Below are 144,179 nucleotides of genomic sequence, written 5' to 3' on the forward strand. Positions count from 1 at the left end.
GCTTGATTTCTGTCTGTTCCACACCATCAGCCGTTGTTTACCGGGTCCTGTTAATCTAACTCTAAAATATGTCTTGAATTTATCTAAAAGTTGTCAGTTGTAATTCTGAACTGCACCTGCCCTGTTCTAAGTTATCTTCCTGTGTTTCCTAAGATGATGCAAAAGCTTTCTAATTCTTCTCCTTGCTGTTTTTGACAATTCTCCCATTCTCCAAAATGTGGCAAGCATGATCTTTGAAAAGAAATAAGGTCACATCACCTCTCTGTTTTCTTCTAATTGTTCCCTCGTTTGTCTTTCCATGATCCAGCTCCTATTTCCTTCTGCAAACAGAACCCGTCAGCCACTTAGCCTCCCTACTGCTCTTGCACTGCCCATGTTCCTGTTCTCTGCTTGACATGGTCTTCCTCCCACCCTTACCCTTCACCTGGATCCCCCTCATCCATCATATTTCAGCTTAAAGTTCTCATTTTTGAAGAATCCTGCCCTCCCCCATACCATTTAAAGCGGCCTCTGCCTACCACTCTTTATCTTCTCTGTTTCGTTTGTCCTACACTTATCACTACCTAAAAACATTCTATTTGGTTTCTTGGTCACTATCTATCTATTTGAATGTCCAAGTAAATGGGAGCTAACAGAGAACAGGGACACGATTTCATTACTTCTCTGGGTCAGTGTTCTACTTTTTTAGGCCCAGGCCAGTGTCTGCCCTGTACAGCACTTGATAGATAATTATTGAATAAATGTGTGACTAAATGAATAGATAATTTATAAAGCATGTTTGCTATATGATAAAAGGCCAAGGAATGTGAAACTGAATGGCATCCCAGTCTAACTCAAACTAAGTGGCCCAATACCCTCACTTGTCTAGAAAATTCAGAAAAGAAAAATAATCCAAGAAGACATGGAACAACAGCAGAGCTGAGATAAATAAAAATAAAACAAATGGGGCACCTGGGTGGCTCTGTCAGCTAAGCGTTTGACTCTTGATTTTGCTCAGGCCACGATCTTACAGTTGTGAGATTGAGGCCCAGCATGGGGCTCTACACTGAGTGTAGAGCCTGCTTGGGATTCATTCATTCAATCTCTCTCTCTCTCTCTCTCTCTCTCTCTCTCTCTCTCTCTCCGACCCTCATTTGCACTCTTTCTCTCTCGAAATAAATTAATAAATTTCAAAAGATTCTATTTCAGACAGTTCCAGTTGAGAAAATATGTTATATGATGAATTCACCTCTCTGAGAGCACTTTTAGTATAATTTTAGATAAATACTGCTATTTTGAAAAACAGAATATGAGTTCATGGATTTAAGGGGCTAAAGGCTCTGGCCTATACCTATCATTGTTGCCTGTCTCTGAGAAGATGCCCTGGGTACAATCTCAGAAGATAAAGAGCCTGGTACCCTGGTCCTGCCCTCCTGAGAAAGTATGTATTATCTCTATTCTGATGTTTAGCCTTCTATCTAGGATAGTCCTAGGGGTTTGTGGAGGAATGGGGAATGGAATTGTTCTCAGACCATTTCAGGGAGGCCTTTACTCTCTGTGTTCCATTCTATTATATCAACTCAGGTAGCCAGAATAATAGTGGTGCCTCCAGAGAACTTACAGTGCACTCCACATTAGGCGAAACAAGCAGAGTAGGACTATCCGGATTTTCCAAGTATCTTTAGCACACTCTGTGCTTAGTGTTTCTGTATTGTGCAAATTATATATCCCCAGTGTTCCAAGGCCACTCTTTGGTTCCTAGACAGCAAAAGATTCAAGTTTAATACAGAGAAAATTATAGATGCAGGAGAGGAAATATTTTATGGTATTACATAAATTACATATGGTATTACATAAATACTGCAGTTAACATTGCTAGGAAAAAGCCTTTTACAACTTGAACGAGTTATGCTACATGCCTATAAATGAAATCATGTGATATTTTTGAATAGGAGCAGTACAGTAGTCTTTTTCATTTGTCTCATCAATAAGGGTTTTGCCTTCTATGTCCTACACTGGAATTTTCCTTCCAGTGGAACTTTCCTACAGTTTCCTTCAATTTAATTGTGTAATAAGTGGGATTTAAGAATTGTTAGATTTCTAACACTTACAACTTTTATATCAATATATTAGAAATTCAGTTAAAAGCCACTCCTCCCTGCATCATCTCTGGGATGTCATAGAAGTACTCAGAAGCTCTATCCTCTCTTTCTGGCTTGGCTAATTACTATTTTCTTAAGGGTATGCCACTTGATCTCTCTGAAAGTCAATTTCCTCATTTATAATCTGGGACATTAAATCTTATGCTGCCTACATCACAGGGTTCTCATGAGAATCAAATGAGGTAAAACATATAAATACATTTAGAAATCAAGAAGATACTATTCCTGGAAGCCTAGAAAAAATTTAATAGTAATTACAAGTTCTCATTTTGTAAATATTTCTTTTATTAGGAATCGTACTACTGTAGGCAACAGAAATCAACTCAAAGTTGCTTAAGGGGAGCAAAAGATAAAGAAAGGGTTGTATTATAAGGATACAAAAGCATCTCCTGGTATCTGAAACCAGGAGCATATCAAGATCTCAGGAAAGAACTGGAAACAGTGACCTCTCCTTCTCTCTTCTACTTGTACTGTTGCTTTGAAGCATTAAAAAAAAAAAAAAAAAAAAAAAAAAAACAAACCTAAAGATTTCTTCTTCTCCTTGAATGAAAATGTGGCTACCCACACAGCCAGAACATATATTTTATAGATATAGCCACCTAAAGATGTTGATCTCCCATTTTTAACTATAAATTGACAGGGAATCTCCTTATGTTTGGATTATGTGCCGACCCATAATCCTAAATTGTGATGAACGATGAGAGCAAGTTAGAATGCCTGATGAGAACTGCTATTCTCCAATAGATTGGAAATATAGACCCTTATTTCCTCCCAAGAAAATGGATTGTCAAACATAAAATCCCTAAAGTATCCATTACTATCCTAAACTTCCAAAGCACTTTTTCATGTGAATGAAATGAAAAAAAAAAAAAAAAAAAGTATTAATGGATAGAAACAATTTCTCTATGGGATAGAACTATTTTTGTTGGGGGAAAATAGCTTGGCAAGCTATTTGAAAGAGACATGAGATCCTGAGGGTGTGGGTGCCAGCTGAGTTCTAAGAACAAAAGAGTGCTTGAGGGTCCTCTGCTTCACAAAAGAAAGGTGTTAGATTTTTCTCCTAGGAGGATTGGAGAGGAAAAAGAGAGGAGGAGGCAGAGGAACCAAGATACGCTGGGAAACAAAGTTGCATGGAATAAAGAACTTGTAAAAATCTCCCTTATGGTGGAATACTCCAGCACTCCCATCCCGCCCCCCAAAAAATACTTTTAAGAAGAGAAATAACCAGTATGTGATTTTTAGTGGTTCCTGAGTAATCTGGGCTATATGTCTGCTCTGTGGACATTATAGGAATGAGGTGTGTGTGTGTGCGCATGTGTGTAAGTTAAGCATGTCTGGACCCAAACAGTAGGAAACAGAGGAAACATGTACAAAAGCAGAAGCAGAGACAGAGCATACACCGCCCAGGATTTCAAGGGCAGAGAAGCAGCAGCTGGCTCAGGGTTATAAATGTATTATTTCCTATGATCCACCCAACAACTTGTCAAGTAATTACAACAGATATCATTACCTCTTGACAGATGAGGAAACTGAAGATAAACATTTTACCTAATTGCTTAGAGCAAATTAGTTTCAGAGCAGAACTAAAGCCTACATGTCTCCTCACTCCTGGGCTCATGTTACTGCACTGGACTTATTTTGCTTCCTTCAAATGTTAGGACAACAAAACAGTGGGAGCATACTTTATTGGCAAGAAAAGAAGATATTTCTTTTTTTTTTTTTTTTCAACGTTTATTTATTTTTGGGACAGAGAGAGACAGAGCATGAACGGGGGAGGGGCAGAGAGAGAGGGAGACACAGAATCGGAAACAGGCTCCAGGCTCTGAGCCATCAGCCCAGAGCCCGACGCGGGGCTCGAACTCACGGACCGCGAGATCGTGACCTGGCTGAAGTCGGACGCTTAACCGACTGCGCCACCCAGGCGCCCCAAGAAGATATTTCTTTTAATAAGATGCCTTTAATGCTTTTAATAAAACCACTAAGATTACCTCTTACCCAGTCATCCATTCATCTAATAGATCTTTGCTGAATTCCTGCTCTGTGACCAGCACCATGATATGTGATAATTCTTATGAGTAAAAAATCGTTTGACCATTGTGAAAGAAAATGACCAAACAGTAATAGAGGATCACGCAATTCATGTTTCAGGTATTCAAACAAATACTTGCACATGAAGGTACTTATCATCCCATTTTGCAATAGCCCCAAAGTGGAAATAACCCAAATATCCACCAACTGATGAATGGTAAAACAAAAGGTGGCATATCTAGAAAACAGAATAATATGATTGAGCAATTAAAAAGAAATGGAGTGGGGCACCTGGGTGGCTGAGTCGGTTAAGCATCTGACTTTGGCTCAGGTCATGATCTGGTGGTTCACGGGTTCAAGCCCCGCATCGGGCTCTGTGCTGACCACTCAGAGCCTGGAGACTGCTTCGGATTCTGTGTCTCCCTCTCTCTCTCTCGGCCCCTCCCCTGCTCGCTCTCTCTCTCTCTCTCTCTCTCTCTCTCTCACACACACACACACACACAATCTCTCAAAAATAAATACACTTTAAAAATTTTAAAGAAAAATGGAGTACTGATACATGCAACATCATGGATAAGACTCGAACTGTTATGCTAAGTGAAAGAGGCCGGATACAAAATACACATTGTATGATTCCATTTATATGAAATGTCGACAATAGGCAAATCCATAAAGACAGAATGCAAATTAGTGGTTGCCAAGAGCTGGAGTGAGTAGGGGATTGGGAATAACTGCTAAAGGGTACAGGGTTTCTTTTCTGGATTGATGAAAATGTCCTGGAATTAGGGGTAATGATTGCATAATCCTGTGAATATATTAAAAACCACTGAATTTTCTACTTTAACATGCTGAATTCCATACATGGATTATATCTCAATTAAGAAAAAGCTAATCACATCACATTTCTTTATGTGTACAAACTCAAGACAATAAAATTACTATCAAAATGAACACTAAACCACACTGCAATCACAAGTACTTCTGCTACATTTTTCTTTCCACTGTTTTGCTGTGCTATCCAAAATGCCCTTCAGTGAGTTGCTTCCTGCTAAAGAAAAGTCTCAATTTTATGGAAGGTGGACTTCTAAAAGGAGCTGATTGCCTTTCTTTACCTTTCTCCATATTCCGGCTCTGTCTCAGAATAAACTTTTTGTTGTTGAAAAAGCAATTTTTAGTGGCTCAACATAGTATAGGTCAGTTGTCCATTTCTGCCTTGAGAAATTGCTGGAGGCTAGGGTAAAGCTTTGAAATTATTTTAAATTTTACTTTCTAGGCGCAAGAAATTCTTGAAAGTGCCTTGCTGGTATAAACTCTCTTCCTCATCTAGGAGTTCCCAAAGAGCTGTTTTCAAAAGGAATTAGAGTACTTTGTGAATCAAAATCCCACACTGTCAGTAGCTGTGCAACCCTGGATATCCCAAGTAGAGCTTTGTAAGAGGATAGGGGACTGAAGTTTGAGGGCTGAGCAGTACCTCTCAGGGAACACATATTAAAAATTCTTGGGCTGATATGCTCAGGCTTCCTTGTGAAAAAACAGTGTACTCTGGGCAGGCCTTGAGCCAATACGTGTATTTTACCCCCGTCTTTTCACAGGACACTTAGAATTTGATCTTCAGTGTCTGACTATTTAACTCTCCATTTTGCATGCTGCTATAATTGGATACATGGAAAAATCTGGAGAGTTTCATGTCTTAAAGTACCTCATGTGTGATTTGTCCCCCCCAATTCAGCGACCCTGAACTCTCACAAAGAGCTCATTTTTTAATAACATAAAACTTGTTTTGTCCCATTTAGTCCCTAATCCATACATAACCTCATAAGGTGCTGATATTGAACAAATTTGTGCACAACTCTTTACTACCATTATTTGGAATAATATTGCCAGATAACGGTAATTAGGACAAAAAAGGCACTCAGTGCTTCCCTGAATCCCATTGGCCTGGCTCCTACTCCTAGTCCCTATCAACCCTTCTGTTGCATTTCCTGCTGAGCTGAACAAGAGACACACATGTCAGTTTCACAGCTTAAACAGAGCTAGAGTGAAAGGGAAACAGAGGAGCCAGCAGGAAGCATAAACTGAGGGGGAAGTGTCAATATAGCTCTTTTTTAATCCAATGTAGTAAATAAACACTTAGACTTTAATAAAGCCAGGTAGGTCTCTCCTTGAGACGCTAGCCTTCGCTTCAAGCTTGGCCCAAGGCCTGGTTGATTCTTTATTAGAACAGCATTTTAGGAATTTTGTAAAGTCAAATAAACATGGGAGAAAGAAAAAGATAGGTCCTCACTCTTAGGCTTAGTCTCAAAAGGAAGAGTAGGAAGCTTGATAACCATGAAAATACAAGGCAGATAGGGATCACAAAACTAGATTCCAAAATGTAGCATTTTCCATCAAGATACAAATGGATACTGTGTCATGAATTGGACTATGACCTAATCTCTCCTCTTTGGATTTTATGCAAATCCCGGCGTTTTGGCCCTCAAAGACCTGGATTGTCTTCTCTACCTTAATCTCTTCTCTTTCCTATTCTGCTAAAGAGTGAAATAGTTAAACTCTTGGATCTGACAAAGCAGAAAGAAAAGTACTGTAACTCTGAGCGCATGATGTGCCAGGAATTATGTTATACATTATGTTATTTAATCATCACAGCACTTCTGCTTATATATTCAGTTTTGAAGAAAAATTTTGAAGCTTACAAATTCTAATTTAGAATAAAGTTAAAATAAATTCTGTCCTCCTTTGAATGGTCTACTCAGCTTTATAGGATCTGGCCCCTGCCTGCCTCAGCTCTATAGGATCCGGCCCCTGCCTACCTTGTAGCCCTATCTGTCTCATCTCCTACCCCCTCATCTTCACTTTTACATTTCAGTTAAACTGCCTTTTGAGTTCCTTGCGTGGGCCAACCTCAGTCTACCCCAGGGACTTTGCACTTGCACTTTGCCAGTGAGAGAGTTTAGAATCCCCTTTCTTCAATCTGGTTTCTTCTTATCATCCACTTCTTAGCTCAAAGGTGTCACCTCCTAAGAATGATCTCTCTAAACAGTTGATTGAAAGTACCTACCTCTTCTCTCAGAGTAACTTCCTGTTGTGGCCATGGAATTGTATCACTCAGATAACCTTTAGGGGAGTGCCTCCAAGTGCCCCACCTTGAGACCCACCGGAGTGTTCACTGGTATGTCTGAGGCTTTACTCTTTTGAGGGTAAAGTCACTCCATGACTGAGCAAGGTCAGGGTACGAGACCCAGGCCATTTCTGCCCAAGGCAGGCCTCCTCCCGCGAGCAATATTTCCTAGGGGCTGGGAGAAGGTATCCCCACTGGCCTGCTCAAGATTTTCTCAGAGTTGCACCATAGTCTGAGGCTATTCCTACCCAGTTCTTCTTCTTTTCTTTGCTCCATCTCCAGGTGTCAGAGCTGCATCCCACTTGAAGGAGGATTTCCTGTTCCCCTCTCTCCTTTATTCTCCTCCTACACTTCCCCCCGCCCCATAAATCTCTTGCATATCTAATTCAGTCTTGGTGCCTTCTTCTCAAAAGACCCAAACTAGTGTGCTCTCTTGTAAAACACTTGGTTCCATTATCTTTGTAGCACTTACAACTACTTTTGAATGCATCCAGTTTAATTGATTAGCTTACCTATGTATTTAACATCTCTCTGTGACCACTGTCCCCATTCACAACCCAGTATAATATATTTTATGCACCACCTTATTCCCAGTGCTAAGAACACTGTCTGGCTCATGATGGGCCTGCAATGAATTTTGTTGAATGAATTACTGAATAGTTTAGAAGACTAGATTTACACTCTAAATCCAGCTTCTCCCCTTTATTCACTTACTATGGGTATTTACTGTTCTAGCTATTGGAGATGAAACAGTAAACAAAAGAGGACAAAGTCTCTGCTTTTTTGAATTTATATTCAAGTGAGGGAAGACAGGCAATAAACAAATACGAAAATAGGTGTGTCGTGTGCAAAGTGGTAGTGCATAGTAAGGGAAAAGGAGAGTGACAGGTGGGCAGTGATGGAGTCTATTTCCCTGATAAGGTGACATTTGAACAGAGATTTGAAGAAATAAGGGAGTGAGCCAAGCAGAAATCTGGCAGAAGTGTGTTCCATTCAGGGAGAACATAAGTGCAAAAGCCTAATGATGGAGTGTGTTTGGCAAGTTCAAGGAATAGCCTGGAGGTAATGAGGCTGAACCACAGAAAGCAAGAAGGAATGTGGCAGGAAATAATATCAGGGGTGAAAGAGCTGAACTTGATAAATCAGGTGAGTCCTATGTCATCATAAGAATTTTAGATGGGATTTTCCTCTATGTAAGATGGAAAGTGAATGGATGGTTCTCAGTACAGGAGTGGCAATATCTGATTGACATTTTTAAAGGATGGTTCTGGTTGCCAGCTAAACAATAGCAGGAGATAGTGGTGGACACAGAGGAAGTAGGAGAGGGCTATTGCAATACTCCATAGATAATTTGAACTAGGGAGTATCAGTTGATGTTGATATTTGGCCATGTCCTGGATTCACTTGGAAGCAGAGTGATAAAGGATTTCCTGATAGGATGGGTATGTTGTGGTTGGAGGAAAGGGAGGAATCAATGTTGACTTCTGATTTTTGGCATGAACAAATAGATGGTTGGAGTTGCTGACTACAGTCTTTTCCTCCAGTCAAGCCCAGTTGTACACATGTAGGCAAAGACCTGATTTAACCAAATTTGAGGTTTTATTCATTGAATACAATGTTGAAGGTGTTTTGAAGGTATGTGGCAAAAGACTGATGATCCTGGTGGAGGATGGAATATACGTCGCGTAATGAGAGAACTTAGCACATGACGAGTCATGAGGGACAGGGGAAAGGTAAATGGTCTGTGGATGGGAGGCCTCTATGGCATTAAAGAATTGGTGGCACTAAGGTATCACAGGTAATGAGATAGAAAAATCAGAGGCTGAGGTCAACAAGTGGACCAGCTATGTTCTTTCCTTTGCACCATAACCATTTCCTTTCCCACACCTGCATAACGCTTGAGAAGAGGAGTCATGGCCAAAATGAAACAATACATCTCAAACCTACTTCTCCATCCACCATCTCATGTGTCTACCATTATTCATGATTAAGATTCTTAAAAGTTTCCTCACTAAGGTCTGCATTGTCAGCATTTATTTAACCCTTAATTTTACACACTATGGATTCCACTCACAACAGTACGTCAGAGTGTTTTGTATCTTTGGCAACCAGCTCCTGTTGAAATGATAGACTCATAGGTCCTCAGGATTATTGGGACCTTGCAGATGATCTAATTCAACAAACTCACTTTTATAGATAGGGATACTGCAGTTTACAAAGCTTAAGGGACTGTCAAATGTGCGAAAACAGAGCTCTGAAGTTATCTGATCACCTGCCTAGAGCTTCTTCTACCATACCACTATTGCCAATTCTTTTCTTTACACTTGTCCCTGGGGATTTTTTCTGATGTATTTGAAATCACTTTTTATCCTTTTTTCCTGAACCTCTTCCTCCTTCACTTATGTCCTATTATATTCCTCAATGTCCCTTGGCCTCCTCAAAAATGACTTCAAGACTTACCTGCTTTAGCAGGAAATTAAGCCTCCTAAAAATGTTCCCCAAATATTTCGCTCTGCTCCTCCCCCACTCATACTGTCTCTCTCTTTCTCAAAAATAAATGAACATTAAAAAAAATTGGGGTCGCCTGGGTGGCTCATTTGGTTGGGTGTCTGACTTCGGTTCAGGTCATGATCTCACAGTTCATGGGTTCAAGCCCTGCATTGGGCTCTGTGCTGACAGCTCAGAGTCTGGAGCCTGCTTTGGATTCTGTGTCTCCCTCTAGCCCTGGTCCTCCCCCACTCATGCTCTGTCTCTCTCTCAAAAATAAATAAACATAAAAAAAATTTAGAAATGGTTTTGGTTTGGGCCTGTATATCTCTGGCTAAAGAGGGCTACAGATGCCATGCTAGCCCTTCTGTTTTTCTAAGTTTTTTTAGACTCTCCCCAAACCAAACTCTTTCCTTCTCACATAGAAGGCAAAAATCTCAATGTAGGCAATGGAAAAGTGTCTATGTGTCATGTCTGTTCTCAGTGAGCCAAAGATACACACTGCCCTTCTGATCTCCTTCTCTCTCCCTTTGTGTGTGTGTGTGTGTGTGTGTGTGTGTGTGTGTACACATGTCAGGTTGTCCTGACTCTTCTTTGGTTCCTCCTTACCCCTACACTAATCCATCAATGTACCAAGCAAACACATCTCAGATACACTCCCTTTCCCTACTTTTACACGTTTCTCATATAGCAGGATAAGTAGGGAAAAGGTTGGAGGCCAGAAGGAATTTCTGAATTTTAATCTCATTTCTGACACTAATCCCATCTGACTTCTGAATAATATAAAATCTCAAAGTTGGAAGGGATCCTAAGAGTTTATCTATTTCTAGATCTTTCCCAATATGCAGTCATCCAGTCTAGATGTTTCTATCTTCTTCAAGAATGAATATGTTTCAGGGAACCTGGATGGCTCAGTCCATTCTCAGTCCAACTCTTGATTTGGCTCAGGTCAGGACCCCAGGATGGTAGCATTGAGCCCTGGGATGGGCTCTGTGCTGAGCATCAAACCTGCTTGGGATTCTCTCTCTCTCTCTTTCTCTCTCTCTCTCTCTCTCCCTCTCAAAAAAAGTGAATGAATGAATACGTTTCTAAGGTTGCCTATTCTCTTTGTGGGGGATTGTGCACCATTTTTCCTCACATCAAATTCTTCCAATACTTTCTTCCAATACTTCTAAATGTACCACCTTATAGCCAGACAGTTTTGAGTTATAACACAGTTTTCAGACACTTTAAGACCTAAATACTCTCAGCTGAATGTGTCCCAGTTGGTCTTAATATGTCTCTTTTTAAATTTAATTCTAATATAGGTAACATACAATGTTATATTAGTTTCAGGTGTATAATTATTTCTCTTAACATATGATGCTTATTAGTACTCAGCAGTAAACAGAAATGTAGTCCTGATACGTGCTACAACATGGACGAACCTTGAAAACCTTATGCTAAATGAAAAGAAGCCAGTTGCAAGAGACCATATACTATATAGTTTCTTTTATATAAAATGTCCAGAATGGGCAAATCTATAGAGAAAGAAAGTATATTAGTGGCTGCCTAGGACTTGGGGTCAGGGATAGAAAAATTGGGGATAATGGCTATGGTTTATGGGATTTATTTGGGGGGCAATTAAAATATAATTGATTGCCATAATGGTTGTGCAACTCTGTTTATATGCTAAAAGCCCTTCGATTGTATACTTTAAATGGATAAATTATATGTACATGAATTATATCTCAATATAGTTGTTTAAAAATATCATGTCCAGAAGGGAAAACAGTATTCTGAAGTAGATTGCTTTAACCTTTGTATTTCAATTTCATTCTATAAAATAGATGAGTTAATAATATCTGCTCCACCTCCTTGACAAGGTTATTGAATCACACTTTGCAACCTCATAATTATGTAAGTTATTAGTCTGAGTGACTCTCACCACTTCATATCTGGATTACTAACACTATCCACTTACTGGAAACTCGTGTGTTTTGTAGGGTAAGAGATTATTTTTCTTTTAAACACGTGTTACCCAACTCAGGAGAATGTAAGGAACATTTAGTACCCATTGCATAAAGTCTAACACTTCACCTTATTATTTAAAGGTTTCTTCCAACTTTGTCCCACACTTCCTATCATTCTTCACAGCCAAACTACATTTCAATTATAAAACAATTGGCCTTCTCCAACATGTATTTTACCTATTAACCCTTTTAGCTGGTTATTCATGGCAAACAAAATACATTGTTTTATAGATTGTCTTCCCTTCCCCCTTTCCTCCAAATTCATTTGTTGAAGCCCTGACTCCAATATGATGGTATTTGGAGGTGGGCCTTTGGGAGGTGATTAGATTTGGAAGAGGTAGTAAGGGTAAGACCTTATGGGATTAGTGTCCTTATAAGAAGAGAAAGGAGAGACTACAGCTCTACATGGAGGGCACCCATGTGGAAGAAGGTGACCACCTGCAAGCCAGGAAGAGAGTCCTCTTGGGAGACCTAAATTGGCTGGTGCTTTGATCTTGGACTTCTCAGCCTCCATAATGGTGAGAAATAAAGTCCTGTTATTTAAGCCACTCATTTGTCCTATTCTGTTATGGCAGCCTGAGCTGACCAATACTTACCCCTAGAACCCTTCACTAATTCCAGAAATGGCCTCCTTCAATTTTTTTTTTTTTTTTGGCAGCTTTGTTTTCTTGGACTTTTCCTCCTTACTGATCACTCCACTACTGTGAATCCTCTAGGAAGTATAGCTTCATATAAAGCTAATTTTCAATTCTTATTCGCCTGTGTATTTTAACTCATCATCTACTTGACAAGATTGTCAAATGAGAGAAGGAATGTATACAATTCTGTTGCACCCTCTATTCTCTAAAATATGAGATTTATAGTCATTATCCCCACCATGGTTTCTTCCTCTTTTCCTGCAGTTGTTGGCCCTTCACTTGATATGGCCTGAAGCTTATAGAAAAGACCTAATAACCAATAATCCAAGATGGCTAATACACAAATACTATGTTGAAAGTTCATTCTGTCAAGTTTAGTTCCAGAGTTTCTGATGAATATCACCATTTAAAGTGCCAAGAAAGGGGCACCTGGGTGGCTGAGTTAAAGGTCCAACTGTTGGTTTCATGCTCAGGCATGATCTCACAGTTTGTGGGTTCAAGCCCCGCTTCTGGCTCTGCGCAGACAGTGCAAAGACTGCTTGGGATTCTGTCTCCCTCCCTTTCTCTCAAAATAAATAAGACTTAAAAAAATAAATTACCGAGAAAAACAAAGGGCATACAAGGTGATTAAGTACAATTTAAAGCTTGCTCCCTTTTGTTATGTTGCAAAACATCATAGGAAAAGTTGAGGCAGTTCTTGAAATTGCATCTCTTGAGCAGAGCAAGTTTGACTATTGTAGAACAGGAGAGGATATGTCCAATAAGAAGGAGACTGATGATCTCTGCCAGCCAACAAGCCTGGCTTCAGTGACCCACTCTACAGCTGTTCTGCCTACAGCATCCGCTCAGCCTTACCTTCATGGAAAACTAAAGCCAGTTTGTTTGTTTAATTTATTTTTTACAAATACTTTTTAGAAAGGAAGACTTCCAGATGGAAAACAAAGAGCAATTTTCTAATTTTTACTACATCAAAGAAGATATTTTACTTTTTGCTACCAGCCCATCTTCTAATCAATCAACATTTCCGGCGATGTCTGTAAGGGAAAAGTGTAGTGTAACTGACATAAGCCCAGACCTTAAACCTGTGCTCACTCACTCGTGGATGAAATAAATTCCCCGGAGAACCCGAGAGTAGTTAGCACTAGAAGGATGGAGTCATAATATGGATCAATTTCAACTCATTTTGGGGGCAAGTAAGGCCTTTAAAAAAGGAATGATATGCTTAGTGGCTTAATACTTACTAAATTGGTCAAAATTTGGCGTGGAAGCTTACATGCTGCCCCAGAGGAGGTAAGTTATGGTGCAGAGCAGATGTATCTGTGTAGGTGTGTTTTATTGCTCTTGTCATTTTAAAATATACTCTGAATATTGTCTCACATTTCCTCAATCCATTAAAATGTTCTGTGAAAAGAAACGAAAGAATGGATGGGAGGGAAGAGAAGGAAGGAAAGAAAAACCGGAAGGAAGAAAGTTAATCTCTTCACCCCCTCCCAGTCTTGTTCCCCCACTGTCTCCATCTCTGCTTTCGCTGTGGCTCTGTTCCCTTCCCAGCTCCCTCTATTTCCCACAACCCTGAAGGCCAGCCGACAGGGGTTTACATTTTGAACACCCGTGCGTGGCTGCCGGAGCTGGGCATGCTCAAACGCCCAGGACTGGCTTTTTTCAGCTTCCAACTTTGGCAGCTCTCCCACCCGCACCCCGAAGGGGCAGGTCCGCACAGATCCCTTGGTGTGAGTAAGCGGGAAGAAATTATCCCACTCTCGCGGAGGAAGCGAGGTAGGGGAGCCAGCTGGGCAGTTCAACGTTCCGGGGGCGCTTCCAAGGGCCGCGCGCGAGGGCGCCGGGCCCTGGGGGCTGCGCAGAGCCGGGGTCCGCGGATGCGCGGGCGCGCGCGCTCGTCCAAGGGGGCGCTGTCCGAGGGCACGTGCGCGGGAGCGCGCCCGGGGAGTGGTCGCGGAGTGGCTGGCTGGCTGGCTGGCTTGCTGGCGGGCGGGGCGGGTAGGGGCGGGGCCGCGGCGGCGCGCGGACGCGGAGCTCCGCCGGGCTTCTTGAGGCTGCGGCGCGGCCACCAGCTGGAGGGCGGCGGACGTTGTATCCAGAGCCCGAAAACCTGGGACTTGGGGGACGCTGAGGGACGCAGGAGTGGAACCTGGCCGCGAGGAAGATCCGCGCGGTGCAGCTCGCTGCTTAGCAGACGGCGCTTTCCTCGCTCCATTTAGGAAGCGGGTGGGGGTGGTTCGTGGCCAGCGTCGGGAGGTATTCGAACGCCCGCGTCCGGAAAGAAAGAATTCACCTGTGTTTGAAGGCAGCGCGCCGGACGTGGAGGGAGCGGCGGCGAGCTCTCGCTTCTGGCACAATGGGCTGTACGCTGAGCGCCGAGGACAAGGCGGCGGTGGAGCGGAGTAAGATGATCGACCGGAACCTCCGCGAGGATGGCGAGAAGGCGGCGCGCGAGGTCAAGCTGCTGCTGCTCGGTGAGGGCGGCCGGGCGCGTCCCGGGGGGCCCTAGGGTCGGGCGGATTGCTGGGCGCGGCGCCCCGCGGTGGCCGCTGCGGGCCCCTTGCGTTTGGAAACCCAGAGGGGACGTGTCTGAGCGGCCAAGAGCGCGACTTGGAGCGGTGGGGATGGTTTCCGGGCGAGAGCGGGGCTGGTGCGGTGCAGAGCCGAGGCGGGTGCTCCTTTCCCTGGTCTCCTGCTGCCCTCCTCCCTCCTCCCTGTCCAGTGAGAACCCGCCGGCCCTGGGCTGGCTCTTTACCTCACTCACAGGCGTTGGTGTGGACCCCGCGAGGAGCCGAGGAACGGGTCGCGAGTAAATGCTGTTTAAGTTAGCTCAGCCTTCTGAAGATGAAGGGGCATTCGCGGCACACACACACACACACACACACACCGCCACCTCCACCCCTCCCCCCCCCCGAAAACCCTTCTTATGGGATGTCGTATCGCGGTTGTGGTTTTCCCGTGTCAAGCGTGCCACGTTTTGTGATATTAGTGCATCTTTTGTGGGGTTCCGTGGGATTGAAATGTGTCTTTCCTGTTAACTTCCTGTGGCGACACAGTAAGTGTTAAAGGAGCACAGATTATATTTACCTTGCCTAAGGAAGTAGGCTATGCTGGATGCTTGATTTTTTTATTACTGTGGAGACATGGAAACCATCAAAGTTGGGTAACGTTTGCTCTGGTAGTAGGTAAGACAGATACTCGAGCGGAGAAAACCTATGTGAAAGGTGCGAGAGGGTCACGCGGAAAACAGTTCTCTCCCAGCTGCCACGGTTTCTGATGAATGAGCTTTGCCAGGTACACGCCAGGCTTTTATTTGTTCTTAGTATTGTTCTCATGGTGAAACGCTATGTGGAGGTCTTTTCCAGGTTTTTGAAAGGAGGGACCAAAAAAGGAGTAAGCCAGGGTTTTGACTGAAGGATACCTTAGGAAAATATTAACAGCATAAGACTTGTACATCTATGAGTTAAGATTTTCTTTTGTTTGCTGCCCCCCCCCCCCGCGTCCACCACACATACACACACTATAGCTATTTATTAGGTAGGTGAAAGATTTCTTAGAATCTTCATCTGCAATTCCAACGATTGCTTTTGTTTTATAACAGTTATAATAAAAGAGAAATATTGCACAGACCTATTTTCAGTAAGCTTCTGTTTCATTGGTTTAATGACTGCAGGAAAAATGGTGGGTTTTTTTTCTCCATTACTAGTAGGCTTAGAAGCAGCAAACTTGGCATGACTAAAAGTAATAATGATCTGAGTCATTTTGCTAACAAACTGTGAAATAACTTTGCATTTTAAAGACCTGGGTGGCTTTCTTCACCCTTGCCACCAACACAAATCTTTCTCAGTAAATACTCTCCCTAAGTTTTTACCTTAATAAGAAATAATGTATTCTGCCTAGGTCAGTGTATTTTTAGCGTATTGAACATAGAAGAGATGCACCTTGATGTGGAAACATGTAGATATTCCTCTTAGGAAGTGGATGTGTTTGAGACAAACATGAAACAAAAGGAAGATTACAAAGTTCTTGGAGTTTCTGCACTCCTGCTCTGATGTATTCTTTTAGTGTATTTCGGTGTGACTCTAGTTTGAGCCAGCCATCCACCATGTTTAAAGCAACTGAAAAAAATGAGTCCTCTGGTGGTGTTTTAGGCTTTAATTAGATGTCTATTAGAGAGCGATGGACTAGGATAAAAGGTCAGAGGAGTTGGTTTTTGCTTATTTTGAGAAGAGATCAGTGTTTCTTAACTTTAGCACCATTGGCATTTGAGGCAGGATAATTCTTTGTTGTGCAGGCTGTCTTGTTCATCGTAGGATGTTTAGCATTGTAGGGTGTTCTTTGGCCTTTACCCATTAGATGCCAGTAACAGCCCCCTCAGCCTTTGATCCTTGAAAAATGTCTCCAAGATAGTCCCCAAAGTCCCCAACCTCCAATGAGAGCCTAGATTAACAGGGTTGAATGTATAATATAGAAGTCAAAGTTGTATCTCTACAACCAGCTATAGTGAGAGTTATGAGAAAAGTGTAGCAGAGTCATGATTTTCGGAAGAAACTGAGATTTTTGTTTTTCTATACCAGTAACATTAGAAAGATTTCAAAATGATTTTTTTTAAAAATCTTGAGGTAACTGAGTTCCTTCAGCTGTCTTTTCTAGCTTTGGTGTTTTGCTTTTCCCTACATCTCTCTCTGTAGAAATCCTCTAGCACCCCTGCCTTATTGGCCCAGCTGTCCCTCCCCTTCCTCCTTAGGTCTTACCCCTACTCTACCCTTTTGCCGCAGGGTCCCGGCACTCTAGTTCCTATAAACAAAATGCTGGCTTATTTCATAAATGTTATTCTTGGAATGTTTCAAAACATTTTTCTTTCCCAATTTGTCTTTAGCAGTGAAGTTCTGACCTTTGGTTCGTTTTTGAATGTTTAAAGTCATATGTGTAAGCAGCTCCATGAAATAATTCCATATAAAACAACTGAATCAACTAGAAATATAAAATGATTTCTAGGTAATCTATAACCACTGTCACTCCATTTATAAAAGGTCATCTTCTTCAATTATTTTGTTTTCTTTTTTTTCATCAAATGAATTTTTTCCATTTAAGACAAAAAGCCTCCAAAGATAAATAGTTCATTATATTGCATTTTTTCTTAAGGCATTTATGCATTGTGTTTTAGACATCTGGGTTGAGAGATGCAGGTATGAGGTGAACATCATTAGTAAAAAAAAATGGTACTGTCTGTTACAATTAAAACATTTTTTTTTTTTTTAATCAGACATATTTCACTGTCCTTATTAGGAGCAGTGAATCAGGCTTTAAAAAAGAGAGGACCTAATCTAATCACTGACCTAAAGAAAATTAGGACAAGGTTTGGGTGATTCAGGTCTTTAGGTTAGTTTTCAGGCATTGGTATTAGAATAATAATACTAAATAGTGGAACTTGTTTTTATAATCAAAGTTTTCTTTCCATCATAGATGGCTCATTGTCTCAGGGGAAACTTTTTTTTGTTGTCATACCTTTGAGGAGGTTGCAATTTATCATTTTTTAAATGGCAGCATGATTAGGCTTTGCTGTTTTTTCAGTGAGACTATATTGTACATACGAGCACTTACTGAATATTATTTTATTATAATTTTCAAAGATGTAAAGGGTTATATGAAAGTAAAATTTTCATTTACATAAGTTATTTTAGTCTAAAGGTGAGTTTTAATTCTTTACTCTGCCTCATTATTCTCATCCTCACAGACAAAAATCCACACCCTCTTTCTTTTGCTTGTTTTAAATATTATAGGTTGAGTGAAAATGAGGCGAAGGAATAAGATCTCTACTACTTAGTGAATTTTTTCCATTGCTACCAGCAAGCAGCTATTTGAGAAGCTACATCATTAATCTTTTTTGTTAAACCCTGTGAACTTGCTGTGTGACTTCCTTAGTTGAGAAATTCTGGCGTTGCAGGATTTTGGATTTTGCATTGCTTTCGCTGTTTCTTTAGCGTTGGCTCAGGATCCTAAGTGTCAGAAAACCCATTTCCTTGAATAAATGGACCTGATATTTCAACATGGGTTATGTGCTTCTCTCTCCTCACCTGCCTTAAGAACAGTTACTTTGATAGACACTGCAGGTGACATTAACGAGTGTTTTGAAAAGGCTGATTTTTCTGTATCTTACGTTTTTCATTCTTAAAATTTATAGTTCAAGTTCTCTGATGCCTCTGGCAGCTTAATTCCAGAAGGCTTCTGGTCTTTTGCTTCTAGGCTGCTCTTCTATCATGCAAATTCCTGGCTCTGAAACTTTGTTGATTTCTCCATTGCCTGTGCAATAAAAACTTTCTTCTGGACCTTGCTTCCCTCTATCCTTGTGCTCTTTTCCTCAGGGCACCCTCCTCCTCCAGACAGGAACAGTGGGCATATGGTGAAGCATATTGCACTCTGGTTTCTAGTGTTGTTTAGGCTTGTGCCCTGTTTTGCTACTAGTGTGAGCACTTCAGGGGCAGAATCATTATAAGTTGTACTTGTATCCATCCCTAACAACCTTTAACTTTTTCATGTGCTTAATTAGTTCCTAATTATGTTAATATCTTGTGTAGAATTAGGACTTCCCTAGAATACAAGCCACATACTTTGCCATTCTCAGTGTTAATGGGAATAAATGACTACCTAGCCAAACAGAGTAGACAAAAAAGGAATAACAACAGTATATGGTGACCAAAATAAGCACATGGTATCTAAAAGCAGATTGTTTGGTTTAAGAATACTTTTCCACTTTTGTGAGAACTTTTCACAGTCCTTATATTATTTGGTAAAATAGAGAAAATGACAGCAAATATTCATTGGAGGAAGGTCTGCTATGTTGCAGTTGTAGTGTTCTTTCTTAATTTTTTTTTCTTTTTTCAAGATCTCATTTTCTAATCTTTATTACTGGCCTATTTTAACTATAAATAAAGACCATGAGTCTTGTTAAATTTGTCAGTGATAGGAAATACAATGCCTGTGTTAGAGAATTTAATAGAAGATATTAGGAAACATAATGCCTATCTTATAGAGTTAGTGGGAGATGTTATTGAAACCTGAGAAAGATTCCTATAATTTTTTAAACAAAAAGTGAACATCCAACCATAATCTTAATGTTTTTGTTATGCATGTGTTGGCCTTGGAAAGTTCAAGCTACCACAAATTCCCATGGGAGGACCTGAATGTATTTGTTGCACTTCTAGGTCACATATTTCTTGGTCACATGTTTTGGCATGCAGTTACCCAATGTGTGACTTCCCGTAGTGTGACATTGGTGAAGCTCAGATCCCAGATGGCATTTGAGCTGTATGAACTAAGGTCAACAGCACCTAATCTTGTAGTGCTGAGGCTGCCTCTGTCATGACTTGTTAAATACTAATTAAAAGCGTTAGCAGAAATAGCGCAAAATAATTTTAAAGTGAACGTTCGTTACCATAAACTTAGTGGTTTAAAACAATGTAAAATTATTAACTTTACATTCCTGGTGGTCAGAAATTCAGAATGGGTTTCACCAGGCTAGAATCAGGAGGTCAGCAGGGCTAATTTTCCTTTAGAGGTCCCAGTGGAGAATCCATTTATTTGTCTTTTCCAGCTTCCATCTAGAGGCTACCTGCTTTCATTGGCTCATGGGACCTTTTTTCATCTTCACAACCCCAGTGGCTGGTAGTCTTTCCATGTAGCATTGCTCTCGGAAGCCTCCTTCACTTAAAGGACCCTGTGATTACATTGGCCCCACCTGGATAATTCAGGGAACAGCCTCATCTCAAGATCCTTGTCTTAACCACATCTACACAGTTTCTTTTGCCATGTAGGATGGCGTGTTCACAGGTGCCAGGGATTGGGACATGGGCATCTTTGGGAGCTATTACTCCGCCTCCCATAGTCTTCCCTTTGGCTGCTGAAGATGCACGTGCATCTTGCCTGCAAAATGCATTTACCAAATTCCACCATCTGCCAAAGTCTCAACCCATTGCTCTATCAACACAATGTCCAAAATCTCATCCAAATCTCACAATCTAACTCAGGTATGGGTGAGATTCTCAGTGTAATTCATCCTGGGACAAAATTCCTCTCTACCTGTGATCCTGTACAGCTTGGAAACATGTCATGTGCTCCTATAGTACAGCAGTGGAGCAAGCACAGGGTATCAGTTATAGACAAACCTGTTTGAAAAGAAAGTGGAATGAAAAAAGGAGTCATCGGTCCCTTGAGCTTCTCAAACTACATTAGGTTTCAGAGCCTGGGAATAATCCTCTGTGATCCTGTTCCACCTTCTGGGAGCTGGACTCCGCCCTTCCTTTTTAATGAAAGGTAACACAGGTCTGCCGCTGAGTCATTTTATCAGCCCGTTTCTTGCCTGTGGAATTATTGTGACCTGACAGCATTCTTCCATTTCGGACTCCCTTAATTTATCTTTCTTCTTTCCCATTTTACTGTAACCACAAGAAAGAAAACAGCTTGCACCTTGAACAAAACCAGTTTACTTAGAAATCTCCTTATCTAAATATTCAAGTTTATAGCTTGTAAGTTCTGTTTTCCACATAACCACAGGACATAATTCGCTTAAGCTTTCTGCTGTGAGGTGACAGGGATCCCCTTTCTGCTCGTTTATAATAACATGTTCCTCCTTTCCATCCAAGTCCTCGCCAGCAGCACATTTAATGTCCATATGTCTATTAGCAGACTGTTCATGACAGTGAAAATATTTTCTGAGATCACGTATGTTTCCTCCAACATATACTTATGTAGGTGTTAAAATTTGTATTTCTACTGTGTCAGGCAATTTAGGCTTTTTCTGTCTTATTCCTCAGAATTTTAGCCTCTGCCCATTGCCTGATTCCAAAGCCATTTCTACAGTTTTAGTACTTTTTTGCAGCAGCACCCCACTTCTAGATATCCTTAACATCTCATGTATAACTTTGGGGCATACAGAATGATTGTAATTTTATTTTCTCAGTCCTTTGCAATTTATGTGACTATTATCATAACAGCAAAATCACCAGTTTCTAGTGCTCCATATGAACCCATGGTTAGTTAGTATTTCACTGCAGTAAGTTAAAGAATAAGACTTTTTTTTTTTTTTTTTTTTTTTTGGTATGCCTCCTCATCAGTGAAGTTTTTCTTGACCATCTAGTCTAAATTTATCTTCCTTCTCCTCCCTGCCTAATTACACCATTTTGAAATCATCTTGTGCATTTACTTTTTTTTATTGTCTGTTGCACCTCTCTGTGGGATTGGTTTCCTCTGAGCATGAATCCCGTCTGACATGTTTATCACCTAATAGCGCAGAGTAGTCCTTCCATAAATGTTGATTAAATGAATGACTGGTTACATTATTGAACATTAATTTTGACTAGTAATCTTTTAAAGTGAAAAAGTTGATATATTTTCTTGTGCATTGGGCAATTTTTAAAAAAATTTTTTTTATATTTTATTTTTGAGAGAGAGAGTGCAAGTGGGGGAAGGGCAGAGAGTGAGGGAGAGAAAGAATCTGAAGCAGGCTCTAGGCTCCTAGCTGTCAGCACAGAGCCTGATGCGGGGCTGGAACTCACAGACTGCGAGATTATGACCTGAGCTGAAGTCAGACGCTTAACCAACTGAACCACCCAGGTGCCCCTGCATTGGGCAATTTTCGTGAGTTTGGGCCCAATGTATGCTCTTTTATTTTTTTAATATCTTGCTGGTTAGAGTAACTAAAACCTACTGCATTATTACTCACTTCTAAAACCTGGAATTAATTTGAGGTACCTAATTCTTGTTGCAGGATCAGGAAAATATTATAACTCTTGGTAAATTAGGTGTAGAGTGAAATGTGATTTTTATATTTGTGTATTCTGGACAGTATTTTCAGCAGGATTGTTGCATTGCTGTTTCACATGTTATTCGAATACTTTCTTAAAATGCATGCAGTCATTCAACAAGGCATCAAATGTGTTCTCTGAGTCCTATCTACCACTGCAGGACAATGTGATTGTAACTTTGGCTTTCTGGAGCCAGCAGGGTGCTCAGAAATGGACCACAGTCTGTTCTTCATGTCTTGCCTGTCCTCATGTGGCAAGAATCATCATTGGTGACATTTTGCAAAGTGCATTCTATATTTTTGGTGTTGAGTTATGCCTTGGGTTTACCAAATCCTTAAGAAAATTTACAGTCTAATTCTTCAGAATGGCAAATAGGGAAGAAAGAAATGGTATAATAATAGATACTGGGGGAGGTGAGCTTTAATGGGGTCTTCATTGTTGACGTTGTGGGATGCGGGGTGGAGGTCACATATCTGTCAGAAATTACTGTGGTTATAAATCTGTTCATTTCTATGCATTTCTGAGGTTATTTTTTTAAATCATGATTGGCTGTAAGCGGTTTATTGTATAGTAACCTGCATTCTGGAAGAGCCTTTGCTATCTATAAGTTTTCTTACATTCCCCCACATAGAAGGACTTCTGGTCTTCTGAGGTTTATTTAGCTCTGTCCAGAGACTTTCTACACGGGGAAAGGCAGTTGACCTAGGACTCTGGCAGTAAAATGTTCTCCTTGAGATCTTGGACATGTTATCCCAATTCTTTAAGGTTTAGTTTTCTTTTCCATAAATTCCAGATGATAAATGTACCTACCTCATAGGGGTTGAGGGCACAATAAACTAAAGCATCCAGAGTTCTCAGACTTGTACATGGTGCAGAAGTTCTCAATAAATATAAGCTGTTATGATAAATACTTTAGAGCCTCTTTGGGGTCAGCCCTCCCTCTCGGCCTCCTTGCAGTTTGATCCACTTATGGTCATAGACATTAAATCCTTTTGTTGGCTCCTCTTAGCAAGGGGTATGTATATAGGGAAGACATAAGGAAGTATAAAATGAATCTTTTTTAAAAAGTTTATTTATTTTGAGAGAGCACACACTCACAGGGGGAGCAGAGAGAGAGAATCCCAAGCAGGCTTCACGCTGTCAGCCCAGAGCCCAGGGGCTCCACCCCACAAACATGATCATGACCTGAGCCAGAATGAAGAGTTGGACACCCAATCCGCTAAGCCTAAAATCAATTTTGCTGCCCCTAAAATCAATTTTGGTATCTAGTTTTTGATCCTACTATGGCTCCCTTGTGGGGCTTGACTTTATGTTAATAGTTCCCCATTGGGAATAGACCAGGTAAATACATGTGTTATGTTAGGAATTCTAGAGAGTGGATTTTAAGTAATGGGAAAACTTTATAAATGATTTAAAAGTAATTTTGTTCTCCTTTTTATTACCCATTTTTAGAACAAATGGAGTAATTTCCTGCAAACTTTCCTTTTATCTTTCTTGAAAATAAAACAAGGCTGTTAGTATAAGTTATGAAACATTATTTGAGTTGACTCAAATGAATGTGCCATTTCTCAGGGGAATTTACGATTACTTCCCACAAATTTAAAAACCTTTTGAAACTTTCTGCACTGATGACTCAAATTCCTAATAAAACTCCAAAATTATCATGAATTTACTTTTAAGAAAAGCATCTCTTGAAAAGTGGTAGTAACCCTGATAAACAATGAAGCATTGAATCTGTGGTAGTATTTATCTCTTTTAATAATATTTCAAAGGAGTCTTCTTAAGACTTAGTATTGAATTAACTTGGTGACATTTGCCTTTCTGTTTACTTTGCCTTTCGAAGGCACAGTCCAAATTCTTTTCTAGTAATTTATTTACCTAATCTTTATTGTATTTTTGTTTGCTTGGGCACATGTCTTTTATTTGACAGCCTTTCATGATACTTAAGAAGCATGGGACCTGTGAGTAAACTGCATTTAAGATCAGTGTAATAGGAATTAGAAGATAACTGTCTTGTTATTGGTAGTTCTGAAGTTAACCTAATTTCATGAGTTACATTTATTTCTAGTGCAATTAAAAATTGATCTACCGAGTTTTCACAAACTGAGCAGTGTTATCAGCAACAAGATGAAGAATTATATGCAAGAGATGTTCTGTGACTGTAATAAGTCATCAGTCTGGTCAGTTAAGTTGCTGGAACTGATGAGATGATTCTCCTTGGAACCAGTGCTGTGCACCTGCTTCCACTCGTTCGTCCTCTCTTGCTTCCCAGAACCTTCTTCTGCCCACCCTGGTTCTCTCTGCTATCTTCACATTTCTCCAAAGACTCCTGCGTCCTCATCCATAAACACTGTCAGATCATGCCCAGCATTAAAAGTAATGAAATCTAAGCAGAAGTATCCACACTCTCCTTAAATCATTTTTAATTCCTCATTTTTCACCTAAACATTTTAAAATGTTAGGCTGCATTCCCATTTTTACTTTTTCACTTTCCTTTTGCTATTTAAATTGCTTTTTATTTTAAAATTGTGGACTCTTTCAATTATATAGAAGTATTGAGAAATAAAATGGGCACTCACATAACTCACACAAATATATATTTTTTACAGAGAGCTTATGGTTGATCTCTGTCTTCTGGATTTTCTTCTATAATTAGGTCAGGCTTCTCATTGTAACTTCCTATCTCTTACTTTGTCTCCATTTTTTTTCTTTATCTCCTTATCTTTTTATGTTACTTATATATCATTTTACTTCACTTTTATCCATTTAGCCATAACCTCATCTGACTTTTAACATATTGAATTTTTAATTTTATTAGTAATATTTGTATTTCTAGAAACCATTTTTAATCTTTTGGAAATAGTTTATTCTATTCTTATATTTTCCACCTTTTTTAAGAAGCCACTTTCATCATTCTGTACTTTTATAGTCTCTTTGTGAAAAATTTATTATTTAAAATTCTTAAGGTTCAGATACTTGTAGTGTCTTGACTATTTTACAGTAGGTAGATTGTATCCTCTAGTAATTTTTTATTATGAGCGTATATTAATGAGCACATTGTCTGCATGAATCCTGTGCACCCTGGTATCGTGGCTTGAGAGTAGGGGGCAGGTTTACTTCAAATATACCTTATTAACACAATATTCCAAAGCTGAAGGTGTCATCTCTCACCCACTTAATCACTTTCTTCTTCTCCCTGTTTCCTTTATTTTAGTTGGTGGCAAGAAATCAAGAGATCCTTGATTCCTTATTTGCTTTCACACCCAGGTAGTCCAAAGCTCCATTGAGTTTGTTTTCTAAATATTCCACTTATTTTCCTGTCTTGGTTTTTATCATCCGGCAACAGTGAACTTATGGTTTCGCTTCATTCCTGTGCAGTTTTGTTTGTGTGTTTGTTTTTGCCTCCCTCTACCCTTTACTCATGTGGTCTCTGCTTAGGATGAGAGGTATGTGATTATGTGATTGTGTGTGCATGTGTGCGTGTGCATGTATGGTGGGTTGCGTCTCCCAGTACTGCTGTGGAGATCCTCATTAACTCCCATTGTGTCCCTGTCCCTGGCAGTCAGATTTTTTTCTTGCCTGCTAGCATCCACTGCTTATTGGTTTATTATGTCTCATTTTGTTCACAGCCAGGGTCATCTCCCCTTCTGTCTTGGCCCTCCTTTGTGTCTCATGGGTATGGTTTTTCCTGGGCAACCCTTTGCTGCAGAGCCAATACTGGTAGCCAGACTCTTGGCTACCTTGAGTGCTCTGCCTTCTCTGGTCACACCCAGCACGTGGAAAATCATGTCCTATCAGTGTTGCCGATATGCTGCGAAGAGATGAGCTCAGGTGTTCCCTCTACTCAGCTGCACTTCTCCACTAGGCTGCTTGGATGTGTTCCTGCCTAGGTGACTTTCTTCTCTTAGGATCCCAAATAGGCCCCTCTGCCGTTAGCAGTCTCTTCATCTTCTCTGACATACTGTTCACCTCTGAAACTATGGCTCAAAGAGGGATATCAAGATACAAGTGACTCTCTGCCTTTCTTATCTGTAGTTGCCTTCAGCAATTGCCACTGTGCCACTGAGCCACTGATTGCCCTGTGGCTGCCAGGCTTACAGTCTCTGCCATGTGATGCCTGCAAAGTAAGCCACTTGTACTCCTCTGTTTTCATCTGATGGCTTTAATACAACCTGTCTGCCTCCTCTCCCATTATTCACGTAAATGCAGAGGAGAAAAAAGGAAACACATCAGTAATTTTCAAAATATTTCTCACATTACTTTCTCCGTTGTTCTTTACATTAATGCTCTGAAGTTAGGTTTTTATCACACTTGTCTTTATTGTATGCTCTTGCTGGACCACATATGTTCACCTTATTTTCATAAAGCAACTCTTCTTAGATTTAAACTTTAATATGCATAAAAAAATAAGTTGGAATCTTTTAAAATGTGGATTTTCATTCTAGATGTGGGATGGGGCCTGAGATTCTACGTTTCTCACAGGCCCTTGGGGGCTGCCTTTGCCAATCCCCAGTCCAGTCCATGCCTCGGGAAGCAGAGTCCTAGAGGGGGTGATTCTCCTGGATGATTCCGTTTATCCATTGCATAAGCATTTTTCACGATTTATCCCATCTTTGCCACCTTCATGAAATCTCCCTTAACCTCATCTGTAAAGTTTCTAAAACAGTGTTTTGCACAAAGTAAGTGCTCACTGTAATTTATACACTTGCATGTCTGTACATGTGCATATGTGAAGCCTATCACACTTAGTAGTTAAGCTTTTATGTTACTCTGGAATGGTTTTTTAATAGAGCATTTTGAGAAAAACTATTTGATATTATCTTGCATGGAAACATGTGCTTCCTGGAGAGTGATCATAAAGTATAATTAGTCATAATGAATCTTCTATGTATTTAGCCATATTTTTTAAAGTGAATTTCTTCTTTTAGTGATAGGATTTTTCAGGTCAGGTTGAATGTGACCTTACAAATATGTTTTTATGAACACTCTCATCTGGTAATGTCCATGATGAAATTCCTTTCTCAGAAGTAAATAAAGGGTGATTGCAAACTCTGGGAAAGTTTATAGTCATTGGTCTTGAAATAATCATACTATTTTTACATAACCTCAATTAATCTAATCTAAACCTAATCTAGCCGCATATACAACATGATGTCCATTCCCTTTAAAAGGCAATTCTGATCTTAGACACTATTCTTTACATTAATATTTACTGGCAAGTATTACAAAATATGTAACATTTTGTGATTAAATATAGCATAAATGATTTACACTTTTTTCATTTTGCTGGTTAGGCTCCGCTGTTAAGTAAGTTATGACACTTGGTTCTTATGAAACATGTAAATTCATTCAACAGATGTTTATAGAATGCCAACTCTGTGGCCTGCATTGTCTAAGTATCTGGAAATGGAACAATGTTTGGGAAGCCGATATTAACTCAAGTAGAGAAAACATTCTTTAAGTGTTTTAACCATAAGATGAAAGCAATACTCTTACTTTGACTTGTTTACTTACAATTTTAAGTATTTAAAACATGGGTTCTGGGTTTCTTTTCTCTCTCATTTGTCATACTGTGCCTTTGTAGTAGATCGTTTCAACTTTGTTTTGGATGATTGCATTTATACACAGGTTGAATTTTACTGCTTTTTGCCAAAAGCTATTCAAAAACTTACAGAGCAAAGAATAAGTAAGAAACTCCAAAGTAATTTACATTGTAAACCTGGTGATGATGCTTAGAATTTTGGAACTAACTTCTTAAAAAGTTATCAACCAACAGTGTGGCCCATGGTACACATCTGAGATAACTTAAACTCTAGTATCAAATGTAAGCAGTATAAAAAGTTCTGAAAAATAGAACACTCTTAACAGACTCTTAACAGTGGCTATCTTTGGAGAACCAGTCAACAGAACCTTTGCTTTATAATTCATAGACTGTGTAGATTTTTGAATTATATTTGGGTGCATGTGGATGTTTTTGTTCATCAGTAAGAAAATGTTATTTTTTATTTTTATTTTTTAAGTTTTTTTTTCAACGTTTATTTATTTTTGGGACAGAGAGAGACAGAGCATGAACGGGGGAGGGGCAGAGAGAGAGGGAGACACAGAATCGGAAACAGGCTCCAGGCTCTGAGCCATCAGCCCAGAGCCTGACGCGGGGCTCGAACTCACGGACCACGAGATCGTGACCTGGCTGAAGTCGGACGCTTAACCGACTGCGCCACCCAGGCGCCCCGAAAATATTATTTTTTAAAAAAAGGTAGAAACTATAAGCATCAGACTGAGTCTTTCAGATAAAAAACTCATTTTTATATTTTTCTGAATAAAAGTAGAAAATGCTTTATAGTTTTTGTAGAATGAATCCATATACGTGGGGGACTCAGTTGAGATCTCAACTTTAATATTTTCAGAATTGCATGATATTCTAGAAATCATTTGGCATAATGGTTTGTGTGGATTTTTGAAAGTTAAGATTAGTTATTTAGATTTATGATAGTTTTAACCATTAAATATTATGTGGATAAGTTTGCAACAGGGTATTCAGTGCATTTGATAGAACATTTTGAGTAAGAATATAGAGATGTCACTTACTTGTCATGTATTTCCTATGTATGTGGTCTGTGATTTAAGAAAGGTTGGTTTTTAATAATGTATCATTTCCATTTGGGGCATTTTCCAAGTTTAATTTACTGTTAAGATTCTAAAGCTTGATATGTGAGTGCCTTAAATTGAAGCATTCAACCAGAGCATTTCTGTTGTTATAGTAATATTCTGAATGTGTTTCTTCTACTAATAATGGATTATGTGGTATAGATCCAAGATTGTTTCATATTTTAATGCAATAGTAGTGTGATAACCTCAGTATAGAGCCTTCATGAAAGATGCGTTCTGCAACTTCCTTGGGCATAAAATATTCATAAAGTGTTTTTCTTCCTATTTATCTTTGTTTCTCTTATTTTATATTTAATATTCATATATTATTCTCTTATAAAAATGGCATCTGTGCTGGTAGATAAAGTAAACATTGGCATGGTGAGTGTGTGAAGAGTACTTCTGTTTATAGGCAAGGCTTTTTATGTGCTAGGAACAGGTACTCCTCAGGCTAGCTCCAGCAAAGAACATATTATGACACAGACAGCTCAGAGGATACCCAAGGCTGAAACTTTAAAGCTGGTGGGTTGGGAACCAAGACTGTGCCTTTGGCTTTGGAGCTGCGTGGCATTGCAGTGGTGTCCTTCCAGCCTTCTGGTTTCCACACACTGTAAGCTTTATGCTCAGTTTATACCACTCACTGCCTCAAACTCTCATTTAGTTTTCCAAAATCAGACAGCTTTGATCTGCTCATCTCACCTTTTATCCCCAGCTATGGAGCCCTTGGACTACCTTTTGGTCAAATACTCAATCCTCTCTGGTCCAGGGACCTGTGGTAGGGGAACAGTTCAGAATCATGGAGCCTGCTCCTCAGAAAGCCAAGGAAAGGACTGTTAGGTTCTGTTTAAACAAACAAACAAACAAACAAACAAGTTTGGTGTTCCTTCCTTTGTACATCTAGTATCAAAAAATAATTTATTACCTTCTAAACAACAAAGAAGTGGCTTTTTCACCAGACTGTTCATCACCAATGGCACATATGTTCACTGTCTCACATGTTTTGTGTTGTTTAGTCTTGAGACTTACATGAGATGTTACTAATATCTCTAAGTTGAAAATCTGCAGTTATATACAGCATTATTTTATTATAGGAAGAAAATACAGGCATTGTTCTCTTGTGTTCTCGTTTCTAATTATTTTTGAAGGCTGACTAAGTATTGCATGTGTTTTTTGAACATTTGGGAAAATAAACATTTGAGTAAGCTTCTTTTCTGTATGCGTTTTGACATGATAGTGTATATGTATATAGCTGTATATTTTTTTGGCTTGTATAGTTACTTATCATTAAATAGCGCCTGTGTATTCTCATGTTTAGTGTCTACATAGTAATCCGTCTTATAGATGTGCCATAATTTATTGAGTCACACTAATGTTAAAAATTGAGGTCTTCCAGCTTTATAATCAGATATGCCATGATGACCATATTTTGTGCATATATCTTTGCCTATATTCCTGATTATTTCCTAAGATTAGTGGCTTAGAATGTTTGAACTGTTTTTAGACTTACGATATGTACAGCTAGATTGCTTTCCCCACATGTTCCATTTTCCACCCCTGCAGGTGGCATGTGAGGCTGCTGTTTCGTCTTACCCTCATTAGCATTGAGGGTTCTTGTAATTATCTGTACTAAACTGGTGAGTAAAAATGCTTCACATTGTTACTTTAATCTGCAATCTGGAATTTGCTGAGGGGTGGTGGAAGGACTGTTCTAAAGAAGTGAGTCTGGTCCGTTTTAAGATTCATCAGAACCTGTCCTGTGATACTTTGCATATTTGTTGCATATTATTTCCCCAGTTGTGTGCTTCTTGATTTTGTAACTTTTGGACATACATTCCTTGTTTTACTTCAAGTTCAGTAAGAAGATTTAGAATTGCTTGAATTGTTGGCTCTGTATCTGTGCCTTGAGTGATTTTGACAAACGACATTTTTGTGTTCGTTATATATGCCTTTTGAATATAAAACCTGCGAACTTTTCTCATCAGTAGTAGAGAAGATCTTCTTAAACAAGAAGGGAAAAATGCAAACTGTAGTAGACAAAATTGATTCATCCATGGTAACTTTGATGAAATAGGTACCATAAACAAAATGGAGCAAAAGCATACTATGTACCACCTATTATGATGGAAATGCAAATTAAAATGACATGCATTTTACACCTGTCAGAATCAGACAACACCAAATGCCGACTGGGATAACTTTAATATACTATTGGGTGGGAACAGCGGTTGCTAGAACCATTTTGGGTAAAAATACATATCCCTTGGATGTAATAATCCCACACACAGGTATAGACTCCAGAGAATGTGTTGTATTTTACCAAGAAAAATGTTTCCTGCAATATTGCTAGTAGTAGCAAAATTTTGAAATACCTAAATTATTTACCATCAGGTGTGATTAAATGAGAATGAATAAATACATGTTGAACATTAAATACTATATACAATTACGCAAATTAAATACTAGAGAAAATGAATGTGTGATAAATCTCATTGACATTGTTAAATACGCAGTTTGCAAGAATAGTATGTTCTGTGACACATTCACATGAAGTTAAAAAATCTTCAAAACTGTTTCATGGTTATGTTTGTAGGTAGAGCAAATATAGCAAAAGTATAAGGAAATGCCTGGCGAGGCTACACATCAAATTGAGTGAGAGTGTTGGTTATTTTGAAGAAGGGAAAAAGGGAGGTAGAAGAGGGAGAGGTATCCAGGGTGTTGTAATGTTTTAATTCTTAATTTTTTTTAATGTTTGTTTATTTTTGAGACCGACAGAAAAAGAGTGCCAGTGGGGAGGGGCAGAAAGAGAGGGAGAGACAGAATTAAGAGTAGGCTCCAGGCTCTGGACTGATAGCACAGAGCCCATGTGGGGCTTGAACCCACGAACTGTGATATCATGGCCTGAGTCAAAGTTGGACACTTAACCAACTAAGCCACCCAGGAGCCCCCTGTAATGTTTTAATTCTTAAGCAGCGTGCTGAATGCACACGTTTGTTCTCTTATTTTCTGGATACTTTTGTATGACTGAAGTATTTCATAAGTAAACAGAAGTTTTGTTATTGTAGGCTAAATCATGTCAATTTTGGCATCATCTTTTTCTGTGCTCCCACATCTGGTTATTTCCCAACCCTGTTTACTCTCATTTCCATTGCCTTGTTCATCATCCCCTGCCTTCTATTTTCACATAAATTAATCTGCTATAATACCCTCCTACCTGGTCATCCTACCTCCACACTTTCCGCCCTTCATTCTAAATTAGTCCTCCTGAATGACAGCTTTGATCTTATCAGTAATTTCTCAGAAGTCTTTAGTAGTTGTGATTATTTACAGAGTATCACCTTGTTTATTAGTATGGTATTCAAGAGCTTCTTTGTTTAGGCTTCCACCCTGCCTTTCCATATTTCCTGTGACTGTCCCTTGGCAATTTCTGAGTATGTCTCATGCTTTCCCATCTTGATACCCTTGCTCCTGCTGTTCTTTCTAGGAATACCTTTCCATCCTTACCAGTTTCCAGTCCTGCCCACTTATGAGCAGAGTTTGGGACCGCGTTTATCACAGTTGAATAATATCTGGGTCTTTAATAAAGAGGAAGCACTTCTTACAGATTCCTAATACTGATTTACGTTTATTGCAGTATCAAATAGATACAATTATGCAATACAATTATGCAATATGTATAAAAATCATACATATCTAACTTCTAAGCACTCACAAAGCCAAAAATATTACAAACAAAAGCACAAACTATACAGTTCTTATGAACTTTACTTTTTCTGTGCTGATTGTGATATGAATGAAGTATTGACTGCTTTTGCATTTGGCATGCCTATACTACCAAATCCCACACGATGTCTCAATTCTCTCCTCCACTTTCTGTAATTGAGCTGTTGCAAAACCCTCATTCCTGTGGTGCTCCCACCTTCCTTGGAATAAATGCCTCATTGAAAAATCATCTGTGAGTATCATGAATCATAAGGCTCAGTAGTGTTCCTACCATGTAGCCTGATTTTATACATGAGGAAAATATCTCTGGACCTTAATGCAGATATCATTCAGTAAATATTACTATGGGCTATGTCAGGTGTGTGGATCCAAACATGACTCAAACGTGGGTCCTGTCCTCAAGGAGTTTAGTGGCAAAATAAAACAAAAGGAATCATTATTCGTGGGAGGAATAAATTCTGGGGGTGGGCTTTGAACTTATAAGGGGAGGCACAGTTTCAAGGTCAGAGCTGTTAACTATTCAGCCCTTCAGCTATTCAAGGGCACAAATAAGAATATTAAGTTGAAATGTTTGTATTGAGTTGATTACTTTTATATTTATGTTCTTCATTCTCCTTTCATTGCTCTTCTCATTTCTTTTTTCATGGACCCTGTTTCTTCATTTTTTTAGAAGGAGGTAGGGAATATTAATGTCATACTGCAAGGTAGGAAATTGTGGCTTAGATAGATAGTAATTTGCCCAAGGTTATGTGACTGGTAAGTGGCCAGGCTAGGTCTTGTCTGTCTCATCTCCTCATCAAATTCCAGGTTCTTAACTCTCTTGGTATTTGTCAAGTACTTTCTTAGGCTTACATCTAAAGTAAGCTCCCATCCTTATGTTATTAAGTGGGCTTTTGCATCTGTGAAAATAAATGGATTTTTTTAAGGGAAGAATAACTCCTACCTATACATTAAAATAGTGTCAGTGTTTCATTTTAAAAAAAATTTTTTTTTTCAACGTTTATTTATTTTTGGGACAGAGAGAGACAGAGCATGAACGGAGGAGGGGCAGAGAGAGAGGGAGACACAGAATCGGAAACAGGCTCCAGGCTCTGAGCCATCAGCCCAGAGCCCGACGCGGGGCTCGAACTCACGGACCGCGAGATCGTGACCTGGCTGAAGTCGGACGCTTAACCGACTGCGCCACCCAGGTGCCCCAGTGTTTCATTTTTTAAAAATGAGAGAAACCAATTTCAAGGTACAATCTGGGCTTAGTATAGATTCGATCTTTTCTCTTACATCTTCTTTATGTAGGGTGGAAGTATTTCAAGTGAAAAATGAAATATGTATATTTTAAAAATACATGTACAATGAAATATCCTGAATCTTTGAAGAAAGAGTTAATTGTACTTACCAACTGTATTCACCAAAGAATAAATGTGGATCATTATATTTTAGAAAGACCTTTTTTGTGTCAATTACTTGAGCCCATTAACCAAAGTAGCTAAAATATTATATGCTACAATGTGAAAATAACCCTGTCATTGATAAGCTGGCCCCACCCAGCATGATGATGACAGAGACTCTACGTGGGAAGATTACATTAGACATGACAAGCTTGATTAATTTATCTGTTCATTTTAATTTTGCATCCTTTTTTCTTTGATATAGGCATAATATACAGTTTTACATCCCTGGTTTAAGTTTTTTATTTTTTAATTTTATTTTTACAGTTTATTTTGATAGAGAGCGCATGTGCACATACGAGCAGGGAAGGAGCAGAAAGAAAATCCCAGGCGGGCTCCACACTGTCAGTGTGGAGCCTGATGAGGGGCTTAAACCCACAAACCTTGAGGTGATGGCCTGAGCCTAAATCAAGAGTTGGCTGTCTAACCAACTGAGCCACCCAGGTGTCCCGCTGGTTTAAGGTTTTGATTATAATATCTGTATCTTAAAAATTGGGAAGCTGTAGTTAATGCTTGTATAGTATTTTTCTAATAACTTTGGAAGTATATTTGAATACTGATATGTCTAATTATCAAATTGAAGTTAAGACGATTTCCCTTTCTACAGGTTAACCAGGAATATGTTGGGAGTAGTTTTGCTCTGATATAATTGAAGAAAAAGAGTGAGATGGTTAATAACTCAGAGATGCCTGGGATAGATCGTTCCACCCAAACTGCTAAAATATAATAAACGTACAAAGGAGTGCTTCTGGTCAGCTTATTTTGAGGGTTCATATTAGTTAATGGTCTTATCCTGAAACAGAACCCTGGGTACTTTACTTAGAAACTACAAAAACAAAAACAAAAAACAAAAGAAAAAGAGTTTTTGTGCCATGGGAAAGAAGGAGAAGAAAGAAAAATTAGTGAAATGAAAATACTTACTTTCCTTGCATTTAGAAAATTATTTAGTTTTATTAATCTTCTTTTGTGACATCTGTTCTGTTTCCTGTACTGTAATTCCTAGGAAGATTTCATGCAGCCAAACTACATAATTTTTTATGGAAATCTGGTTTATATACTCATTAAACTGATTTTTTTTTTTTTTAGGAAAGCAATAAAGAGGTATACCTTTATTTGATATTTTTATTATTATAATGTCTTGTGTTTATTTGAGTTCAGGATTGTAAATGTTTTGTTAAGGGTGTGTTTTTAAGCACCTGTAAAAATATGGCAAATTTTATATTTGGTATAGTTATGGTAAACTAGGATTGAACTCAGTGCATAGGGACTTCAGAAATAAAGCTTTAATCTTTCCCAAACTCTCAGGAGTTTGTCCTGGAAAGAATGGCAGAGTTGGGGTAATAGAGCTTGATTCTGTTAACTCTAATGTATGTTATTTTCCAGACTGATATTATCTGGGGCATTCATTTTCATTTATTTAGGTTTTTTTTTTTTTAACGTTTATGTGTGTGTGTGTGAGAGAGAGAGAGCGCGCGCGCGAGAGAGAGCGAGCGAGCAGGGGAGAGGCAGAGAGTGGGAGACACAGAATCGAAGCAGGCTCTAGGCTCTGAGCTGTTAGCATACAGAGCTCGAACTCATGAGCCATGAGAGCATGACCTGAGCTGAAGTCTGATGCTTAACCAAATGAGCCACCCAGGTGCCCCTAGGGCATTAATTTTTTATTTGGATAAATACGCTTCTACCATAGTTTATATTCTTTACTAGAGTAGCTTTATTTAGGTTTATAGTTCAATTGCTACATAATTGTTTAGGATTGTTTTCTTTACGGTAAAGCAAATGATGGGTATGTTTTACAGTTGAGAGAAGACTTAAAACCTCTTGAAAATGGTATTTTCTCTGAGTTGGAAGAACTTAGAAAGATTTCAGTTACTGAAACTAGAGCTTTGACCTCAGCATTAGCTTTCTGGGCTGTGCTCCAGAATTATATGTAGGGTCTAATTATGAAAGACTTGGATTTATAGTTTATTAGGCCACAGATACAGTATTTTTAAAAATAAGTTATCTTTATAAAATATAGTTTTATCTTTAGTGAGAAATATTACTGCAGCAAAAATACGTGTCACATATAAAAAATGAAGTCATAGATCAGTTATTCTTTATAACATTGTAACATGCTTTTGAAAATTTATTTTTATATGGATTATCTATAAATGTATTTCTACCCAAAGTGCAGAGATTTTTCAAAATTATTGACTCAATAAGTAGGATTATGAAACTTTTCAATTATTAAGATTTCTTTGGTAAAAAGAAAATTTAATGCTTTGAGTCTCCTTGCATGAATAAGAACAAACCATTCAGGGTTGCTATTAATCAAACAAATAAATTGTTTTGATTTTTTGGATATTTAAGTCGTAACTGAATTGTTTTTTCTTACATAGAAATGGAAACAAAATTTCCTTTGATAGTGTTGCCAATTTAAGTTTCGAATTCTGTATTTCTACCAGACAATACATGTATAAAGTGTAAAAATGAATTTTGGGCGGGGTGTGTGTGTGCCAAGTCTATGATAAAGGTTTTCATGATTTCAGAATTTGGTTGTTGGAAGTACTGTTTTTGTTTTGAAATCACATGATTTCATCAAGGTTAGACAAAAACTACATGCTTATCTTCTTTGAATATATTTTATGTAGTCTAGTTTTCAAGACTTTGCACTCTTAGTCATTAAGGTGTCAAAGTCAGTGAGTAGGCTGGTGTCTTTATTACTAAAGATCAGTGATTATAATTGAGGTTTTGAAATTTTAAGTAGCAATGGCATTCCAGAAGGAATGATAACAGAGCTATGTAGTTAGATGTTTAAGAAAAAAAATTTCACCGTGTCACTGAGTAGACTATTAGCTAATGTATGTATGAGCAGGCAATTCTGTTGGAGCTTATCCTTAGCCATCTTTTAACAAATACTGTTGGAGCAGGCCTTAGTTGTTGAGAATGCCATGTTGATTTGCATAATTCTCCCAAACACTTTTCCCCTGTCTTAAATACATATGTTATATTCTGTAAGCACATATTGCATGCTTATCACATGCCATGTATCCTGTTGGAAGAAGTGAAAGCAAGGAAAGAGAAAGTTCTTGTACCCTGGATCTAGTGGTGAGTGAGGGATTTAAGATATCCTCTGTAAGGTGAAATAAATACCCAAGCATATATTATAAGTACACTTATTCCATATCAACATAATAAAGGCCGTTTACACAGCTAACACTGTACTTAGTGGTGAAAAGCTGAAATGAAAGCTTTTTTTTCCTAAGATCATAAGACAAGGGTGCCCACTCTTCCCACTTTTATTCAACATTGTATTGAAGTCCTAGCCAGAGCAATGAGGCAGGAAAAAGAAAGAAAAGGCATCAGATTAGAAAGGAAGAAATAAAACTCACTATTGTAGATGACCTGATATTATATATAGAAAACTCCATTAAATAAGTATTACAACTAATAAGCAAATTCAGTAAAGTTGCAGGATAAAAAATCAACTTAAAAAATAATCTTTTACATTTCTCTATACTAATGATGAACTATCAAGAGAGATAATTTAATAGAACAATCCCTTTTACAATTGCATCAAAAAGGATGAAATACCTAGGAATAACTTTAACCAAGGAAATGAAAGACCCATATATTGAAAAGTATTGGACGTTAATGAAAAAAATTGAAAGGATACAAATAAGTAGGTATTCTGTCCTCATGGAATTGTAAGACTTGATATTGGTAAAGTATCCATATGACCCAAGGCAATCTACAGATTCAGTGCAATTCCTATCAAATTTCCAATGGCATTTTTCACAGAACTAGAACAAATAATCTTAAAATTTGTATGGAAGCGCAAAAGACCCCAAATAGCCAGTGATGCTGAGAAAGGAGGACAAAGCTAGAGATACCATGTTGCCTAATTTCCAACTATTTGCAAAGCCATAGTCATCAAAACAATATGGTATCGGCATAAAAACAGACACGTAAATCAGTTGGAACAGGATAGAGAGCCCAGAGATAAACCCACACATAATGATTTATGATAAAAGGAACTGAAAACATACAATGAAAAAAGGCCAGTCTCTTCAATAAGTGGTGCTGGGAATATTGGGCAGTCACATACAAAACAAACTGGAGCACTGTCTTATATATAAAAATTAATTCAAAATGGATTAACGACTTGAACCTAAGACATAAAACCCCCAGAAGAAAATTTAGGTGAAAGGTCTTGGTGATAATTATAAGTTTATTTTTGAGAGAGACACAGACAGCATGAGCAGGGGAGTGGCAGAGAGGGAGAGAGAGAATCACAGGCAGGCACAAGCCTGCGCATCAGGCTTGAATTCATGAAATTTTGAGATCATAACCAGAGCTGAGCCAAAACCAAGAGTTGGACATTCAACCGACTGAGCCACCCATGAGCCTTGGTGATAATTTTTTGAATCTGACACCAAAAGCAAAAGTAAACAAATAAGACTACATCAAGCTAAAAAGCCTCTGCACAGCAAAGGAAACCATCAACGAAATGAAAAGGCAGCTTAATGAATGGGAGAAAATATATGCAAACCAAATATCTGATAAGGTGCTGAGATGCAGAATCCATAAAGAACTCTTACAACTCAGTAGCAGAAAACAAACAAGCTGATTAAAAAATGGGCAAAGAATCTGAACATTTTTCCAAAGAAGACATACAGATCTTTAACAGGTAGTTGAAAAGACACTGTGCATCACTAGTCATTAGGAGAATACAAATTACAACCACAACATGTCACCTCACACGAGTCAGAATGGCTAGTATCAAAAAGATTAGAAATGGGGCGCCTGGGTGGCGCAGTCGGTTGAGCGTCCGACTTCAGCCAGGTCACGATCTCGCGGTCCGTGAGTTCAAGCCCCGCGTCAGACTCTGGGCTGATGGCTTGGAGCCTGTCTCCGATTCTATGTCTCCCTCTCTCTCTGCCCCTCCCCCATTCATGCTCTGTCTCTCTCTGTCCCCAAAAAAATAAATAAACGTTGAAAAAAAAATTAAAAAAAAAAAAAGATTAGAAATAACAACTGTTGGCAAGTATGTGGAGGAAAAGGGCCCTTTGTGTATTTTTGGTAGGAATGTAAATTGATGTAGTCTCTACAGAAAATAGTACGGGGGTTCCTCAAAAAATAAAAATAGAACTACCATATGATCCAGCAATTCTACTTTTGAGTATTTATCCCAGTAAAATGAAAATACTCAGATACATGCACACCCCCATATTCATTGCAGCATTATTTACGATGGCCAAAATATGGGAACAATTTAAATGTCCATCAGTGGCTGAAGAAAGAAACTGTGATATACAGACAAACACATACTGAATATTACTAATGCATAAAAAAAAGAATGAAATTTTGCCATTTGGGCAACATGGATGGACTTTGAGGGTATTATGCTAAGAGGTAAATCAGAGAAAGACCAATGCCATGTGATTTCTCTTATTTGTAGAATCTAAAAATCAATCAGCCAACCAATCAACTTACCAAGCAACTAAACTCTTAGATACAGATGACAGATTGGTGGTTGTCAGTGTGGGGAGGGGAGAGATGGGTAAACCGTTTTTGTTTTTTTTAAATTTAAATAAATTGAATTAAAAACACAAGAGAATGGGTAGATTTTAAAAAAAAGCTGAGAAAGGGTAAAAAGACAATAATCAAGTTACATAAATTAAACATTGTGTTATATGCTGTTAGATTATGTGGAGAAAAATGAAGCAGGAATGGCAGATAAGTTATTGGAGCCAGGGGTTGAAGTATTAAATATATTGTTGAGTTACTCCAAGGTAACATTGGAACAAATACCTTAAAAGAGATGATGGAATAAATTACACAAGTCACTGGGATAAAAGTTCCAAGGATTAGAAACCACGAGTGTCAAGGCCCTAATGTGGAATATGCCAGGTGTGTTTAGGAATAAATAGTGAGGAGACCGTTATGGTTTGAATGGATCCAACCAGGGGGAAATAGGGCATTGGATGTAAGTGAAAGCCTACATTAGAAGAAAAAGGTTTCTTTTTAAATAAAGATTAAAACTCTTCACCTGAATTACCTGTGAAGCCCTGAAAAGCATTAAAATTCTAAGTTTCCTTATATTACATAATCACTAAACCTTCGCTCAGTGCTATTGATTTCTCCCCCACCCAAATATTTTTATTTTTAAAAAAATTTCTTGGCTAATTAATACTCAGGGATTAGATGTTTAGAAACTCAACTCTCTTACTTATTTTAGGTGGAAATAGATTGGATAATCTAAGTATAGTATTGAATTAATTTGGCTTTCTGGAAGTCCATTAAATCCATGGTGGTTTGTTTTAGAAAATCAAATATACATTGTTTTCATATTTCCATAGCCCTGTATGTATGTATGTGCTGTATGTCCATCTCAAATTCCTTTATGAAATTATCATAGATTATAAAGGCTAGTAGGTAAAGGACAGAGAAAATAAAGATAACTCTGGAGAACTTCTTGAGAATGAAGTTGAAATTTCTTTTAAGGTATCAAACATTTGAATAACCACCACCCACTGGGGAACTTTCTTCTTACTCAGAACTGAAAGAGGTATTTATTTCAGTTGAAAACCTATAGAGTTCCCTGAAGAGAAACTCAAGTTGTAGGGTAAACCTAGACTGTTAAACTTTTTGAGTAACTTTTATGCACAGACTAAAATCACTAAAAAAATCCAAAAACTGCTTAACTCTGAAGGAGAGCATTGAGTACTGATATTAAATAATTTGTCTAATTTGAAACTCTTAATGATGGGTTTACATGCTTATCAGTCTGCTAATATTTAACAGTGTTTCTAAATACTAAATTTTTCTTTGCCAGAGAATGACCTTTAAATAACATGTCACATTGCCAGTGGTGAAATCTATTTTGTCAGTATGCACCAAGCTAATCTTGCCAGCCTCAGAAATCCATCCCTTTCAGATTCTTCCCAATCCGTCCTGGAGACTCTTTTAGCCTTGCCTTTGCTCTTGGCTTCCTCACTGACTCTGTCATTTTCTTCCCCTCTTGCTTTGACTCCCCTTAGGGAGGTCTTAGCAAGCCATTGAGATCGGAGGTGGCCTGGCTTCTGCCACTCTATACTACCCACCCCAGACACGCTGGGACTGTTGGTGCCCAGGCTTGAGTTTGCCCTGTCTATCTTGTGACCTCACCATGTCTCTTGTGGGTCAAGTTGAGAGTACTGTCCTGGGCCACAGCTGCTGGTGCCTTGTGCTGTCACAGTCCCATAGACACATTTATGAAAACCCTTTTAGGTTTTACTTGCTCATTTATTGCAGTGCCCTTGTGCTCTTTTCTGGCTCAGATCCAGATGGCTTGCGTTAGTGACACCATAGCTCTGAGTCTGGTCTCCTTTGTGTTTAAGCCAGACTGTGTGACTTGATTTCTCCTCACTTCTCTGTGGTTTTGAAATAGTGTCTTGTCGTGTCTAGAAAAGTCGAAATCTCAGAGGACAGCCGCTTAAGTTCAATTAATACATTCAGTGGGTAGTTTGTTGCAGACACCTGAGACATTTCTATTTGTTGTTTTCATTTCCGGCAAACTGTTGGTATTTTGAAATGTGTTTGTTTCCTTCTTGGATGGCCAAGAATCTTTAGTTGTGGTTGTATCCAGGTAGGTTTTCTCTATTTTAGTTTTCTATACTAAAATATCCCAGTCTTCAAACAGGCAGAATTCAGTTTGAATCTTGACTTAAACACTTTAACTTGGGGGGGGGGGGGTTGATGACCATGGCACCTTTCTAAATTTCTGAGGAACTCAATCTCCTCATCTGTGAAATTGGCAGAAAACATGTCTCATAGGAATTGTTATGAGGATTAGGTATGTGTCAAGTGCTGGGCACATGCTAGATGCTCATTACCTGCTAGTTAATGTTGACCTCCCTGAGTTGGTTGGCTCACTCATTAACCATCAGTAAAGAAGTAAATCCCTCCTGTTACTTTGCCTCATAGATCTGTGCTTAGAGACATCCCTGTTGCATCTCTGTTCCCTGCAAGACATCCCTGTTGCATCTCTGTTCCTGCAAGCCTCTCTGGAAGATGGCAGTTTGTCAAATGATCCTACCATTATTCCACAAGTGACTTTTGTATATTATAGGTAGCCTCTCTTTTAGGTTAGCTCACTGGAGACAATTTTCCTTGAAAATGTGGGGAATGATATTAGAACTGTTTGCATGTGATGTGAGAGCTTGTGATAGTCAGCAGAGTGTAGATTAAAACACGAATTCTCAGAGAGCCCAGTTTCTCTGTAGCTCTCTGGACCTCAATTTAGTTATACGAAAAAGGGGAGGAATGAACCAGGTGATTTTTTTAAGAACTTTTATTTGTTGAAAAAAATATGTTGTTTTATAAGATCTACTATGCTCAACTTTGTATTTTAGGAAGGTGGTTTGCATTTAAGGAGGATGTATTCCGGTATTCTCATCATGGGATAATTAAGTGTCCAGGAGCAACTCAGTAGAAGTCAGAGTTTGGAAATTGATCAGACAGCTTCAAACCTCTTTTGGTTGTTGCCTTCAAAGTTTTTTATTTTAAAATGTATACTTGTGATATTCATTTGCAAATCAAAGGCTTCATTTCAAGTTATTTGTCAATGTGTTATATGGAGTGATTTTACCAGTTAATACTTTTAAGATGAAGAATATTACCTTGAATTGTTATAACACATTATATTCTTGAGAGCATTGTGAAAATCTATTAAAGAGGATATTGGTAAAACAACTTCATGTTTCCTAAGAAAGGCAGGGAGTACATTTTTAATATTCTTTACATTTAGTAATATTTTTTTCAGAAAAAATATTTTGATAGCTAATAGTCGATGTTGTATTATGTGGTATCTTCCAGTTTTCTCCAGAACACTGAATTTCCATAAATCAAGTAAACTGGCTTATCATGTTTAAACAGTACTGAGTTAAAGTTAACAGACTTTTGGAGCACCTGGGTGGCTCAGTGTGTTAAGTGTCCAGCTCTTGGTTTCAGCTCAGGTCATAATCTCAGAGTTTGTGAGTTCGAGCCCTGCATTGGGCTCTACGCTGACAGTGCGGAACCTGCTAGGGATTCTATCTGTTCTTCTCTCTCTGCCTGTGTGTGTGTGTGTGTGTGTGTGTGTGTGTGTGTGTGTGTGTGTCAAAATAAAATAAACTTAAAAAATAAGAATATTTTTTTAAAAAGGTTAACAGATTTTTAAATGTAGGACATTTTTTAATGTTCTCTATGCTAATGTGCATTGTGAATTCTCAAAAAGAAAGTATAGCGCACACTTTATTGTAATATGTAGCCTGGTATTCACAGAAAACCTCTGGCTATTCTTCATAGTATTAGTACTCCAAGGATGCAGTTTGTGAGAAGCTCATTCATATATAGTATTTGGCAGTTTGTAAAGTACTGTTACATTATTACCTCATTTGATTCTCTCAAACCTGCTAGGTATTGTTTTTACTGGTGCAGGTAAATGAGCGTTGGAGAAACTGGCTACATCGTGAAGGCACATATTTATGTATTTGGAAACTGTTTTATGCTGAGAAGGAAACTAGATCTCAAAATAACATGCTATTGCTGATTTAAGAAGTATTTGAGAAGTTAATTGAGTATAGCTTTGGTGATTAAAGAGAAATCTGTTAGAAGACGTTGATTTAGAGAATGAGAGCTTGAGAATGGCAACTATTTATCATTGGCATGCTAGTGAAATTTTCCACTCCTTAATCATGTTTGTGTCAATAAGAAAGAATTTTTAGGGGCGCCTGGGTGGCTCAGTCGGTTAAGCGTCTTGACTTCGACTCAGGTCATGATCTCATGGTTCATTAGTTCAAGCCCCATGTCAGGCTCTGTGCTGACAACTAGGAGCCTGGAGCCTGCTTCTGATTCTGTGTCTCCCTCTCTCTCTCTCTCTCGTTCTCTGTCTCTCAAAAATAAGTAAATGTAAAAAAAACAAAAATAAAGAATTTCTTTAAATGTCACATGTTTTTAGAAATTCATGAAATGACTCTACAATATAACCTCTCTGGGTTCTTAGTAAATTAGATTTAAAAATGTAAGTTAGTCTGCAATGTTTGTTAAGGCAGGCTGTGTTTGTTTATAAAATGTGAGCTGCACTATCCCAAATACACTGAATCATAGCCTCATAGAAATTTTAGTACAGAGAGATTTTTGTTGTCCCTTAGTCTGTCCTCTTTTCCAGAGAGAACTGAAATTGTCCCTGCAACATTCCTTGTGGATTGTGGGATTGTATAGCATGAGCACTGGAAAGGTGCTCAGTTTTATTTATTAGCAGGTACTTACACAGTGCTTCCCATTTTACCGTCTCCTATGGGATCTGTAAAAATATCAGTGTATTTCATTAACAGTCATTGAATGTCTACTGATGTGCCAGATAGTTTGCCTGGATCTTTAAGATATTTTATTAAATTCTACAGCAACTTGCTGAGGAAGCGTGTAGTAGTATACTCATTTTATAGATCAGGAAACCGATACTGTTCTCATGGTGAGATAGGTCAGGAAATACATTCTTCTCAAACTGAGGGTACACACCTGCATGCTAAGATTAATCTAAACAGCAGGAAGAGAACTGTGCTACATCTTCCAGAATTGGCTTTGTTGATGCACAAGCAAAATCAGAATTCTCTTCAGTTTCATGTTTTGCAAGAGATTTTGCTCTTGGAACTACCATTTTAGTAGCAATGGGAAATCTATCCACCTAGGAGGAAACTTCTTGGATTGAATGAATACTTTGAAAAGCTCCCTAAGGTAGGTGGAGAGGGGTTTTAAAAAGAAATAGTAAGTGGTCATTATTCAGCCACTGACTAGGATTTGGTGTGGCTGAGCATTGTGGATGGTTTTTGAGACACTGTGTGAGAAGAAATGGAAGAGAGCTGGAGTGACTTTCGGTGAATAAAAGCAGGGGAAGGAAGAACGGATATCTGTGGGTAATATTGTTAGGTTTCTGGTATGCATGGTGTGATACAAATCTTATTCCTTATCTTTCCACAAAAATCTTTGTTAAGCTTAAAAAAATTGTGAAGCTGGGCTTCTTTTAATTTTTTAAAAATATTCTATTTTTGAGAGAGAGAGAGAGAGAACGAACGAACAGGAGAGGGGCAGTGAGAGAGGGAGACACAGAATCCGATGGAGGCTCCAGACTGTGAGCTGTCAGCACAGAGCCCTATGTGGGGCTTGAACTCACAAACTGTGAGATCATGATCTTAGCCAAAGGTGGATGTTTAACTGACTGAGCCACCCAGGCGCCCCAAGCTGTACTTCTTGTCGAGAATGTGGCCAAGTACTGGCTGCAGCTTCAAGGCAGGCTCAGGGCTGACTTGAGACTACCCAGGGGAGGCTTACACATCTAAGTGTCCTTGTCTCTGTGGTCCTTGTATTCACTTCCCTCTGGCATCTGAAAGGGTTTTAGATGAAGTACAAAATGGTCTCTACCCTAGAACCCATCAATTTTTTATTTAACATAAGAAATTTAGCTCAGGAATTATCTTTATACATTACCCCCAGATACCTTAATGTCCTAGTAGCCCTTCTGTGGGTGGGCCCATACCGTTTGTAAACCCAGGTATACTTGAATGATAGTAGGTATTTAGACCTTGCTTGATCTCCAGATGTCCTCTAGTAGATTCTTCATCATTCTGCTTTGTGTTTAGTAAACTCTTCACCACTGGCACTTTAATACCACTGAAATTCATGATGTAACTTTTTCTCAAACCAGTAACACATTTGAGAAACGAGACATTTTGCATCTAACTTCTGTATCTTACATCCATTTTAACATGTGAAAATATTTCTGAATTTTAAGATATTTAGAGACAGAAGTTTTCCTTCTGTTTTTTTGCCCACCTCATGATTAAAGTATGGGTTTTGTAGCACATGATTAACACACTGATAGTAATTAATTAACATTTTTTAAACAGATTCTAGATTCAAACCCACCTAAATGAACTAGAGTCTAACTCTGTATTCTTGCTTGTATTGAGCACAAGTATATTATGCGATATATTGTTAAAGCTTTGCTGAAATTAAGTTATTTTAGCTCTCAGGTTTGGTCATGCCTTTTTCTCTAGTAATCTTAACAAAACAGGACTGGCTTTTTTTTAGTGAACCTATGCCACTTCCTCATGCCAGTGACTTTTCTGAGTGCTCACAATTTACCTTTTAATAATTGATTTTTATTTTTTATTTATTTTGAGAGAGGGAGAGAGGTTGAGCGGGGGAAGGGCAGAGAGAGGGGGACAGAGGATCTGAAGCAGGCTGTGTGCTGACAGCAGAGAGCTGGACACAGGGCTCGAACCATGAACCTTGAGGTCATGACCTGACCCAAAGTCAGACGCTTAACTGAGCCACCCAGGTGCCCTCAGTGTTTACCTTTTAACGAGTTGCTTTCAGAGTTGTCGGAAATTGATTCCAGACTTGTTTTCCCACCCCTCCTTGCCCATCTCTTCTCTTAACATTCTCCATAGTGTCTCAGCTTTCATCTTATGATCTTGCAAAGATACCAGCAATTAGAGAAGCAAGAATGATGGAGTAGTAATAGCTGATTGACGTTTCAGAGCGTGAGAGTCCCACCTGCTTGTTCATTTGGCCTCTTAAGAGTAATGGAAAAGCATCAGAGAAAAGGATTTGTAAGAGGTTAGAAAATAAAGCCTATGAGAAAAAGCTAAAGATGGCATATTTGTCCCCCAAAAAGAGAAAGCCGAAGACTTTATACGTGAAGATGTATTCTAACAGCCAACTGCTGTGCACTTTCCACAAAGACTGTACAAAAGGTGATGGGTTTAAGCTGGACTGTTCAGGGATTTATATTGAGTATAAGTAGGAATTTTATGATTCTAAATATTGTTGATCTCTGGGGTGACTTTCTAGGGGGAAGTTGGATTTCTGTCTCTGTAGTCTCCAAAAATGGCAGCTTTTTCATTTCTCAGTAATGGTGTAGTCTTATTGTGCTCCCAAAGGCTCACAGAGATGCTGGATGACCTTTCCCAGTCTTTTCTTGCTCAGTGATTTTTGTCTTTTCATAATCTCACTTCACATCTAGAGATCTGTTGTGTTAGAGGCACTTTTATTCTTTTCTTTCTGTCATTTAAAGTGCTGTTAACATTCCATCATGCATCTGCTAATGGAGAAGTGACTGTGCAGTTCAGCATGCTATTCTCAGTATAAAAAGCAAACTATGTTTATATAAAAGAAATACCTCATGTAATTCACTAGTTTAAATGGTACAAGATACTTATTTTTAGTGACAGTTTTTATTTTCAGTTTATCTTTAGAGACTTGGCACAGTATTTTGTGTGTGTGTGTGTGTTTGTTATGAAATTGAATATGCCATGCATTTATTTTCTCCTTCAAATATTTCATTACTAGTTTGCTTTTTTAGCTAAATTGTTCTATAACTGGAGGTATTTCTTACTATAGTACTTTTTGGAAACTGGATTAGTCTTAGGCATGTCATATTATGTATCCCAAAAGAACAGATGCTATTTGGGAATAGCCTCCCAGGTTTTTTGTTTGTTTGTTTGTTTTTGATTTAGAAATAACACAAGGCATGGATATAATCAAAATATTAAAGTAAATGTGGAAAATATTCTCATAACAGTTACTGTACCATTAAGACAGTGTCACCTGATTTAACCTTTATTATATTTTATCTCATTGAGAATTAAAGACAGAGAAGGTAAATTAATAAGAAATCTCTGGCTTCTGATTTCTGCTTACAAGTGATATAACCTTGGGCAATTTGATTTTTATTAAGCCTCAGTTTTACCATTTATGATAGACATGGTAATGTCACAGTACTTTTTAAGATTGGTGATAAAAATGAGTGCAAAATGCTTAGCATAGTGCCTGTCACACAGTAAGAACTATAAAGATAGCCATTTTTATGCATTGGCATAAACCGATATGGTTTGCTTACCACTAGGCATTATACTGGACACTGAGTATGTAAGAATGAGAAAATCTATTCTTCCTCTGGGGGAGCTCTCATCCTTAGATGGGAAACATAGGAAGAAACTTGTAATTGTGATAGGAGAGTGATCACAGAAATGGAGTCTTTCAGAAAGTGTAGTTGGATAAATGTGTTAACTGGCTTATTGGGAATAGCAGAGGTTCCAAATTGTTAAAAAAAAAAAGGGGGGGGGCTGCTATTTAAATTGTTTTCCTTTGTGCAAAGTAGATTGATAAATTGTTCTTGTAAATAATCATAAGGTTAGTAAGAAAGATACATTTTGCATTTGCTTGACTGTACGTGATTATGTGCAGAACACTATTGGAAATGAGGCGTCTCACAGGTAATAACATTGTGAATATTTGCATATTGATAATTTTAGTATTCTAGGTTGACTTTGTGATTACTTCTATTCAGTTTTCATTCTAATTTTGTTTCTCTGACTCTACATATTATAATTTAACTTTAGTGCTTTCAAACTATATGGGAGTTTGGCAATAATATATATTTATAAAGTTATTTCAATTTCATTTTCCCCCATTATTACTAATGTCATTGGTTGGTGATGGGTATGGATCCTCTTTTACATGTAATGCTCTATGAAAATGTATACCTGTGATTCTTAAGTGATTTGCTACAGTCGCCCAAACAGGCTTCAGATATTCCTTTTAGTTGAGATGCTCTATAGAGGTTTCATGACAAGTTTGTCATCATTGGTGTTTATCACCTGGGGCATCGTGTTGCATGTGAGAACTGATGAGGTAGATGGCATCATTGTAAACAGTAATCAGTGGGAATGAGTGGGTTAATGGATGTGACTGGGTTAATGGATTGCTTTTTTTCTGGTAGTGTTCCTTAATCTAAAATCACCTGAGAACCATTGATAGTTTCATAGACCTTTTGGAGTTGATCCTTGTCCAACCTTACATTGAATGTAAGAATGACTTCTAAAAAAACAAAAAAAAAAAATTAAAAATTTTTTGAGAGAGAGACAGAGAGAGAGAGAAAATGTGAGTGAGGGAGGGGCAGAGAGAGAGGGATCTCACAGAATCTGAAGCAGGCTCCAGGCTTTGAGCTGTCAGCACAGAGACTGATGCAGGGCTCGAACCCACGAACCACCTGAGTGGCTCAGTCAGCTAAGTGCTTGATTCGGCTCAGGTCATGGTCTCCTTGTTCGTGGGTTTCAGCCCCACATCAGGCTCTGTGCTGACAACTCAGAGCCTGAAGCCTGCTTTGGATTCTTTCTCTCTCTCTCTCCCTCTCCCTCTCCCTCTCCCTCTCCTTCCCTCCCTCCCTCTGCTCACATTCTCTGTCTTTCTCAAAAATAAACATTAAAAAATTTTTTTCAAATGACCTTTGTCATTCTACATCTTATCTTAACTCTGGGTATTGCCTACAGGTTAGATGAAAGGAAGAGAAGAAAGTTCTTCCTTGAATTGCTTCACATTCTATGGACAACAGACATTTACAATATCTGTAACATACATCCATTTTGTAGCAAATAGTTTTAATGTCACCCATAATATCCTGAAATAAAATGTATAGATACTAGTAACCTATCTTTATATACTTATTAAAAACAATCAATATAATACCTACTATAATGTATAGAGAAATAATTTGTTATAGGGTATGCCATATGTGGTTGCTCAGCACCACATTATAAAACTCAAATACATTTTTTTAATATGTAGAATCATTTGTAGTTTGCTACACATGGAAACTGCAATAGCTGTGCTTCTGAGAATGTCATTGTCAGAAATGGGGCTCCACTTCTGTGAAATTTCTGAGTGATAAGGATATAGTCTTCAGTATATATTTAAGCCATGCCAAAAAAAAAAAAAGTCTTTGTGTTTGTATGGAAAGTGGGTATTTAGACTCAGATTATGAACCTTTTTTTTTTTTTTTTAAACCAACAGGGAGGTCCCTAGGGTCATTTGGAAATTGTGCAGAGGAGAGGACAATGTTTCATTGATAGGTTTTGTTTGTATGTTGCATACAGCCACTCTAACAACAAAAATGTTCTCATAAATTGCATTACACTGCCCACGGAGGTACTGTCCTTTTTGAGAATCACTGCCCTACACTGACTCCAGTAGGACATCACATAGCAACTTGAAGCCCTAGGAGCTACATTCAGTCAGAAAACGTAAGATGAATCTATACATGTGAAAGGTGTTCTAGAAATTTCTAATTATCTAGTTAACTCCTTTCCACCAATTTACTAGATTTTAAGATTACTGTGAAATTTATTAGAAATAAGCCCTCATACATACAAAGGCCATGCATACCTATAGCACTAGATACACTCGAAAATTTTTTTCTATTACGATAAAGTGTACATAACATAAAATTCACCATTTTAACCATTTTTAAATGTACAGTTCAGTGGCATTAAGAATAGTCACACTGTTGTTCAACTATAACGACTGTCCATCTTTAGAACTTTTACATCATCCCAGACTGAAACTCTGTACCTATTAAAATTAACTCTCCCCATTTCCTCCTCCTCCCAGTCCTTGACAACTACCATTCTACTTTCTATTTGTATGAATTTGTTCTGTGTATCTCATAGAAGTGGAATCAAACGGTAATTGACCTTTTATGTCTGACTTATTTTGCTTAGCATAATGTTTTCAGAGTTTGTCCATGTGGCATGGATGTGTCAGAATTTGCTTCCTTTTTTAAAAAAAATTATTTATTTTGAGAGAGAGAGAGAGCGAGAGAGCATGCATGCACAGGCATGAGCGAGGGAGGAGCAGAGAGAGAGGAAGAGAGAGAATCCCAAGCAGGCTCCACACTGCCAGCACTGAGCTCAGTGCGGAGCTCGGTCTAAGGAAGCATGAGATCGTGACCTGAGCCGAAATTAAGAGTCAGACACTTAACTGACTGAGCTACCCAGGCATCCCAGAATTTACTTCCTTTTTAAGGCTAATATTCCATTGTATGTGTTTATCATATTTATATATGATATTTATATGATATGTAAGTATATAAATATTTAATATTTATACATGATACATATATATCAGTATAAACACATACAATGGAATATTATCCATTTGGCCATTGATACACATTTTAATTCTTTCCACCTTTTGGCTTTTGTGATTAATGCTGCAGTAAACGTAGGTATACAGATATCTCTTTAAGACTCTGTTTTCAATTCTTGTGGGTATGTATCCAGAAATGGAGTTGCTAGATCACACAGTAGTTTTATTTTTTATTTTTATTGTTTAGAATAAAAAATTCTATTTTTTAAAATTTTAAACTGCCAGATTGTTTTCTGTAGTGGCTGTACTATTTCACATTCCCACCAACAGAGCACAAGGGTCCTCCTTTCCCCACATTCTTCCCAACATTTGTTATTTTTTCCATTTTTATGATAGCAGCTATCCTAATGAGTGTGAAGTGTATCTCAGGATAGTTTTGACTTGTATTTTCTAGTAATTAGCGATGTAGAGCATCTTTTCATGTGCTGATGGGCCATTTGTATATCTTCTTTGCAGAAGATCCTTAATCAAGTTCTTTGTCCATTTTTTAGTTGGGTTGTCTTTTTGTGTTGAGATGTAGGTTAATATATGTGTGTGTGCCTATTTTATATATATATAGTCTGAATATTAATCCCTTACCAGGTATATAATTTGAAAACATTTTCTCCATTTGGTGGGCAGCCTTCTCATTTTCCTTTTCGTATTTTTTGATGCACAAGTTTTTAATTTTATGAAATCCTATTTAATTCATTTTATCTTTTGTTGCTTATCCTTTTGGTGACATATCCAAGAAATCATTGCCAAATACAAAGTCAAGAAGCTTCCCCATCTGTTTTCTTCTAAGGTTTTTTATCCCCTACATTTAGACCTTTGATTCATTTTGAGTTAATTTTAGTATGTGGTGTAAGGTAATGGTCCAGCTTCGTTGTTTTGCATGTGGTTATCTAACTTACTAGGTTTTTACCTTTTAATTTTCAAAATTTTTGTTTATACTCTTACCATTTTAATCTCTTAATGTCTTTTCACATGTAACTTTTTTCTACTTAATTTTTAAAATATTATACTAATTTTTCTTATTTATTATGAGGTTATTTTTATTCATAAAGATGTGCACATTTTTGTGTGTTTATGAAATTATTTTAGCTTTGTCTCTTTTTCTACCTTTCTCTTTAGCCATCATATTTATTTATTTTTTTAATTTATTTTGAGAGAGAGAGAGAATCCCAAGCATGCTTTGCGTTGTCAGCGTGGAGCCTGACATGGGCTCGAAGTCTAACTGTGAGATCATGGATGAGCCAAAGTCAAGAGTCCAACACTTAAACAATAGAGCCACCCAGGCACTCTTAACCATCATATTTCTTCTCACTTATCTTTTTGTCTTGCCACTAGATTCTCATTTACTTCATTTCAGTATGTTCCATTGTAAGATTATTACTATTATTAATATTATTTTAACATTTATTTATTATTCAGAGACAGAGACAGAGCATGAGCAGGGGAGGGAGGGGCAGAGAGAGGAGGAGACACAGAATCTGAAGCAGTCTCCGGGCTCTGAGCTGTCAGCACAGAGCCCGATACAGGGCTTGAACTCACGAACTGCGAGATCATGACCTGAGCCAAAGTCAGACACTTAACCAACTGAGCCATCCAGGCACTCCTAAGATTATTATTTTTATTACAAGATGATATTTGATTATTATCAAAATAATTTACAATAAGAAATATTAATCAGAAAATTAAAAGCACTTATAATCTTAGCCTCAGAAGGTAACAAGTTAGTGTATATCTTTTCAGATATTGATTGTATATGTACATATCCATATATATTTGATCTATTCATATACTTTTGTAGCCTGTTTTTCCCCCCGCATAATGTATTCTGTACATTTTTCTGTGTTGACCCATGTTAAAAACATCACATTAAAATTTAATTTTTTAATTAATTTTTTTTTTTGAAAGAGTGGTCAGGTGAGTGAGGGGCAGAGTGAGAGATCCATGAGGGGCACAGAGGGAAAGAGAGAGGGAGGGAGGGAAAGAGAGAGAAGCGGGGTTCACCCGGGCTTGTGTTTTTACCCAAAGTGGGGCTTATCCTCACCTGATGTGGGACTAAAACTCACCAACTGTGAGATCATGACTCGAGCTGAAGTCAGATGCTTAACAACTGAGCCACCCAGGTGCCCCAAAAACATCACATTTCTAATGCTTATATAAAAATATATTCATATGGCTCTATCATCTTATTTAATAAAATCCCTATTCCTGGACATTTAGGTTGACAGTATTCTTCTTTGTATTGTTAAAATGCATAGTTGTGTTTAGGACAAATATCTAGAAAGGAGCATAATGTTTAGATTTAGGCTATGTTTAAAAGTTTTAAAAAATACATTGTTTATTGCCTTCTGAAAGCTTGTAACAGTTCTATTCTCAGTAATAGTATGTGAACTTACTCAAACTCCCACACCATTTCCTAAAATTTACTATACTGGTTTGGCTAAAAATATTTTATCACTGTTTTGGATGATCATTGAGATTATTTTTTTTATGTTTACAGAGTTTGTATATTTCCTTTTGCCAGTTCTTCTTTGTTTTTTGTTTCTTCACTGTTACTTGTTCTATCCTTATTCTATGCTTATTGGTTTCATCTTATCTGTTTTAAATAATAATTTTCTCATTATCCGTTTTCTGTGCTGCTTTCCCTGATTATTTTTATTTTCATTACTTATTTGTCAGAATTTTAAAAAGTATATTCTTTTTTCTTGGATTTAAACTAGGGAGCAAGAATTGTGAGTTGAGAAATGACAATTTTAGGAAGATTCTGTGTCCTACGTTTGGCAGTTGGGTGACTTTTTCTAGTCACTTCCTTCTCTGTGAGCCCTTCTGGTTCTTTTTATTAAAAGCTTTATTAAGCTTTAAAATTACTATGTGTAAAATGATTGTCTTAAAAGCTTTTAACTTTTTCAAGTCCACAGGCTCAAATTTCTTCCTACATGAATGTTTTGCTAGTACTAGAATAATACTAAAGTATAGAACTACATCATTCTCTCATATCAAACACCACCTATCTGCTTCGGTATAAAATCTTTGTACTTAACGCTTTAGATAAAATCACTAGTCTTCCAGCAAACTGTGCTGTCAGAAATGCTACACCATAGCAGAGGAAGGGGTGTAAAATGAAGGTTCCCTTTAGAAAAGTTTTAATCATACTGAGCAAGGAACCAAGTGTTCTTGAAGGTTTGGGGAAGATTTTGTGGAAAGGAGGTAAAGGGAATATGTATAATCAGGTTTTTAAAATATTATTCTTAAATTATTTGTTGATTATTTTACAAAGTTTTTTATTAATTTTTTTTAAGTTTAGTTATTTATTTTGAGAGAGAGAGAGAGGGAGAGAAAGAATCCCAGGGAGGCTCTGTGCTTGATGTCACAGTTCATGAGATTATGACCTGAGCTTGAAGTCAACAGTAGGGCACTTAACCAGCTGAACACCGAGACACCCCTTATTAACTTTTAAAACATCTTCATTGAGGTATAATTCACCAAACACAAAATTTGCCAATTTAAAGTATATGAGTCAGCAATTTTTAGTATATTCACAATGTAGTGCAGCCATTACCGTAGTCAGTTTTAGAACATTTTTATTGGGATGTTGGGGTGGCTCAGTCGGTTGAGCATCCAGCTGTGGCTCAAGATCATGTTCTTGTCGTTCATGGGTCTGAGCCCAGTGTCAGGCTCTGTGTGGACAGCTCAAGAGCCTGGAGCCTATTTCAGATTCTGTGTCTCCCTCTCTGTCCTCTCCTGCTTGTGCTCAGTCTCTCTCAAAAATAAACAAATGTTTAAAAAAAGTAAAAAATAAACATTTTTTATTACCTCAAAAGAAACCTCATATCCTTTGTCAATAACCTTCCATTTCCCCTGAACCCCGCCTTACCCCCAGGTTTTAAGCAACCACTAATCTTTTTGTCTCCAGATTTGACATCTTTGAACATTTCATGTAAATGGAATCCTATAATATGTGGTCTCTGAGTGACCTCTTTCACCTCTTTCACTCAGAATAATGTTTATAAAGTTCATCCATGTTATAACATCTATTGGTACTTTATTTCTTTTTATGGTGGAGTGATATCCATTGTTTGCATATATGGATTTGCCACATTTTGTTTATTTGTTCATCAATTGATGGTAATGCTAAGAATAATGGTGCTAGGGGGCACCTGGGTGGCTTAGTCATTTAAGGGTCTAACTCTTGATTTAGGCTCAGGTTAGATTCAGGCTTCAGGCTTACTCACTGTTAGGAGATTGGGCCCCATGTTGGGCTCTGCTCTGGGTGTAGAACCTGCTTAAAATTCTCTCTCTCTAGCTCTATCCTGGCCTCAAAAAAAAAAAAAAAAAAAAAAAAAAAAAGCTGCTATGAACATTCAGGTATGGTTTTTCCTGCTTTTATGTTTCATTTCTCTTGGGTATATATTTAGTAATAGAAATATTGGATCCAATGACAACTCTTTGTTTAACATTTTGAAGAACTGTCAGAATATTTTCCAAAGTGGCTGTCCCATTTTTACATTCCCACTAGTGTATGACGAGGGTTCCAATTTCTCCACATCCTCCCCAATACTTATTATGATCTTGCTCTTTGATTCTAGCCATTCTAGCAAGTGAGATAGCATCTTAGTGTGATTTTGATTTGCATTTCCCAGATGACTGTTGATGTTGAGTAGTTTTTCATGTTCATTAACTCTTCATGCTTAAGTATACTAAGTCTCTAGCGGAAGCCCTAACCTGGTATTTAGATCCACTAGTGAGGATGAAACAGGGGACAATCATCTCTCTCCTTCATTCGAAGATACACATTTTTCACATTTAACACCATGGTATCAGTGCATCTTATGCCAAGTGTTAATATGGTTTTAGTGAAAACAGCTTGAAAAAAAAATCCAGTTTTCATTTAAGAAGTTTACTAATCATGATTCCGTAGCCCTAGAGCAACTAGTTCAACTGGACACTAAAGTAGTCTCAAGTTGGGATCATATAAATTTTTCTCCTACACTTCATCAGACAACACTTAAATAACTCATGATGTGAAGCCTTTTTGTTTTTATAAACCTTTCTGATTAGTGTGCCACTGCTTGCGAACCTATTTTGTCATGTCAAAGGCAGTGATTGGGTGCATTATTTATCCTCATTTTTTGAGTAAAAAACAGTTCCCTGTTTCCTGGTAAAAAATTAATCTTGGGAAGGGGATATTTATGCGAGAATTTTTGCCTTTTTTCTTCTTTATAAGATTGAGGTCTCTGTGTGTCAACTTGCATGAAGAAGTGCAGGGATTTAGTTAGAGCTGCCCCATCATTTATCATGGTTAGACTTGCTCTTGTTTGGTAGAGACAGCTGATGAGAAAAAAACAGTAGAGCCTTGTCTTGTATTGATCTCCATGGAACTTTGACCCTGTACAGAAACTGGGAATGGCCAGAATGTATGAACTCAACCAAGTCTTTTATTAATGTTGTTTATATGAAGCCTACATTTTAACACAACTGCATGAGTCAGGATGGTACAAATAATTTTAATGATTTCCAGCAATGTAATACAGGGTTCTGTTGTGCCCCATTTCCTTCCTTCCTCCCTTCCTCCCTCCACCCCCTCCTTTAATTGTGATAAGAACACCTAACATGAGATTGACCCTCTTAACAAAATATTTAATGTACAATACAGTATTGTTAAGTATGTGGGAAATGTGGGGTTGGCCCATTTCTTCTTAATTTATATCTGCTGTAAAATGACATCTAGCAAAGCCGTGTATATGCCTTCTGTGATAGAGAACTGGGAGAATAACAATCCTATTGACAGATGATATTGTTTTATAGATTCTGACATCACATTAATAGATTATTACTTTTACTGAGCCAGATTTGCTTCTGTGTGATTTCTGTTATTGATCTTAATTCAGCCTTCTCTTCAGCCTTCTGTTTCTGCGTGAGGGCTCCTCAGCTGTTTATCAGACATCTTCTTTTCCCTGATGTTTTTCTTCTTTTAACTTTTGCCTTTCTTGGAATGAAGCAGTTCATAGACCTGTATGCCACCTTTCTGGACATCGTCGCATTTATCAATGTCCTTTCTAGAAGAGTGGTTAAAAAGAGTGTTTCAGATGTTAATGGAGCAATGGGAAAGTAGAATAGGTTATATAGTTCTTATATTTTGGAATTATATGTACTTGTATATATCTTGTTTGTATTAACTTTAACTTTCTACTGTCTTTTTATTAATTTAGTTCTTCTAGTGAATTACTAGATATATTCATTTGTTAAGATACCTTTGTAGCAGGTGTTGATAAGTGAACACCTTATAAGGTTTTAAGTGGACTATGTGTATTAATCATTTCCTACTAAGTAGCCTTTCCTTATCACACAATCTGCAGTGTTTCTGCCACCTGTTTCTCCCCCTCATGAAACCAGGGACCACAACTCTTATTTCCACTCACTCTGTCCTGAGTGTCTAGCATCAAGCCTTCTGTACCGAGGGTACTTCATATATGAAAGAAAAAAAAAATACTGTGATCGTTCATTTCCTTGACTGTCTACTTACATTCTGGATGCAACTTCCTAGAATCAGAACCTTTGTCTTACTTAACTGACTTGATTGCCTAACAGTGTTGTTGACATCAAGATGCAAGAATTCTGGTGGTGTGGATTAGATAGATTATTTTGAAGATTTACAAGGCTAGAAAATGGTTGCAGGCATGTACAGAGGTAAGACTAAAAGGCATTTGGGTTCAAATCCTTTGCCAAGAATGCCGCACTGAGAAATTTGCATTGGGAGATTGAGGTAATTAAGTTTTGAATATGTTGATATGCAGGGGGAAATTTCCTCTGCACTGATGGGATTAGAATTTATCTGTCAAAAACTACCTGTCTTAAGAGGAAATCCTTAAAAAAACTGCAAACATACCTTGAGCATTTACTTTTAGTTAAAAATAAGTATACTTTTATACCACAATCTTTTGATGTGGGATTGTATGAAAAACCCACAGCTAACATCATAGTGGTGAAAAATTGAGGGATTATGGCCTTTTTTGAGTGTGATTACAGTTCAGAGTTGTCTCTTTTGCATATCCAAAACGGACCCCTTATTTTCAATTTGTGTTTCTTTCATGTGAGAATTTAAAGATAACTGCAAAGGAATCTGAATGGAAAATTCTACTAGATTTATAAAAAATGTTTTCCTCTCTCTATTTAACAGTGTCTCACACTGTTATGGTAGAACAATAAAGTAAAAGGCTCTTGGATCCCTAACATTATCACGCTGATCCTGAGCTCCAAACTGCCTACGCTTGGACTGCTGTGTGAAAGAGAGGTGGCATTCTTTCTTGTTTAAATCATTTCTTTTGCCTAAACCAAAATTTTTTGAAAACTTTAAGCTAAATGTTTATATGCCAAAAGTATGGTGTCACATAGAAACGATTAACTTATTTACTTTATTTTTTCGTAATGGTAAGTGTAGTCTTCAGTTCCCATCTCCTATATCCCCATCTCCTCACCCACCTTCCTCTGGTAACTATCATTTTGTTCTCTATAATTAAGAGTGTGTGTGTGTGTGTGTGTGTGTGTGTGTGTGTGTGTGTGTCTTTTTCTTTGCTCATTTCTCTTGTTTTTTAAATTCCACATATGAATGAAATAATCCTATGGTATTTGTCTTTCTCTCACAGATTTATTTATTTCACTTAGTATTATACTCTCTAGCTCCATCAGTGATGTTGCAAATAGCAAGATTTCATTCTTTTCTATGGCTGAATAATACTCCATTCTGTGCTATTCCATTCCAGTATACCACTTCTTTATCCATTCATCTATTCTTGGACACTTGGGCTGCTGCCATAGTTTGGCTATTTTACATAATGCTGCATAAATATAGGGGTGCATGTATCCCTTTGAATTAGTGTTTTTGTGTTTTTTGTGTAAATACTTAGTAGTGTGTTTCATGGATAATAGGGTAGTTCTGTTCTTATTTTTTGAGGGAACCTCCATACTGGTTTCTACAATGGCTGTACCAGTTTACGTTCCTACCAACAGTGTACTCAGGTTCCTTGTTATCCATATCCATGCCAACACTTGTTGTTTTTTGTGTTTTTTATTTTGGCCATTCTGACAGATGTGAGGTGATATCTCATTGTAGTTTCAATTTGCATTTCCGTGATGGTGATTGATGTTGAGCATCTTTTCACATGTTTGGCCATCTGGATGTCAGCTTTGGAGAAATATCTGTTCATGTCTTCTGCCCCTTTTTTAAATTGGATTATTTGTTTTTGGGGTATTGAGCTGTATAAGTTCTTTATATATTTTGCATACTAACCTTTTTTCAAATATGTCATTTGCAAATATCTTCTCTTATTCAGTAGATTGCCTTTTAGTTTAGTTGCTGTTTTTCTTTGCTATGTAGAAATTTTATCTTGGTGTAGTCCCAGTAGTTTATTTTCACTTTTATTTCCTTTGCCTTACGAGACCTATGTAGAAAGATGTTGCTATGGCCTATGTCAGAGATTAATGCCTGTGTTGTCTTCGAGGATTTTTATGTTTCCAGGTCTCACACTTAGGTCTTCAGTCCATTTTGGGTTTATTTTTGTGTGTGGTGAAAGAAAGTGGTCTAGTTTCATTCTTTGGCGTATGGTTGTCCAATTTCCCCAGTACCATTTGATGAAGAGATCGTCTTTTTCCCATTGTGTATTCATTCATTTCTCCTTTGTCGGAGATTAATTGACCATATAATTGTGGGTGTATTTCTGGGTTTTTCTGTTCTATTCCATACTACCAAAAGCATGGTGTCACAGAAATGATTTCATTTGAGTTGGTGAAAATACAAAAGTAGAATGGTAGTATATGCATCGGATTACTTTCTAGAGGAAAATTTTTAAAGTGGTGAGAGAATGATGTTAGCTCACATCACATGTATAACAATACATGCTCCTCTGTGTCCCTTTTGATAATTTCTCAGAGCAGGCTGTGGTGATGTTTGGGATACCATTTTTATTTTAGTTTCGCCTAAAATCAACCTACCTCCTGCTAAACCCCTACCTGCTAATTATAATTAGTAGAGAAAATTACAAAATCTTCAGTGTTGCTTAAGCCTTAGTCCAATATGATTAAACAGCCCATTTATTTTTTTATTGAAGTATTATTAACATATAGTGTTGTATTAGCTTGAGATGTACAACACTGATTTCACAATTCTATACATTACTCAATGCTCATCACAAAAGTGTGGTTACCATCTGTCATCATACAGTGCGATTACAATATTATTGACTATATCCCTTATGCTGTACTTTGTATTTCCGTGACTTACCAATTTAGTAACTGGAGGATTATACTGCTTAATCCCCTTCACCTGTTTTGTGCATCATTCCCCGCCCTCCATACAAATACACCTCTCCTCTGGAAACCATCAGTTTGTTCTCTGTATTTATAAGTCTATTTGTTTTTGCTGTTGTTTGTTTTGTTTTTTGTTTTTTAGGTTTCACATATAAGTGAAATCATCTGGTATTTGATTAGCATAATACTCTCTAGGTCCATCCATGTTGCATATGGCAAGATTTCATTCTTTTTAATGGCTGAGTAAACAGTCTGTATGGTTTTCAGATGAAAATGTTTTATCACTTGCCATCCTCCTTTCCTGGCTGTTATCCATAATTGGTGTGAGGGTCAGTGTGTGAGTGGGAAGAAAGGGCAGAGTGACTTACTACAACTCATTGTAATGGGGACAAAGTAGTCCCTTAGATGTATTGTGCTCTGTCTCTTCTAGTCATGAACATGATAGCTCTTACCTAGGTGGCCCTGGTATCACAATCAAAGTGTCTGGTGCAATCAGATGGTTGCATAGAGCCTTCCTGCTTGAGCTGCCTCTAACTGCGGGCCTCATAATCTCTCACCTGAGTCTGTGTAGGGCTGTGGTCATCCCACCTGCTATAATGGGCCATGTAGTAGACCCAGTGTCTGTCAACTTAGTTTCCACATTTCCTGAAAATAGGATGTGCCTTGGTTGGTAAGGAACAACCCCAGATGCTTCCCCACCTAAACATAGTGTGGTCCTTCTTAGTGTCCATGTTGATAAAGGGCTCCATTTAGGATAAAGTAGGGGGCGGTAGGGATGATCATGAAAGTTTGGGTAGTAAAAGTAATTTGCTGTGATTAGAATGTGAGATTTATATACATGAGTGATGATATGGGGATATGGGTTGAAGCAAATGAGATTTAAAAGATAATTTTATTCATATTCAATCGAGAGATATGACCCAAGTTTTTCTAAATAAAGTGCATAATTTTGAGTCAGTATTATTATGTACAATGTAAAAATTTAGAAATTACAGAAATATTTGCAGAATAAAATTGTCTTACTCAGATATAAGCATTTTTTGATGTATTTCTTTTAATGTAATTTTTTGCATGAATATATTATTTACAGCTTAATACTATATATGTTTCTTTTTATCTACAAATTATTCTTTGTCTTGGTCAGTTAATGTTAATTCATTATGCACTAAGTCTATACTCATTAATTACTGATTTCTTTGCCTTTTCACTTTATTTATGGTGATGTTTTTAAAAAAAATGTTCTTAGGTTTGGGGACTTCTTTATCTATATGGTTATATATTTGCTTATATATTTAAACTAGACAGCTCTTAAAAAATTTGTCAGCATAGTGGTACCTAGGTAGCTCAGTTGGTTGAGTGTCCAACTCTTGATTTTAGCTCAGATAATGATCCCAGGGTCATGGGATTGAACCCTGTGCCATGCACTGTGCTGAGCGTGGAGCCTGGTTGAGATTCTCTCTCCCCCTCTGCCCTCTCCTCAGCTCATGTGCTCTCCCTCTAAAATTAACTAACTAAATAAATAAGTAAACTCATCAGCCTAAAGGGGGGGACCCAAGTTTTTGCCTTCTCATTGCCCCAGCATCCCCTGAGCATCATCTTAATATACATGCTTAGAAGAAGACCATAGGCACACCTAATTTCTGGCTCATACAAAGGATGAGGAGAATCCAAGTTTACATTTTTCTTTTACACAAATCATTTGCTTTGATGAGAAATGTGTTGATGTGGTTTACACCTAGCAGCAAGTGAGGACGGAAGATATAGTCTTTAGTTGCCATGTTCCCAGCCACTACTCCTGTTACAATAGGTGAGAACCCGTTTCAACGGGCAATCACAAGCTTCCACCACACTTTTCCTTTATTTTTTCCGGTTTTTAACAGAATTCTCCCTTTCCACATTTCATGGAAATATTGTTACATTTTCTAATACTTTCTTCATGGTGTATTTCCTGCCTGCCTGCCAGCCAGCGAATATGTTTACTTCATTCCTGCCATGTGCTAAGTGTAGGAGAAAACTTGGAGGATATCATGGTGAAAAACATCAGGGCTCCCTTCCTTCATAGCTTATAGTCCAGGGCGTGAGAAAGACATTAAACCAGCAATTCTAGGAGTGACCCATGGGCCTACGGGTCTCTGGACCATTTTCATAATTGTACTAAGATGGTATTTGCCTTTTTAATTGTGTTATTTGTTGTGATAGAACCAAAATAATAATAGGTCAAAATACTGAATCATGTCAATAGCACTAAATTGTACTAATAGTCATTGTATTCTTCACTACTGTGCACTTGTGATAAAAAATGCACAAGTTGTAAAAATCATTGTTAAATCTTGACCATTAGGTACATACCTCTTCAATATGCTGTGTAACCAAATATGAAATATACCAAAGTATGCTGCCATATTCCAAACCATGTTTGTTATCTTGAGGAAAGATAGTTGTATGATTAAGTTGTGGATTGAACTAGTTGCTTTTTTCCTGGAATACCATTTATACTTGAAAGAAATTGTGGTATAGTCCTACTTGGAGATTTGGCAGAGTTAGTCTGTCATTGCAAGGAAAATAGCTAACAGTGTTTGTTGCCAATAATAAAATTAAAGGTTTTAAGCAAAAAAAATTTTTTTTTGAAAATTTAAAAAACTTATCCATATCACTGAGAGCTTGATATCTTCCCAAGACTTAAAGTCTTTTCTGATGATTATGGGTAATATTAAAAAGATGATTATATACATATAATATAGATAATATAGTTATTATTTGGTATTAAAAATACATCAACATTCAATTCTGCACAGCTCAGTGAACTAATTTTCAAATCAAACATGGGTAAAATATCCATCCAAGTACAAGATAGACCAATGAGCTGTAATGTATCAAAGTACGAAAAGTTTATAGAACTGCGTTATGACCAGTCTTTAAACTACCCTTTTTTATTTATTTTTTAAATCTTTTTTTTAAATGTTTTATTTATTTATTTTTGAGAGACAAAGAGCACAAGCAGGGGAGGGGAAGAGAGAGAGGGAGACACAGAATCTGAAGCAGGCTTCATGCTCCAAGCTTTCAGCTCAGAGCCTGATGCGGGGCTTGAACCCATGAACTGTGTGTGAGATCATGACCTGAGTCAAAGACCGTTAACCGACTGAGCCACCGAGGCACCCCAAAGCTACCCTTTTTAAAATTTTGGTGTAGAATCAAAGAAGGCTATCTACAGTTATCTGTAAGTGCTGTTAAATTGCTGTTTCCTTTTCTGATAATTACATAATTATGTGAAAATAGTTTTTTTTATATACCTCAACCAAAGTAAAAAGTAATTGCACTATATTAAATGCAGAGAATTGAGAACCCAGCTGCCTTTTAATAACCTATTTGCAGAAATGTAAAGCAATATTACTTATCTCACTTTTTGGAACAGGGGAGACCTAGTCAACAACTAAATGATTACAGTTACTCTGATCACTAATCCAGAAAAAAAAGGAGGTGACCTTTCTTCTACCTCTTTCGTCTACCTGGTTCTTTGTCTTTAGCTTCCATCAGAATCACTCAGAGGGTTTGTTAAAATACAGATTGTTGGGCCCCCTCCCAGAGTGTCTGATTCAGTAAGTTCTGGGTGGGTTCTAGAAATGTATATTTCTTAAGTGTTGGTGATAGTGTTAGTCTTGAAATCATACTTTGAGAACCATTGTTCTGTTCCTTTGGATTTACTGAACAAATGTGCATGAGCTACCATTTGTGGGAAGAAAAAAAAATTAAGTTTATTTTAAGAGTGTGTGCAAGTGGGGGAGGAGCAGAGATAGAGGGAGAGAGAGAATCCCAAGTAGGCTCCACACTCAGCATGGAGCCTGATGCAGGGCTCAGTCTCATGACCTTGAGATCATGACCTAAGCTGAAATCAAGAGTCAGATACTCAACCAACTGAGCCACCTAGGTAACCCAAAAGATCAGAGCTTTTAAAAGGTAAGTAGTACAGATATAGAAACGATGACTGGAAGTGTTTATAGTTGCCAGACTTTGGGAGTTAATTAAAAATTAAAGAATAGCATATCAAGAACTATTCAATATTTGAGTCTTTACCTTACTTACAAGCTAACACATTAGCTTACTGCAGTTTTAGGCTAACTTCTGTCTTCAGAAGACAGGAGTTTCCTGGTTCAGAGATAAAAAGGACTTTATTACAACAATTGTAGTTACCAGAAGATCTGTATTTATGGCCACTTACCAAACCCCAGTACCTTAAGAGCAACACGAAGAGAGCCACTTGATGACTGCACAAGCATTGGGATATGTTGGGGTAGAGGAAACCTGAACTGACATGGTCTGCCAGGAAAAAGCTTCCTGTGCTGCTCACAGTTGTCTCCTTTTGTCCTAACTTTCTAGAGTAGTCTTGAATGTGCAGTCATTCTTGCTCAGTGTAGTAGTATGAGACCTATTTCTGGCATGAATGGCTTAGGGATTAGTTTTATGGAGAGTTAACATTGAGAAAGTCCAGGGACACCTGGCTCAGTTGGTTAAACATCTGACTTCAGCTCAGATCATGATTTCCAGGTTTACAAGTTTGAGCCCTGTGTCAGGCTCTCTGCTGACAGCTCAGAGCCTGGAGCCTGCTTCAGATTCTGTGTCTCCCTCTTTCTCTGCCCCTCACCTGCTGGTGCTGTTTCTGTCTCTCTGTCTCTCTCTCTTAAAAAAAATTGAGAAAGTTGGTCATATGGGCAATCTAGATTCTGGTATTATCAAATTATTGTTATATCTTAGAATGCCAGATATATTCCATAAATATGTATATATTTATTTAAATAGTTCATAGCTTCTTATAGCCAACTTAGATTTTTAGGTTATGATTCCTGTTGAGGAATAATAATTAGAAACAACCAACCCAGACATCCTCCTTACAAAGGTAGCAGAGAAAGAAAACATTTTTATCAATTTTTGAATAAGCATTGAACCAGAGTTTGGTGTATGTTAGAGGCAGTCAACTAAGAGATTGCAGATGGAAAGGAATCTCATTCCATATATAGCCAAATGAATACAATTTAACTACATACATGTTTTCAAATTAGATTTAACTAGTTCTTAAGTAAGAGGCTTGACAGCCTTATACACATACTTCATCTTAACTTTGTTAGTTGGGTAGACCATTTGTGTTAGCTAATTGGCCTTACCCAAAGGAGAAACACATCTCATATCTTTATGACAGGAGGTAGCTTTGCATCTTGGAGCAAGGTACCCACCCAAGTTAGGCTCCTACCTTTCCACAGAAAATGGAAGATAGGGTTGCCATCTCTCTTGATGTTTACATTTCAAAGAAATGGCTGCTGGTCTCTTGAGAAAGACCTTCTGGGTCATAAAGCTGACCAAAACAAGGCCTATTTGTTTTTCTTTTCGTTTTTTTTTTTTTAATTTTTTAATGTTTATTTGTTTTTGAGAGAGAGAGACACACACACACAGAGCATGAATGGGAGAGAGTCAAAGAAAGATGGAGACACAGAATCTGAAGCAGGCTCCAGGCTCCAAGCTGTCAGCACAGAGCCTGATGCGAGGCTCGAACCCTGAGCCAAAGTCGGACACTTAACCCACTGAGCCACCCAGGCTCCCTGGCCTGTTGTTTTTCTGAAGTGTGTGTGTGTGTGTGTGTGTGTGTGTGTGTGTGTATCACACACACAAATTTGAAAGAGGAAAAAAAGTACTTACAATTCTAATTTTTCTGAAGTAAATGTTCTAAAGATAAGGAGGGGACCATTATCTCTCTCCGTACTTTCAGAGGGTTTAATAAAGCCTCATATCTTTATTTTTATTTTTGTTTTTATTTATTATTATTTTTTATTTTAGAACATGTGAGTGGGAGAGGGGGCAGAGGGAGAGAGAGATGCTCAACTGACTGGGTCACCCTTGTGTAGCACCATGATAAACAGAAGTGACTTTAAATGCAACTTGTAATTTGGTTTTATTCTCATTTAAACTAAACTGTAATGTAGTTTTATTCAGTGTAAAATTTTGAAATTGTTAAATTCTACATAAAATTTGCATTTTTTAAAAGTGGAATGTCAGGAATTCAGAATAAAATAACTAAATCACCATTTTAATAGCTGAATAGCATGTGATACTGGGCAGCTTGAATCCTGAACCAAGAAATAAATGTTATAAATGTGACCCTAAGCAGAGAATTGGACAAAGAATATTCTTGGGGGTGGGGGGGGGGGGATAAAGAGTGTTTGGAAGAGGTTAGAGGTTCTTGGTCTTTAAATTACTTGCAGTTAAAACTTCGGATTTACTATACTGCCCTTTAACAAAATCAGGGGCAGATACTATTTGATTGTTATTTTATAATGGTAAATTATATAATCCTAGTGAAAGAATTAGAATCTAGCCAAGGGTTACTTTACTTAGATCTTGATTTGGTTTTTGGTTCCATCCTCCTGCTTGTCCTAAGTGAATGTGTTTCCCTTTCCCAAATCTCATTGTTAATAGGTGGCTATGCACATATGACCCCAGACTGCGATGAATTTCCTTCCTCTCAGTGTTACTGTGGTGATGCTCTTTGCTACCATCTGAATGGTGTGTTATCATCAGATGCTGAGCTCTATTTCATACACCTGCTGAGCTTATTACTGTTTGCTCTCAGAGATGCGATTTTCTTTCTTTTTTTTTTTTTTAAGTTTATTTACTTTGAGATAGAGCAAAAGCAAGGGAGGGGTAGAGAAAGAGGCAGAGAGAAAACCCCAAGCAGGCTCCATACCATCAGTGCAGAACCTGATATGGGGCTTGAACTCATGAACTGTGAGATCATGACCTGAGCCGAAACCAAGAGTTGGATGCTTAACCAACTGAGCCACCCAGGTGCCCCAGAGATGCAATTTTCTATTAGCCACTTCCTCCTTAAAGAGAGGCCTGAGGGACCCTCTCAGTGATCCCAACTTTGACTTTATAACTATTGGCTTACTGGCCTTCCATGATCATATTGCACACCTCCGTGGCCCTTTGCGAGTTAAAATCTCCCTTCCTAGAACTCTGAAGTCTCTCATTTCACAGTGACCAGCTTGTTCACAGTTACTTCATAAAGTCTCTTAGTCACCTTGACCGGCCTGACCTTGTGACCACAGTGGTCACACACTTTGATCTTTCCATACATACATAGTGTATATTCCTTGTTTCTCCTTGAAAGAAGGGTGTTCCCAACTCTTTTTAATCTGCCTCTGGATTTAAAGGGAAAAGCAATAGCTGCCTAGTTAAGTATTGCTAGGAAAATTGATCCTTTCCTCCTTTCCCCTGCCCCTCCACTACTTTGGAGATTTTTTTTTTTTTTTCAGTATCGCTTCTTGTCAGTCTCTCAAACACTATTGTGCTAAGATTTGTAAAGAACAACCTTTAACTCTTTCCTGTGTGCTGTGTGGGAAGAATACCAGTATTTAGAATGTTGGAACCCTAAGCAGGCAGCATTTGTAATTTTCCTATTAGGAGAATGTCTGCATGAAAATGAGAACTGAAAACTAATTACATAAATTGCTAAGCTTTGAAGGACTCTTTTCAGCATTTTTGCCTCTAGGATATCTATTCCTCAAAGAGCACCTTGTGACTAACGAAGAAATTAGGTAGATATCCAATTAATAACACTCCCATCCTCAATCTTTAATGTTAAACAGATTTCAGGATATTTTGAACCACAAGCCATTGACCAAGATGCTCCTTGCAAAGTAATCTAAGTGTCCCATGTTATTATTTTTAAAAGATATGAAATGAATCAGAACTTAATATTAGGAAAAATTTTTTTCTTGTTAAGATTATAAAATTCTCATGTTAACTCATAATTTTTTTTTCTATTTCTGATTTTACCCCACTTGGCTCTCAGACCTCACTAGCTTGTATAATGTGAGCCTTTCTCTGGGCCTTTCAGTTGTTGAGTTTGACTGAGAATGGTCTGTGGTTCATCAAAGCTCACTATGCCAGTGGAATCACCACTTCTGTAGGTGGTTATGGGGATCTGGAAGGTCTCATCTTCACAGCATGGCTGCTACTGACTAGCTTGGCAGTGCTCTAGAAACCCAGAGGGCCTTCTTGAAGATAGCCCTGCCGGGAACTGCCTAGGGTATGTTAGGTGGGTGGATCTCTCTTGAATGAGAGAAATGTGTGAGCCATAATGCTTACAATGGTGCTTTTCACAGAGCCAAGTACACTGTTGTTGATTAATAAATAATGGATTGTTTATCTTGGAATTGTTTTTATTGGCAGATGCCCTGAAAGAATCAAAGCTGTCTATAAATGAAGAATGCCCTCATTGTTTATTCAGCTCCCGCTTTTCTACTTAATGTGCTGGTATCTTGAGAAAATTTCTTAAATATTAAATCACAAGTAAAATTGAAGCAGCTTTTTTCTCCCAGATTTTCAAATACGCTCTTTAACTATGATCTGTTCTCAGATGTCTCTGATTGTTTGTGTGTGTGTGTGTGTGTGTGTGTGTGTGTAGCTGGAGAGGGATGGGAGCAAAAGGAACAGCGCCCAGAAGTTTGACATCTAATTATAATAGGCACAAATAGCTTAAATAAATGCAAGTACATTTTGGGGTTGATTGTGTGTCTAGCACAAGTTAGGGGCTGAGACTTCAAGAAATATTCACGGAAACGTGCAGAGGGGCAGCAGGGATCACTGGGGTAGTGGGTCAGGAAAGGTTGATAAAGGAGGTGAATTTATGGTTGGTGGAGGATAACCAGGGTGGTAATAAGAAGCAGAGTAAATTAAATTTCGGCAGGGGAAACAATATGTTTGAAGACTTGTGGTGTGGTCACAGTAGGTGTTCTAGGAACTGTAAGTTGTTCAGTAATGCTGGATCAGAAAACACTGTAGGGATGGCCGTAGGAAAATGGGGCCCAGATAATAAAAATCCTAGCTGTGTCTCTCAAACCGTGATAAATAGCTCTATGATATGTAGCCCTGGCCGAAGACAACATGAAGGGAAATGATAGACTTGTCTTATCGTCTTTGGTGTCCTTTGCTCAGATGTTCTCTGTATCTAGCAATCAGAAGGATCCTGACAAATAGTTGATATGATGTGATGTAAAGGTATCAGCTACTGTTAAGTGTGAAGGATAAAAGGGCTCTACTTTTATGAAGGGCAGTTTCCTTAGTAATATTTTTATGTTATGATGGCATAATGCTAGGAACCCCGATTGTGAAGAGACCTTGCGTATATGTAGAAAGTGAAGGAGCATTTTGAAAATGGATTTATGACTTGGGTGACAGGAAAGCTGGAAGAACATGAGGGAGAGACATTTCTGTCCTCCATACCATTGGATCACCATGCTAGCACATTATGTTGGCCTTGTGTCAGCTGTTTAATAATGGTGGTTGAACATGCATTGCATAGACATAACTTTTAATAATATTTTTAAATTATTTGTTGTATGGTTTGGGCACCACTGCCATCTACTTCATATCTGTGATGAAGCAAAGGTTAAAATTAGAATAACTGACCAAACAGAACATCTTCCAAGAAGGAGCAAAATTTTAAATAAAACTAATTTATAGTGCTTAAGTTTAAGTTATAGAAGATTGAATTTTTTTATTGCTTTAGTGAATACACACAGACAGCAATAGAAATATTTTTTAGTTGAGTTTATTGAATTTAAGTATTATGAAGTAATAAACAAAAGGGACTTATTCTTGATAATTTTTCTATATGTTTGGAAACCATTAAAGATTGTTTTGATATCGAATAAAATTCAGCTGTTAAGAGACAGAGAAGGTGTGTATGCGTGCCTGTGTTGGATTGGATATAGCACAAGGATGAAGTTAGAAATCCTTTATTTTACTTTTTTTAGGTGCTGGTGAATCTGGGAAAAGCACAATTGTGAAGCAAATGAAGTAAGTAGACTTAAAATATTAAATTTGTTTTTTTATGTTTAAGTGTACCCTTCCATCAAAGGAAGTAAGTTGTTTTGTGTTTTTCTTTTTGTCTCATTAGAATTATCCATGAAGCTGGTTATTCGGAGGAGGAATGTAAACAGTACAAGGCGGTGGTCTACAGCAACACCATCCAATCAATTATTGCTATCATTAGGGCCATGGGGAGGTTGAAGATAGACTTCGGTGACTCAGCTCGGGCGGTGAGTTGTTAAATTCATTAGAACAGGCCTGTTGGAGTACAAAGAATAACTTACATGATAATACCATACTACATAACGTAGATTTATCCACGGTCTCGGGACCCTTTTATAAAAGGACAGTAGTGAATGAAGTGAGTCAGAAGCTTTAGAAGTGAGGACCTAAGAATACACAAGATTGTGTAATCTTCTTTTTATAACTAGAATTTTTTCCTTATCCATCAGGTGATTTTGACAACTCCATAACATGCAATATTTTCTGTATAACATGTGATACTGGGTACTCGTGTATTTCCATGATGATTTTTAGCAGTTACTATGGAGTTTAGAAAACTTCCTGTGCTGATTCTCTTCAGAATTTTTTTTTCATAATTTGGAATGCTGATATAATCTAATTATTTTATTTATGCCCAGCCTAAAAAGCAGTCTAACCTCATATAGTGGAAATGGTATAAAATCTTGCCTGTCTTTGAATAGGAAAATATTGGCTGTTAGAAAACATGCATCAGAATTTCAGAGCTAAAGGGATTGAGGACCTTAGGAGACCTGCAAGTTCCTCCCCTTTATTTTATGGGTAAAGAAACTGGAAGCCAAGACTTGACAAGATAGGAAGACTGGTAACCAAGGGGAAGATGGTAACCAAGGCACTGGGCCCACACTTACTTCTTTGGCCTGATAACACATTTTGCATTTGATGGCAGCAACCCCGGCCTAATCCATATGACACTTTATTTTTCATTTCACTGCACCCCTTTGCTTGCTTAATCTGTTTATTTAGAGTTTTATTATTTGTGTGTTTTTTTAAAACTGATTTGTTTTTAATAACTGATAATAAAGCTTGACCTTCCCATAAAACTTTAACTGAAACTCTAGCTTAAATTTTAACATTTTTTTTTGTGCAGAGTAGGTGTACTATTACTACTACGGCTGCTTTTTATAGTGCTTTGTATTTGTGTGTGTGTGTGTGTGTGTGTGTGTGTGTGTGCGCGCGCGCGTGTGCATGCGTGCGTGTGCATGCCATCTACCTATACTAATACCATGAGGATTTTTTATATTGAGACTTTTTCTTTTCGTCTTCTTAGTGTCTGGTCATTTTTTTTTTTTTTTTTAACATTGAGGCTTTGTTCATGCTTATAGAAAAAAATGAAAGAAAACATTAGAAAATATATATTGTGGAAATCTAAAATAAACTTGGTTTATTATTTATAAATTATACTAACATATCTTCGTAAGTTTTTGGTCCATATTAATTTACTAACCATTTCCTTTTAAACAAGAATTTAAAAAGTTAGTGTTAATGAACTAAAATGTCCAAGTAGATTTCAAGATTATTTTTAATAGTAATTCATTACATTTTCCTGAATCCTTTTTTTATGGAACAAGATTTGATCATATCCAGACATTTATGCCTTATCTACTATTCATTTAATCATTTTTATCTTTATTCATTTGTCATTGATTCATTCAACAAATGCTTTTGTTTGTCTTTAACAGTGGGGAACCTTCCTTAAAGGAGAAAGAATTGATGTAGATTGTAGTTTACATCAGTTCCACTGACAGTGATTTAAATCGTTTATCGTATCACATATAGGGTATTCTGCATTTAGATGTCATATGTGATAATTTAGAAAGATTTTGTAGCCTCCATTTTAGGAGGTGATTGAAGAGTCAGTGCAAGCAGTTTTTTATGAAGTCTTTTTATTTCATATTTTTCTCTCAAGGACTTAGTGACAGATCTGACTTGAAGTAACTGCTCTGTCACTACAAACTTTTTTTTTTTTTTTAAGTTGCCCTGCCTGCCTCTCCCCCTCACTCCGACCCACCCACCCTCCCTCCCTCCTTCCCTCCCTCCCTCCCTCCCTCCCTTCCTTCCTTCCTTCCTTCCTAAGTTCTGATGCTTTGAAAATCTACGTGTGGGACTTTTTTTCTCCTCTTCCTTTCACTTAGTGCTAGTTTGAGTCACTCTTCTTAGACTGTCTAGCTGTAGCCTAGTAACTGTTTCCCTCCTACCTTCAGACTATTCCTTCTGTTTGCTTTAGCCATTATTACTAACTCCTTCACACATATGTCTTCATGTTCTCAGGCTGGTTTTGATTGGTTTTGTGTTCTACTTAAGCTTTAAAATATTTGGAGGCTTTTGGAATTGTGCTAAGAAATACAAAGGTGAACTAAACATGTACATAAGGGACATTGGAACTTGAAATTGAAACGTGTAAGAGTTTTCTAGACAAAAGCCAGGAAAAAGCATTCTGTGAATAAGAATATATTCAAAGGCTGAATATATTTCTATTTCTCAAATACCAGTTCTTGGACATATTATCCCTGAGTTGAAGGATAACCAGATATTTAGTTTTGATAGGGACAACAGATGAGCTCTCAGAAAGAAAGTGTTGTGAATAATGTTTTCTAACAACTGTGTATCAGTGTTTACCAGAGTCTTGCAAACTTAGATATTATCAACATTTTGATTTTTAATGTCTCATGCCTGAAAAATATTGTCTTCCTTTTTTTTTTCTTTTTTAGTTTTTATTTTCCTGTTAGTGAGGTGGGAAATCTTTGTCTTTTAGTATTTCTTCCGTGAATTCCTCTGAGTATTCGTCATTCAGTTCTGTTAAGTTACTTCTTCTTTTCACATTGATTCTCTTTAAATATAAGGTATATTAACCTTTCTTTAAGTTTTCCAGATAATTTTGCTCAATATGTTTCTTTCAATTTTTTGAAATAGGAGTAACTTTGTTTTAGAACTCTTAAATTTTTTTGCATTAATTCTGACTTCGCTGTATCTTATTAGAGAGATCTTTCTCAAACTTACAATTACTTAAATACTCTTATTTTTCTAGAATGTTTATAGTTTTATTTTTTAGACTTATCGCTTCACCCACCTGGAAAAGTTATTTGTGTCTCTTGGTGGGTGGGATCTAAATATATTTTATAATCTGATCATCCTTTGCCCCTACAGCCATTCCTTAGTGACTTGAAAATTCCTCCTGTAGCAGCAAAATGGATGTTTTTCTGAACCCCTTTTTTTCCATTGATGTATTCTTTCTTTTTTTTTCCAGATCAGTCACTTGTTAAATTACTTAGCCCTTATAAGTGTCTTTTATTACAATAAGATGGAAATAATAACATCTACCTGGGAGGGTTGTGAGAGATAATGACATAATGAACATCAAGCTTTTACCATGTCTTGTTCATAATAGATGCTCACTAAATGTTTATTGCTACTATTGTTGCCATTTATAATTATTATATTACTGTCATCCTTCTCAGAATCAATGTATTTTAGTTCCTCTTGCCTCATAGGGTTAATTGGTATTTGGTAGGGTAAGAGCACTCATTCCATTGTTTTTTTTGTTGTTGTTGTTACCAAAATATGAAGTTGGTTTTGCGTTTCTCTCCAGGTGAACTTGAGAATCAACTTAATGCCCCACATCCCTGTTGAAACAAAACAAAAACAGTCTGTTGGTATCTTGATTGGAATTACATCGTAATATGTAGGTTAATTTGATGAGAATTGACTAAAAAGATGTAAAACTTACAGAAATGGTACTAATTTGCTGTGGTATGCTTCATATTTGGCAGTTACCAGATTTGCAAAGCAGATTACACATTAGTTATTTAAAATCAGAGGAAACAAAATTGTTTTCAAGGATTGCATAGAGCAATCAGATTTTGTGCTGACTATCCTTTCAAAACTCTCTCAGAATGAGTTACTCAATCTGTGGATGATAAATTATTGTTTTTAATAATGGGGAGTTAGAGAAGCATTATGTAGGAGCCTATTAACATGTCTCAGGCATTGCATCATTTAAAATAGTGCTGTCTTCAAAGTGTGGTTCATGAATCTGTGTCTGTCCACAAGCATGCACGTGAGTACAGGAATTAAGGAAAAGAATTTACATTTAATGCAATTGGCAGAGTAATTTATATGGTAACTTTGATAGTTTAAGAAAATAGGTTTATATTTTGTGTGATTTAAATTTTATTTTGAAATAGATTGGAAATAAAAGAGAACAAAACATAGGACTGGTCCTTTGTCATGGATAGTTTAAGAAGCACTTACTTGGAATAATTTAGGAAACTGATTTGAATTGACTGAAAAGACCTCCCTTTCTCCCTCCAGCCTCAGCATGCACCTGCATAATGGCTACTTTTCAGTTTTTCTAATTTTGTAGTGTATTTCATTAGTTAGTTTCTGTCTGTCTGCCTAAATTGCCAGATTGTGTCTGAGAAAGGTTGTAACAATTTACCTTCCTGTCCTGTTTCCTAGAGTGCCTTTTCTTAGCACTCTGGGTAGCCAAAATTTAGAAATCTTAACATTTTTAAAATACTGGCTAATTTATTAGTACCTATTATCTCATTTTAATGTGCATTTTTAATTTTTAGTGTGATTGCAGTTTTCCATATCTCTACTAACTAGATTTTTCTTTCTCTTTGTCAGTGACCTGTTTTATGCCTTAGTCATTTACTACTTGGATTCTTGGTGTGTTGATTATGTATGAAACCTTTGTCCACTAATGTTCTTTCACATGTCGCTTATTGCCTTTAAATCTTAGGGTTTTTGTTTTCTTACATCTTCCTCTGTTATTTCTTCCGTTATGTTTAAATTTAGAAAATCTCTCCAAGATTTACTAAGTATTCATACTATTTTAAATGTTTTTTTTAGGGAAGTAAATTTTAACATTATTTCATGTGTTTGTTCTTTAATTACTCTAAAATTTACTCTGTGGTATGCATGAAGTTGAGATCTACATTATTTTTTTCCTCTTCAGGCGGCTATCTAATTATCAAGTAGAGTTGTGTTTTTTTCCTTAATCATATCCTATCCTGCTAATTTACCTAGCCACCTTTATCATGTAATAAGGTCAGATTTGATCTTTTTCTATTGATCTGCATTAATACAAGAGTGTTCTACATATTGTAAGCTTTTAATATCTGATAATTTTAGCCCTCCTTCCCCAGTATTCTTGGTCAAAATGTTCCTAGTAATTTTTACTTCTTATTTCTCCAGGTGAATGTTTGAATTGGTTTTATATTCTGGCTTATGTTTGAGAACTAAGAGGTTGTTATAGGATTATATTATTTTTGATTCTGAGGAAAATTGATTTTTGTATGTGGCTAAGTGGTATTAATCTTCCTTTAAAATGTAATATGTGCCTCGAGCACTGTTTTTCTTTTTTCAATTCACATATCAGCACATATTTTTATAGCTCTTGACAAGTTTTATTGTCCATCCAGAAAACATTTAAGTATTTTTTTTATTTTATGAACTTGAAAATAAAAAATACACGTATTTATAAGCTTCATAAGTATACGTATAAAGGCTAATTTTATGTAGCATATTTATTATAATCTCTTATCTTGATGTAGAGAAGCTCATGTTCACTGAAATTTAGTGAGAAATTTTGCTCTGTGCAATTTATTTAAAATTAACTTAGATGATTTTATTTTTAGCATTCCCCCATCGTGTTAAGCAATACTATTGGAAAAAAGAAAAATGACTTCCTATTTCCTTGCCTCAGTCATTTTTACTTTGATTATATGTGTGTTTTGAGAGAAAAAAAATTTAACGTCTATGTATTCTTAAAGCAATTCTTGAAATGTCTGGGATTGGCACCATGGGCCATGGAGTGGTGACTTCCCTATTCTCAGGATTTCTTTAAAGGTATACTAACTTTGATAAAAGCAGTATAGTGGACTTAAATTTATAGGAGTGATTATATCCTGTAGAAATTTGGCAGATTAAATATATGAGTAGTTCTCATATGTGGTATTCACTAATGTTATTAATGAAATAACTGAGTTAAGCCATTGGAACAAAAGATTTCCATACTTGTATCAATCATGACATCAATATATTATCATTGTGGCCAAAAATTTAGAGTTGTCACTATATTTAAGACTACTTTATCATATTATTTAATCTCTATTATAGAAGGGCTTTCTGATTTTTTCTGTTTAAACTCTTAATCTCATTTATGATTCTGTCTGCTATATTATAACAATCATCTAGCCTTTGCTTAAAAACTTAGTCTCTCATTTCCCCTCCTTTTTTTTTTTTTTTTTTTGGCATGGCTTTGTTAAAAAGTGTTCTTTGTATGGAATTGAAATCTGATATCTTTTGCCCTAAGAATTCTCTTTTTTATGCTTTATATCTAAATATTAAGTCTACTCTTACCTTAAATAATCCTTACTTCAAATGTCAGAAGACAGCTGTCCTGGTCCCTCAGAGTCTTCTCTTCCCCATCCCAAAAGGACTCTTCTGAATTCCCATAAAGTAGGTGACAGCCTCAGATGAAATGTGCTGTCACTAAATAAATACAGCATGCCAAGTTCCCTGACCCTCAGCGGGAAAAGCGACCCTATTCCATGTCCCTTCACACGAAAGCCTTGCGTAACTTCTTCCTGAGTTCCCAGAGCACACAGTTGTATAAAGAGGCACTTACATTCTCTCCGCCATCTTATTTTCATTTAAGTCTTAGTAGCTTGAAAACATATTAAACGTGGCTACATCCAAGGATTTTTCCTTGCTACTCACAAATAATTGCCTGGCAAATAACATTTCTTTCAACACACACAGAAGAGTGCCTGTGCTGCTTTCCTCCCCTGTATCCTTTCTGACTAAACTTCACTCTTTAGCAATCCCAATCTTTTTTCGACCCTATGTCACACGGTTTTGGTACACCCGTGTTTAGCGTTCTAGATGTTCTTAGGTAACATTATGTTACATACATTTTGAAAAGACTTCATTCCATGGCCAGGTAGGATTGTTGTTATCATTCTGTAGTTTTAACATTTATCTTGTCTTGGACAGTGGCTGTTGACTGATATGTGTGATTGGGTGACCGGTTAGCTGTGAAACATCAAATGAGTTGCTTAACCACTCTGTGTTCAGAATCTTTTTATACAAAACAAAAGTTTAGGTAGAATGATTTCTAAAGTACTTTTAGAATAAGTTTAAGAATAAGATAAGTTTAAGAATAAGAATAAATTTAAATAAGTTTAAATTTATTACCAGAAGGCCTAATTGATAGACCTCTGAATGTCCTCCTAATGACATGGTAGTGAATATTCTAATTAGTTTTTCAAGGAAAAGAGGCTATTTTACATTTTGTGAAGAAGAGACATTTTTGAATGTAACAGTACAGTTTATAAGTACACTTCCAAAGTTTCTCATGTCTTTTTCTTCAGGCTTCTTCCTAGACAGTTTGAAGAGAATGTGATCTTAAGACCCATACCAGAAGGCATTAGTGTTTTCTGTCAAGAAATTTTAATGAAATTGAATAAATATATCATAATGAAAGCTCATTAAAAACTACTTAAGTGAAAAGTGCTTTTCTGAAATGGATGGAGAAAATTCTGTGTGATGTTGTTTAATAACAATGACCAAATTTAGAAATTTCTCATATATAGACAGTTATTTGGAAAACTGAATGTTTACTGTAATTAGGTAAATGGTGCTAAGAATGAACTTGAAATCATGTTATATTGGGTTTTATTAAGGTTATTGTACATGTGTTACTTGCTTGCATGCATTTCTCTTGTGATTTACTAAAAAGGGAAACATATGCTTGAATAATATGTTCCCATGCTGAGATACTTAATTATTTTTCAGTATGAGTTCTATCTGGAAAAAAAAAAAGAAAAAGGTTCACAAATTGGCAGCAGAATGAATTTTACTGTCAGCTAATACGTTTGCTGTCCTGTGTCACCAAATGGCTTCTCTACTGTATACCTTATAATGTGTGTCATCACTTCATAAACATTTACTGCAGTACTTTGGGAAAATGCCCCTTGTTTAGAAAAACTAGGGATTGTCCACTGACTTAATGTAAAGCTGTAAGTCTTAGGCTACAGAGAATCTCTATGAAGATAGCAATTTCATATCTCCCCTATTTTTAGATTAACTATGTTCTTACCTGAAAACTATAGTTAATCCAGTTTTATACTCTTTTGCTGTTATCCAGCAGTGTAGCCCCCACCCACATATGGTTATTGAGTATTAGAAATGTCTCATCTGAATTGAGATATGCTCTCTGTAAAAATAAATGTCAGATTCTGAACACTAAATATGTATAAAAATGTGAAATATCCCAATAATTTTATTTTGATTTCATGTAGAAATGTTATCTTAGGTAGAGGTTAAACAAAACATTATATTAATTTCACCTTTCTTTTGCTTTTACAAATATGGCTATTAGAAAATTTAGAAGTACATCAGTGTCTCATGTTGTATTTCCTTTGGACAGCACTAGTGTGGTTGATTACCTGTGGATCTTAATACTAAATATTTGTAGCCTCAAAACGTAAGGAAAATTTAACTTTATACACAGCATTCCTTCACTTAAAATATTTTGCATGCTGTCTTCAGTGTGCATTGTATTTCTACTTCATAGCTGTGTTTATTTCGTGTTTTTCTATGCCTGCGTGAGCAAACACCTGCACCCCACCCCTGGCCCATTGATTTAATATATATATAGTCTCCTGAAAATCTGAGAAAATAGTTCTATGTGAAACTGCCTATTCTACATTGATTTCTCCCTTCTCTGAATTAAATCTGTTCCTTGTATAAAGAAGATCAGAAAGCTAACATTTAATTAGATTCTATCTTAAAATAATCTTTAATGGTGTTAGTGTGTTTCTTAGAAACATTTTGGGAGGGAGGGGTGACACATATATTATTTCTCTGTTTTCAAAACTGATCATTATCAGTGCACAAAAAACTGTGAGAGATCGTGAATAGTCACTTAATGGATCCCCTCTTGAGTTGTAAGTGTAGTCTGTCATTCTTCCAGTTTTCCTAGTGCCTTGATAGCTGTTACTGATATTATAAAACATAGACTCATGATTGAAGATTATACTCTTTTAGTTAAGCCAGTTTTTTAAGTGGTGCTATAGAGAATTAAGTTCTGACCCCAATGGAAAACAAAGGAAGTTCACTGTTGCACTTTTCTTATAATCTGCAATGCCTCCCTTTGTACTTTTAACCTGTAATGTGTCTCTCTTTACTTAAAAAAAAAAAAATGGTCTTTGAATGTTCAGGATGATGCCCGCCAACTGTTTGTGCTTGCTGGAGCCGCTGAAGAAGGCTTTATGACTGCAGAACTTGCCGGAGTTATAAAGAGATTGTGGAAAGATAGTGGTGTACAAGCCTGTTTCAACAGATCCCGAGAGTACCAGCTTAATGATTCCGCAGCATAGTAAGTAATCGTAACTTTAGAACTAAACTATCATGAATAATTACTTGGAAGTCAAATATACCTCCAAGTCAATGCTATTGCAGAATTGGCTGACACATTCTTGTAAAACTCAGGATACTCAGGATGACAGTATTTTAAAACTTTATTTTTTGTGTGTAGATAGCATTGCAGTTATTTTCTCTGCCTTCAGAAGTGTCTCAAGAGACTCATGCTTATGTAACTCTAATTGAAACATGCAGAATGGACTTTTTCCAGTGAATTTCCAAGAAAGTAATTGGAACTTCACAAAGTTCACTCTGAATTTGGGTGTATCTCTAGTTTTCCTGGGACTAGCCCAAGGGGAGGGTAACTTATTTTGTTCTTTTTATTATTTTTTAAGTTTTATTTATTTATTTTTAGAGAGACAAAGACGGCATGAGTGGGGGAGGGGCAGAGAGAGAGGGAGACAGAGAATCCCACGTAGGCTCCTCATTGTCAGTGTGGAGCCAGACACGGGGCTCAAACTCAACGAAATTGTGAGATGATGACTTGAGCTGAAACCAAGACTCAGAAAGTTAAATGACTGAGTCACCCAGGCAACCCTGATTTTGTTCTTTTCATTATACTAATAGTGCCTGAGAAGAGTTACTCATCCAGTGACAGGCACTTTGTGTGTATGGTGAAGGGGTATATGGTGATCCCAAGATATCTTCTGTAGCTGTACACTTGAAAATTATCAACTGTATGTTCCCTGTTGCACTAGACATCAGTATTTTGTAAGAAAAATCTTCCCTGATTTTTTTGGATGGTGGCCACAGAAAGTTCATAAAGCAAGTTGTGATAAAACCTGGTCAGGGAGCTTTCTGCTTGGTGATCTAGCAGATCACTTGATAAAAAAATCAAGTATTTGTTTCCATTATTTGGCACACATACTCAGCAGAAATGTCAGATATGAATGGCCTTGATTGGTCTTCAGACATGTGCTCTGCACTCATTTTGCTTCCCAAGGTTGTTCCATTTTCTTGAAAGAGCTATTGGCTTTTAGGGACACAAGTGAGAATAAGATAGAAGATGATGGGTATTAGTAAGATTTAGGTAAATACACATACTTCACAGTGAAAAACAAACTGGGTATGGCTCTTCCTGATTACCATGTCGCATGTCATTGGTTACACATCAGAGTACTCAGTATGTGTCACATGAGTGGTTTAGTGCAGATGAGTAAATAATAGACATTTTTGTGGAACCCATGCCCATTTTTGTCATGCTCTATTTTCTGGTCTGTGTTTTTAATGCTTTGCCACTCTATACACCATACATGTTAGTATGTACGTATTTTATACACGTATAAGTCACATGTTACTGAATAGGTAGTTCCACTGGTGTCATCTTTGTCCTCAGTGAGTTTGACTCACTGATTAGGTCTTTGCCTCCCTGTTTTATATACTTACAGTACACAAAACTTGTTTTTTCAGAACGCTGACAGATTTACATTTACTTTGAAGTAATTTGATTTGTATTTTTGTTGAAATTATTTACTTCCTGCCTCTGCCACTACACTGTAAATTCAGTAAGGTCTGCTTTTACCGTATGTTCTTTCTGCATTGCCTGACACATAATTGTCATTCACTGTGCCTTTGTTTAGTAATGAATGAACTAACAAACCATACTTTACAGAAGGTAGAAGAGAAATTAGAAAAAAAATTATTTACAGAAGAACATAACTCTTACACCATATTATTTGCTTTAGCACCACGAGCACCTGCAGAAAGATCTAAATGGGAATCCCTGCCATGTTGAGAAGAGTGCTCTGAGCCAAGCCCACCAAGGGGAGCTTTTTCAGTAGTAAAGGGGTGCTTCTCGGGGACAATCGACTGAAGTGTGTTTCCCCATATGGTGGTACTTCCTGGACCCCTGCAGTCTAATGACCAAGGCTTATCTCCTGCATACAGTGCACTGAGAAGAATAAGCCATTTTGTCTCCCCAGTAGTTCATTACTAGTGGTTCTGACCTTAAGATGGCAATAATGGAGCCATTTTCCAAGAATGAAGGAAGTCACAGAAATTTTCTCCTCCACAGTGGTTACAGTGCATCTTGATTTCCGAGTTGTTTTGTTTTTTTTTTTAATTTTTTTTTTCAACGTTTTATTTATTTTTGGGACAGAGAGAGACAGAGCATGAACGGGGGGAGGGGCAGAGAGAGAGGGAGACACAGAGTCGGAAACAGGCTCCAGGCTCTGAGCCATCAGCCCAGAGCCTGACGCGGGGCTCGAACTCACGGACCGCGAGATCGTGACCTGGCTGAAGTCGGACGCTTAACCGACTGCACCACCCAGGCGCCCCGATTTCCGAGTTTTTGACTGGGGGGGGGGCGGGGCGCGGTGGGGGGGGGGGCTGCCAAGTTGCCCATTACGACTGTCCAAGCACCAGTTTACTTTAAATTTGTGATCATTTAAAACAATTGGAGTTTTTAATTGTGCCGGTTTTTCTTATTTGTCACGTTGAAATATAAATGTGCGTTGTCTTTAGAGGCAATTCTGAAGCAGTTTTAAGCAAAGAAATGGATCTGAGTAATCAAAGCCCATTTTAAGTGAGAGTAACACTACTTAAAAGGGACAATGAGTAAAAAAAAAAAAAAAAAGGACAATGAGTAAAATCTTGCCATGGCCTGTTAAGTTAGATTTTCTTACAATAATACATAACGTTATATATGTGGAATTAAAAACACAGATAAGTACTGGGGGATTATTACCAGTGCAGTAAGATAATAAGATTCTTTTAAGTTCAGCAAATAATACAGATAACCAAGGTGTCCTCTCTCGTTGTATTCTAGTATCACATACATATACTTAACTGTCTTTAAAACATTTTTGATTACTCAGTGTTTGGATAGCTTTTGACCTCCATGTCTACAAATCAAATATTTATTAAGCTCCTTTTGTTCGCAAGACCTGTTGTAAGTGGCTAAGGAACAGTTTCAGAGGATAACCTCAATTAACATTGCAGTAGTTAGTGCCTCTCTGTAATAAACATAGATGTATCTTCTAAATCGTCATTGACTGATTACTCTCAGCTATTAGAAGACACTGTAGGGATGGTCCCCACGATCAGCTGACCTTAAGATTAAGTCCAGACTTCTCTTTTGAATTTCTGCATCACCCTTCCTAGGGGCCTTGCTTTCTGAGAAACGAGATGTGACTGTTCCTGTCTCTATACTGTTTTACTAATTCTCTTCATGTGGATGGCATTCTCTTTTTTTTCTGTCCCATCATTCAGATTTCTGTTTAAACCCCTCACCACCCATGAATGCTTCTTTAATCACCGAGGTTCACATTAATCTCTCTCTATTTGGACATTCTACAACATTATTTACTATGTAAAATGGCATGAGATAATTTACACAATAATTTCGTTGTGTGACACCGCTACATTTGAATAGCACAACATATTTGGCATCATTGGCAGACAGTTTTGAATGGGTGGATGACTAAAATCAGTGAGAAGTAAAATACGAATATTGATTTACAGAGCCAGTAAAATGCAGAGTAAAAGAGCATGTGTGCTGTTTTCCTATGTGTAACTTGAGGCTGGTTGAAAAGGAACAGTATTGAATTCAGCCTTCGACTAGAGGTTACTCATTAGTTTCTTAAAAGTGTAAGATTCTCAGAATCCTCAAGAGTCATGTCTGGAAAATAAACACAGTGCTATATAAAAAATGTGTAGTAAAGAATTTTAAGAAACAAACTTGTAGTGTACAGTTGGTTTTGTGTGGTTTTTAAGAAGTTGTTACTCTGTTTTGTTTCCAACAAGGAGAATGACTAGTGTCCTTAGGAAACAAAGAACACAACACTTGAAAAGTGTTTAAAAGAGCTTTGTGGCTGGAGACTTATATAAACGTTTTCATTTCAGTGGGAGTTTATAGAACATATAAACTTAAATTGTTTTATTACCGAGAAATGTAACGATTTCCAGTAATTTGAATATTGCATGCATCAAAATGTTTTACTCCTTGATTGAGGAGATCTTTAATGGCTGTATTAACGATTAGCTTACTGTCTTGTTTATTTTTTCAGCTATTTGAATGACTTGGACAGAATAGCACAACCAAACTACATTCCAACTCAACAAGATGTTCTCAGAACTAGAGTGAAAACTACAGGAATTGTTGAAACCCATTTTACTTTCAAAGATCTTCATTTTAAGTGAGTAGCTGCAAAGCATATAATTTACAAATTTAGATATAAAACACGTTGTTTAGTAAAAAAGTGGTAAAAGTATTTAAAAACTGAGCTAAAAATTACAAAAGAAAACTTTTCTTAGGTTATTGGACAAAGCATTTTTGGGTAAAAGGGTAACAAACATTCTTAGAAGGAATATTTGTATTTTTATTTGAGAAAAAATGGCCATGCAATCTCTTTTGCCTAGATTTTTCAAAGCGATTTAAATAAAAATAGTTTTTGACTTTTATTTCTGAATAGAAAATATTACTCTGATATTATAAAGTGTTGTCCTACATTCTTCACAAAAAATTACTGATTGAATAAATGCTTATTTATGGAAATACTAAAAGTGAAGGGTACCTTTTTAAAAGTTTTCATGAAAATTCTTATTCATGCAAACGTGTGTACTTTTTTAGGTTGAAAAATGTTCGTTTAATGTAGAATGTAATGAATATTGACTTACTGAGGTTTGAGTAGAGAAGCACAGATTTGGAGCCATTGGAAATGCTCACTTTGTCCAGTCCACTCGGGTCGTGACAGACCAGACCCAGGGACTCTCAGTGAAACATTACATTCAGATTTACAGACCTGTGTTCCTCTTTTTTAAAGCATGAAAAAACCACTTGGACTTTGCTTCAGTTAACTCTAGTGCTCTGAAATAGTAATAATAAAGCAGGATTTCTGAGAGCATCTAAAAAAGATTTGTAGTCAAAGATAAAAAAACAAATATATTGGTGAGCTTCTTTATAAATAAGTTGTGGAAAGTAGTTACCTATATGCAACTGTACTTCTGACTCCTTCCCTGAATATCTTAAATACATTTTTTTTTATTACCGCTTATCACTGATTTATTCTGCATTCAGTGGTTCATGTAATTGAGTTTTCCAGCAAACTAAAATTGAATTTTAATTTTCCATGGCAGCTTCCCTCCAAAAAGAAAAAACCCAAATCCAAACATCGCCCTGCCTTTTTTAAAGAGAATTACAGATCATAATTAGTCTATCTGACCATGTAACTTTGTACTTTAATACTTGGTAAAGTTTTGTTGAAGCGGTCACTGGACTTTTTTCCTTGCTGGCAATAGCTCTTATCAAAATCATTTACTTTCTTTTCATCTGTTTACTACTTTTAGGATATTAAATGACCAAAGTCAGGAATAGTAAAACATGAATATTTAAATAGTCTGATATGTCTGATCTGAGAACTATTGTCATATTTATCTTAAAGTTATAAAATAAGGAAGCTCAGTGTCAGAATGAGGCTCCAAAGGTTTGTTGTGTTTTTTTTTTTTTTACCTTAGATTCAGATTTTTTTTTTTTTTGTTTACTTTGTTTTAAAGACCATATTTTAAAAGCAAACTTAAATCATTATGTTCAGATAATGGCTTTGTTCTAACAAATGTAGTTTGAGGAGAAAATGCATGGAGTTGGGGGTTAGCAAGTAAGAATACTTGAATTAAGTTTCCCTATTAGGTAAAGAGGACGATTGGTTAAGAGTCTTACCAGAAGGTATTACACTCTGGCCCACTGTTGGAGGTATAAACATAAATGGGGTGATTGCCTCTCAGGGGAACGTTGTAGAGGGAAGAGCTCTGTCAGTGGGAAGGCACAGTGCTAAATGTGCAGTCTGTCATGTGGCACTTGATGGAATCTGCACAAAATTCACTTTCAGTGTTGGTTAGATTAATCGTAAACATTCACTTTCCTGACCATGCTCTTCATTCTACCCTCAATTTCTCGAAGTTGTCATTTCATCCTCAAGCAAGTGCTGAGATTCTGTAAATTCTCTCTCACCATGATACCCCCAGGAAGTCCCTTTATTTTTAGTCTCCTTGGGTGAGGTAGAATTTCACAGGATGTGTTTCATTACTGTTTTCACTTGCTGCCTTAAACATAGGTTTGTCAGGAACTTCAGATAAACTTTGTCTTATTTTGGATTTGGGTTCTGTTAAATTACTATCATTGTAAACATATGGTTCCAACTTTGCTTTTTATATGTTGAGTCTCAGAAGAATGAGGGCAGAAATATACTTAGAATAATTCTACAGGGAACTCTTGAATTTTGTGTGCTTTGTATTATAATTCATTGTCTCATTTTAATGAATGGCTGATGTAAAATTTCAGTTTCATTTAATTTTGGTATGATTGGAATTAAATTCAAAATGAGGCAATAAAGCACAATAATTTTAGAATATATTTATCACCTCTGTGAGTGTTTGTGGAAAGTGTCTCTGTGGACTACTATATTGCTTTTAAGGAATCAGCAATTTTACTATAATATTTTTGCCAAATACAGAATTAAAGCATCCCTTCTATTATAAAATTATAAGACAAATTTATGTTACTTTCATATAGTACTATACATGTAAAGTGGGTTTTGGAGTGTATTTACAGGGTTGACGTGCACATACGGTCAGCGCTTTGTACCAGTGAGTTTTGATCACTGTGCTATCAGATGACAGTCTGAGAATGTCAGAACATCTCAGGATCTTCTTGGGGGTACCTGGGTAGCTCAGTTGATGAAGTGTCCAACTCTTCATTTCAGCTCAGGTCATGGTCTCAGGATTATGGGATTGAGCCCTGCTTTGGGCTCTGTGCTGGGAGTGGAACTTGCTTAACATTTTCCCTTTCCCTCTGCCCCTCTCCCTGGCTTGCACTCTTTCTTAAAAAAAAAAAAAGTGGGGGGGATGTGTGGGTGGCTCAGTCGGTTAAGCATCTGACTTCAGCTCAGATCATGATCTCATGGTTTGAGTTTGAGCCCCACGTCGGACTCTGTGCTGACAGCTCAGAGCCTGAATGCTGCTTAGGATTCTGTGTCTCCCTCTCTTTCTGCCCTTCCCCACTCACATTCTATCTGCCTCTCCTTCAAAAATAAACAAACATTAAAAAAATTAAAAAAAAAAAAAACATATCATGATCTTCAATATCCCCTTGTACTTTCCCCTCTCTCCCTAAAAGAAACCTATTTGATGCTAGAAAAAAGTTTCATCTGTTCATATGAAGGAGAACATATTTTTGTTTTTGATGACTTTTTAAAAACTTCAGAATTTGAAGATAATTCTAAAGTATGTGTGAAAAAGGAATAATGCCTTATGCACAGTCATTTGTTACATTAGATTTTAGTCATTTTTGTTCCTTGGCTAATGAATTAGACTAGTGATTCTCAAAGTATGGTCCCCGGACCAGCAGAATCAACTTTATGCACCTGGTGAGTCTGATTTATACTGAAGTTTGAGAAGTATCAGTTTATTCATTTCTAAACTGAATAAATTTAGGAGATTTCTTCTGTAAATTACTTGATTATAAGTTAAAAAGCCTTTTTATATGTAATATTCCCACAGCATAACTGGAAGACCTAGATCTTTTTTTTTTTTTAATGTTTGTTTATTTTTGAGAGAAACAGAGATAGAGACAGATCATGAGTTGGGGAGGGGCAGAGAGAGAGAGAGGGAGACACAGAATCCAAAGCAGCATTCAGGCTCTGAGCTGTCAGCACAGAGCCCGACATGGAGTTTGAATCCATGAACCATGCAATCATGACTTGAGCCGAAGTCAGAAGCGTAGCTGACTGAGCCACCCAGGTGCGTCGCAAGATGTGGATCTTTAACGTAGTAAAGCTAGTCTATTATTGCTTGAAGGTGTTTTAAAATATTCTGTAGACATAGTTCATGCATTCATTCAACAAATATTTGTGAAGTATGACAAAGTCTTTGTCTTTACATTGTTGGGGGAAGGGAGATAAATAAATGTTCAGATGTTCAGGAGGTGATAATCACTATAATGAAGAATAAAACAAGGTAGGGGGGATATATTACTTTCCTAGGGCTGCTATAACAAATTACCACAAGCTCGGTGGCATAAAACAACAGAAATATATTCTTTCATAATTCTGGGGGCTAGAAGTTTAAAATCAACATGTCTGCACAAGTGTGCTCCTTCTGAAGGCTCTTGGGAAGAATCCTCTCTTGCCTCCTCCTGCTTCTTGTAGTGGTTGGAAATCCTTGGTGTTCCTTGGCCTTTGACACATGGGCTTCTTCCCTGGTTCCTGCCTCAGCTTCTCTTTCCTTTTATATTTTACTATAGCCACAAGGTGAACCAAAGCCATACCCTGCACATTTTGCTTGGAAATTTCCTCAGCCAACATTCAAGTTAATTTCTTAACAGCCAGCCCTAGTTTTTGCGACTTTACAACAAGAATTGCCTTTGCTCCAGTGTCCAGTAACACATTTCTCATTTCCTTCTGGAACCTCATCAAAAAATCTAACATCATGTTCATGAATGATATATGTATATCCTCTAAGATCGAAGCTTTTCTGCCATCCTTTCACTCCCAAGCATCTCCAGAATTATTACCTTAGATGTCTGTTTCGAACCAGCCATCTTTTCAAAACAATCTGGGCTTTTATTGTGTAGTAACTCAAGGTTGTTCCAGTCTCTACATAGTATCCAGTTCCATAACCGCTTCCCCCATTTTAGGTGTTGGTTACAGCAGCACCCCACTCTGAGCACTAACGTCAGGGTTGTCCATTTCAAGGAATTGACTTACGTGACCACGGGGCCTGGCAAGTGTCAAGTTTGTAAGGCAGGACAGCAGGCTCGGACAGGAACTGATGTTTCAGTCTTGAGGTAGAATTTCTTTTCCTTGGGGGAAACCTCAGTTTTTGTTCTTAAGGCCCTCCAACTGATAGGATAAGGTCTCTCCCCTTAATAGGGATACTCTTTGCTGAGAGACGACTGATTTTAGATGTTAAGCACAGCAGTAAAATACCTTCACAGAAGCACCTAGGTTAGTGTTTGACTAACTGCTTATGATGGCCTAGCCAGATTGACACACACAAAACCAACCATCACAGAAGGAAAATGTCGGCTGGGATGGAAAGGGTTTGCTTGTTATTTTATATTGAGTGGTCAAGATACATGTAACATTGGATCAGAGAAGTTACCTAAAGTAAATAAAGCCTTTTTGGTAAGGTTATTTTCAAATTCTTTGTTTACAAATGGGTAATCATTTTAATTTCTTTTATTTTGTTCTTATTTAATCTTTATTACCAGCTCTCCTTTTTGTGTATTAAACCCATTTTAATTTACTGTGTGGTAGAATCATTTTGTTATATATCATACTTAAGGAACAAATCACTAGCTAACCCAATAGAATGAACGGCATTGAAATAATGATAAAAGTAACAATAGTAGTTGATGTACTCCGATTTGCTTTATAGGCCAATACTATTCTGCAGGGAAATTCTTTTTGCCTGAGAATTAAATAGGGACTATTTTAATTAGTGCACCATCTAGATGAATGGAGCCTTTTAAAATGCACCAGTTTGCATAGTGTTTCCATTATATAAGTGGTTATTTCTAGGTTGCATAACAATCTATGTGCATTTCAACTTTTGCTTAACTTCATAAATTCTTATGAGAAAAAAATGAAAAGATCATTTTCTGTATGCTGCTTGTGTTACTACCTTGTATACCAGGCTACAATAGTCTGCAGTTAAACATTGTATAAAAATTGGGTTTTTTCCTCTAACTTTTAAGACTATTCAGTAAGGAAACCCATTTGTCTCCTATTTCTTATTTTTGTTCCTATACCTTGGCTTTGCTTTTTAATTTAGGCCACCTGTTGGCCCCAGCTAAGTGTCACTTGCTCACTCAGCATTTTCTTACCTGGAAATGAGGTTTCCCCTTTATGTCAGAGTCCTACTTTTAGCCTCTGAAAGAAACAAAACATTTTGTGGTGGGAAGAAGGGACCATGTCCTCTGCCTGTAATGTTCTGTGACTCTGGCAAATTGAATTTACTCTAATCTCTGCGTTCCCTAGTTGCTTCCTGTGACTTCTCAGTGTTTACTCATAGTGCAGTCCACTCATTTGTATCTGCTTTCATGTTCTGATCTAAGTGTTCTCGTATGTTAATGAATGTGTTGTTTTTTGAGGGTATTTTGAGCTTTGTTTTCAATCAAAAATTTTAAAAACCAGACTTTTTTTTCCCTTTGCGAAAACCAATTTGTGACATCATTTTCCTCCCGTGTAATGTCCTTCTTTCCTCCCATCCCACATTCCCCCTGCAATTTGGAGCTTTTTTGATGATATTCTAGAACCCCTTTCTAACATTTAAGGTGATGTCCAACTCCTTTTTTCTCTTATAGAATGTTTGATGTGGGAGGACAGAGATCTGAGCGGAAGAAGTGGATTCATTGCTTCGAAGGAGTGACCGCCATCATCTTCTGTGTGGCTCTGAGTGACTATGACCTGGTTCTAGCCGAAGATGAGGAAATGGCAAGTAGAACCACTGTGAAAGATGAAGGGCTGGAGATACTGCCAAGGATTTTTCTGAGAATAATTCTTGAGTAATTCTCGCTAATGGCGTGAGTTATTTGAAAGTTCAGGCTCTTTCCTCTGGCTCTTCTTTGTATATACTGAAAGGGAAGTACGCTAAAGAAGCACAGAGGGACCCCAAGAATAAGAAAAGACTGAGAGTTAATCTCCCTTCAATCCGATATGCTTATTTATGCATTTCCTGTATCTGCTATCTAGGAAGTGACTAAAAGTAAAGTTAACTCCTGTAATAGTCCAAGGCTCATTTTTCTTCACTTGTTACTTCTGCCAGCTCTGTAATCTTTAATCCATGTTATACTTTGCTATTGCCGTGTAATTTTCAGAGGTGTTACAATGTACCATTAATCTAGGGAAAATATTTTTATATAGAAATTTAAAGTTCTGTCATTTTATTTTTTATCCTTAACATGTTTGTTTATTATTTTTGAGGGAGAGGGGGCAAGAGAGAATCCCAAGCAAGCTCTTGGGGGCCTGAACTCAAACTCATGACCCGCAAGATCAAGACCTGAGCCAAAATCAAGATTCACATGCTCAACTGACTGAGCCACTCAGGCGCTCCTAAAGTGTTGTCATTTAAAAAAAATTTTTTTAAGTCTTTATTTTTGAGAGAGAGAGAGGGAGACACAGAATCCGAAGCAGGCTCCAGGCCCTGAACTATTATCCCAGAGCCCGACGCGGGGCTTGAACCCACAAACTGCGAGATCATGACCTGAGCTGAAGTCAGACACTTGACCTGCTGAGTCACCCAGGCACCTCAGAGCACTGTCATTCTAAGTTAACTTTAATACAGACTGGGGAAAAAGAGATCAAAATGTCACTTTTGTATTTTTAAAATCTGGCACGTGCAATTATAGTGCAGTTCACCATCACATATTCCTTTCTGTTAGTGTCCTTTTGATACCACGTATACTAGAAGAACAGGAAACTGGAGTGGATGATTCTGTCCCTAACACACCATTATATTTAGAGGGTTGGGCTAATTGCTCAATTTATTAATTTTTAAAAACCTTTACTTATCTTTTTAATGGAGAAGCTTCCATTAACTTTGTAACAGTGAGATCTCTTTTTGAATGTTCACACTTGGTGTCTCTAGATTGCAGGGTCCTGCAGCAGGGTGTTCCCAGGTACAGTGACACATAGTGGACACTGTGTGAGTACGGGTTGAATGCAAAAAGTGATGAGTAGTGTACACATTCATCTCACCTGCAATCAATACTTGTTCTTAAATGGTGGGAATGTATTTCTGTGCTACATTATTTTTCAGCTGACCGAGCTCTCTCTTCTGATAACACTATTTTTTAAAAGTAATACTTTCAAAACCCTTCGTGTTGTGACAAACTGTATTCTTTCCTGTTACAGAATCGAATGCATGAAAGCATGAAGTTGTTTGACAGCATATGTAACAACAAATGGTTTACAGATACGTCTATTATACTTTTTCTAAACAAGAAGGATCTCTTTGAAGAAAAAATCAAAAAGAGCCCTCTCACTATATGCTATCCAGAATACGCAGGTATTTTACTTTCTGTGGATAACTTGTCAAGTCATATATTTCTAACTAAAGTTCCCCTAAGGCAAGATTTCAGTTGTAGATCACCTTTAATTAAAATTATTAAACTGCATTCAAGTACAAGTAGTTCCTTGAGGTGTAGCTAAGATTATTGGAAATAACATATTCAAATGGAAAAGCTGTTAGGTAATTTTTTATGATGATCTTCTGTCAGGTATGTGTGATGCACAGTAAATAAGACCAGTCTGTGTTCACCGTCTAATCTCAAAGACGGATGTACTCTTACACACAAAAAAAGCTGCATGTTACTATAAAAGAACATGAACCGTAGTTATAAGGGTTATAAATGAAGAAGGAATCCGCGAACCACTTATTTTTCAGGGGAGTCACACAGTTTCACAAGTAATCCCAACACTGGTAAGGAGACTGTTAATGGTCTTGTAATTCGCCTGCTGTGGAAAATGGCCTGAACTTAGAAAAGGAGACCTGAGATGCCGTCCTGGCATTTCCATAACTAGCTCTTTGATCTTGAACAAGGCAGTTAATTTATCTGGGTCTCAGTACCCCATTTGTAAAATCAGAAGTTGAGCTAAAACTTGGTTTTAGTTTAGCTCCTTAGAGCTAGGTAGGTACAGGGACTAAAGATACTTCCCTCCCTCCCCTATCCATGCACACAGCATCTCTCTTATTAAAGCAGGGTGACTTTGTTTCTCTGTTTTACATATTAGGTTTCTGAATAAGATTTTACTTTAATGAGGAAGAAAGATTCTGTGCCTCAAAGAGAGTTTGACTACCACTGGTTTATATGGTCTCTAAACCCAATTATTCTGAAGAGTCTGAAAACAAGTTGCCCTGACCACATCCTTTATTTTTTTTTAAAGTCTCAAGAATTTGTTTCATTATAAACACAAAGGTAGTCTTGCATTGAGTATATTAATAGTACACTGAGTATTTACTGCCTTTTCACAGGCCTAAGATAAAACAGCCGTATGATTTCAGTGCTCTTACATCCCACTCATGCAGGTGAGAACACTGGGGCTCAAGGACAGTCTAAATCCAAACCCAAGTCTATGGGTGCGCCTGCACCCAGCCCGTTAACAACCAGACTGCCAGAGTTAAATTCTCATTAGAACCAAAGGGGAAGATTCTTGGATAAATATAATCACACTACTCATTATTACAGGTCATTTTGTGTACTCCCATACGTTGATTCAAAAAAAATTCACACAGTTGCTTATTTTTAAACTTCTGTGTTCTTTTTGAAAGTCCTTGTATCCTGTCACCTTGTTCAGAAACATTTTAGTGCTCATTAGGAATAAAACTATGTGTGGTCCTGTCTGAGTTTGAAGTTATCCAGAGTCAAGGTGGCTCAGTTTTGCCTTTACTTTCATCTGTCTTTCAGTTTATTTTTGTCATTTTCTATTATGAAGTAGCCATTTTTTCTAATATTACCAGAGTTGCCCAAATGAATCCATAAATATCACATACCTACAGGGATTTCAGATCAGCCAAGAAAGGCTATTTCTTATGTTGTCAAGTTACTAAGAATCCGTGATCTCACAATCTTTGAACACAGAGAGTATTGCATAATTTTTTCACAATGCCAGTATCAGGATTAGAATGTAAAGTCCTCACTACATGCTCTAGGTCATGATTCCATTGCTTCCTGCTGCAGCCTCCACTTTTAATTCCTGCCTGTGTAGCCTCTAAACTAGGAGCAGGCAGAGGTGGGCTTATCTCCACCTCTGCCTGCTCCTATTGCACCTCTTCTGTTAAAATATCAATATGTTGGCATTTCACCACATTCCATCCGCAACCTGTCATCTTTTAGCGCTCCCTGCTTTCATGGTCATGTTTTTCCTCACCATGTTGAATTCCATTGTCAACTCTAATTTCTCCCTAGAGACTCAGGCTTGCGTTTCCAGCTGCTTATTGAACATACACGTGTTTTTTAACACCCGAAACTCCTGTTACTGTTTTCTCAAATCTCCTCCATCTCCCTTTCAATTATATTACCAATCCTTCCCAGTTCTTCATTCTTGAACCAGATCATACTTGCCTTTATACATGACGGTTCTATCACATCTAGAAAATACCTATTACCTTCTCACCACATCCTTGCCATTCTTAAGAATTAAAATCAGATTGAGAAATACACTCATGAATTTATTCATGTATCTTAGTTCTCGGCATTTTGCAGTCTAGCTACCCATAATATATACAGCAAGTTAAGCTCTGCACTCTGTTCAAGAAGCTTTTTTCTCAAAACATATTTTTAACTGACAGGTTGCATTAACATCTGTCAATAAGACACAGTTTATTGCTTTAGAATTTCAGAGTACCAATAAACTCAATTTTGATTTGTAAAGTATATGGTTGTCTGCTAGCCACCTGAAAGAGTTAAAACATAAACTTATTTTGACAGCCTAGAAAAAGTAGAAAAATTCCTAGAAACTTAGAACCTACTAAGACTGAATCATGAAGAAACAGAAAATCTAAACAGACCAATTACTTCATGATCAAAACCTCTCAATAAATATGTCCATGACCAGATGGCTTTACTGATGAATTCTACCCGCATTTACAGAATAATTAATACCAGTCCTTCTAAAGCTCTTGGAAAAGAAAAATAGAGAAAGGAACACTTCCAAAATCATTTTATGAGGACAGCATTTTACCCTAATACCAAAACTAGACAAGGATGGCATAAGAAAATTACAAGCCAGTACCCCTGGTGAACTTAAATGCAGAAATCCTCAACAAAATGTTACCAAACCAAATTCAACAATATTTTAAAAGAATTATACACAGTGATATAGTGGGATTTATTCCAGGGATACAAGGGTAGTTCAATTTTGTTAAAGTGGTATATATCATATTGATTTGCAAATGTTAAAGATAAAAATCTTGATCCTCTCAAATGATACAGAAAAACCACTTGACAAAACTCAACATTCATTTATGCTAAAAACTCAAAATAATGTACCTCAAAACAGGCCATTTATTAGGTCACAGTTAACATCATACTTCAACAAAACAAGGAAACCCATCAGAAATAAAACAAGGAATCCCTTTCTTGCCACTTTTATTCAACATAGTATTATTTGATTATAGTATTATATATACATATTATTCAACATCTATATATATGTATACATATATAAAGACTCCACTAAACTGTTAAACTAATCAATGCATTTAGTAGATTTGCAGGATACACGGTATATATGCAAAAATATTTTGCATTTCCATACACTAGTGATGAACGATCAGAAAGAAATTAAGAAAACGATACCATTTACAACTGCATCAAAAAGAAAAAAAATAACTAGGAATAAATGTAAGAAGGGGAGAAAAAATATCTCTACACTGAAAATTCCAAGACATTGGTGAAATAGAAGAAGAAAAAGTAAGGGTAAGATATTTCATGTTCACGGATTAGAAAAATATTGTTAAAATGACCATACTACCCCAGAGCAACCTACAGATACAGTGCAATCCCTCTCAAAATACTAGTGGCATTCTTTTTCACAGAAATAGCATAAACAATCCTAAAATTTGTTTGGAACCACAAAAGAACCTGAATAGCCAAAGCAGTCTTGAGAAAGAACAGAGCTGGGGGCAGCAGGGTCCCTGATTTTCAGCTCTGTTGCAAAGCTATAGTAATCAAAACATTATGGCATTGACACAAAAATAGACACACACATGTGAGAAATAGCCCAGAAAATAAACCTACACATATGTGATCAAAAAATTACAACATATGAGCAAAGAACATGCAATGAAGAAAAGATAGTCTCTTCAATAAATTGTTCTGGGAAACCTGGACCACTATATTAAACCATACAAACAATTAACTTAAAATGGATCAAAGACCTCAAACCATAAAAGTGCTGAAAGAATATAAGCAGTAGCTCCTTCATGTTAGTCTTGGTGATGATTTTTTGGATCGGACATCAAAAGTGAAGACAACAAAAGCAAAAATAAACAAGTAGTACCACATCCAACTATAAAGTTTTTTGCACAGCCAAGAAAACCAACAACATGAAAATGCAACCTATGGAATGGAAGATGATACTTGCAAATTATGTATCTGATAAGGGGTTAGTATTGAAAATATATAAAGAAGTCCTACTAAATAGCAAAAAACACAATCCACTAAAAAATGGGCTGAGGATCTGAAGAACCATTTTTCCAAAAGAAGACCTACAATGGCCAGCAGGTCCATGAAGAGGTGCTCAGAATCTCTATAATCATCAGGGAAATGCACACCAAAACCACAGTGAACTACCACCTCACCGATTAGAATAGGTACTGGCAAAAAAACAAGTGTGGTGAGGTTGTAAACCCTCTTGCCCTGTTGGTGAAAATGCAATTTGGTGTGCGGCCCCTGTGGGAACTGTAAGGAGATTCCAAAAAAAATTAGAAATATCCAGCAATTCTACTTCAGGAAATTTCTCCAAAGAAAATGAAAACACTGACTTAAAAAAGATAGGTGCTACCTGCATGTTTATTGCAGCATCATTTGCAGTAGCTGGTGAAGCAGCTGGTAGAGCTCTGTGAGCAGGGTCCCAGGTGGGAGTTGGTTATGTAACATAGAGTTCTGCTGACACAGAGTAAGCTACAGGTGTGGACCACAGGATCTCAGAATAGCATTACTAAGCAGGCTGGGTAACCGAGGACCTTGAAAGCCCAGCAAATAATTTTGTGTTACTACTGCAAGAGAGAGATCTAATAATTTTTTTTAAATGGAACAGTTTTTGAAGTATCATGTATGTACACATATAAAATATATACATACGTGCACATTTAGGATAAAGGTGAAGCTCACTGAAATTTTAAAAAGGGAAGACATAGATATGTGCACTCAGATCAAGAGACAGCATTATTTCCAGGTTCCCAGAAACTCCATCATGCCTCCCAGTCTAAACAAATGCCCCCACCCTCGACACACCGGGTTATTATGACTTTGTCTTCATTGATTAATTTGTATTTTTTTCCAACTTCTTTTTCCCAACATCAGTTGAGTCCTACAGTGTATACTCTTCTTGTGTCTGGCTTCATTTGTTCAACAGTATATTTATGGAACACATTCATGTTGTATGTGGCAATAGTCCTTTTATTCTCCTTTCTTATTCCTGTATGGCAGCTCATTGTATAGATATACCAAAACTTTTGGGTTGTTTCCTAACAAGTTAGTTCTGTTATTAACAGTCTTTATATGTCTGATGATGAACATAAGTAGGTAGGTCTGTCAAGGGCTTGCCTAGAAACTATTGCTGCATGTGATTATCATTAGCTACGGACCATTTCTGGAGTGTTTACTCAGAAGTTTTTAACCTCATGGCCGTAAACCACATTGTAGACCCGTCTACAATTTTTGAATAAAGAAAAGTGACAAATGCTAATTAATGTGTATAGAGGAAAGGGAATAAAAAATACCGATTACCATTCAACCAGGTAATTTCTCGATCACCCACTAGGCTGGAAATGAAATAGCATACCACCGTCAGGGAAGGGAGTTGGTTTGGTGTTGGGAAGTCGAGTATAAAGGGGAAGAAAAAGGAAGATCTGGCATTTGGATTGGGCAGGAACGAAGACCCCGGGGAGCCAAGAATACCATGCTTTTGGTGTGTTGTGTTGTTTTGTTTTGTTTTTTTCAAGGGTAACTTAACAGTCATTGAAAGGTAATTAACATTGGGAATTTTTCATTTAGAGAAACGCCTTTCTCTTGTTCTAGAAGGAAAAATACAGTGACATAATCCACATATTTTATATGTATGGAACTGATTTCAATATTTTCAGGTCCATTTTGCTTATGTGTACTCATTTTAACTTTTCACCTTATGTTTCTTGCCTTCTCCCGTCTCAGGCTCAAACACATATGAAGAGGCAGCTGCGTATATTCAGTGTCAGTTTGAAGATCTCAATAAAAGAAAGGACACAAAGGAAATATACACCCACTTCACATGTGCCACAGATACGAAGAATGTGCAGTTTGTTTTTGATGCTGTAACAGATGTCATCATAAAAAATAATCTAAAAGATTGTGGTCTCTTCTAAATTTTGCAGTTAATGGTAAAATGCATTTTCAAACCAAATGAGTACTTCTGTGTGGATTTCTCTAAATTAGAGTCTTGCAGCAACACAATGTAGTATACAGCAGATGTATCTGGGACCTGACCAAAGTTGTTCTGTTGTGTTTTTTTAACTGAAAGTAATAGAAGGACCTTTCTTAAATGTGAGAGGTGGTCCTGCAGTGGGAAACTAAGGGCAGTGTTAATGCTCGACTCTAGTGTATTGATGATTTCTGCCTATGTGTAAATATGCAAATGTATGTATACATGTATTTATAACTTTTGTTTTTCCACATTACTTTTAGGCTTTAAGAGTGGCAACTTATTCTAGCGTGATGGCTTTGGTAATAAACAGAAATACTAAGTACTTTGTACTGAATGACAGACTATTACCGTGTTTGCCAGTTTTAAACAGCTTTATTTATGTTCATGTCTTGTAAATTTTTAAGTACAGTAATTAATATTAGGAAACATTGCAGCCCTTATCTTGATTATATGTATACTTGTAATCTTAACAAAGTTATTTGTACAAACATTGCACAGACTATTTTAATAACATGATTTGTTCTTTAAATTTAATGTGTTTTATTGAAATGTTCTTAAGAGGATGAATATACCTGCCTTTGGATCAGTTATATAAACATTGTATGCATTTTAATTTTTCTTCTAAAAGTGCATGCTGATCTAATTCTACATTAGATTTGGTTTGAAAAACTGAAATTTCAGATTTTTGAGGCTATACTCTCAGACTTACTATAAACACTTAATTTTTATTCAGTTGGTTTGTTTTCACTTTGAATTTTAATATTTGGATGGTATTCATGCATTTCCTTAAAGGTGATGCCAGATTAATTTTTATACACTTTAAATAACTACATTCTTATTTATAACTAAGTTTAGGTGGATTGAGAGCATTTTGTGGGTAAAAATATGTCAGCATAATGAATTTTGAGACATTCATTTGTGTATTTCCTTTGGGAAATCCCTTGTACCTAGCATATATGATAGTTCCTTATTTGGAAGATAACAAGAAAGATCTTTGAATATTCAGCTGCTGATCTAATGCAAGCTTTAGATTCCTATATGTAACTACTTTCAAACTTAATTATCACACTATATATTAAAATTACTTTTTTCTCTTACTCAAATTTCCACCACTTGCTTGAGTTAATATTTCTTTTTAAATTGTGCTATTATTTCTGACAATTAAACGGGCAATTACACTTAGAAAATGAGTAATAGTATTTAATAAAGTCAGTGATTTTATGTATGCTCAAAAAAGTGTTACATATTAGCTAGATATTGGACTTTGATAGTCATTTCTTTTCATGATTCATGATGTGTCTCTGTGACTTCATTTCAACAAAATGAACAGCATTCCCTACCCTACTTCTGTTGTTTTACTCATCTTGAAAAAGGTCCTTCAATAAGCTTTGTGGATAAGTAGTCTCTTAGTTACGTGCTGTCATTTTGTTGAAGTATATTTCTTGAAGTGTGTGTGGGTGTGGGTAACCACAGACTACATTTTCATCTGTTATATTTTGGGGATTTGTTTTTCTTCTTTGTGATGTAAAGAAATTCAAAGTTATCACAGTTTCTTAAATGTGTTAGTTTAGATTCTTTACGTGCCTTTCATGAAAGATGTTTTCATTAATTTTACTGATGGAAGACCTGTAACACCCTTATTGTGAAGCTATGTATGAAATTCACCTATACTATGAATAAATATGAATCCTGAGAAATACTGTTTAAAAAGCCACAAAGAAGCACATCTTGGTGACCATAATTGGTGAATTCCTGAACTTTATTCTGTGTAATTGTGTTACTAATAAATCCTAATAAATTTAAATTTTTAAAATTTTACAAACCTGTTGACTAAACACGTTTGACATTAGGATTTACTAAGTATCAGTCTATGGAATGCCCATTTATTCTTTATCTTTTTGCAATTTCATCTCCACAAACTTGAGTTTTTCCTGCCTCAAGTTTCTTCAGGAGATACGGTGCCACATTTAGAACTGTCTGGTTGATATCCCCTTCTGAGAATTTACTGCCTGCCCTTAAGTCCATATGTCCCAAACCACATTCATCATCATTCTCCCAGTTCTTACCAGTTCATTAAACCTGTTCTTACCCCCTAATTTTGCCAGTGTAACCACTCAGCACCATCATTCTTCAGTGCCTCAACAGGCAACTTTTTAGCCACTTCTAACTCTTTAGCCCTCATCTCCATCTCTGATAAACCACCATTTTGCTCACAACTCTAGTCTTCCAATGCCTTGCCAGTTTTTATTTTTCCTTTCCATTCCCACTACCACCTACCAAATGCAGGTTTTTGCTTCACTTCTGCGTGAAATGGCTTGTTAATTAAATTCTCCACTTCCCATTTTTCCTTTCTCTCGTACAGGCTAGTTATCCTAATTGTGTTATCTTGTGTTATCAGGGCATTGGCTCTGACTTTTCAATAAAACCAAGTTTAACTTTGCCTCCTATTCAGAGCTCATCCACTATCTGATCCCACTTCATTATGTCTCCACTCCTCTTCTACATTGCATCCTAAAAGTACTTTGCGCATAGCCTGGGCCTTCCTCCAAGTATTTGTCTACATACTGTGTGAGCTATGCTTAAAACAATCCATGGGACATGGGAAGTGTTCATTCATATCTAGTAATGTTACTTTTATTAGGACTTTTGTTTGTGTTACCTTTTTTAGATTCACCTGTCACATCTCTTTAGTCTGCTTTTTGGGGAACTACATGGTTCCAGTAGGGCTGCCAATCCTCCCTGGCATAGGATCAAACCTGACCAGTCCTGGTCTCTCATCACTAGGCATGTGACCCAAAATGAACCAGTCATAGTCCCAGTTATCATTCCTAAATTTATGAAAGCTGTTCTGGTTTCTAAAATTCCCTTCATTTCAGTATCCATTTAAAGGACTCTATATGCTTCATTAAATTCATTCAGATTCAATCACTTATTGAAAAAGTCTCAAAATGCGTATGTTCTTACTGAATGTCAAAGGATCTGTAAGATCAGAAAAGGCTCAGAGAGGTTAATTAACTTGACCAAGACCAAATCAAGGTGTCAAACCTATCACTTCAACTTCATGTCTGTTGTAGAACTCTTGAGAATGCTACCTTATTTCTAGAAAATGTGTAAGTTGTTTATCCCCACTCTTAACCATCTGAGTTTATCTAAACACTTTTTTAGATTTTAAATACATAAGACAGAGCAAAGCTGGAGGCATCATGATGCCTGATTCCAAACTATAGGACAAAGAGTAATTAAAATAGTATGGTATTGACATAAAAATAGATACATGCATCTGAGGAACAGACTAGAGAGCTCAGAAACATACGCATTTATGGTCCACTGGTTTATAACAAAGGAACCAAGAATATACAATGAGGAAAGGACATTCCATGATAAATGGTGTTGGGAGAACTAGACTGCCATATGTGGTCTAGAATGAAATGACCACTATTATAAAACATCCACAAAAAATAGGTGGATTAAAGACTTGAATACAAGACATGAAACCCTAAAAGTCCTAGAAGAAACCATAGCTCCTTAACATGGGGCTTGGCAATAGATTTTGGATGTGATACCAAAATTAAAGGCAATAAAAACATACAACTAGAACTAAACACTTTTAAAAAGCTACTTACTACAAAGGAAACCATCAACAAAATGAAAAGGCAGCCTATGGAATGAGAGAATACATTCACAAATCATCTGATGAGGGGTTTATATTGAAAATATATAAAGAAGTCCTAAAACTCCATAGCATAAATCACACAATCTGATTTTTAAAAAGGGCAGAGTATCTAAACAGACATTTTTCCAAAGAAGACCTACAGATGGCCAAGTCCGTGAATGTGTTCAAAATCGCTAATCAGAAAAAAATGCAAATCTAAACCACAATGAGCTATTGCCTCACACCTGTTAGAATAGCTACCATAAAGGCAAGAAATAATGAGTTGATGAGAATGTGGAGAAAAAACGATTATGTGCAGATGGTAAGAATGTAAATTGGTACAAGCCACTATTGAAAACAGTATCAAAGTTCCTCAAAAAATTACAGAGCTATAATATGATCCAGTGATTTCACCTCTGGGTATTTATCTGAAGAAAACAACAGTAATTCAAAAAGATAATATGCATCCCATGTTCAATGCAGCATTATTTACAGTAGCTAAGATATGGAAACAATCTGTGTCTGAACAGATGAATGGATAAAGAAAATATGCTGTATATACATGCAATTGAATATTTTTCAGCCATAAAAAAAGAAATCTTGCCATTTGCAGCAACATGGATGGACCTTGAAGCCACTGTGCTAAGTAAAATAAGACAGAAAGATAAATACTTGATGCTCTCACTTATATGTGGATTTTTTTTAAAAAAAGAAAGAAAGCAGCTCATATATACAGAGAACAGATTGGTGATTGCCAGTAGCAAGGTGATAGGCTAAATGGGTGAAAAAAGTTGCTAACAGGTACAAACTTCCTTTTATAAAATAAGTCATGGGAGGGACAGCTGGGTGGCTCAGTCTGTTAAGCGTGCAACGTCGACTCAGGTCATGATCTCACAGTTCATGAGTTCGAGCCCCGCATTGGACTCTGTGCTAAGAGCTTAGAGCCCAGAGCCTCCTTTGGATCCTGTGTCTCTCTCTGCCCCTCCCTGCTCATTCTCTCTCTCTCAAAATAATAAAAAAAACACATGAAAAAATAAAACAAAAATAAAAAAAGTCATGGGAATATAATGTACAGCATGGTGATAATAGTTAATACTGTATTGCATACTTGAAAGTCTGAGTAAATCCTAAAAGTTCTCATCACAAGAAAAAAAAATTTGCAATTATGTAAGGTGGTAGATGTCAACTAAACTTAGTGTGGAGATCATTTTGCAATATATACAAATATCTAATTATGTCGTACACCCAAAACTAATATAATGTTTTGTTACATATCTCAATAAAAATGAACTAAAAACTTAAAAAGTATGATACCTATTATATCTTATACCAAAGCTATTTATGCTATCTTAACATCCATTTGATTTGAAGCTACTTAAAACAATTTTTTTTAATGATTATTTATTTTTGAGAGAAAGAGACAGATCATGAGTGGAGGAGGGGCAGAGAGAGACACACACACATACACAGAAACCGAAGCAGGCTCCAGGCTCTTAGCTGTCAACACAGAGACTGACCAGGGGCTTGAACGCACAAACCATGAGATCATGGCCTGAGCCAAAGTTAAGATGCTTAGCCAACTAAGCCACCCAGGCACCCCAAAGCTACTTAAGAGTATGAACAGTTTTAGATGTTTTAACCCTAACCCTAACCCTAACTCTAACCCCTAACCCCTAACCTTGTCTGTAGAACCAACCATGGTACCTTGTGTAAATGAATTTCATTAATAATGTAATGAATGTTACAGATGTTACTATTTTCACTGCCTAGTCTTCTATTGTAGAGACAAGTAGAGAGTGGTGGTGGTGGCCTGGACCCTCGCATCCAGTGTGGATTCAAATCTGGGCTCTATTTCTTATTCATTGGGTAACCCTGGGACATTTATTTAACCTTTCTTTGCTTCCTTTTTATCAACCTGAAAACATAAGGATTAACTAACCAAACCACTAATTTGGTTGTCATCATTTAATAAGTTCATCATGCATGTTAAGCACTTAGAAATGAGCCTAGCACGTGGTAAACAAATTTACGGTTGATTACAAAGACTATTTAATTTGGGGGCAACTTTGGGGTGCCTGGGTGGCTCAGTCGGTTAAGCGGCCGACTTTGGCTTAGGTCATGATCTCACGGTCTGTGAGTTCGAGCCCTGCATTGGGCTCTGTGCTGACAGCTCAGAGCCTGGATCTTGTTTCAGATTCTGTGTCTCCCTCTCTCTGACCCTCCCCCGTTCATGCTCTGTCTCTCTCTGTCTCAAAAATAAATAAACGTTAAAAAAAATTTAATTTGGGGGCAACTTTAAAATCCTAATCAGTGCTTGACCAATGGTTATTCCTATGAGCCTTTGATGAAATGCCTCAAAAACAAAATAAACATCATGCTTCATCTTTATAGTTAAAACTTCTGAGTATCTCACGTCACTATCGATATAATGGAAAATGTGAAGGAGGAGAAAAATTCATCTTTTTTATTTTATATTCTTTATGTTATTCAACTTCAGGATACTTCTCTTGTTTTCATGTAACCAAAGATATGGGATATTTCTGTTTTTTTAAAGTTAACTTGGAAAGTTTTTTTTTTTTTTGTACTTGCTTTTTGAAACTGTACCATGATAGTTAAAATGCCTTTCTATCAAAGTTTTCTTTTTCTTTTTTTTTTTTTTTAGTTTACTTTTTTTTGAGAGCGAGAGAGAGTACAGTAGGGGAGGGGCAAAGAGGTCAGAATCCCAAGCAGGGTCCATCCTGTAAGCACAGAGCCTGATGCAGGGCTTGAACTCATGAGCCTTGAGATCATGACCTGAGCTGAGATCAAGAGTCAGTCACTTGACCAAGTGAGCTACCCAGGCGCCCCAACTATTGTGAGTTTTGTATGTCACAAACTCCATTGACCTGTTTCCCAGGCATTTTTCGTCTAACCAATAACTATTGCTTTGGTGTCTGTTGTGATTTCTATTATTTACTTGGATTTTTTAGCTACTTTAAAAGTTGTGAGACATATTTCATCAAGTCCAGGAACACCCAAATGTGCATTGGCAGGAATCTGCTGCAGTCATTCAGAACAGGGCCCTGGGACAGTCCTACTGTGTGAATAAGCTTCTCAAGCACCATATAGAAAGGCAAATATTTCCAGCTTCCTTGACTTACCGGCCATCCTCCTGAGCTCCCATACCAACAAAGTGGGTGGAAACACTGCCATTGCCAAGAGACAGTTGTTGTTCAAATTAAGAATGTGTTATTCTACTGATTAAAATTAAGGCAACAGTGTTGAGGAAAGCATGTACAGAAGATCATGGTAGGGGCGCCTGGGTGGCTCAGTCAGTTAAGCAGCCGACTTCCACTCAGGTCAAGATCTCGCGGTCCATGAGTTTGAGCCCCGCATCGGGCTCTGTGCTGATAGCTCAGAGCCTGGAGCCTGTTTCAGATTCTGTGTCTCCCTCTCCCTGACCCTCCCCTGTTCATGCTCTGTCTCTCCCTGTCTCAAAAATAAATTTAAAAATGTTAAAAAAATTAAAAAAAAAAAAAGAAGATCAAGGTAGATTTTAACTACTACTTTAGCAGGTGATAGAGTGTCGCTTTTAATAAAAGGATGAGCACTGAGTGTTATATCTAAGTGATGAATCACTAAATTCTACTCCTGAAACCAGTATTACAACATATGTTAACTAACTTGGATTTAAATGAAACTTAATAATAACAATAGTAATAATAATCACAAAGGAGGTGTTGTTTTCTCCTGAATTGCACAGGGCCTCACCTGAAAGAGAGTAGGATAGAGAGTAGGAATGATGATAAGCTAAGAATCAAATCCAAAGAAGTTACTTCTCCAAGTGCAGTATCTATGAAAAGATTGTTAAAATTAATTTTATTCCTGCCCAAACTACGCATGTATTTCCTATCTTACCAGGATTTTCTTTTATTATTATTATTATTACTAATTTAGATCTGAAATTTTGGAGACCATTTATACTAAATTGAGAGACGTTTATACAAATTCAGTGTAAAGCCAGTCTTGAAAATAAGTCATTGTGAAATAAGTCCTTTTATATTAGGTGCTCTTTAATTATTTTCTGTGCAACTTCACAGTACAGCTTCAATCCTTCCCTTGGAAATCAAAAAGGAATGAAGTCAAAGCTATTCCCAGACAACTCTGTCCTTCATTTTTATTAAATAGTAGTAGGTTCTGGTTCAAGATGGCAAATTAGGAAGATCCCGAACTCCTCTCCTTTTACAGAGCTACAAAAGAAATAATTTCTTCTGAAAAAAATACAAAAACAAAACAAACTAAACAAAAAGCCCCAAACCAGCTGAGCAACTCCTAAACATTGGGTGACTGAGGGTTAAAAACCCAAACTGCAGTACCTAGGAGAGATGAAGTCACAATCTCACCATACAACCCACTCCCAGCATGGTTCCCCACAATTGGGAAAAATATCAAACCCCTCAAAAGCTCTGTTTGAACCCAGCATTGGGCACCACAACTTTTAACCCCTGCACCTGAGAGATGAGCCCCCTAAACATCCAGCTCTGAAAGCCAAAGGGCCTTGCATCCATGAAACCCACAAGACTACAGTGAACTGAGAAAACACTTCTTAAAGGTCTCAAGTGGACAAACTCCTTCACCCCAGTGCCCAGTGCAGAGGCAGCTGACTGAAAAAGTGCCCAGACTTTTATAAAAGAAGCTTATTTGCTTATCTTCAAGGTTCAGCCTAAGGGCAGGTATTTAATTCAACACACACCTGGCCTACTGAAATACTCTGTGGGATGGAGGTCAGCGGGCACCATCTTGGCACTCTCCCTCTGGCTCATTCCAGCTTGCTGTTATCTCCTCCCAAGGAGTCCGTGCCCTCATCTGACGCCCTGACTTTTATGGCTGTGCCCAGGAAACACTTCCAGAACTCTTGGCTGTGGTGGCCAGCAGGGCTTATGCTCACATAGTCACAGGACTGTACCAGAGACAGTGTTCTTAACTGCTACTGCCCCCAGGGCACAGCACGAGGCAACAGACTGAGGCTCCCAGTACTTCAGGGAAAGAAGTTTTTCATCCCTAAAGATCTTCGTACCTGCAGCTTGAGCATCAGGCTAATTAAACACCCATCTAAGGGCGAAATGTAATCTTCTCCAGAGACCTAAGAAGGTTGGCCCGGTCTTTGTGCTATCCTGCTGTGCTCTTGAGTGGCAGTCTTCCAGATGGGAGCTTGCACATGTGTCTGGTGGCCCAGTTTCTGTGACTGTCACCCAGGGATGCCCCTTGATTACTTGTCTCTGGTAGCTCAGCAGAGGTTGCTTTCATGGGTTCCATGGGACTGGAACAAATGAGGAAACAGTTCTTGGCTCGTTTCCACCCTCAGGGCACAGTACCTACAACAGACTGAGACCTACCCCAAGTCTTTCTTTCAAAGTGGCCTCTTTGCTTGTTGTGGAGCTTCAACCTAAGGGACAGGCTTCCCATGTGGCACGCATCTAAGGGTCTACTGAACCGTTCTGTAGGGAGAGAGGCCAGTGGACCATCTTTGCCTTCTACTGCCTCACTGCAGGTCATCAGTATCTCCTGGAAAGGAGCTACTACACTCATCTGGCACCCTAATTTTTGCCACTGCCACCCAGAGGACACCTCCGGGATACCTGGATGTGGTGGCCAATGAGATTTAGGCTTGAAGTATATATCTTCATATTTTAAAATCTGCTCCCTGTTAGAACTAACAAATTCTGTTAGGTAGCAGGATATAAACCCCATGTATACAGAAATCTATTTCTAGACACTAACAATAAACTATGAGAAAGAAATTAAGCAAACAACCCCATTTACAATTGCATCAAAAAGGATAAAATACCTAAGGAATAAACCAAATAACACCAAAGGAATACCAAAGGAATAACCAAAGAGGGAAAAGACTGTACTCTGAACACCAGGATACTGATGAGAGATATTGAAGAAGACACAAACAAAAGACAATACTACCCAAAGTAGAAATTGAAGAAGACACAAATAAATGGAAAGACTACCCAATGCAATCTCTAACAAAATGCCAAAAGCATTTTTCACAGAAATATAATGAACAATCCTAAAATTTGTGTGGAATCAAAAAAGACTCCAAATAGCCAAAGCAATCTTAAGAAAGAACAAAGATGGAGGCATCATGCGCCTTAATTTCTAACTATATTATAAAGCTATATACAAAACAGTATGGTGTTGACATGAAAATAGACACAAAGATCTGAGGAACAGAATAGGGAGCCCAGAAATAAACCCAGGCATATATGGCCAATTAATCAACAACAAAAGAGGCAATAATATACAATGGAGAAACGACAGTCTTTTTAATAGATGATATTGGGAAAACTGGATAGCTACATGCAAAAAGAATAAAACTGAACCATCTTACCCTATATATACACACACACATACATACACACACACACAAAACAAACAAAAAAACCCTCAAGATGAATTAAAGACTTGAATGTAAGATTGAAATTATACAACTCCTAGGAGAAAACATAGCCAGTAAGTAACTTGACTTTGGCCCTGATGACTTTTTAGATTTGGCATCAAAAGTAAAGGCAATAAAAGCAAATGTGGACAAGGACTACATTGAACTAAAAAGCTCTGCACAGCAAAGGAAACCATCAATAAAATGAAAAGGCAATCTATAGAATGGAAAAAAAATTCCAAGCCATATATTTGATGAGTTAGTATCCAAAATATATAAAGAACTCCTAGAACTCAAGAGCAAAAAAAAAAAAAAAAAAAAAAAAAGCCACACAATTCAATTAAACAATGGGCAGAGGATCTGAATAGACACTTTTCCAAAGAAGACATACAAATGGACAACAGGTCCATGAAAAGGTGTTCAAAGTCATTAATCATCAGGGAAATGCAAATCAAAACCACAATGGCTATTTTCAAAAAGATAAGAAATAACAAGTGTTGGCAGAAGCAACCTAAGCTTCTACCATGGATGAATGGATAAAAGAAATCTGAATGGTCAGTTCTTAAGCCTGTGGAATGTGAACCATCCTGGCTGCAAACTCATTCATCTGATTTGTGCTGGAATCCTTTTGCAGCACTCTACTAGAGAATCACATATGTTTCCTTCTCTTGTTGTTTTAACAAAATTAAGTACCTGTCAACATAAGTGATCATTTCTCAAGCAATTATTTTACAAACCAGTTAACCTCTAATTGAACAGAACATTTTTGCAGGCTTGGACATACATTTTACTCCATTCTTAAACTCTCTATTACAGTAGAGTACCAATTAATGTTAGCTGTTTATCTTTTCTTCAAAAGGAAGCTCATCTAAGTCTAGTAATTAATGACTGAAGGTGGGAGGGAAAACTTGGAGCCAGTATAAAGTACCCTTTCTACTCTCTAAGATGACCACCTGTAATCTCCTAAGGCTTCTTGGTGCAGACTCAAAACAACATAGTTCCAAATGGAGTCCCTTGAAAAATTTTACTAGTGTGATAAGACTCACTGAAAATAATAAACCTGTACATAGTTTCAAATATATTACAGATAATCTGCCTCCCCTAACATCATAAATACATTAAAAAATGCATACATGAGGTATCTCCTCAGTACCTGTAGTATCAGACCCTTCAGGTGCACCACTAATGTTCTCATTTAGTTGTTAGAATAGTCCCGCAAAGTTATTGATGAAAGTTCCATTGTTCAGATAAGGAGACAAACTAAGAAAGGTTAAGTATGTGGTATAATGCTGACTACCTAGTAAAGTGGCAGAAGCAGGCTAAAATCCAGGGCTATAGGTCATTTGTTAGACATGTTTTCAATATCCAGGAGCATAAGGATGTTTTTCCTAAGACTGCCACAAGGTATAGAGTAGCATATCCCAAAAGCTCTTGACTAAGCAAATGTTAATAAGTGTCATGGTGCTGCACACCAGCATGCTGATGGCTATGAGAAGTCCTGCAGGAAAGAAGCCTGGTGTGTTATCCGCTGTTTCACAAACCGAGCGGTGCTAACACAGCAACTACAACCCATATGTGACTATAGAGCATTTGAAATACAGCTAGTCCAAACTGAGATGGGCAGCCAGGGCAACATGCACACAGGAATTCAAAGATGTGAACAAAAAAGAATGTACATGTTACACTGATATTGTGGATATAGTGGGTTAAATTAAATGTATCATTAAAATGCCACCTTCTTTCTTCTTACATCGTTAATGTGGCTACTGGAATATATAAAATATTCAAGCATCTAGGATTATATTTCTACTTGAAAAGTAAAACACTTTTTTTCTTCCACAACTCAATTTGCATTCCATGGAACAGTTCCCAAATTTCTAGAGAAGCAGATATCATAGATGAAAAGCTAAGATGTGAAGACTATTCCAGTTCTGAAATGCTACAGTTTGATATAATATAGCCTTTTACTGTGGGCGTAAGGGGGACTATCTCATTCTCACTTCAAATATGTCAGCTGTAATAAAAAAGAGTAATACACATTTTAAAATGCATACTCTCAAACTGAATTTTTAAATTAGCTTCTGTCTTTATTTTTAGTTCCAATACATGGAGTGGATATAGACCCATCAGGGTACCAGAAAATTACTAAGCCCTGGTTTACAAACCCATCTCTTCAGTGTTCTTTAGCCAAATCACAAGATTAGCTGTTGTTGTTTTTTTTTAATGTTGTTATTGTATTGTGTTTTGTTTTTTAATATGTTTCAATTCCCTTAGCCAAATTCCTTTCTTCCTCCACACCTCCCACAGGACTGGGCTTAGCATAGTCATGCATTAAAAAAGCTTCTGAACTTTTTTCGGAAAGAGTAGCTCCCTGGAGCTGTGGAGGAGGACAGGAATTTCATATTCTGCAGGACTTAAATCATGATAGCATATCAAATATTCCAAGGCCTTAGATGTGTATTTTGCTCTCTGATAAAGACAGAAGACAGCAATAAAATCACATCTGTTCTTAAAGTTTCAATAAGATCACATCTGTTTATCTATATAATTGAAGTTTTCTAGATTCTCAAACTTCCCTCGGGATTTGAGCTCATTCGTTTAATAGTATTAATCTGAGAAAGATTGTTATATATATGTGCATTGTTTAGTTATACTCCTTTTAAAAATACACATATATAAATCACTCCATGAGAAATATCACAAGGTTCTATTTGGCACAACATGCACAAAAAAGTTAATTATATTGGAATATGTGAAGAATTTCATTTGCAATTAGTTGAATTTATCAAGACACTAGACGTTTTAGGAATGTGTGTGTGTGTGTGTGTATTTTTTTTTTAAGTTTGTAAGAGTTTACATGATTAAAGCTTATTTAAGTTGCTCTGGCAGTTATGAAGAAGAAAAAAAGAGTTTTAAAGTAAATTTATATCCACATTTTGATAACAAGCAATATAATGTTTGAAAGAATAAATTTATTTATTTACTTAAGAATACTTTTTTTTCAACATATGAAGTTTATTGTCAAATTGGTTTCCATACAACACCCAGTGCTCATCCCAAAAGGTGCCCTCCTCAATACCCATCACCCACCCTCCCCTCCCTCCTACCCCCCATCAACCCTCAGTTTGTTCTCAGTTTTTAAGAGTCTCTTATGCTTTGGCTCTCTTCCACTCTAACCTCTTTTTTTTTTTCCTTCCCCTCCCCCATGGTCTTCTGTTAAGTTTCTCAGAATCCACATAAGAGTGAAAACATATCTGTCTTTCTCTGTATGGCTTATTTCACTTAGCACAACACTCTCCAGTTCCATCCATGTTGCTACAGAGGGCCATATTTCATTCTTTCTCATTGCCACGTAGTACTCCGTTGTGTATATAAACCACAATTTCCTTATCCATTCATCAGTTGATGGACATTTAGGCTCTTTCCATAATTTGGCTATTGTTGAGAGTGCTGCTATAAACATTGGGGTACAAGTGCCCCTATGCATCAGTACTCCTGTATCCCTTGGGTAAATTCCTAGCAGTGCTATTGCTGGGCCATTGGGTAGGTCTATTTTTAATTTTTTGAGGAACCTCAACACTGTTTTCCAGAGTGGCTGCACCAGTTTGCATTCCCACCAAGAGTGCAAGAGGGTTCCCATTTCTCCACATCCTCTCCAGCATCTATAGTCTCCTGATTTGTTCATTTTGGCCACTCTGACTGGCGTGAGGAGACATCTGAGTGTGGTTTTGATTTGTATTTCCCTGATGAGGAGCGACATTGAGCATCTTTTCATGTGCCTGTTGGCCATCTGGACGTCTTCTTTAGAGAAGTGTCTATTCATGTTTTCTGCCCATTTCTTCACTGGGTTATTTGTTTTTTGGGTGTGGAGTTTGGTGAGCTCTTTATAGATTTTGGATACTAGCCCTTTGTCTAATATGTCATTTGCAAGTATCTTTTCCCATTCCGTTGGTTGCCTTTTAGTTTTGTTGGTTGTTTCCTTTGCTGTGCAGAAGCTTTTTATCTTCATAAGGTCCCAGTAGTTCATTTTTGCCTTTAATTCCCTTGCCTTTGGGGATGTGTCGAGTAAGAGATTGCTACGGCTGAGGTCAGAGAGGTCTTTTCCTGCATTCTCCTCTAGGGTTTTGATAGTTTCCTGTCTCACATTCAGGTCCTTTATCCATTTTGAGTTTATTTTTGTGAATGGTGTAAGAAAGTGGTCTAGTTTCAATCTTCTGCATGTTTCTGTCCAGTTCTCCCAGCACCATTTGTTAAAGAGACTGTCTTTTTTTCCATTGGATATTCTTTCCTGCTTTGTGAAAGATTAGTTGGCCATACGTTTGTGGGTCTAGTTCTGGGGTTTCTATTCTATTCCATTGGTCTATGTGTGTGTTTTTGGGCCAATACCATGCTGTCTTGATGATTACGGCTTTGTAGTAGAGGCTAAAGTCTGGGATTGTGATGCCTCCTGCTTTGGTCTTCTTCTTCAAAATTCCTTTGGCTATTTGGGGCCTTTTGTGGTTCCATATGAATTTTAGGATTGCTTGTTCTAGTTTCGAGAAGAATGCTGGTGCCATTTTGACTGGGATTGCATTGAATGTGTAGATAGCTTTGGGTAGTATTGACATTTTGACAATATTTATTCTTCCAATCCATGAGCAGGGAATGTCTTTCCATTTCTTTATATCTTCTTCAATTTCCTTCATAAGCTTTCTAAAGTTTTCAGCGTACAGATCTTTTACATCTTTGATTAGATTTATTCCTAGGTATTTTATGCTTCTTGGTGCAATTGTGAATGGGATCAGTTTCTTTATTTGTCTTTCTGTTGCTTCATTATTAGTGTATAAGAATGCAACTGATTTCTGTACATTGATTTTGTATACTGCAACTTTGCTAAATTCATGTATCAGTTCTAGCAGACTTTTGGTGTAGTCTACTGGATTTTCCATGTATAATGTCATGTCATCTGCAAAAAGTGAAAGCTTAACTTCATCTTTGCCAATTTTGATGCCTTTGATTTCCTTTTGTTGTCTGATTGCTGATGCTAGCACTTCCAACACTATGTTAAACAACAGCAGTGAGAGTGGACATCCCTGTCGTGTTCCTGATCTCAGGAAAAAGCTCTCAGTTTTTCCCCATTGAGGATGATGTTAGCTGTGGGCTTTTCATAAATGGCTTTTATAATCTTTAAGTATGTTCCTTCTATCCCGACTTTCTTGAGGGTTTTTATTAAGATTGCTGAATTTTGTCAAAGGCCTTTTCTGCATCGATTGACAGGATCATATTGTTCTTATCTTTTCTTTTATCAATGTGATGTATCACATTGATTGATTTGCGAATGCTGAACCAGCCCTGCATCCCAGGAATGAATCCCACTTGATCATGGTGAATAATTCTTTTTATATGCTGTTGAATTCGATTTGCTAGTATCTTATTGAGAATTATTGCATCCATATTCATCAGGGATATTGGCCTGTAGTTCTCTTTTTTTTACTGGGTCTCTGGTTTAGGAATCAAAGTAACGCTGGCTTCATAGAATGAGTCTGGAAGTTTTCCTTCCCTTTCTATTTCTTGGAATAGCTTGAGAAGGATAGGTATTATCTCTGCTTTAAACATCTGGTGGAACTCACCTGGGAAGCCATCTGGTCCTGGACTCTTATTTGTTGGGAGATTTTTGATGACTGATTCAATTTCTTTGCTGGTTATGGGTCTGTTCAAGCTTTCTATTTCCTCCTGATTGAGTTTGGGAAGTGTGTGGGTGTTTAGGAATTTGTCCATTTCTTCCAGGTTGTCCAGTTTGTTGGCATATAATTGTTCATAGTCTTCCCTGATAATTGCTTGTATCTCTGAGGGATTGGTTGTAATAATTCCATTTTCATTCATGATTTTAACTATTTGGGTCATCTCCCTTTTTTTTTTTTTTTTTTTTTTTTGAGAAGCCTGGCTAGAGGTTTATCAATTTGGTTAATTTTTTCAAAAAACCAACTCTTGGTTTCGTTGATCTGCTCTACAGTTTTTTTAGATTCTATATTGTTTATTTCTGCTCTGATCTTTATTATTTCTCTTCTTCTGCTGGATTTAGGCTGTCTTTGCTGTTCTGCTTCTATTTCCTTTAGGTGTGCTGTTAGATTTTGTATTTGGGATTTTTCTTGTTTCTTGAGATAGGCCTGGATTGCAATGTATTTTCCTCTCAGGACTGCCTTCGCTGCATCCGAAAGCGTTTGGATTGTTGTATTTTCATTTTCATTTGTTTCCATATATTTTTTAACTTCTTCTCTAATTGCCTGGTTGACCCATTCATTCTTTAGTAGGGTGTTCTTTAACCTCCTTGCTTTTGGGGGTTTTCCAGACTTTTTCCTGTGGTTGATTTCAAGCTTCATAGCATTGTGGTCTGAAAGTATGCATGGTATGAAGTCAATTCTTGTATACTTATGAAGGGCTGTTTTGTGACCCAGTATGTGATCTATCTTGGAGAATGTTCCATGTGCACTCGAGAAGAAAGTATATTCTGTTGCTTTGGGATGCAGAGTTCTAAATATATCTGTCAAGTCCATCTGATCCATTGTATCATTCAGGGCCCTTGTTTCTTTATTGACCATGTGTCTAGATGATCTATCCATTTCTGTAAGTGGAGTGTTAAAGTCCCCTGCAATCACCACATTCTTATCAATAAGGTTGCTTATGTTTGTGAGTAATTGTTTTATATCTTTGGGGGCTCCTGTATTCGGCACATAGACATTTATAATTGTTAGCTCTTCCTGATGGATAGACCCTATGATTATTATATAAATGCCCTTCTTCATCTCTTGTTACAGCCTTTAATTTAAAGTCTAGTTTGTCTGATATAAGTATGGCTACTCCAGCTTTCTTTTGGCTTCCAGTAGCATGATAAATAGTTCTCTATCCCCTCACTCTCAATCTGAAGGTGTCCTCAGGTCTAAAATGAGTCTCTTGTAGACAGCAAATAGATGGGTCTTGTTTTTTTATCCATTCTGATACCCTGTGTCTTTGGTTGGTGCATTTAGTCCATTTACATCCAGTGTTATTATAGAAAGATATGGGTTTAGAGTCATTGTGATGTCCATAGGTTTCATGCTTGTAGCGATGTCTCTGGTACTTTGTCTCACAGGATCCTCCTTACGATCTCTTGTAGGGCTGGTTTAGTGGTGATGAATTCCTTCAGTTTTTTTTTGGGAAGACCTTTATCTCTCCTTCTATTCTAAATGACAGACTTGCTGGATAAAGGATTCTCGGATGCATATTTTTGCTGTTCATCACATTGAAGATCTCCTGCCATCCCTTTCTGGAGTGCCAAGTTTCAGTAGAGAGATCGCTGATGAGTCTTATAGGTCTCCCTTTATATGTTAGAGCACGTTTATCTCTAGCTTCTTTCAGAATTTTCTCTTTATCCTTGTATTTTGCCAGTTTCACTATGATATGTCGTGCAGAAGATGGATTCAAGTTACGTCTTAAGGGAGTTCTCTGTGCCTCTTGGATTTCAATGCCTTTTTCCTTCCCCAGATCCGGGAAGTTCTCAGCTATTATTTCTTCAAGTACATCTTCAGCACCTTTCTCTCTCTCTTCCTCCTCTGGAATACCAATTATGCATATATTATTTCTCTTTAGTGCATCACTTAGTTCTCTAATTTTCCCCTCATACTCCTGAATTTTTTTTATCTTTTTCTCAGCTTCTTTTTCCATAATTTTATCTTCTAGTTCACATAGTCTCTCCTCTGCCTCTTCAATCCGAGCCGTGGTTGTCTCCATTTTATTTTGCAACTTGTTGATAGCATTTTTTAGCTCCTCCTGTCTGTTCCTTAGTCCCTTGATTTCTGTAGCAAGAGATTCTCTGCTGTCCTTTATACTGTTTTCAAGCCCAGCGATTAATTTTATGACTATTATTCTAAATTCACTTTCTGTTATATTGTTTAAATAATTTTTGATCAGTTCGTTAGCTGTTGTTATTTCCTGGACGTTTTTTCTGAGGGGAATTCTTCCGTTTCCTCATTTTGGATAATCCCTGGAGTGGTGCGGGACTGCAGGGCCCTTCCCCTGTGCTGTCTTGAATAACTTGCATTGGTGGGCAGAGCCGCAGTCAGACCTGATGTCTGCCCCCAGCCCACCGCTGGGGCCACAGTCAGACTGGTGTGTGCCTTCTCTTCCCTTCTCCTAGGGGTGGGATTCACTGTGGGGTGGCATGGCCCATCTGGGCTACTTGCACACTGCCAGGCTTGTGGTGCTGGGGATCTGGTATATTAGCTGGGGTGGATTGGCAAGGTGCACGGGGGCGAGAGGGGCAGACTCAGCTAGCTTCTCCTTTGGTGATCCGCTTTGGGAGGGGCCCTGCGGCACCGGGAGGGAGTCAGACCTGCCGGAGGGATCGATCCACAGAAGCACAGCTTTGGGTGTTTGCGTGGTGCAAGCAAGTTCCCTGGCAGGAACCGGCTCCCTTTGCGATTTTGGCTGGGGGATGGGCGAGGGAGATGGCACTGGCGAGTGCCTTTGTTTCCCGCCAAGCTGAGCTCTGTAGTCCGGGGCTCAACAACTCTCCCTCCCGTTGTCCTCCAGCCTTCCGCTCTCCGAGCAGAGCTGTTAGCTTATAACCTTCCAGATGTCAAGTCCTGCTTGCTGTCGGAACACACTCCTTTCGGCCCCTCGCTTTTGCCAGCCAGACTTGGGGGCTTTGCTTGGCCAGCGGGCCACCCCTCTGCCTGGCTCCCTCCCGCCAGTCTGTGGAGCGTGCACTGCCTCTCCGCCCTTCCTACCCTCCCTACCCTCTTCCGTGGGCCTCTCGTCTGCGCTTGGCTCCGGAGACTCCGTTCTGCTAGTCTTCTGGCGGTTTTCTGGGTTATTCAGGCAGGTGTAGATGGAATCTAAGTGATCAGCAGGACGCGTGGTGAGCCCAGCGTCCTCCTATGCCGCCATCTTCCCAGGATCCCCAAGAATACATTTTTAAGGGACGCCTGGGTGGCTCAGTTGGTTGAGCGTCTGACTTCTGCTCAGGTTATGATCTCATGGTCTGTGAGTTTGAGTGCCATGTTGGACTCTGTGCTGACAGCTTAGAGCCTGGAGCCTGCTTCAGATTCTGTGTCTCCCTCTCTCTCTGCCCCTCCCTTGCTCATACACTCTCTCTAAGAATAAACATTTACAAATTAAAAAAAAAAAAAGAATACATTTTTAAAAAATCAAATCACTATGCTCATCTGCATTCTGGTAATTCCAAGTGTTTCTACCCTTTGTATTGCTAAAGCAATAAGATGAGCTCACCTTTACTTAAACATACCAGGGTTCACATTGGAAGCAATACTTTTCCATAGAGAAGAGCTATCAGTCCTGCAATGTAATTTCTCAGAATCGAACTTCATCTTATAAGCCTTTCTGTTGTTGTTGTTGTTATTACTGATCCTTTTTTTTTTTGAATAAGTATGTGGATAATCAATATCATGGTTATTCTGTTTACTAAGCAGCAGAAGACTTCACATGCTTGGCTGGTAGTCTCAGCCCAGGACTCTTTCTCAACATGATTTTTTCAAATGTGGCAAGAGTTGATCTAATAAGCCATATAAATGTTCCATATTTTCTAAATAAATTCTATCCTTCTTTTTCCTGAAGCTTTGGCAAAAAGGCCTTTTGTTTAGTTATTGTTAAGGGCAATTGGAAAGCATTTTACCTGTTAAGGAAAATATAGCTGCCAGTTCCACTTACAGATACTGTGGTTAATCTCTAATCAAAAAGCAACTTAAAAATACAGAAGTGATGTCACCAAAATGACAACATATGTCATTCCTCTCTTTGCTCCTCCTCACAAGAAGGAATAATATCTATTCATGTACAAGACAACGTTGAGAGAATCCTAGAACACAGGGCTGAGACTAAAGCACCCACTCTACAACAGAGACCAATAGAGACCATGCACAGAGGTCATCCCTGAGCCTATCATCCTTCCAGTGGCGAAAGAGAACCCAGAGTAGACATCCATCTCCCCCAGCCTTGGGGGTCATTTCTTGAGAACTCCCACTCCAGTCTCATCCCACAAAGACTGTGGTGGGATCTTTGGGGTTTGACCACTGGGAATCTGGTTGGGATGGAGAAGGGAGGGAGGAGCTTGCAATAACCAGCATTTAGATCTTGAATGACTGAGTTTATACTTGCAGGACCCAAGCTGCAGTCCCAACCAGCAGCTGTACTAATCTGCAGAGCCAAGACAGTGGTGCAATCTGATCAGGGAGAGGTCTGCCTGATTTGGGTCTTCAAATAAAGACCTTGCTGGCCCTAGCACTGAGTCATAGCCCAGCCCTATGCTAAGTGTAGCTCCTGAAACTGTTTTACCAGAATGCCTGGCCAAAAACATCTGGAAGGTTGTATAGCCCAGCAATCATTGAGCAGAGTCCAGCAGGCAGACCCAATTATCCACAGAACAAATGCATTGGCCCTGTTCAACCAGAGAATGTAGGGTGTGGGTCAACTTGAGTCAAGACCACAAAGTGCCCTTCTGGCCTTCGAGCCAGTTTTCCCACCCTGCCCAGGCAGGAAAATTAACTTGTAGCCCCACCCATAGCCAAATACAGCCTCATCCTACTTAACCACTGAATGTCAATATTGCACACAGAAGCTGCATCCAACATCCATGCTTACACTGGTACTGGAACAAAAAGCATAGACTGGGGCTTTTTCCCCATGTGCAGAACAAAACTGATGGCCCCAATACCAACGAATTCAATGATAGTTTTACCTGACTCAGGTTCCCAAACAATGAACCATTCAGACCCTGGGGTCTTTTCGGCTGCCCCACCAGGGCAGGAAAGCTAATTCATATTCCTACTTATTATGCAGTATAGTTCCTAATCCTGACCATCTAGGAGGCTCAACTACAGAACCCAGGAAATTGTAGACCCCACCCTACAGCCTCTGCTTGGGCAGAAAACAAAGCCGGGACTTTTATCCAACTATTCTCAGCCAGCAATACCATCCCCACTTCTCCTCAGAGCTTGGGCAGTGGCCTCACTCATAAATAGACCCTGATAAAGCAAGCTCCATCTCACTAAGCACATTATAAGTGGACACATCCAGAAGCCCAAACTGAGCTGACTGGTAAAGAACTGTTTCTGCCATAGTGAATCTTTAAAGTCTGGAAGAGGAGATGGCTTACTCAAATGCACTGATACCAACAGAAGGAATCAAGGATCATGAAAAATCACTTAAACATGAAAACACAAAAGAAACTAATAAAGCTTTAATTGCTCCAACCCTAAAGTAATAGAGATCTATGAACTGTCAGATAAGGAATTCAAAATAATCTAAAGAAGTTTAGTGAACTATAAGAACACAGAGACAACTAAATGAAATTATGAAAATTGTGTATGACAAATTCAACAAAATAGAAACTATCAAAAGAGATAAAAGAAGCCAAACAGAAATCCTAGAGCTAAAAAAATACAATGACTTAACTGAAGAACAGAATAGACAACTTCAAAAGGAGACTTGATTGTGAAGAAGAAAGAATCAGTGACCTCAAAAGCAGAACATTTGAAAATCTCCAGTTAGAAGGGCAAAAAGGAAACAGAATGAAACAAAGCAAAGAGAGCCTACAGGACTTACAATACACAGTCAAAAGAAACAATATCTGCATTATGGGAATTCCAGAAAAAAGATCAAGAGAAAGAGACAAAAAGTATATTTAAAGTAACCTGGGAAAGAACCAGGGAAAGAAATGGACATCCAGATTCATGAGGCCCTAAGAACCCCTAATAGGTTGAACCTTAATATGGCTACACCAAGACACAGTGTAACTCAACTGTCAAAAGTCAAAGACAAATAAAGAATTCTGAAAATAGCAAGAAGAGAAAAGTTACATATAAGGAAACTCCCATAAATGTACTGATGGCTTTCTCAACAGAAACTATTAGGTCAGGAGAGAATGAGATGATATATTTAAAATATTGAAGGGAAAGAAACTGTCAGCCAAGAATTCTATCCCTAGCAAAGCTGTTCTTCAGAAATGGAGAGAGAAAGACTTGCCAGAATAAACAAAAGCTAAAGGAATTCATCACCATTCTTGCCTTACAAGAAATGCTAAAGGGAGTTCTTTGAGTGGAAGTAAAACCATACTAATTAACATCATAAAAATATAATAAGGGAGTGTAAATTCATTGGCATTAATAAGTATATAGAGTTCGATTCTGCAATATGGTAAATGGTGGTGCATAGTTTACTTACAACTGTTTTTTAAAAGTTTAAAAACAAATTGAAAAATAATCACAGCTACAATAATCTGTTATTAGATTCACAATATCAAATATGAATGCAATAATATCAATAAATTAAAATATAAGGGGGAGGAGAAGTAAAGTGTAAACTTTAAGAATTCTACCAAATTAAATTATCCATTTAAAATAGAGTATTATAATTTTAAGGTATTTTATATAAGGCTCATGAAAACCACAAGGCAAAAACCTACAATAAATACACAAAAGAATATGATAAAGTAGTTAAAGCATATTGAAACACAAGAGACATGAAAACACACACAAAAAAAGGCAGGACAAGAAATAAGAAAAAAAAAACCTCTACAACAGATCTAGAAAAGCTGGGAAACTATTAATAAAATGGCAACAGCAAGTTCTTAACCATCAACATTTACTTAATACCTTAATGGATTAAATTCTAATCGAAAGACACAGAACGTCTGATCTAAGACAAAAGATCCAATGATATGCTGTCTACAAGAGACCACTTTAGCTTTAAAAGACACAGGGACTTAGAGTGAAGGATAGAAAAAGACATTTCAAGCAAATGGTAAACCAAAAGAAAAGTGGCTATATTTATATCACACAAAATAGACTTTAAACTAAAAATGGTAAAAATAAACAAAGAAGGTCATTATATAATGATAAAGGAGTCAAAACTTCTAGAAGATATAACAATTATAATATTTATGTGCCCAACATTGAAGTACCCATGGATATAAAGCAAAAACTAACAGAGGTATAAAGGAAAAATAAACAACAATATGACACTTGGAAACATTAAAACCTGATTCTTAACAATGGGCAGATCATCCAGAGAATCAACAAGAAAACAGTGAATATTAACAACACTGTAGGCCAAACGGACCTTCCAGACATATACAGAACATTCTACCTGGGAATAGGAGAAAACACATTCTTTTGAAGAGCAGAATAAATGTTTTCTATGACAGACCATTTTTTAGGTCACACAACAAGTCTTAGTAAATTCAAGAAAACAAAAATTATACCAAGTATCTTCTCTTGCTCTAATGGTATGAAACTAGAAATCAATAACAGGAGGAAAACAGAAAAACTCAAGAACACATGGGAATTAAACAACACTCTCCTAAATGACCAATTGATAAAAGAAGAGATTAAAGGGAAAATAAGAAACCTTATTGATAACAATGAAAATAGAAAAACATCATACCGAAACTTATGGAATGCAGTGAATATAATTCTAAGAGGGAAGTTCATAACAATAAATGGCTACATTAAGAAATAAGAAAGATTTCAAATTGACACCCTAAGTCTATGCTTCAAGTAACTAGTAAAATTAGAACAAATGGAGCATAAAAGTTAGCAGAATGAAGGAAATAAAGATTGTAAGAAAAATAAATATAATAGAAAGGAAGAAAACCAAAGAAAATATTAACACTTGGAGTTATTTCTTTTAAAAAGATAAAATTGGCAAACTTTAGCTAAACTAACCAAAGAGAAAAGAGAAAAGGCTCAAATAAACAAAATATAAAAGATGATGAGGACACTCTAATGATATCATAGGAATACAAAGAGTCATAAGAGGCTTTGATGAACGATATGTCAACAAACTGGACAACCTAGAAAAAAATGGAAAAATTCCTAGAAGCATACCATGTACCAAGACTGAACCAGAAAGAAATAGAAAATCTCTACAGACCAATTACTAGTAAGGATATTGAATCAGCAATAAAAAATCTGCCAACTAAGAAGAACCAAGGAGCAGATGGCTTCCTTAGTGAATTTCACCAAACATTTAAGGAAGAATCAACAATAATCCTTCTCAAACTCTTCCAGAAAATCAAAGAGAAGGGAATATTCTCAAATGCATTTTATGATGCTAGCCCTATCCTGATACTAACGCCAGAAAATGACACCACTAGGAAGAAAAAAATACACTACAGTCCAGTATCCCTGATGAATACAGATATAAAAATTATCAGTGAAATACTAGCAAATCTTATTCAGTAGTACATTTAAAGAATTATTCACCATGATCAGGTGAAATTTATCCTTGGGATGTAAGGATTGTTCAAAATACACACATCCGTCAATGTGGTACATCCCATTAATAGAATAAAAGAATCATGTGATCATTTCAGATGCAGAAAAGGCTTTTGATAAAATTCAACATCCATTCATGATAAAAACTTTTAACAAATTAGGTGTAAAAGAAATGTGCCTCAACATAATAAAAACCATACATGACAAGCCCACAGCTAACATAGTGGTCAAAGGCTGAAAGCTTTTCTCTAAGATTAGGAATAAGGCAAGAATACCCACTCTCCACACCCATGTAACACAGTACTGAAAATCCTAGCCAGGGCAACTAGGCAAGAAAAATAAATAAGAGGCATCAGAAATGGAAAGGTAGAAGTAAAATTGTCTTTATTTGCACATGACATGATTTTATATATAGGAAATCCTAGAAGACGGCACCAAAAAGCTGTTAGATTTAATCAACAAGTTCTATAAAGTTTTAGGATACAAATTAACAAGCAAAACAAGCATTTTTATATACTAACAAATTATTTGAAAATTAAGTAAAGATAATCATCCCATTTATGTTAGCATGAGAAACAATAAAATGCCTAGGAATAAATTTAACTGCAGGGATAAAAGTTCACTATATTGAAAACTACAAGGCATTGATGAAAGAAATCAAAGAAGACACAAATAAATGGAAAGGATCCTTTGTTCATGGATCAAAAGAATTAATACTGTTAAAATGTCCATATTGCCCAAAGCCATCTATAGATTTAAATCAATCTGTCTTAAGATTCCAATGGCATTTGTTACAGAAATAGAAAAAGCAACCCTAAAATTTTTCTGGAATCCCAAGGACCCCAAATAGCCAAAGCAATCCTGGTAAGAAGGAGGAGGAGGCATAACACTTCCTGATTTCAAGCTATATTGTAAAGCTACAGTAATCAAAATTATATGTACTGGCATAAAAACAGACATACGGATCTGAGGAACAGAATGGGGAGCCTAGAAATAAACACATTCATATAAAGACAACTAATATTTGAAAGGGAGCCAAGAATACTCCATAAAGAAAAGACAGTCCTGTTAATAAATGGTGCTAGGAATATTAGTATTCATGTGTAAAAGAGTGAAACTAGACAGCCCATCTTACACTACTCACAAAAATTAACTAAAATGGATTGAAGATTTAAATAGAAGACCTGAAACCATAAAACTTTTAGAAAAAATCATAGGCAGTAAGCTCCTTGACATCAGCGTTAGCAATGATTTTTTTTAATAGGACACCTAAAACACAAATAACAAAATAAAAAAAAATAACAAGTGGGACTACAAACAAACTAAAAAGTTGATGGAAAGCAAAAAAATGCATTAACAAAATGAAAGTACACACTACATAATGGGAAACATATTTGCAAGCCATGTAACTTATAAAGGCATGATACCCAAAATATATCAAGAACTCAGACAACTCAATAACAACAACAAAAAAACCCAAATAACCCAATTAATGGGCAAAGGACCTGAAGAGACATTTTTCCACAGAAGATATGAATGACTCACATGAACACGGAAAAGTGTTCAACATTACTAATCACAAGGGAAAGGCAAATTAAAACCACGATGAGATATCTGTCATCAAGAAGAAGAGATAAGTGCTGGCAAGGATGTCGCAGAAAGGTAACCTTTGTGCACTGTTGGTGGGACTGTACATTTTTACAAACACTATGGAAAACAGTATGGGGTTTCCTCAACAATTAAATATTGAACTACCATATGATCCCACAATTCCATTTCTGGAAATTTATATAAAGGAAATTAAAACACTGTGTGAAAGAAATGTCTGTGCCCCATGTTACGCGCAGTATTATTTACAATAATCAAGACATGGAAGCAAACTTAACCACTGATGGATGAATGGACAAAGACAATATGGTGCACATGTGCAGACACACACACTCACACACACACACACATGCGCGCGCAATGGCCTATTATTCACCCATAAAAAAGAAATCCTGCCATTTGTGATATAACCTTCAGGTTATGATTAGTGAAACAGGTTAGAGAAAGGCAAATACTACATGATCTCACTTAGATGGAGAATCTAAAAAAAAAAAAAAAAAAAAAGAAGAGAGAAATAAAAACAACCAACCAAACTTTTTGAAAAAGAGATCAGACTTGTGGTTACTAGACATGAGTGGTGTGGGGAAGGGGAATTGGATGTAAGTGGTCAAAAGGTATAAACTTCCGGTTATAAATAAATACCAGGGATATGATGTGCAACATAATGAGCATAGTTAACACTGCTGTCTGGTATATTTGACAGTTGTTAAGGGAGTGGATTCTACTCATCACAAGACTTCTCACACAAAGAAAACCACTTTTTAATTAAAGAAACATGAAATGATGGATGTTAACTAAACTTACTGTGTTAATCAATTCACAATATACTTAAGTCGAATCATTATGCTGTACACTTACACAGTGCTGTATGTCATATGTAGATCTTAACAAAACTGGAAAATAAAATGAAGATGCATCTGATCCTCCCAGTAACTCTTATTTCCCCAAGTTAATTCTAATAATTTTAATTTACTTCTTAAAACATCAGGGACAGCATTTTGTGTGGATAGCTGTTTGCTTCAAGTAATTTTTTTAAATGTTTATTTATTGATTTTAAGAGAGACAGAGACAGTGCAAGCAGGGGAGGGAGAGAGAGAATCCTAAGCAGGCTCTGCACTGTCAGCACAGAGCTCGACGTGGTGCCTGGTCCCATAAACTGTGAGATCATGACCCGAGCTGAAACCAAGAGACAGGCACTTAACCAACTGAACCGCCCAGGTGCCCCACCACACAAAGTATTATATTGAAATTTTTTGTTTCCTAGATGCCTTTTTCCATTAACATGTACAATTAGGACTGTACATGTGCAGCCTTTACTTTTCAAATGACTACACACACCATGTCAGTGAAAAGTTCTACTTGGGAAGGCAATAGTGATTAAGAAGCCAGACTCTCTGAAATGGAATCCTGGTTCTACCACCTTCCATTGTGTGATCCTGAGCATATAACTTAGCCTCGATAACCTATCAACTGAGGATAACATTAATGCCATCCTCTACAGTTGTTGTAAGGATTGAGTTATTACACGAGATGTGGACAATCTGCCCGACACATAGTAAGTATGATGGGAGTTTTAGTGATTATAAGGATCATGATACTGAGGGTAGTGATGATGCTAATGGCAATGATGATGCTAAATATATTGTGGAGAATAGAGATGAAGAGGAAGTCTTCCCTTATCTTTGGCAGAAGAAGAAAGGAGATGGGAGGGACAGACAAGTAAGTGTTTAATTGTAATTCAAAGAAAACTGATGAGCACTGTGGTGGAAATATAAGTAGGGTGACCATCTGTCCCAGGAAAGTTCTAGTTTATCCCTGTTTTCCCAGCAGGGCTATTAATGTCACTTACTGCACCTTCATAACTGTCCTATGGCCTCTGCAAATAAAAGCACACTGATATAAGAGGCCAGGGGATGGATGTAAGACCTCATGGAGTAAAGACATTTGAACTGATCCATAAAAGGAACAGTTAGAAAAGAAAAAACATTTCTTTGTTCCTTGCCAAGCTCCTCCTAAAAGGGACCTGAATAGGGGAAAGCTAAGTTTTCTTTGCATTTTCAGCAGAGCAAAAAACAGAAAAAATTGAAACAAGACTGTATTGGTTTCCTCTTGCTGCAGCAAATTACCACCAAATTAGTGGCTTAAAGCAATAAAAACATTCTACGATTTTGGAGTCAGAAGTCTAAAATGGGTCCATGGGACTGCATGTCACCTGGACGCTCTAGGGGGGAATAGATTTCCTTGCTTTTTCAAGCCTCTGAAGGTTGCCTGCATTTCTTGCCTCACAGGCCCCTTTCTTCCTACAGCCTAACCTCTCTTCTCTGACCTCAGCTTCCATCCTTATATTTTCCATAAATATTTCGACCCCCCTGCCTCCCTCTGATAGGGACTCTTGTGATTACATTGGGCCCACCTGGATAAGCCAGGCTATTCTCCCCCGTGCTCAATTTCCCTATGCTATATAATGTATCCACTGGTTCCAGGGATTAGATCATAGACATCTTTGGGGAGCCATTATTCTGTCTACCACAGAGACTTATTGTATTCATTGCTTTGGTGTCAAGAACATAGTCCTTGGAGCTAAATACCATCCTATTAAAAATGAAAGGTTCAATGTTTTAGCCACCTCAGACACATGGCTAAGTCAGCTAACTGCAATTTCCAAAAGTGGAATTAGGAAGTCATTTACTGAGAAAATAGGGCTCTACACTTTAGTGTGACTTTCAAGTATATGTTTAAACTAGGAGAATACCCAGTGTAGGAAATCTTCCTTATATGAGAATAACTGACAATGGAAAAGCCTTTTAAAGTGAATCCTTTTAAAACAGAGAGAAAAATGTATAATATATAATGATAAAGTTGCCTGGGTATTTTCCTGACAGATGAAATGTAAGATTCTGAAAAATACACATAACTTATATTAAACAGCATTTAGATTACATTTTAATTGTGCTCTAATTTGGTGAACAGAGAGTAAAACAATATATACTTTTGGTATAGTATTTTCCAAATAATTAATAAATAAATAAATAAATAAATAAATAAATGTGATAGAGTATGACTGCCTTCACATTTTGTTTTTACAGAATGATCTTAAAGAGGTATTTTGAAGATACATTACAGGGCTTACCAAATTTCTCAAGCATCTTTCTTAATAATTCATCCCTGAGTAATTCGTGTTGTTATCATTCTTATAAGTATTTTTCTTTATTTTTTTTATCATGACTTATTCTGCCAGGTCATTATTTCTATCTCAGATTTAATTACAGTATTTTTCCATCATTATTTTCATCAATTATGTTAAATCTTATATTCTCAATAGCATTGATAATTTGACTCCTCAATTGATTTGACTTATATTTACATAAAACTTCAGGTAATAAAAGGCAAATACAATAATTAAAAGCCTAGAGGGATAAAGGTGTTTCTGTCCTGGGATGCAATGTACTGCTATTAACAGAAGAGGGATGTTTGAGCAGGAACTAACTAAATCCAAAACTCTAAATAAATGTTTTTTTCATATGATGACTTTTTCTTCCCTGAGCAGTATTTTTTACTTTTATTTTTTTTTAATTTTTTAAATGTTTATTTATTTTTGAGAGAGATTGACAGATTGTGAGCAGGGGAGGGGCAGAGAGAGAAAGGGAGACACAGAATCTGAAGCAGGCTCCAGGCTCTGAGCTGTCAGCACAGAGCTGTATGCAGGGCTTGAACTCACAAACCGCTAGATCATAACCTGAGTGGAAGTCAGATGCTCGACCAACTGAGCCACCCAGGTGCCCCAATATTTTTTACTTTTAATTTTTTTCAAATAATGAAATCCAGTAACTAATTCAGGCTATTACTTGAATAGAGTTATAATAAGTTGAAAAAATATTTGGGGCTAAAAATCACCTTAAATTGGCCTTAAAATTTTATTCCTTATTTTACTATTAGGTATACTTGATAGAGAGGGGATTAATTTCTAATAATTTATTTTTCTTACATATAAGCTCCATTAGAACAGTAATTATGTCTATACTTTTCACTACTGTGTCCCCAGCACTAACATAGTACCTAATACAGGGCAGACACTCATTCAGTATTGGAGGAGAAAGCATGAGGTAATTTTTTTTTAAGGTGATTATGTCGAGAAAGTATTCACTAAACTGCAGAATTTACCATAGAGAATTGGCTGCACACATATCAACAAAGAATCCATTGTAGAAAGTAGGAGAATTCAATTAAAATATTTTAGTACTAATATTTCATATAGAAAAAGTGTAATAGATAACTTATTTTCCTTTTATTATGAAAACATTATTGGTCATAATTCAAACTCAGGATTTCCCATAATTTCTCCACAGAACATAGTATTATTCCAGAAAGATATGTGGAAAAGGACTTTTTTGAATTTGAAAATAAATAGTGTACTGGATCCTCCTCTTAGAGTTTTAAAGATTCTGGTAAGTCCTGATGCAAAACAAAACTTTTTTTTACATTTGCTATACTTATTGAGTAAGGGAGGCTCTATCCCTCTCAAACACCTACGGGGACACAATGAGTATATTTAGAACAGTATTTTTGAAGTATTTCCTTTTCTCTTTGTCTTTTTCTCACCCCATTTCTTCTCTATTACCATGTGCCTTAAGAGAGAAAAGAAGCAAGAAGTGAACAAATGTTGAACAAATGTAGAGTAGATGGGTACACAGGTGGACACTCTTGAGCCATGGGCACCTGAAAGGGAGAGACCTGGAGGTAAAAACTTCTGGAAGAAGGTGTGAGTGGTCATTGTCCACAGGAAGGCTTTTGTATAAGGAGGCTCTCCCAGTGTCTCATGGTCTGGTCACAAGTATCTGTGGTTGCTTGCAGAGAAGTGCTAGGGAGGAGTTGCTATTTTGGCCCTTCCACTCTCAGAAAGTCCCTGAGACTCTCATGCTAATGATTCTTCACCTTCATAGAGTTTTGCAAACCAGGGAGTCAAGACAGAGCCAAGAAGATTTTTGGACTGGACTTGTTCTTAGAGAGCTACAGAGCTCACTTAAATGATCAAGAATTGTTTATTTTAATTATGAAATCCTATATGTGTTTTTATGTAGATAGGTGTGTGCAAAACATATAGTGTAGCTGCATGGTTTAAAGAATAAAACAGACACTGTGTTGGGGCACCTGGGTGGCTCAGTTGGTTGAGCGTCTGACTTCGGCTTAGGTCATGATCTCACGGTCCATGAGTTCAAGCCCCACCTCAGGCTCTGTGTTGACAGCTCAGAGCCTGGAGCCTGCTTCGGATTCTGTGTCTCCCTCTCTCTCGGACCCTCCCCTGTTCATGCTCTGTCTCTCTCTGTCTCAAAAATAAATAAACATTAAAAAAAATTAAAAAAAAAAGAATAAATCAGACACTGTGTTGTATTATATGAAGTTAATATCTTTGGAGCCCCCCACGTGCCTAACCCCGAGCATAGCTCTCTCCATCCTCTCCGGAACTAATCTGGATCCTGACGTTTGTCTTTATCAATCCTTGTGTTACTTTATTGATTTATCACACATGTACATAGTTTTTAACCAAATATTGCTTAGTTTTTCATATTTTTTGAAATGATATATGATATACGGCCTCAAATTGCATGTGATCTGTTACAAATTGCTTCCTTTGTTGTTGCTCAACATTGTGAGTTTTATCCACGTTGACATGTGTAATTCTTGTTTATTGTCACTGAACTCTAATCCATTGTAAAACCATATCATAATTTATGTAGTCATTCTTCGTTGTTGAACATTTTGATGTCCCCTTCTTTCATCAATACTGCCATGAACATGCTCACCTTGAGCTTATATTTAGGAAGCAGAATTATGGAGCACAAGCATAGTCACAGCTTGAACTTTGCTAAATGTGAAATTGTTTTTCAAGATGAGTGTAGCAATTTGTACTCCTACCAGCATTGTGTAAAACTTGCAGTTTATTCACAACCCCAAGAACACTTGGTATTGTTCAAGTTGTAGCCAATTTGCAGCAGGGCAGCAAAAATGCACTCCATGATCAGTACTGGGAGGCAGAGCTTGTGGAATTTTGAGTTTACCCTCAAAGAACATTCCTCTGCTCTAGCATCCTTGTGAGGCAGCGTGAGTTGAGACCCAGCCCTTGCAGTATATGGTGTCCTGTTTTTGGAAATAACATCTGGGAACATAAATATTTACCTAAGTTCTATACCCTTGAAGCTGAAAACTGGTCACCAGTCCATCCTGTGCAGGTATCTGGACCAGCAAGGGAATTTCTGAAGGACAGGAGCATCATCCAACTGTGTGAGATGCCTGTGACCCAACCAATGGTGGATGTGGGCCAGTCTGACCTTACAGTCATCTCTCCCTGTGTGGTGTTTGAAGCAGAACTAATCTCCTTTGCACTGAGTAAGCCCTTTAATTCTTCGACAATTCAGTGTGGGGTTGGGGTGGGAGTGCAGCAGGACATCTTAAAAAAGCAAATAAAGGAACTTCTAGAATGAAGCTTGAAAACTCAAACAACTAACTAGAACAGAAAAAGTGTGATTGTATTTATATTGCAAGCAAGTTAAACCAGTGTTGCTGAATTTATACCACTTGGTGATATAAGAACCCTTCTCTTATCCCCTATTTTATACTAAATGTGACTTAAATTTCTCTGACAAGCTGCACCATAACACATCCTTCTTATAATTAGCCAGCCTTATTTCTCACAAACTCCTCCAAAATTTTCACCTTGTCTTGTCAGTCTGATGTTCTCATAGTCTTATGAATATGTCAACATTTCACTGTCAGTATTTCCTTCTCTTTAGAATGACCTCTCCTAATTTCTTTCTCTATATAAGTAGTCTGAAGTTATACTTAAAACTGTATCTTAAATCATAATTGCTACAAGCCTCCACCAATCTTGATTACAGAAATCCCAGTATTTGTAAGGACTTCCATTTTTTTTAGGAATTTCTAACGTTTGTTTGTGATGAATTATCAAATATTTGTCTCTGGACTTACCCTTCAGACTCCAAGGAAGCATTACTTCAGGTCAGGTCCTAGAGGTCAAACTTCATTTCCAAACCCCTTTCTTTCATTAGTTGAGCATGGCCCATGTGACATCACCAGTGACTGATGGCTGTTCCTCCTAATGGTAAAGCTGGACATAAAACATCACTGCTAACTTTGCTGGAAGCCCTAAGCAATTCTTCAAGTCTGTGGCTCACCTAAACATCAAATATCTCTTCCTGAATCCCTAAAGCCATGCTCCCCAAGATCCTGGTGAAAACTTCTGCCAGTGACCTCATCCATTTCCTGCCTCCTTCTTGTAAAAATGTCTATCCATTAGTAAAAGCCTCTTTCTAAAAGGAACCAAAAGAAAATTCAAGATCCCTTAAATAAGCAAATAAGTAAATAAACATTGATTCATACACCTGGGAAGTGAAAGCATGAGGTAGACTTTGAGTGCACTTCAATCCAGTGTCTCTAACAAAGCTATCTGACTCAGTTTCTCTGTCTCTGGGCTCTGCCTCCCTCTACAAGACAAATTTATTCTTATTTAAGCTTTTCCACATGATAGCTGTCATGGCTATTCATGGCTGAATAGCTGTCAGCCTCAGGCCATTATCTCCATAGTTTATGAACTGATAGAAAGAGAGCCTCTCTGTTTCCCAGTATTTATCTAATCTCATGAAGGACTCAGATATGTCCTGCTAGGATTACAAGTCTACCCCTTGGAGTATCAAAGTCATTGACTAGATAAGTTATCCTGATGAACTAGGCCAAACTTTGTGGTTAGGAGAGGGTGAGACTATGTGATTGACAGGCCCCCTCAGAACCACGATGAAAGGAAGAGGAACATTTCCTCAGTGGAAAGAGTAATGAATTATGAACACGTGTGCATGTACATGCACACACACGAGCACACACACACACACACACACACACACACACACACACGCATGCACAGAGTCCACTAGGCCCTCTAAAATAAGCCCAGTTACAGATACTACACTAAAGACTTCCATGTCTCCACGTATAACAGAAACCTGAAATGGTTCTTATGGCATGAACCTTCAAATTATCAGTCTCTAAGTTTTCCTTCAGTGCCAGAATGGCCACTCAGAAAAGTTACACAATTAATAGCACAAGGGGCCTGAAAAGACACTTTCCTCTGATCACTTAGACCTTGGCACACTGAAGCATTGCTCAATGGCCAAGCTTCCTTTACTGAGAGGAATTTCTTTCTGAGGAATTCAAGCCTGAGGAAAGCAAGACTCATTCAGCCAGTTCCACTCTAGACAGTCAGTTAGGGTTTCATGCCTTCAAATCCCAGTCATCAGGTGTCAGTACCTTTTCTCCTGGGAGGATTTTAAGTATAAATGTTGCACACAGGGTACAGGTACCCACTAAAGCTACCCAGTGACACTCAAAGCCTAACTTTGGAAATGAATGGTGCCTTCCATTGTGTTCAATATAAATTGAACCCTAAGTTCCAAGACTCCCAAAAGGTGTCATACTATTTTCCCTCAGGGCCAATTACATCTTTATGTTTTCCTTGTCTATTTCACCTGACATATTGTTCCTCATCTCGCTCTGAACTGTTATATAGTCTTTACAATTCAGAACATCTATACACCACAGTGAACTGTATGTCCCACAAGAGTGTAGTTATAGAAAGATGAATATCTTATATGTATCATATTGTATACTGTATGCACTTAATGAACACTTTTAAATAGCCTTGATAATGTATAAATTTATATGTGTAGGCTTTTTTTTAATCCCACAAAGTTTACATAGTTCAGAACATAACTCTGATGAATTCGTTTCCTGCAGGATGGAAGAAATCTCTCTGCAACACTTTTTCCCCCCTCAACTTTCTTGGCATAAAACCAAAAACCTCTTTTTTCCCCCTCAACTTTCTTGGCATAAAAAATCTACCAATACTTTTAAACTACTATTTCTCAAGCTGTTTAAATATGTTGACAATTAATATTGCAAGATGGCTCTCAAAAAAGATTTTTGGAGATTTACAAAGTAGGTTAGCATAATAGAAATTATGAATGTGCCTGCACTAAAGAAAATTGCTTAATTTAACCTAGTACATCCCAATCTTATTTGACCAGAGAACAGTTTATATGACATGTTTATTAAAATTTCGTAAAGCTAAGTGCTTGAGGAACAAAGTATGCAGAATGCTGACAAATGAAGAGATACTAACTTCCTTTAAAAGACATTGGCATCTCTGACATGTTTTTCATGCAAGATGAAAAGAAAAGGATTAAAGTGTCAGGCTGGTGTAGGAAAAAGGCCATTTACCTGGGAGATCAGCCATCTGGGCCTGTTGTCTATCACAGTACAGTTAATGCACAACTTTAACTTCTGAATCTATATTACCTTTTTGGTTTTTTCTTTGGTAAATTTATTGCTTATTTTTATTTATTTTAAAGTTAATTAATTTATTTAGAGAGAGAGAAAGAACACAAGCAGTGGAGGAGCAGAGAAAGAGAAATAAAGACAGAATTCCAAGCAGGCTCTACACTGTGAGCGCAAAGCCCGATATGGGGCTTGAACTCATGAACCATGAGATCATGACCTGAGCCAAAATCAAGAATCAGAGGCTTAGCTGACTGAGCCATCCAGGTGTCCCTCTGTTTATTTTTAATTTGCTATTTAGTTGTGTTACCTGTCCTTAGGTTGTTTTACATTCATTTTTTTCAAATACTTACTAAAATTTTACTGAAAACTTTATGTATAGGGTCTGTGCTAGACGTAGGAATAAAAATTTAATAGTAACTATATGAACAATACCTTCTTTAATTTTTCAGCCCACCGGGAATTTGAGATAAGTAAGCAAGCTATATAACAAAGTATCACATGGCAGATTCTAAGGAAACTCCAAGTGTTATCACAAGCTTTGATGACCAGTTAAAGTTTCTTGGAAGGAACCATATCAAAGATTTTGATGAATGAGTGATGCAGTGGCCACGTATCAGGGAGCAGCATTCCAAGTAGGGAGAATAGCATGTGATCTGTTGATAGGAGGAGAGAGAAAACATGCTGGGTTCAAAGTAACATACTAAACATTTAGCATGGCTGAAGCATAGAAGGAGTTTGGGGAGGAGAATAGAGGGAGCAAGAACTTTGGCACCACCCCAAGCCATTTTTAAGAGTTTGGACATGATCTGCCTCTGGAGAGGAAGAAGAAATCTTGTTGAAATGTCTAGACTACCTAAAGCCATCTACACATTTAATGCAATCCCATCAAAATACCAACAGCGTTTTTCATAGAACTTGAGCAAATAATTCTAAAATTAGTATGTAACAAAAACAGTCCCTGAATAGCCAAAGTAATCTTAAGGAAGAAAAACAAAACTGGAAGTATCACAATTCCAGACTTCAAGTTACATTACAAAGCTGTAGAAATCAAAACAATATGGCATAAAAAGAGAGACACAGGTCAAAAGAAAATAACAGAAAACCCAAAAATAAACCCACCCTTATATGGTCAATTAATCTTCAACTAAGGAGGAAAGAATATACAATGGGAAAAAGATTGTCTCTTCAGCAAATGGTGTCAGCAAATCTGTACAGACACATGTAGAAGAATAAAACTGGACTGCTTCCTTATACCATACACAAAAATAAACTCAAAATGGATTAAAGACCTAAATGTGAGACCTGAAATCATGAACATCCTAGAAGAGAGCACAGGCAGAAATTTCTCTGACATCAACCCTAGCAACATTTTTCTAGATAGGTCTGCAGAGGCAAGGGGGAACAAAAGCAAAAATAAACTACTGGGACTACCTCAAAATAAAAAGCTTCTGCACAGTGAAGTAAATAATCAACAAAACTAAAAGGCAACCTACAGAATGGGATAAAATATTTTCAGCTGACATATCTGATAAAGGTCTAGTATTCAAAATATATAAAGAAGAAATAATGTAATTAAAGCAAAACAAAAAACCCCAAAAACAAATAATCTAATTAAAAATAGGCCGAAGACACAAACAGATACTTCTCCAAAGAAGACATAGACGGCCAACAGACACATAAGAAGAAGTTCAACACTACTCATAATCAGGGAAATGCAGATCAAAACTATATTGAGATTATCACCTCACAACTATCAAAATGGCTAAAACCAAAAACATAAGAAACAAGTGTTTGCAAGGATGTGGAGAAAAAGGAACCCTCTTGCACTGCTGATGACAATGCAAACTGCTGCAGCCATGGTGGGAAACAGTATAGTGGCTCCTCATAAAGTTAAAAATATAAGTACCCTACAATTCAGGAATTGAGCTACTGGGTATTTACCCAAAAATACAAAAACACCAATTCAAAGGGATACATGCACCTTTATGTTTTTAGCAGCATTATTTGCAATAGCCAAATTATGGAAGCAGCCCAAGTGTCCATTGATAGATGAATGGATAAATGTTACTTACACACACACACACACACACACACACACACACACTGGAATATTACTCGGCCATCAGAAAGAATGAAATCTTGCCATTTGCAACAACATGGATAGAGCTAGAGTGTATATTGCGAAGCAAAATAAGAATGATAAATACCATACTACTTCATTAATAAGTGAAATTTAAAAATAAAACAAATAAACAAAGGGAAAAAAGAGATAGACAAACCAAGAAACGCACTCTTAACTGCAGAGAGCAAACTGATGGTTACCAGAGGGGAGGTGGGTGGGGAAATAGGTTTAATAGGTGATGGGGTTTAAAGAGGACACTTTTCATGATGAACACTGAGTAATGTGTAGAATTGATCAATCACTATACTGTATACCTGAAAGTAATATAATACTGTGTTAACTGTACTGGAATGAAAGTAAACAATAAAACAAGTTTGGTAATAATCGGATTTCTGTTTTAGAACGATAATGTTGACTATGCTGTGGAGAATGGATTGAAAAGGGTTAAGACTAAAAGCAAGGGTACCTGGCTAAATTTTAAGTTAAACATGAAAGTTCCCCAAATGGCAGCAACTCCTATAAGCCACTCTGGCAACTGATTCCTGCTGTCTTCCACTTTCGGTGGCTTCAGTTAATGGGGTCATGAGGAAAAGCCAGGAAGGAGGATCAGCAGAAAAGGGCAACAGGAATCACCCCACATTAGTCCTAACAGCGTCTCTTAGTCCTGCTGCTCTTTAGAACCACCAGAGAACTTTCTAAAATGCTGACATTAAGGCTGAGATTCTGATTCGTTTGATCTGGACTGGGGTCTTGAAAATATTCTAGAGTGGGATCAGTAGGTAGGACTGAGATTTAATGAGAACCAATGAGTCTACCCAGAAATTCAGACCTATTTTAGTTTTGTTAACTTACATTCCATAGTCTAAGGCATCAGAATTACATGGGAGCTTGTCAAAACTCAGACAGATGAGTTCTACTCTCAGAGTGTCTGATTCAGTGGGTGTGGGTGGGACCGGAGAATCCGCATTTATAGCAAGTACAAAGGTGCTGCTGCTGCTGGTCCAGACACCACTTTGAGAACCACTCATCTTAGGCAATCATTTTGGAAATGAATTTTTAAAAAACATTTTTTTTTTTTTGCTGGAGGAACTAAGTTTTATTATTTTGTTCCTTTATTAATTTATGTATGTGGAGTCTTTTGTTTCAGAATAATGTCTTCCACATAGTGAGGAATTTTGATACTAATAGTTTATTAAAAAATACATGTTTTAAAATATGTTTGGCATGTTTTGTACAAACTGTATGTTTTATTGCATCAGTATTATTTTTGGCAGTAACAAAATGAAATCTACTCAAAGACCAAAAACATAATCATTAGAGACTTTTATTTCTAAAAATGTACTAACTTTAAACATCACAGAAACTATGCATATAAAAGTGAAGCCATCAAAATAAAATGAAATGATGCAATTTTGAAATTAGGAACTGACTGGCTTCGCAATTGGGAAAAATCTGGTGAAACAGATGGCTTCTGAACTGAGCCCTGAAGGAGGATAGACTTGGCTTTATTGGACCATGACCATTAGCCAGGGTTTTGCCCTTTCCTTGTCATTAACTCCTAACACTTTACCACTATTAAGACTGGAATATTACAGAACTAAGGTGACTATTAAATTAGCTTTGGGGAACATCATAACTACTGACAAGAAGGGCCAACAAAACAACACTTTTTATTTATTTATCATTTTAGATTAAGTCACAAACACCATGAGAGTTTTTAATCAATTTTGGCTGGTTGCTCAATTTCACTTTACTCAAATTTTTCTTCATTCACCTTTCTTCAATAAGAAGGCCCCTACACACACCAAATTTCCATTACAAAAGAAATAATGTGGTTTTTCCACACTCACAATCATCACTTTCACACCCTTAGGAACTCTTAATTTATCCAGAGCATCTGCATTTCAGGGCAATGGGAAATTTTTTGAAAAATTTTTTTAACGTCTACTCATTTTTGAGAGACAGAGAGACACAGAGTGCAAGCAGGGGAGGTGCAGAGAGAGAGGGAGACACAGAATCCAAAGTGGGCTCCAGGCTGCCTACAACTCAGGGCTCGAACCCATGAACCACGAGATCATGACATGAGCTGAAATCAGATGCATAACTGATTGAGCCACCCAGGCGCCCTGGAAATTATTTTAAAATACATTAAGATTACAGGCAAAGAAAACCGAAGCCTCTGCAAGCCCACAGAAAGACTTACTTCCATTTTTTCAAATCATGCAAAAGATGTTGTCAAAAATCATTTGTGTCAGAAATAATTTGTGGGCATACCTACTCACCATTCCAGAAACATTTGCTAAGCACCAATGTAAGACATGGTGCTAGATGCTTCTCAACACAAGGTTGGTTTCAGTAGAAACATAAGAGTGTTTATTGTTACTTATTCACAGGGTGAAAAGACATGTTTTAACTCAATAATAAAAAGTCTACATGGTTAAACATTTACTCATATTAGTCATTAATAGAATATTAGGATACATTATAGGGGTTTTTTTTTGGTTTCATTTTGTTTTTTAGTATTTATTTTTGAGAGAGAGAGAGAGATTGAGAGAGAGAACTCGAGTGGGGAGGGTCAGAGAGAGAGGGAGACAGAATCCGAAGCAGGCTTCAGGCTCTGAGCTGTCAGCACAGAGCCCGACAATCCGCAAACCACAAGATCGTGACCTGAGCCAAAGTCGGATGCTCAACCAATTGAGCCACTCAGGCGCCCCTAGATTATGTTTTTATAAAAATATTTACTACTAAAATTATGCACAGAAATATAACGCAATATTTGGGAATTATTGGTTTTCTGATGTTTAAGTAGATAATATTTTCATTTGGAAGTATAATTTAATCCAATCATTTTGTAAGATTGTCCAATAATGTGATTAAATATTTTGAGAAAAAACAAAAACAAATTTGTAAGAACTGGATCAAAGTATGAACAAATATTTAGAGCACTCCTCTCTTTCCCCTTTGTTTTGTGCCAAAAAGGGCAATAAAATTTAAATATTTGCTTCTATGCAATGCAATAAATGACGTGTTCAAGCAGGAGCCCCAAGGAAAACCATATAACATTATTTATAGTTCTTGGAAGTGGACATGTGTATAGGTTGATAATATACAATTTAATCATATCACCTTAGAAAAGGAGAAGAAATTAGAGATAATCTATTTCTATACCCTCATTTACCCATGAAGAAACTGAAACCCAGAGCTAATACCAGGACTCTTTGTAGATGTCTTTTTGTCATATTTGCCCTTGTAGTATAGATGGCACAGCTGGAGACACATTCTGGTGTGGTATATATCAACTACAGAAAAATTGGTTGGTGGCTCTCAAATTTTAGTGAGTCGCTGTATTTGATAAACATACCCCAGCTACAGACAAGCAGTGCACTGTGTCTGAATGGAGTCCAGGTATCTGCAATTTCAACAGTGATGGTGAGAAAATCACTACTGATTGTGATGTGGTACAGCTTTCCTTAATAATGAGAAATGCACAACTGTAGAATGGAAAGTTTCACAAAAGGGCTTTATGTTCATTGAGCACATCTTTCCAAATAAGTGACAGCTTTTTCATCAAAACATAATGGCTGTTCCCTTTCTTTGCAACTGTAAGGTAAAAGGGAATGCTGGGGGTGCCTGGGTGGCTCAGTCAGTTAAGCGTCTGACTTCAGCTCAGGTCATGATCTCACAGTTCGTGAGTTCGAGCCCCATGTTGGGCTCTGTGGTAACAGCTCAGTGCCTGAAGCCTGCTTGGGATTCTGTGTCTCCTTCTCTCTGCCCCTCCCCCACCTTTCTCTCAAAGGGGAAAGAAAAAACATTTAAAAAAGGGAATGCTGTTTTTTTTTTTTTTTTTTTTTTTTTTTTTTTTAAATTTTTTTTTTTTCAACATTTATTTATTTTTGGGACAGAGAGATACAGAGTATGAACGGGGGAGGGGCAGAGAGAGAGGGAGACACAGAATCGGAAACAGGCTCCAGGCTCTGAGCCATCAGCCCAGAGCCCGACGCGGGGCTCGAACTCACGGACCGCGAGATCGTGACCTGGCTGAAGTCGGACGCTTAACCGACTGCGCCACCCAGGCGCCCCAAGGGGATGCTGTTTAAGCAAGAAACTGCGAAGACCACAGAGCAATACTTGATCAACTGCTCACACCTGACAATCAGAATCACCTGGGGTTACCTGTAAACATACAGATTCATAGGCCCCTTTTCTGGAAAGTCTTATGTATGGGAAGGTATGTAGTGGTACTCAGGAATCTGTACTTTTCAGAATCACTTCTGATAATTCCGATAACCAACCCAGTTTGAAAACTAGGTCATGACTTATTGTATTAAAATCGACTTCAACAGTTCTCAACTTTGGTATGGGAAAGCTGAAATAAAATGGACTCCCTCATAGTAAGGGGTTTAAAAAATGAGCTGGGAGCCTATTAAGGAGCTGGGCCTCATGCATGCCATCACTTGGGGGGACCATGGACTTTAGAACTGGGCCAAACTGCAAATCCTCCAAGGACTCTGAACACCTGCAACTTTCTACAGGAAGGGACTTTGCCTAGCGATACCCTTAGCAACCAATTATGTGAAGCTAAGGTCAGTTTTCTTTTCTTTTCTTTCTTTCTTTTTCTTTTTCTTTTTTTTTTTTTTTTTTTTTTTTTTTTTTTGTGGCCAACACCAATCAAAATGCTTTGTAAACCTTGTATACAAGCATTTCCTTTTTTTCTTTAAAAACCACTGACTTTTGCTCCCTAGTGGGACATAATTTGCCTTGCTACCCAATCTGTGCTCCGTGAATTACAGTTCTAAGACCCCAAATAAATGCTTTTATTTTATTTCAGTTCTGCCTCTTTACCTAGTCAACAGACATATAAAATCAACTAAGGGACTCAGCAGAACACTTACCTCCAGAGCTTCTGAATGGGTAGGACTGGAGGGTGGTCCATGAAGTTTCCTTCCACAAGCTCCCTGATGATGCTGATGATTCTTTGAAAACCAACCGGGCTAGATCATGCTGTGCAAGGTCAGAGAGAAAAATGCCCAGAGGCTGCTGCGGTATCGCTGGTGAAACCCATACCTCAGCTCTATTGTTGCCTGAAGAGCAATAAAATGGCCTCTGCTCCTTTTATGCCTCCAAATCTCAAGCAGGTGTTTCTTATTAGTGGAGCCTAAAGTGGAAGCTCCTGGTAAAGATTCTAGACAATGCAGTTCCTAAGCTTCTAGTGTTACAATGGGTGGGTGCAGCCATGGGTGGAATGGGGTGGACAGGGGAGGGATGGCGGGAAACTAGGAGAGGAGAAATTGTGTTCATCTGCTAGCATAAAATGTTGCAAAGATATGCAGATAAGTTTTAGCAGTAGTTTGTTCTAAACTATAAAAGTCAGTTTATCCTTGCTCATATTCAATATATGAAGGGGTTAATAGGATCTGAGGCTCTTAGAAAAGGAAAAAAATAAGTCCCCAAAAGAGAGAAAGAAAAATTGACGTTAAGGTGATCAGGAGACCAGACTGCTCACTGTGACTAATAGTATACATGTGATCGAGAGGCTTAGCAAAACCAAAAACTTATGTGATCAATGAAAGAAGTCATTGCTTTTTTGGCATGTATCCAAATGTAGAATCCCACTTGGACATCTAAAACTATCCTTATATGTGCAAGTAAGCTATTAATAGAAAGAGTAGACTTTGGAAGCAAAGACAAAGAGATCACAAGCAGGGCCACAAATCTGTGTTTGGAAAATAGAATTTTGCACAGAGTAAGGCATACTTTAAATGAAAATACAGGAGAGAAAGAGGTGTTTTAAATATTCAGGAGTGGGTCTCACATTCCCTAGGCAAGTGAATGCACTAATACGCCATGTTAAAAATGAAAATAAGAAAGGAGCTTGAGGGACAAAGGCATTAATGAATGTTAAAGGTGTAGCCATACGGGGAAGCAGCAACCAAGGCAGTAAGCATTGCATTAGAAATAAGAGATCAGTGAATAGAAAGAAGTTATTAAGATTACAGTTAGCTTGACTGACTTCCAGCAGATCTGTCCCCGTGCAGAAGCCATTTTAAAATCAGGCATCGAAACAATATCCCTGGTGTAAAAGATCTAGTTTCACAAAACGACGCTAAACAGGGATATCGAAGCTGTCACTGATTTGGGGAGACCAAGACCATCAGATCATCACATTAGCACAGAGCCAAACTTTCAAATGCTCTGCTTTCTTCAATTTTCTCTCAAATCCTTATTTTTACATTAGTTATATTTTGGCGAGATGAAAAAGTAATATCCTTTGCTCTCAGTAAATGAAATGCCCCCCGTTGCTGCAATATCTAAACACATGTTAGATTCCATGTACACATTTAGAAATGCTTGGGTAGAAGAAATCAGAAAGGTAATAGATTAAATTCAACATCATCAACATATTAAAATTTAAGACCTCTTTATGGGAAAAATGTGGAAAGAAACATTGGAGGGAAAGAGTATGATAGATTATTGAATGAACGAAGCAAAATGCAGCCACTATATGTATGCCCAGAGTCACAAGTGATAAAATTAAAAAAATAAATACATTAAGTGGAGAAATGGGCATATCTGATAGACATTGAACTAGGCAACGAAGTGAGACAGGAAAGGGAGAAAGAAGGACTTAGATTTTAGATTACAGACTGTAGTTCCACTCAAGTATTGTGAGCCTTTTATTTTATAAACATAAAACATTTATCATTTAAATATCAAAAAACTGGATTTAGGGAAGTTGATCACTTGTCCATTTCATGACTCCCCTGACTTTAGAAATCTTCTCAGCATTTTATACCAGAAATCAATGAAGTGACATTTGCTGAATTGTAAGGAAAAAAATTTGCTTCACAAAAATGTGATATTAATTTAAGTAATCAGAAAGACATTCTCCAATAAGCAAATGCCCAATAAATATATAATTCATGCTCAGTACATACATAAATTAATTAATCAGAAGTCATTGTGTAAAAGACCAGTTATGAATGTGGAATCCATTGAAACATAGAATTAATACTGAAAAAATATAGAATATGATTACAGAAAAGAACATAAAAGCTGGAATTCTTGAAATAAAAGCTGCATGACAAAAATAACAATTTTTCTCTAAAAGACAAAAACAAAAACTCCGCAGTGTGCCCCTGAAATGGGAGACCAGAAATGGGAGAACACATACATGCAAAGATGTCTTCATCTTTCATGTACGGGGTGTAGCGAATGCTATGACATGCCGCCCAGATCCCCCTTCAGTACCGACACTTTCTCGCTGTCGGAAGGTTGCCTGGAGTGCTGCCTAGTCACCAGCCTGTTGGGGAAGGTCATCAAGAAGTGACTGCCAGCTCACCTGTGAGCTGAATATGGGTGATCAGAGCTCTGTACCCCCTCCTCTGTCCTTGGAACCTGGGTTCTGCTTGCCTTTCCCACTACCAGAGGCTCTTCCAAGGACAAAACCTCGAGACAATGATGTAGTGTTGAGAACACCTATGTAGTACCCGTGAGTGATCCCAGTTAAACTTCATAAATTTTAAGATATGGCAGGCAGATGCAAGGATCCATTTGTCTTACTGTTACCCAAGACAAGCCTCCTATATATGTTCCCTTTGCTTGGTAAAACTACCATCTATGAACCTGGATGGCCTGACTCTTTCTTTGCTCTCTCCCTACCCTCCCTCTGAGTACAGGGACCAGCTTCACATCACATCTGTCAAGCTCCTGAGGAACCCACACACCAACATAGCCCTCAGGTTGAGATGCCTTCAGGAATTGTGCCATTTGATGTGAATCACCTGCTTAAGGCCATGCTCCCTTCAGGGACATCCACCATCGTGTGACTGGACGTGGAAGGTACCCCAGACTCTAAAGATCAGATGAACTTTAGAGCTCTCTGTGGGTGGCTAAGGCCTTTACTGTGATTGCATAAGCACCCACGTTGTCAATGTGCCCAAACTTGTTTTCTCCCCCTGCTCACAGACGTTCATCCATGAGCACTCCCCCTAATCTCCCCACACTCAAATCTCCACCTCTGAGGGAAGTATAGTAGATTCTAGCTAATAAGGTTGAAAAGAAATAAATAAGATATAAATTACTGAAAACAGAAAAATTACTTTCTGAAAAATCCCAAAGAAAATTAAAAACTGAAAAAAAATCTTAAAATTGCCATGAAGGGATCAATAAAAGATCAGTACAATAACATCTATAGCCCTCCCATCTCAACAACACCACCAAAAAAAATTGAATGTGTAATGGAAACTGTCTGAATAGCAAAAAAAAAAAAAAAAAAAAAAAAAAGTCTTGGAAATCAACCCAAAAAGTAAAGTAAAGCATAGGATATATAGGAAATAAATCTTGAAATTAAAAAAATAAGAGGGCAACAAAGAGGAAGGATTTTCCTATCACTTATCAAAATGTTATATAAATATAGAGTAATTTTAATAATTTAATTGGATGACAAAGAGGTTATGTAATAGAAGAGTTAAAAATAGGCTCATGAATATATAAGCATTTAGTTTGTGGTAAAAGCAGCAATTTATCTAAGTGGGAAAAAAATAGTGTTGAAGAGTGACTAACCATTTGCAAAATATTTGGTCAGATTTGTAAATCAGACTGTACACTAAAATAAGGTTAAGGCTTACCTTTCCACTGACACCTTTGATTCCATCCTTCCTTTTACCTCTATAACTTCATTCCATTCCTTTATCTCATATTTTTCTGCATGTTCCACCTCTCCTTCTCTGCTCCATCACCAAATAAGTATACTGAAGACTTTACTATCTTGAACAACCAATCAGCCAATATAAACAAAAGAAAAACTCTCAACCCAACCTTCTTCTTCCAGCTACCACCATGTTTCTTTCCGTCTTGCAAGAGTTCTCTGCTGTTACTGTCTTTGCTTCCCCTCTACTTTTCTACTTACAGCAGGACCCCATGTCTTACACTGGGTCTCTGGAATAGATTCTGTGACCAGAGAATTGTAGACAAAAGTGTTTTCAGGAGATGCTTGCAGA

At 37.4% G+C, this 144,179-nt stretch overlaps 1 protein-coding gene across 2 annotated transcripts; it reads left to right on the top strand.

Moving 5' to 3' along the window:
• Window positions 1-13,916: 13,916 nt before the first annotated feature.
• On the top strand, window positions 13,917-99,595 carry GNAI1 (G protein subunit alpha i1). Of its 2 annotated transcripts, XM_045494612.1 has the most exons (9): window positions 13,917-14,200; window positions 14,730-14,898; window positions 70,130-70,172; window positions 70,273-70,414; window positions 79,454-79,611; window positions 83,663-83,791; window positions 89,956-90,085; window positions 91,505-91,658; window positions 97,528-99,595. In XM_045494612.1, the coding sequence occupies exons 2-9, from the start codon at window positions 14,781-14,783 to the stop codon at window positions 97,716-97,718; spliced, it is 1,065 nt and encodes a 354-aa protein (XP_045350568.1). In that variant the 5' UTR covers window positions 13,917-14,200; window positions 14,730-14,780; the 3' UTR covers window positions 97,719-99,595. The 2 variants fall into 2 exon arrangements, with proteins under 2 accessions (XP_045350568.1, XP_045350567.1); XM_045494611.1 differs by having other exon boundaries at window positions 14,181-14,898.
• Window positions 99,596-144,179: the final 44,584 nt, after the last annotated feature.

Source organism: Leopardus geoffroyi, chromosome A2 (genome assembly GCF_018350155.1).
Source record: "Leopardus geoffroyi isolate Oge1 chromosome A2, O.geoffroyi_Oge1_pat1.0, whole genome shotgun sequence".
NCBI classification, from domain to species: Eukaryota; Metazoa; Chordata; class Mammalia; order Carnivora; family Felidae; genus Leopardus; species Leopardus geoffroyi.

Bases quoted from the DNA above. Each gene is read 5' to 3' on its own strand.
- GNAI1 (XM_045494612.1), top strand. From the start codon at position 14,781: ATGGGCTGTACGCTGAGCGCCGAGGACAAGGCGGCGGTGGAGCGGAGT. The intron at 14,899-70,129 runs GTGAGGGCGGCC...TACTTTTTTTAG, and splicing joins GGTCAAGCTGCTGCTGCTCG to GTGCTGGTGAATCTGGGAAA. The intron at 79,612-83,662 runs GTAAGTAATCGT...TTATTTTTTCAG, and splicing joins CTTAATGATTCCGCAGCATA to CTATTTGAATGACTTGGACA.